Raw genomic sequence first — 102,945 nt, 5'->3', positions numbered from 1 at the left:
GGTGAGGGGGGGGTTGCACAGCAGTATTTCACCACAATGTCAGACTGTCTCTAGAATCATGAGATATGCTTCTATGGTCAAAGATCTGCAACGAGGGAGCTCAGTTTATTTAAAGGAATATTCCGGGTTCAATACAAGTTAAGCTCAATTGACAGCATTTGTGGCATAATGTTGATTACAACAAAAATCAATTTTGACTCGTTTCTCCTTTTCTTTTAAAAAAGAAAAAATCAAGGTAACAGTGAGGCTCTTACAGTGGAAGTGAATGGGGCCAATTTTTGGAGGGTTTAAAGACTGACATGTGAATCAAAATTTTGTATTAAAACACTTGCAATAATTCTTTTGTTAAAACTCATATATTATTGGAGCTTTAAAGTTGTTTTTATGGTCTTTTAGGGTTTTAGTATTTACAGTGTTGTCATGGCAACAAAGTTGTAAAATTGGATATAACTTTACACAGAAAAGGTAAGCAAGCGATTTTATCGTAATAAAATCGTGTTAACATGCATTTTGTTTACATCTTATGACTATGCTTTTGAAACCGTATTGTAATGTTTACGGATTGGCCCCATTCACTTCCATTGGATGTGCCTCACTGTAAACCAGATTTATGCTTTTTTTTTTTTTTTTTTTTTTTTTAAGAAAAGGAGGGACGAGTCAAAATAAATGTTTGTAGTAATCAATATTATGCCACAAAAGTTCGATTGAGCTTAACTTGTATTGAAACATTCCTTTAAGAAGTGAATTTTGGGGATAAGTTCTCCATTAGACAGATGCTGGACAGAGATTTGATGCTTGAACTTCATCAGTGATTCTTGGCTAAGTGCAGATCTCTTAACGGAGACTTGAGTTTGACCAGTTTGTGTGATGATTAAAATCCTGTTTTTGTCACAATCTGTGCTTTGTTTAGAAGCATCTCATTTTATTTGAAATGTATATTAAATTTATATCTTTTACCCTGTACATTGTGTTTTTTGTTTTTTGTTTGTTTTTTACATTTAGAGCCAGCTGTGCTTTCTAGAAATACAGTGACAATGTTTCAGACATTACAGAATGGCATTTGGTGGCTGTATATTTTTAATTCTTTTTACTTTAAAAAAAAAACAAACAAACATAATTTTAACAATGTTTTACTGTAAAAGAAAGTTTTGTCAAATATAGGCTTACATTGTCAGCGCAAATTATACGTAAATTCGTAGATTTTAATTTTAGAATTTCTTACTGTATATTACAGTAAATACATTTATTGTCTTTTTGATTATATTTTTTCACTTAGTTTGCCAAATAACAGTTTTTACTGTAGCATTTTCTTTTTTTTTTACATGATCTATCTGTTAAATGGATAGTTCACCCAAAAATGAAAATTGTTTCATCATTTACTCACCTTCATGCCATCCCAGATGTGTATGACTTTCTTCTGTTGAACACAAACGAAGAAGTGTGGGTGAGAAACAGATCAATATATATATATATATATATATATATATATATATATATATATATATATAAGTCATTTTTTACTTCAAATCTCCACTTTCACATTCTTCTTCTTTTGTTTTTGGCGATTCACATTCTTCTTGCATATCGCCACCTCCTGGGGAGGGAGGAGAATATATAGTAAAAATGACTTAAAATCTATTTTTCACCCACACTTATATCACTCCTGAAGACATGGATTTAACCACTGGAGTCTTATGGATTACTTTTATGCTGTCTTTATGTGCATTTTGGACCATCAAAATTTTGGTATGCATTCACTTGCATTGTATGGACCTACAGAGATGAGATATTCTTCTAAAAATCTTTGTTTATCTGAGTTACTGTAGACTTTGTCAGTTCGAACTAGTCTGGCCATTCTCTGTTGACCTCTCTCATCAACCAGGCATTTCTGGGGTGCCTGGGTAGCTCAGCAAGTAAAGATGCTGACTACAACACCTGGAGTTGCAAGTTTGAATCCAGGGTGTGCTGAGTGACTCCAGTCAGGCTTCCAAAGCAATCAGTTGGCCCGGTTGCCAGGCTGGGTAGAGTCACATTGGGTTAACCTCTTTGTGGTCACTATAATGTGTGGTTCTCACTCTTGGTGGGGTGTGTGGTGAGTGGTGCATGGATGCCACGGAGAATAGCATGAAGTCTCCACAGTAACGTGCTCAACAAGCCACATGATGACATGCAGATTGACTGTCTCAGACATGGAGGCAACTGAGATTTGTCCTCTGCCACCTGGATTGAGTCATTATGCCACCACAAGAATTTAGAGCGCATTGGGAATTGGGCATTCCAAATTGGGGAGAAAAAGGGAGAAAAACAAAAAACAAGGCATTTCTGTCCATAGACCTGCCACTCACTGGATGTTTTTTGTTTTTGGCACCATTTGGAGTAAATTCTAGAGACAGTTGTATGTGTAAATCCCAGGAGATCAGCAGATACAGAAATACTCAAACCAGCCCATCTGGCACCAACAATCACGCTATGCTAAAAATCACTGAGATCACTTTTTTCCCCATTCTGATGGTTGATGTGAGCATTAACTGAAGCTCCTGACCCATATCTGCCTGATTTTATGCACTGCACTGCTGCCACACGGTTGGCTGATTAGATAATCGCATGGATGATTGTTGGTGCCAGATGGGCTGGTTTGAGTATTTCTGTAACTGCTGATCTCCTGGGATTTTTATACACAACAGTCTCTAGAATCTACTCCGAAAGGTGCCAAAAACAAAAAACATCCAGTGACCAGCAGTTCTCTGGACAGAAAGGCCTTGTTGATGAGAGAGGTCAACAGAGAATGGCCAGACTGGTTCGAACTGACAAAGTCTACTATAACTCAAATAACCGCTCTGTACAACTGTGGTGAGAAGTATAGCATCTCAGAATGCTGTTGGCGCGGTTTTGCCGGCATGAGGGTGACCTAAACAATATTAGGCAGGTTGTTTTAATGTTGTTTAATTGCTGTCTTCATTGTGCTCTTGTCATATCTCTACAACCAATGACCCAATTAAACCCCTCTCTGTAGACTAACAGTATAGTGCAAGGTTGCAGTTGTGCAGACTCCAAGCAGACAGACACAACATGCGCATCTGCATCCTTCATCAACATTAACATGCATCACCTATGAAAAACTTTTAATGTACAGCACCATAGCTAATTATAGACAGGAGCAGGAATTGTTGGCTTTATTCTGACTGATGATAATTAGAAGAAAAATAAAACAGTGGACAGATAAAAAAAAAAAAAAAAAAAAAAAAAAGCATATGGAGGTTGTGTTTGTAAGGTAATTCTAACTTGTCAGTGTAAGAATGGATTTTTTCAAGAATGGCTTAAGCCTCAACTGTAAAAAAATGTATTTATTTAAGCATATGCCCATGAACAAAAAGAAAAAACAACAACTGCATAAATGCAGAACATATCATATGTACCATAAAATTGATAAAAACAAATCACTGTAAACGCTACAGTGCTTTAAAATCACAGCTTTGCATTGCATCTTTCTTAATTTATTTCTTTATCATATATACATATACTCATAAAATACTGATGTTAAAAGTTGTTATGAATACGAATTAACTCATAATTTATCAGCTTAATTTGTTAGAAATATTACAACAGCAAGAAACGAAAACCATACAAAACTTATTACAATCATTTTCAGTGTTTCTGTATTGACCGATGAAACTGCAGTGGGAACTGAATGGATATTTTGGTCAGTCAGAAACAAATCTAGGCATTCATACTTTAGAAAATGTTATGCTTTTTAAATAAAAAAAAATAAAATAAGGGGAGCAAAATTAAATAAGATTAGGAAGTTTAAATCTGGCCTTTTATAATTTAATATTAAGAACGATTTCTTCTTGGAAGCCTGTTTTTTTTTTTTTTTTTTCACAGTTGAAGAAGATAGCGTTATCTTGCTACAGCAGATTATAGTCTGCTTTTTAAATTGCACTTATTAGAAGACGAACAATCAAGTAACGGATAAAAAATTATCATAAATGTACATTACTGTAATAGATGACAGGGATTACCCCAATAGTTTTTGTCCCTTTTGTTCTATTTTGTCAGAATACAGTTGTTGCAACATATTTCAAAATTCAAAAAAATATATCAAAGCCATAAAAAGTCAGCTTATAAATTCTGAACATTATTGCTAGTAAAAGGACATATTTCTGTGGACCACAGCTGGTCTACCACCAACTAATTTGGTTTTGTCTTAAGAACAGTTTTTAAGGTCCGATTTGTACATTGAAGACTAGCACTACTAAGCAAAAAAGTATTTTTTTTTTTTTAATCTAGAGTACATTTGTCTTGTTTTCCAGTAAAAATATCCAAACATCCTTTAAACAAGATACATTTACATTAGAGGCAAATTTGTGTAAGAGAATATATCTTGCATTAAGTTTATTTTTCTGAACCCATTGGCAAATACTTGTTCTTGTTTTTAGCAAAAACCTCACACAATTTTGTTATATTTAACAAGACAATAAGTCTAAAAATCAAGTGAATTTATCTAGTTTGCTTATATATATATATATATATATATATATATATATATATATATATATATATATATATATATATTCCTGGAAAATAAGACAAATTCAGTTAGTATGTTCACATCGAGGGAAAACAAGGAAAAATGACATTTAGATTTTCTATTGCCACTCAGGATCAGATAGCTGACTTTTATTTTATTCTCTTCCTGTGGGCTAGATTCTACCTCGCTTTGATGTGACAACCAATCTCTGTATCAGCACGACTCGTCATGTAGCTGTGAGATGCACTGGCTTTAAATCGATTAGACTGCGCTGCAATGAGTGGTTTTGTATCTTAGGTATTTTTTAAGGAGTCAGCCCAAGTGTACAGCTTTCATGCTGAATACATGCTGTTCACTCCAGCGTTGCTGCACAGTCAGTAACCTGTTGTGAAGCAAAGGAAACTAGAGGGACAGTGCTGTTTGTGTGTAACTGCAGCCCATGCATTCCTGAGGCCTGTTTGCAGCCAGTGATACGGCCAGAAAGCTATTTCTCAAACTGCAAATCAAAATGATTTACTCTTACAAATCTGTGGTGAAAGGTGTTCTGTCCACCGTTTTTTCTGCACATAGTTGCATTTTAAAGTGATATATTGGTTTATCCATCTGTGGAAAGGTAGTACTTAGGCCAAAGCCAGTATGATGTCATACAAACCTATAAATAATATAGCTTAAAGGTGACATGTGTCATTTTTTTAAATGTAAAAATACTTTCTACTATCCTAGCTTAAAGTGATAGTTCAGCATTGAAAATTAAAATTCTCTCATCATTTACTCACCCTCATGCCATTCTAGACTTACTTTCTTCTGCTGAACACAAACAAAGATTTTAGAAGAATATCTTAGCTCTGCTGGTCCTTACAATGCAAGTGAATGGAATGGCAAGAAAAATATTAATCTGTTTCTCACCCACACCTATCATATCACTTCTGAAGATATGGATTTAACCACTGGAGTCTGTATGGATTACTTTTATTCTGACTTTATATGCTTTTTGGACCTTCAAAGCTCTGGCCACCATTCACTTGCATTGAATGGACCAACAGAGTTGAGATATTCTTCTAAAAATCTTTGTTTGTGTTCAGCGGAAGCAAACAAGTCATACACATCTAGGATGGCATGAGGGTGAGTAAATTTTCGGTGAACTATCCCATTAATATGCATAGACAGCTATAAGTAAGCCATTTGTAGGTTGATTTTCCTGAAAAATGTAAACACTGTGGCATTATGGTGCTATCAAAACATTACTGTTAGTTTGAGCATCCAGATCAGCCTTACATACACTGCAAAAAAAAAAAAAAAAAAAAAGATTGTCAGAGATCAGTACTTTTGTCTTGTTTCCCAGTTTATGTATCTAAACATGCTTAAAACAAGAAAAAATGACTTGGTAAGTAAAATTGCATGAGATTTTAAGATTTCAAGACTGCTTTGAGAGAATATATATTGAACAATCTTAAACAAAATGTAGGGCGATTTAAAAAAAAAAAAATATATATTTTTTTTTTTGCCAATGTGGTAAAAAAATTATTTTATCTTATATTATTTTACACAATTTTGCTTCCCAAGTAAATTTATCTTGTTTTAAGGATGTTTAGGTATTTGTACATACATCTAATACAATTTAGGGAGGTTTTTGCTTAAAACTAGAAATAACAATTTGCAAATGGGGTAAAACAAAATCTTACAAAAGTTTGCTTCCCAAGTACATTTATCTTGTTTTAAGAATTGTTAGATATCTTTACTGGAAAACAATACAAAATATAAAGATTTTTAATTGTAATTTTTATTTATTTATTTTTTGCAGTGTGGCAACATTGACTCAACCAATGGCATGAGTTTGGGGCTGTACTATCTGTAGGACGACATATGGCAGATGCAAGAATTGTCTGGAAAACAGTCATTATTTTCACAATTCAGTTTGGTGACGCTAGTGGCGCAGAAATTACACACTGCACCTTATAATTTTTACAGCTCTTAGCAAATGCAGAAAATAAAGATAAAAGACAGAATGCATTAATAAAAACAGCTGAGAAAGGCAGAAGCTGTCTCAGAAACAGAGTACTGTGTGTTCTACCTTTTAAAAGTCTTGGACTAAGGACTGGAGATCTTTGCACATGTTCCATAGGCCTGCTTTCCAGTTCAAGGGATTTATGAGGGCTGAGAGCATATTCTTGTATGCTTTTTGCTCTCTCTCGCTCCTGTTAAACCCCTCCGAGGAGAGAGGACAGAAAAAGTTAGGCTTGCTTTCTGGAACAGCTGGGCTGAAAGGAGAAATAGTCGTTTGGGTCTTGCATAAAGGGAAGAAACTGAGCAGGAGAGGGAAAATCAATTGTGGCCTTAGGCTGGAAAAGGTGCACAATTAGCGAGATTGGATACATTTGAAACGATGGAGCTCCAACTTGCCCTGGTTACACTAGCTCACCAATCCCAATGGAGACAGAAAGGGGGAGTGATGATTCCACTTGAAAGGACTAATTATTCATCAGGACAGCTTCCATGTTTAAAAGGGAACTTGGAGCTTTGGGACGGGTTACTGGATGCAGATATAGATATCTAAAGGATTGCAGATGTATAGTGAAATCCCTACTTATGCATGACGGCTGATATCGGGAAAATTCCTGCATTTGATTGTTACCGAAATGACTCTGTTTATTCGTTTAAGACATCTAAAGGCTGCCTGCAAACACTTTAAACTTAACCTGCACCAAATTAACGCAGCTTTTCCTATTAGAATTGCACACTAAGTCTCAAATTGAACAAGCATCAACACTTTAAAAGTGTTTTTTTTTTTTTTTTACCATTAGAAGAACTCTGAACTCTGGAGATACTTCTTTTGTTCATGGTTGGTTTGGTGAGACAGGTTTTAAATCATGCGGTGAATGATAATTTCCCTGGGGTCTCCACCACAGATCAATGTTCTGGAAGTCAACATGAAGATCGGTCAAGAAAGCTGACCAGTGGACATAATGGAATTCTCCACGATGCTTTAGCTGGTGTTGGCTTTGTAGACATGTTGGGAAAGTGAAGGTGGTTTTTGTAGGTTGGATGAATTAGTGCACAGAAAAAGTGGGTGGATGACAATGGGCAAGAGATTTTATAATGTTATTGAGATAATCTTGAACTGAACTGATCAGATGCTAAATCACTCATGCATTCACTGGTTGTCTTGCTCTGTTCTAGAACCAAGCTTATAATGGCACATTACATTTTGTTACATCATGCTTGCAGCATTTGGATATCACTCACACCCAAGAAACCAAACCCATCTCATTTTCAATCTTTCATCTTATTTAGCTGATCCACTGTGTAGAATGTTGTCTTTTTCCATCTTTTTTCCTGAATTTAAAGGAAGACATTTAAAATGTTGCATTGTTGTGACCAATTCCTTTACAATCAAACTATCATCTACGTGTGCCTCATGTCTGCAGTACGTCTATGTAATATTTTTACCATTTCTCAAACCACTAAGACACCATATTTGTATCTTAAATAATATATACAATCTTACATTTAAAGGAATTTAAATCTATAAATATTCCAAATAAATTTAAATGCATATTTCCCTCATGTAACTTACCTCATGTGCAGTTAAAGTCACAGGCTGAGCTCTGTCTGTGTTTGACTGACTGTCCCTTGTGAATTGCTGTCAGCTTTTAGAGTTGGTGTTGTAAATGGCCACCTGGCCCTTCAAACTATACCCATGTCTCCCTGATACTTTCAGTACATCCTTTATTTTCACTGTCACCATATACAAATATGAAAAAAATTCTTACAGTAACGCAATCACATTTGTTTTGGACTGGAGTCCGGTACCTTTTGTCCAAGATACGTGAGATGAACACTTACATCAATGTATTTTATTATTAGCAACTAAATGTAGCTCTAATTTGACACTGTACCAGCCATTCTGACATTTTAAAAAATGTAAGTCACTGCAAAAAATAGTAACATGCAATGTTTTCAAAAATGCCTCATTAACACATAACATGTCACATAGAAATGATCATTTAAAAGGACCTCAGTTTGAAATTATGTCTTTTTAAAGAATTGTTTGAAACTTCAACACATTCTTTCAACAGCGTTGGTCTCGTTAAGGTTGTAAACATTACAGCATTTTGCTTGCTCCTTTAATTGGGTGCATATCATTCCTTTTTTTTTTCTCAGAAGATTATGATAAGCAATCATACATGGAAATTGTCTTTGGGCTCCTTAAAAAGCATGAGGGAGAGCTGGGTTGTGGCTCTGTGAATTCACAGAGTAAGGTAGATTACGTAAACACCCTGAGAGTCACTTGTCTGTATTTTAAATGCATTTTTATTATTATTAATATTTAGAATTGTCAGGTTGGGCTTGGCAGCCGGTAAGGAATGGTGGGCGAATCATGAGCGAAGGGTGAGCTGACAGGCAACTGCCGCCTCTGCAGGCATGAGAACAGTTAATGTGGGTTCTGGTCGAGTAGTATGTTATTATCAATGGAGAACATCACATGGTGTGGGGGTGCGTGGCGAGGAAATGGCTCGTAAAGGGCAGGGAAAGGTTGTGGTGGAAAGTGGTTGGGAAACTGGGGAGAAGTTATGAACGATCAAAATTAACTAGGCTTACATGATGGGTTTGAGCTATAACATAAGCTGGTTCCATTGGTAAATGGAAACCCAACAGGTTTTAGCTTTGGTGGACAGAGGACAGAACACCCACCCGCCCAAGCCTTTCACATTCATCCATATCACACATACACTCATACGCATCAAGGTGCAGTCACGTTAGTTTCTGCGCATGTGAAATTACTCTGCACCCCATTACTTTGCTTTAGGACTTCTGTTTTTAATAAATAATGTCTCAAAACATTAAAAGTTACAATATACTACACTTTTCCTGCCAGAGCCAAGAGGTGACGTTTAGATCCTCTGTTGGTCAAATGTGGATTCACTATGTGAATTCGCCAAATTTGAACTTTGGTACGAAGTGCAAGACGAAACTTCTTCGCAGGACCTTTCGCTCTCGTGTTCTCATGCGTTTGAATGGAAGCAAATGGAGCACAAAATCTAGTGTGACAGCACCTTCTCTCATGCAGCATGGCCCCTCCCCAAGACCGGGCACATGATTTCAGGCACAAACTTGCAATGTGTTATTTGATGAAACTAAGTGTAGTGGGAGGTGAAGAATAAGACAACAGAAGACAGGTGATGGTAAAATGAACATTTATAATGACTGCTGTTGCTGTCGGAAAATAATAACCCTTAAAAAAAGAAAAAAACGACTTAATAGATATTAGCACTAAATTGCTGACTTCACTGGTAATCCACAAGTCAAGAAACACAACTCACTATTTTTTTTTTTTTACAAACACAATGCTACAGTTACATTAAATATTTAATACTTTTTAAGTCAGTTAATGGATGATGTTAAAAGAAACCACTAAAATACTAAAAACAAAACAGTAATTAATCTTTCCAGTCATTCCCTTTTGTCTAGTTCTTGATGCCATTTATTAATAATGTATAGTAGTTTTAAAATAAATAAGCTCATGAAGGGTCATCATAAAATAAAGCTGGCAGCATAGAAACATTAGATGTGGAGCTCAAAGCATGGTTGAGACGTATGAAAATGGTCAATCTTTCTTAATCACAGGGAAACATTTTCATCTATGATTTTATGAACAGATGCTGCAATGATCAAAGACACCTATAATCAACAAATATCACAATTTACACTCGACACATCTGATATGTACAATAAGATTAGTAACTACCATCGGTTCAAGTATGAAACCTGTTCTAATTGTCTACCTTAACGCTTAGTAGTGATTATGCATTAGGAGGGCCAGAAATGGTTAGATAAGAATACAATTTGGAATCATTTCTTGTGGCAACCAGATTTTTTGCTAACCATGATCAATTATCAAGCACATTTTACATAAACAGGAGCACAGTATTTGTTTCTAAATCATTCTCCTCTACAATCAATCTGCATTTAAACCAATTTTGAACATTTTCTAAACTTTTTAGAGACTTGTCTTGACTGGACTCCCTCTCTCTAGGTGCTGCTAGTCTGACTAATAGCGGTAGAACAACCAAAATGACACTGTCTGTGACTCAGCTTTCTATCGATGCCTCCTACGAGCACTCCACAAAACCGATTTAATGCTGCCAGCCGCATTATGTTGAACACGTTTCTGGTTACAGTTCAACGAAATCTGACAAATATTTACAGTGAGAGAAAATAATGAAATTGTGGAGAAACAGCATGGAACTTATTGATATTTTTTTTTTTTTTTTTTGTTTTTTGTTTTTTTATTATTTCTTTTCTCTGAGAATCGTCCCCAATGATGACTTAAAAAAGAGAAATAAATCCAATCATCTCAACTAGAATTGCACAGTCTCAAAAAGGTTTGGAGATGGAATGGAGTTTTTAAGTCCAAACAGTTGATGAACATAGAAGGGGAGGAAGAAGGTCAATAAAGTTCATGAGGGGTGAGAAGTTTCAAAGTTCAGAAGACAGAAGATGGCTGCACAGCTGACGTTACACTCCTCAGCATGTTTTAATGTTAAAGAAAAAACAAAACTAAAATGGATTTTTCTTTGTTTGCGGTTAATGTTTTCCATCGAAAAATCAAATGGAGAGACTCGGGGGTGAGTAGAGTGACAGTGGCCCCAACATTATGGCACAAAATCAGTGATGTCCTGGAGGTTGAAGAGATGACAGAGAATTAGGAAAAGCAGTTTATGAGAGGTAGCCAGCCTTTTTTTTACCGTGTTAATCCAGGTCTCGCTTTTTACGGCTTGCTTTTTGGGTAATGTTGAGGCGTCATGACTGACATCATGTTATGGAGAAACATGTTGGCTTCATGGGTGCGTCCGATGGATGTCCAACATACAAGAGAACTCAAAACGTTTGGAATGGTACTGTTTTTGTTTGGCACTCAGGAGAAAGTCTGGGAGGGTGTGAGGGGGAGGTCGGCAGAAGAGTGGGGAGTGGTTGGGAAAAAAGGGGAGCAGTGAAAGTGCAAAAGGGAGAAAAAGGGAGAGTAAACAGGATACATATGAATGACATTTTTGTTATACTTGGTCTAGGTTAGAGAGTGTCATACAAATAAAAACAGGAAAATAAAAAAGAGAGAACAGAACAGTGATATGACAAATGTATTCTAACATTGCTGGTGCTTCAATGTGTACAAGCTCAAGAATGACCCCAGGTTTTTTAGTTTTTTTTTTTTTCTCCTCTTCTGATAGTGGGGGCCAAGGGCGGGGTTTGGGTGGGGTTGGACTGGGGGGGGGGTTTGGAAGAGCAACAAGCTCGAGCCCAATTCCCACATAAAAGCAATGACCTTCTCATCATCAGCTAAACCATAAGTTTGCATTCATCTTGACTTGACTGCATGTGACAAAGCTGCTGAACCCAGTAACCTGGGGAGAAAAAAAAGCCCTGCTTGTACACACAAAACTGCTAAATGCATGCACAAAACACAAATATTACCCTTGTTCCTACTGAGCTATCGTCTTTACGCACAAAAAATAAATAAAAATATGCCTGATATAGTTTAAAATGCAACAACGACTAAGCACTGTGCAATTTTGACGTTGTTTGAAGTCTCAACATGGCCCTAAACAAACAAAATATTTATGATATCAGGCATGCCCATTTTTTTGTCACTTATCCATTATAATAATAAAAAACAAATTAATCAAATTAACAACATTTCCAAAATCTGCCATTTTTGGTCAGCTTTGATAATCTGGAAAATTCTTTACAGACTGATTATGATCAGGAATTCTGCCCATTTAAATAGCTCTATAGCTATTCCTTTTTTCATTTTTTCATGGAGATTTGAAGTAAAGGATTCGAGCAGTTAAGCAGTGTCATTGCATTTGCTCTCATTTGGAAATGGGGCTGTTTTTACTGGGGTGGCATGAAATATAAGAGAAATATAAAGTGCATATTATCGCAAGAATGGATCAAGCTTAATGTGCATTGATGGCAGAACAAGCTACTTAACAGAAGAGTGTAATATAGCTTAATGATGTTAGTACTGACACACAATTTACAGCGAAAACAAGCCCTAGAATCATGATAGAAAGAGTGATATGCAAACTTATGTAGAGGCGAGTACATTCACGGCCATGTTTTATTGTTCAGTAGGAGAAGTTACTTTTGCTATAAATTAACCTTCCTTTCCCAACTTCCATTTTTTTCTGGTAATGTTTTCAAAAAAAATATCACAAAATGTCAATAGCTTTGTACAAAATGAGTGCTCTAATTATGTCGCTAAATATGGCAATGACTATGAATGATTTTGGTTTCTGTGGCCTAGCTTTCATGGAAACAAAAACCAGCTTGGTCTTAGCAAAACTAAAAGTTAAAAATGTGAAAAAGCTAATTTAATAGCTCTAACTGTTGTTGCCATGCAAAGATTTGTCCTCAAAATGAGTGCACATTGCCTAATTGTTTTTTTGAAACTTCATTTTTTAAATCCACGCTTCACTTGGTATCATGCAATATCGACGTGCAAAAAAGATAACATCTATCTTCACAAAATACATTTTCATAACTATAAAAGGCTGACTTAAGAATGCTGATAACTTATAAAACTTTAACCATGCTAAGCTCACTCGGCAGTCTTCTAGCCCCAGGGATGTGTTGGTGGCCACATGGCACCCTGATTTTTGTTTGGCCTACAAGATGAATCCCTCCTTATTCTTTTTAACAAGGACTGGTTATTAAGGGGGCAGAAAACTCTTAACCTAATAGAGCTAATGTCTAATCTTTTGCTTTGCTAGTCACTTTTATCCCCCCACTAGTTACTGTATATCTTAACTGTGACTTTTTTGGCACTTTTCACATTTTTATTTTTTTTTTAATTACAAAAGTACGTCTGTTCTTAACTAATGGTGTTTAAATCACATTTAAATCTGTAAAGATCTATTTTGGCACAGGTTTATTTAATCATCGATATAGCAATTATTATTTCATTATCAATGTAGCATTTAGTTACACCTCTTAGAACTATACCACATCCTGCTAAATGACTGACCAGATATGTTTTTTTTATCTTAAGTTTCAGTACATCACTTATTCAATAGCAGCATCTTCACAACTTAAAAAATAGTATATGCAAATCTACTCAACATCTAGGTAAATCCAAAGCTCCTACACAGACAGAATAAAAGGACAAGACTTGACGACATGCTACTACGTATATTGCTTTCAGTACTCATCACATTTTAACTATTTTCCCAAGTACTAATGAAAGAAAAAACAGAGACAATCCCATATATGTACTTTTAGTACTGAATACAAAAACTACAAAACAGAAAGCTGCTCCTTGACACTACATTGGCACCTTAATTAGTTTTCACATTGAATTGTCACAGTAATATCTTGCTTTTTGTGTTAATCAAATTGAACTCTGATGTTACAATAAAATATTTTCAATGTTTGTGTGGGTTTATCTATGTGTATCTTTGTATGTGGGGGATCTACTGAGACTAAAACATGACTAATTCCACTGTTCAAGTGTCTCATGAATTACTGCATCATCATGGGTAAAACCGTATGCACAGATGCACTCTAAAGTGCGGCGGCACTCGATTGCTATTGCTTCCTCGTCTTGATCTTCATAGCTTTCCCTTAAAAAAAATCTGCCGTCCACACATAACTATGATGTCCCTTCGTTTGGAAAAAAAATGGGCAACTAGCTAACTGAGTACCTGGAGTACCTTTCCCAAGACAAACATTTCTATCTTCATCCAACTTGTTAGTCCTCCTCACCTAGGGTACAACTGCTTCTAGTTCAGGTATCTACCCAAACTCGCGCCTGCAAGCTTGCTGCACACACATACCCACACTCACCATACAAACACATCGATGGCTCGGAACAAAATCCCTTTGTAAAGAGTGACCTGTACTTGATAGTCTCAGGTGTGATGTGCCCGATTGTGATCTATTGCAAGCTTTGACGTTCTACTCTGTAGAAACATCTTCCCTTTATGTTTCGTCAATGTTTTGTGAAAGGGCAAGCACACATGCACTGTTACACCAGACATCGCCACCCATGGAGAAATGTGAGAGAAGGGGGTCTCTGGGTTGATGTGTCAGAATGGGAGTGCACGAAGGTAAAAAGGGGTTGAGAAGAGGTGAGGGGAGGTGATGGTTTTTAGATGAGAATAAAGAAGCCTCCTTACCAATTGGTTCAGATTTACTCTCCCTGGTGCTCCAATAGCAAAGGAGAGGAAAGAATCATAACTTTAGTCAAGAGAAGAGAGAGCACAGCGCTGTAGCCGTCCAATCTGTTTGGGAATGCTCTCTATTTTAACATACTGTATGCAAGCCTGGTCTTTTAGCAAATTGCATAACATCATGATATGTATTGGTGGTGGTAGCTTTTAAATAGATTGCATCCAGTAAAAATATTAAATATGCTTGTTTCCTTTCTTGTCGTATCACTCTTTTTGAGGACACAAATTTGTCTAGACAAAATAAATAGGCTATACCATCCTCTGCCCCTTCGCAATAAATATACAACCTCTCGATTGGGAGTAAGTTATTGGGTTTTGGTAAACTGGAAAATTACATTTGGATACTGCAACGTGATGTCCAATAATCTCAAAGAGCCTGATCTCAACCTAATTAACCATTCCGATCCTGATCCTCTGCTTCCTTACTGTGAACAGTTCATTGAATCCATGGAGGTTGGTATAATATGAGACGTTCCACGTGAGTATATTCCATCATTGTGGTGCATCAACGTGATAACGATAAAGAACCCTGACTTTTCCTGGCCTTCCATCATGGCCTCCACACTTCACAGTGCATTAAGACGAAATTCAGTGTACTCAGATTAAAAAACAAAACAAAAGGAAAAACAAACTAGGACCTTAGTAGCAGCAAATACGTCAAACATGGGTAGTTCTAATCTGCACAGAAAGTTGTTCACATGGCCAGCCCATATATTTTAGAAGAGTGTAGGTGATCCTCATATATGTAATCAAAACACTAAGACAACAAGTCTTAGATTTAGTAGTGGCTTGGGAACTATACTGAAAATAGGGCCAGCAACCTGCTTTAACAGCAACACAATTTCTAGGGCAGACCATGCAACTAATCAGCCTGTGCCGATCAGAGCGTAAATTTGTTTCGTGGCCGTAATTGTTCAGTAGTATGTGTTCATTTTCGTATTTGATCAGGAATATCTATGCAAATCTTCCAATGACTTCAACAGAAGATTGTGCAGACATTCGACTGCAGTGGCTCTAAGTGCACAATATATTTAGTACCGCAGAGATCTGGACAGAAGGGCAGCGTAAACTATAGACTGACTTTTTGTACATTATAGAAAGCGATGAACTTTGATAAAGAGTTTTATTCTTGTCACGGGTACACTCCCTTGGACTTGTGCAAAGACCTACATTCTCTTTCAGTAGATATGTGAATAAATTGTCTAGTCCCATTGTGATTTCAAGTCTGCTCATGATCAAACTGAGCATTTGATAGGTAACAGTTTACTGAGGGTGTTTGTGTGTGCGTTTGAGTGTGTGAGAGTTTTTTGTTGTTTAAACTGTATTAATATCACTGTACAGTACATCTGCCCCTTTACTCTGTTGGTGCCGACCGTGTAGTTATCACTGGATGTTAAATAAGACATGTATTACATGGACACGATTCAATCTACTTAAATAAAAAACTAAATCCAAAATATTGTCTTTACATTCATGTCAACCTGAATTCACATATTAAGAAAAACAAAAAAGAAATACCTCAGTCCTTATGGGTAAAATCATATTAATAAATAATGCTAATGGTGATGATAATTTGTAATAATAATAATGTAGTAGTAATAATAATGATAATAGTATTTGTATAAACAACAGATTTCAATTCCCATAGAGAAATTGGCCCTGGTACTAAATATTCTGACCAAAGCAGCTGCATTTTGCATCCTGGCCTGTGTCCACAACATGATCTACAAGCTTCCCTTATGCTAACAACATCTGTAGTAGCATCAAATGGCATGCACCTGGTCAAACTGGGACCCCAGGTCAATGTCTAGTGGTGCTGAGAAACCCTGGAGCATCATCACATCCCCTGCCCTATCCTGCCCAGAGAAGGGCAGGCTGGGATGGGGAGGGCCAGGGTGAGGGGGACTGGGGTGGGTTATGGGGTGTCACAGACTGGTGGGGAGGGGGGGGGGGTTATTTTCAGTCTCAGGCCCTCTTATAGAGTGGGCATGGGCAAAAGAGTGGGAATTAAACTAAAGACTAAAAAGTAAAGAACAAAAATCACTCAGCTAGGAGGGGATGGGGGTGGGGAAAGGGCTGATTCCAGCGGGGTTGGATGTCCAATTGCTCCACCCCATTCTCCCCCATCCCACCACCTTGCCCACCTGCTGGGAACCACAGCGCGGCAGCATGCCAGGTTGAAATGCCATTCACTGCTGTCCAGAAAAATGCACAAAAAAAAAAAAAAAAACAATACAATTTTCTAAAGATCAAAACTTAAGAAATAAACCCATATTTACATTTTACACATTTTCGCAATTTTCAATTTTCCACTTTGAGAGGATATTTTTCCATCTTTTTTCTTAATACTGAGATTTCCACAAAGTATGTGGTTGATTTTCTTCATTATTCGTGCCCTTCATCTCTTTCTCTGTATCTTCCCATCCCCCACTCTTTCTCTCTCCTTTTTCGTACTCCCTGTTTTTAGCCCAACTTCTGCGGATTGGTGGCCCTCACACCCTGCTCGTATGTGATTCGCTGGCTGATAAGATATTGGGCTGCCTGTGTGGCGGCTGGTGATCCGGTAATGGTAACTTTACGGTTTCTGGTGCCAGGAACAAATTCTCCCTTTTTGGAGATCTGAATGCGGGCTCCTGTCAGTTCTTGGTACTCCACAAGCGTTTTGCCTCCCTTCCCCAAAATGGCACCAACCAAGTTCTCTGGCACGGCAATCTCCACCACATCTTTGGCCCCCTCCGCTAGCTTCTCAGTGGCCAGTAGAGAGCTTGCCACCAGCGGGGAAGCAGCACTCAGGTAACCATTGGTGGCTCCGGTGGCGGCGGCCAGCGAGCCTAACGTGAAGCCACCCAGACTAGTGGCTGGGTGGCCGGCGCTGCTGGATGCATCATTAGCGTATGAGGCTAGCAGGTTAGCAGCTGCAGCTGCAGCAGGGTTTGCACTAGCAGCCACAGCAGCGAGGACTCCTGAGGCGGCCGCGGGGTTGAGCCCTAGACCCAGAGAGTTGGTATTGTATCCGTAGCTGGCTAACGTGTTCAGCGCTGACGTGATAGCCAGAAGGTCATTCCCTGAGAAGCTGGGCATGGTGGTGGGGAAAGCACCCACTCCAGCCAGACTGGCCTGCCCCAGGAGACTAGAGGCTGTGGCTGCCGCTGCAGCAGCAGCTGCCGGCATCACCTCTGCTGAGTTGGCGTATGGGGAACCTGTGGGGTTGGAGTTGGCCACGGGGCCAGATATATTGGAGTAACTGATGTTGAGACAGCTGCTGCTCTGTGGGTCCTCCTGGATCTTCTGCACGATGATCTCCACGGCCTTGCGGTTCTGCTCAGGCTCTCCGCTAATGGTAACCACACGTTCCTGCAGGTTAATGCCTTCTGGTTTCTGTGAAAGCTGGACCCAGGCTCCGGACTGCTCCATGACTGCCTTCACTGTGGCCCCGCCCTTACCGATGATCAGCCCTGCCGTGCTGTTGGGCACTATCAGCTTGGCCTGAAAAGGACATAAGCAGAGAGCAAGAAGTCATGCTTCTGTGAATGAGTCACTCTCCCTGCAAAAAAAAAAAAAAACTGGTTTGCTGGTCTAAGCAGGTTTAAGCTGGACTAACTGATCTGCCAGGCTGGCTAAGCTGGTGTTCAGCTAGTTTAGCTGGTCTCCCAGCCTGGCCAAGATCAGCTGGTTTAGCTGGTTGGTCAGCTGGTCTTCCAGGCTTAACATCTGAAAAGTGCCCAAAACCCTTCTATAACCAGCAAACAGACCAGCCTGTCCAAGCTGGGACACTGGCTAAAACCAGCAAACCAGTTTAAGCATTTTTTTTTTTTTTTTCAGCAGGAATGAAAAAAGCATACTATAACTCATGCTACTTTATTATGAGCCATTTCTCAGTCTTGGGATTTAAAAGTAGAATGTGTGATTTCATCCCATTAGCTGTAGCACAACTATTGTCTTTGAACAAAAATAAGTATTTTTGTGGCAATTACACCCATATGTTTTTAAAACCAAAGCCTGGCTTTTAGACTTTAAGGTACTTACTTCATTTCAAGTTGCTGTATCATCAATTGTTTGAGTTGCTGTATCATTAAAGCATAACTCCAACTGAATTTTCAGATGACAGATGAGTTTAATCTAGTAATTTAGTGCAACAGCAACATAGTGTTCTCAGTGAGCAATTTTCAGACAATGCCTGTGAAAAATAATTTCCTCTTTGATAGAAGAAAAAAGTGTAAACAGTGGTTACCATGGTTTCTTTCCTTACTAGAAAGGCTTGCTTTTCTGAGTAAGCACAGGCTACGTTCATACAGTCAGTGTTTGGGATTGACAACTGCATTTACTTATAGGTGTGTGTCTTTAAATGTCCCGTTCATACAACAGCTTACAGTAGCGGCTTGAATACTGTCTGTATGAATGAACAACCGAAGTGGTGTTAGAATACGGGCTTGACTCACCACAGGTGTTAGAAGACGGGCTTGAATTCGGTTGTTCGTGTAACGGTATGAAATGTTCACAGTACGATAACTTCACAAAAAATACAGCAGTATTACCGTATCACAGTATTAAAGTAATTATTAGCAGTTTATTTTGTATTTATGAAGTGCATTTTTTCCGGAAATAAAGACGTTTTTTTGTAATTAAAAAAAAAAAAAAATGTGAAAAGTGCCAAAAAAGTCACAGTTAAGATATTGACAACAACAACAGATAAGTCGCATCTCTGTATAAATCGCACTGACAGAGATTGTATTCGGCAGGCTATACCCGGGAGCAGCCGCCACAGTCCAGACTTCCCTTCATCTGCTCAGAAGTCAGATGCGCTACATTATGAAGATTAAATTACCTCAGGAAATACAGATCTCTATGCTTTGTAACTCTATGCAGTATACAAATAAACAGCTTTTAGTCTGTGACTAAAAAATTGTGTGTTGTTTTCTATTCATTCATTAACGTTAGAGAATGTCTATCTGTGGATATTTCTGATAACTGAACCCTTTATACTGTGCATGAATTATCCATTTCACTGACTGAATGTTTTTCCTACGAGTGTGATGAAAAGTAGAGTTTGTTAGGAAAATAATGTTTTGATGGACAAAATGTAGTCAAAATATTTTGAATTGCCACTTTAAAAACGCTTCTACCGTCTCTTTGACTAATGTTTTCATCTGTTTGTGTGTAAGCATATGTGCTTTGGTATGCGTGCGTTTGAACGTGCCGATATTAATCACGTATAAATTATGTATATAAGTCGCAGGACCTTTCAGATGATGAAAAAAACGTGACTTATATTCAGGAAAATACAGGTAGTCATAGAAATCTTGTATATCTGGGAGTGTTATGAAAAGGGGTTTATAATTTATTGGACTATATACTGTATTTTCACTTACATTCATCTCCCCAAAATTCTTGGGATGATCACGGATGTGGCTCTTCATGTTTAAAGTGTTCCCTGCCTGAGCCAACACTTTTTAGACAAAGTTTACTGACTGGCTAACCATCACTGATGATGCCTTGTGGGTCTTTTAAAAAACCAAAATATTCCCACACCCCGGATTTCATTCGCTTGGTGGGGGGAAATAAAGGTTCAGGCTTTGACATTTCTCTCTCTGCCGTGCAGTTCATACGTGTGACTTTTAAAATGAAGTGAAGGTTTAGTGAAACAGGAGGATGTAGAAATGTATTTGATTAAGTTTATATGATGCTGTATAAATGTAGCCAATTCTTTCTTAATTTAACTGATATTTTCAATGGAAACTTTTATTCCTTTACTTGGAATTTAAACAAACGAAAAAAAAAAATACTATGTAAAATACTGATACTGTGAATGCAATACCGTGAATTATAAATGTCAATGGTTTGATAACCATCTCTTTTTAAAACCATGATATACCATGAACCATGAAACCATTACATCCTTACACCACAGTGACAGTGATTGAAGTAAATATTAAAGATGGCGACGTCCATAACACCGGCATGTCTTATCAGAATACCGCCACGTTATTAAATAAACAAGTACAAATGAGGTGCGAGTTCATTCAGATTATAATTAACCGACAGCAGCTTTGAATGTTTTTAACTGGGTGCAGAGTGCAGCATTTGTCACGTGGCTCGCAATCACGAGCAGTTTCGGTGAAAGAAAGCGTTTGGATCTTCGGATGACACGCAGCTCATATCTCTGTCTCTGAGTTAATGAAACTCCTCATGATTAACACGAGACACATGTGTGTACAGTGCTGCATGGCTTTAACAATATATGGCGTGACAGACAACTAGTTGTCCAGTGCGGTTCCATTCACACAGCACTGGTTTGCCGAGAATGAGGTTGTGAGACCTGAAAATTTGCGGGTGTCAGTTTGGTTATAGAATGCGGTTGTCACACTCGTAAATAACCGACTTGTATGTGAACACAACCGTATTAAACACTCAAAACAGGTCTGACAACCATATTCTGCTGCTGTGTGAATGTGGCCACAGTGACTCAAGCTAATACTTTGTACTAAAGCTTTACACAAAACACAGAACATACTGATCTTGTTAAAATGCTGCTAAACACTGTTAGAGATATAAGACATATTCATTCAAATTTACCTGGGATTTCTTTCCTAAACTTTATTTGATTTTGTTTGTTTGTAGGTAGCTAACAAATTGTCCATTAACTTTTTTTCAACATTAAGATTTTAGGTTAAAATTTATATTAATGTATAAGGAAAAGTGTATATTTTAGATGCTGATCGCCATTTCTTTTAAGGTTTTTACCTTTTTTTAATTACCAATTTATTTTTATTTTTTTACAGTTAAATAATCCAGTTGTCCTGCAATGAATTTTTAAAAGTATAAATATCCCATTTAGTCTCTCACAAATCACAAATTTAAAACTGGAAACACATATGCAGAATTTTCTAAGTATGCTATTTTTATATTTTTTTTACAATTTCAGATTTTGTCACTTAAGTGTTGCCCTATGCAAAATGTCACATTGAAATACAACAAAATCAGACACCTTTTAAATCATTAAACAAACTAAAATATTAAATTATCCAAGAGAGAAAAGAGTAGAAATGGATAAGATTAGTGAAACAAAAATGCACATAAAATTAAGATAAAATTTGGACAACAATACAAAAATATTACTTGTATCATTATTATAAAAAAAGACCATTAAATGTTGTTACAATAGAGGCATACACTACAGCACTGATTAAAATTGTACATATTAGAAGATATACATAAAGATGCATGTATGTTTTTTCTTGTACTTTCTGAGCTGTGAATCACTAGGTAAAAAGAGGCTCCTCCTGAAAAGCATTGACTCCCAGGGGTCAGCGTTTCCATGGAAACTCAACTCCAGCATTCAAGGGGGACTGAAAGGGAGTCGGAATGATGCATAGCAACCAACCAACCACCCTCCATCATATACGCTCTCAACAATTCACTTAAAACCACCACCTAGTAATTCCATAATACTGCACGTCAAAATGCACACCTTTCCAATACTGTACTACACTACTCTATAGCCCACCCAAACACCATACACAAACTAGTAAAGGACACTTTTGCTTTTATATTTGAAAAAGAAAAAAAGATTAGATTACTTGAAATATTCATTCATTATCTGAACTGACAAATTAGCACTTGATGTCTTTGGTCACGGCCTGATAAATCTATGCTTTGTATCAGTGTAAAAAAACGAAATATGCATTGTGCTGTTCGATTTTGACAGTTAATTACTCCGTATAATGAAAACCTCCAGCCCTCCCCATTGAAAATGCTGGATTCTGAATATTTGCACTGTCAAAATGACAGATAGAGAGATGAAAATCGTAAAAAAGGGGAGACAAGAGGAGTGGGTAGATGTGAGTGTTGATAGATGTGTGTGTGTGTCTATGGGGGCGTGTGTTTTTATGTGTGTGTATGTATATGAACAAAGCGAAGGAGAGAGAAGAGGAAAGAAGAGAGGGTGAAGAGGGGGTGGTGTTCGGCTCAGTCTTACGTTTGTCTCTTTTGTGAGTCGTTCCGTTCTTTTCATTTGCTCCCTCAAGGTTTGCTGTAGCTTTCTGCCCACAGACATGTCTTTACATAGGTTGTTTAGCCTTGCCACTGTAGTGCTAACTCTCATTCAGCTTAACTGAATTACCATATAAATGAAAAACTGGTGACAGGAAATTTCATGGATTTCTACATTCGCTTTTTTACCTCGGTAGAACAAACAGAAGGACACTTCTATGCTAAACGTTTTGATCAAAATTGTCTTATTCACAGTTGTCTTTTAATGCAACTGAAATCAGACTGTTTTTGTTTTTAACACCAGAGAACATTTACTGTGATTGATCAGTACTGCACTAGTGCAAATGCAGCAAATCGGTCCTGATCTGGTAAATCTTAACTCCAGATGATCATATATTAAATTACAGCTGTTGAGTAAAATATTATTAAATAAATTAATTTTATTTTAGAGATACTGTTTGTATCTTTAAAGGTGATGTGTGTGATTTGTTTTCTACATCCCCAATTCCAAAAAAGTTGGGACAGTATGAAAAATGCAAATAAAAACAAGAAGGAGTGATTTGTAAATTATATTCAGCCTTTGCTCTATTGAAAGCACTACAACTGCACATTATATGATGTTTTACCTTATGAATTTCATTGTTTTTTTGAAAATGTACAGTAAATTCAAATCAGTTGATTGAAACACGCTAACAAAAGTTGAGATGGGCAATTTAAGACTAATAACAATTTGACGAGTTGAAATAACAAGGCGATGTGAAACAGGAGATGTGAAACAGGTGAGGCAATTGTGTCATAGTACTGTATACTGTATAAACAGCCTCCAAAAACAGCCTAGTCCTTCAAGAGCAAGGATCATTCAAGACTTGTCAAAAAAGAGATGCTTCAGCAAATAATCCAGCACTTTGAGAACAATGTTCCTCAAAGACAAACTGGAAGGATTTTGGGCATTTCACCCTCTACAGAGCACAATATAGTTAAAAGATTCAAGGAACTGGTCAAATCTCGGTGCGTAAAGGGCAAGACGAAAACCACTTCTCAATGTGTGTGATCTCTGATTCCTCAGATGTCACTGTCTTAAAAAACGGCATTCATCTGTAATGGATATAATGAACATGGGATTGGGATAACTTTAGTAAATCTTTGCCACTGCATACACAGATGCGAGTTAAGACTTTACTATGCAAAGCAGAAGCCCTACATCAACACTGTCCAGAAGCACTGCCGACTTCTCTGGGCTCGATCTCTTCTTAGATGGAAAGTAGAACAGTGGAACTGTGTTTTTTGGTCCAAAGGGTCCTGAAAGTTTTTAAAAAACACGGCCGTCGTGTTCTCCTGACCAAAGAGGATAAGGACCATCCACGTTGTTATTAGCCTCAGGTTCAAAAGCCAGTGTCTGTATGGGCCAGGGGTGTGTCACAGCCCATGGCATGGGTAACTCACACATCTGTGAGAACACCATGAATGCAGACAGATATGTAAATATTTTGGAGCAACATATACTGCCATCCAGCACCATCATTTCCAGGGATGTCCTGGCATTTTCCAGCAGGACAACTTCAAACCACATACTACCTGGATTACAAGTGCATGGCTGTGTAAGCAGAGAGTGTGGGTGTTAGATTGGCCTGACTGCAGTCCTGACCTGTCTCCAATTGAGAAAGTGTGGCACATTATGAAGCACACCATAAGGCAACGAAGACCCCGTACAATTGTGCAGCTTAAGACCTACATAATGGATGAACGGGGGAAAATTCCACTTTCTAAACTTAACAAACTTGTGTCTTCAGTGCCCAAATGCTTAATAAGTGTTATTAGAACAAATGGTGATGTTTCACAGTGGAAAACACTCGACTGTCCCAACTTTTTTGGAGCGTGTTGCAATTATCTGATTTGAAATTACTGTATATTTAAAAAAAATAATAATAATTTAATTCACAGGTTAAAACATCATATAATGTGTAGCTGTAGTGCTTTCAATATAGCAAACGGTGATTCTAATTTACAAATCACTTATTTTTGTTTTTATTAGCATTTTTCATACTGTCCCAACGTTTTAGGAATTGGGATTGTATGTTATGTTAATACTTCCTCATATCTATTTTTAGGTTGATTTACGAAAAAGTGTAAACACTGTGTTTGGGTAGAAATCTGTTTGATCAACCAGTGGAAGACAGGGAAAGGAAATCTGTCATTATTTTTGCAATAATCAAAAATCAACAGTGCCATCCACTTTTTCAGCTGTCTTGATCCCGACCAATAATTGTGCAAATCTCGCAGTTACAACTAAGTCCACTGGGGGGCTCTGTGGATGTGTGTCATTGAGGTGTTGGATGAGAGAAGATATGATGGCATTTGTGATTTTGAAAGCAAAGCCTAGTGTAGCACTAGCCATAATTGTAACATTTTGTTTCTTATTAAATTCTACTCTATTAATATTCGTTTTTTGTTGGAGTCCAATGGAAACCAACGGACGAGGATCTGCTTTTATGAAGGAAAGAATATGCGAAGCGGTATGAGAAACTCTGAAGCTTATAAGACCAGTATATGTGTATGTATGTTAAATTCCTTAACATGGGCAAAGCACATTTTATAGAAAGCCAACTTTCACCACTTGTTTTTCTGAATAACAGCATGTGAAATGATAAAAATTGTATGGCCTTTATGTAGACTCAAAGTTTAAATATGTGCCATCAGTATTGGTTTCTATGTAAGTTCCGGGTGAGTGAAATGTTTTTTAATATTAAGTCTTTTAAAAAAATTTTTATTAATGCATATTGTTCATTTTAAAAAAATAAAAAATAAATTAAAAAAAATCCAAAAGAAAAGCACAGTTTGTTGAAGTTACCTTATTTTGAAACTATTCTTGGTAACGTTTGTGAATAAAACAAAATATAAATTTCACGTACGTGTCATACTTGTTATTTGTTACTAACATTTTAATTTACAAGTAATCAATTACTCATTTTTTTGTGGGTTAGAGTACTCTACTAAAAATTACTCATCCCTAATATGCATTTGTGAGAACAACTGTTATGTCTAACCATAAAATATCTATTAGCATAATTTTTAAGTGACATTTGCTTCTACTTTTAGCAGATCAGTTCCTTCCTTTTTTTCTTCTCTGTCTCTTTCTTTATGACGCCATCATTTTTAATGATCGCACTTGGCAGGACAAGTGCTGATAGAATCGAGTCTCTTGGGTAAGAATCTAGCCACGTCAACATATATCCAGGTTAATTTCAGTGAATGCATCCAAGTGCTGAGCTAGAAGAGGTGGATGCCCCCTCCCTCTATCTATAAAAGAGTGAAAGAAAGTGGGAGGCTGAGACAGAAAGAGTGCAAGAAAGAGAGAGATGCCTGCTGCTGTGCCACCAGCCTTCTGAGACTACAAGGCTTTGATGAATTGTCAGGAGGATGTGGCAGGGGGTTGTGGGTAATAGGCAATGAAAGCTTGGTCAGCCATGAAGGACATATGTGTACGTACTCCATATGTAGACTGTATTACTTAGTTTGAGTACTGCAACAAAAAAACAAAAATAATAAGACCAGCATCAGAGGCAAGCACAAATTAATCAAAGGATACGGTCTCTATGCGTGGGTTTTGCTGAAACGGCAGATGAGGCCCCCTGAGTCTTTGTAGCAGCAGATCCGGCTGCACTCTGATGTAAGATGTGTTCCGCCACTGAGAAAACAGTTCAAACTTCCTCTGAACTCTTTCTACTCATGTTCATGCAATAAGAGAGGCAAAATGTACCCATTGCTTGACAACACCAAAGATCTTTACCATAGGGGTGGGAATTGGTGAGTCCTGGCTATACGATATGTGACCTTGTCCATCATTTTGAGTTGCATTGACCCAGAATCAAATTTTGAGCTCTATGCACTAAAGTAAAAAAGGTCTCAACTTTCTAATTATATGATTTTATGTTTTTATCCCAAACCGTTGCCAGGATATAATAATTTGACTGTTGAGGCTCTTAAGATTCAATTTGCGCATACATGCAGAGATCGCGCATCCTCCGGCACAGAAGAGGTTCAATTTTCCTAGTTGTATCCACTTCGCATCTGTAATTTAAATGTGAGCAATTTGCTCTTCTCTATAGTTCGTTTTATCAAGCTAACAAACTATGGACATTGGATTACTTTCCTGAGGTAAATGTGTGCAGTAAAGTGAGGGTTGTTGATATCATTGCCTTCTTCCAATGGATTACATGAGAGATGATCATTTTAGCCAATGGCATTGTGTCTTTCAACATCCCATCTCATGTTCATTCATGTGTTTTTCATGCTCTATTTCTGTATTAAAAAGAAATGCTGATTGGAGGAGAGACACTATATGCAGTGCTCCCGTCTGAATTGACAACAGCACGATTTGACACCACATTAAAGAGCAAAAAAACAACATTTATAGTTTGAATATCATGATACCATTGACATCGTTTGAAAGCTGTGACTTTGTTTGATCAAAAACAACAGAAACCCCTCCCCAAAAATTTGACTAAACTTTTGAAAAACTGCCCATTGCGACTTACGACACAGTCTGAACGAGCACGACATCTGAGTTGTCAATATCATTTTTTTTTACCACGATATAACGATACATTGAAAAATGGATTTTTCTCCCACCTAAATAAATTGTAAAAAATGCTTTTTATTATTAAAAACACAAATTTCCATCGACTTAACTTGACACATTAATTTGTGCCATTTTAACTTGATTTTATGTATTTTCAGACTTACAACTTGATTTTCTTCATCAGGAATTAAATTTAAAGTGGTTGAAAACATGCAATGAACCTATCATTGCAGGCTCTATATTTCTCAAACAATGACCCCTGGACAATCCCACCTAGCAACTGTTCGAGCCCTTTCCACCTCTGTCCCCGGAACAGTGCCTGACTCTATAGCTCTAGCTGTTTGCACTTTGAAGTCTTAAGCGCTTGCCTTTAGGTTAATCGCCTGTCTCCTGATCCAAGGCTTAGCCGCCCATCTCTGCACAGCATCTGCCTCTGTCTGTGTGCGCTGTTTGCTGGCATTGAAAAGAATAAAAGACTCCATACGAGTTAAAAATAACACCCACTTCTCGTCCTCCTCACCTTGGTATTATGACAGTCATGAGGGGTTGGTGTTTGCTAGCGAGGGTCTTGCACCAGTGGTTTCAATTCTCAATCTCTGTAATTCTGTCAGAGGCAGGAAGCAAACTCGCAATACGGTTTGGTGCTGATTTTCATTGTCATTTTTTTATTTCTCATTTAACCTCACATCAAACTCAGTTTGCATCCTAAGACATGATGATTCAGAAAAGGCGAAATCTGGAGCCATAGCTAACAAGTTTGGAAAGAGGAACCTATTGGAAAAATTATGCATTTGGCTAGACATTCAACAACTTTAGTGAATCACACAAAAACATGTCCATTGTCCAGGTCAAATTTCAACCCAAACTCAAAAGAAATTTTATTTACAAAAAGAAAATTAAGCCTAAGGACAATATATAATACTTCCATGACAATTAAGGAAAATTGCCTTTTACGAATTAAGAAAATGTTTTTTTAATTTTTTTTTTATCCCCATTATTCTCAACTGATCCTTCGCTAAACCCGCCTTAAAAGCATTTCTGACCAATCCTGTCTTAGCAGCTGTTTAAATAACTGTCAAGAAGAGCATATTATGGATTTACTTGTGTCAGTCCTCATTCCCAAATAAGCATGAAGAACATCAGCGAGGACACCTACATTTCCTCCAAGGTAATAACATTAATTCATTTATGTATTGATTCATGTAATATTAAAAGCTACAGTAAATAAACAGTAAGCATTTCTGTTCACTTACATTAATGTTATCTGGTGTATTATCGCAATTATATCACAATTTTAAGTGACTGTGATAATTGCTGTTCTTTATTCTGATTCACAATCTCCACATTTTTCAATCAAATTACTGTGCAATTTAATGATTTTTGTAACAAAAAAGTCAGATAAATATGTCCTACAATGTCACTCTTCATTCCAGCCCACTTAAGAATATTATCCATTCCATTTAAGAGAACATTTAGCAAAAAAACCTCACTGTTTATGGCAATCTCCCATTGATTCTTCCATGGGAAGTGCTGCAGAGCTTGTCAGAGCGAGCGATCATAATCAAGGGGGGCGGAGATAAGCGAAGGGTCAATTGCAATTCTAATTAGATTATTATTCCTGTAATAAAAATGACTGTAATTTTTTTTTTCTTAAATCAATCAACAAATACTACCACGAGGTAAAAATTATTTAACGTTTTTAATTTTATTTTTATTTTTGTGTGTGTTTCTTTTGTTTGTTTGTTTTTTACATTACGATAATGAAAATATTGTAATATATTTAAATACAATTTGTGGGGGGAAATAATTTGTGCTTAACTGTCATGAATATAATGTCACAGTGCAAAAAAAAAAAAAAAAAATCTTAATTGTTCTAAAAATAGGCTTTGTTTTCTTTAAGAATTTTTTAGTTTTTTTTTCCATTTCTTCCTATTGATTATTGAAGTGAAATATGACCCGAACATGTTCTTTTTGTGAGATTCATCCACTATGGTATTCCCCACAGTCAATTAACATTTGCATTCATAACATCAATATAGATCTGTAGAACAGATTCTAACTTAAGTGAGACTTTTCCCACACAAACAAAGCAATCTTAATCCTCAGCTCTCTACACTGTATTTAATAACCCTAAACATAATCACAAGTGGTGTTGCACCCAAAAATAGTCAGTCCTGTAATGGCAGAGCTCACTGCATTTCCAAAATGGGACTCCCCAAGTGCCACACCACCTTACAATAGTGAATATTGAAACTTATGAATTTCACTTTAATTTGCACTCATTTCCCCAATGTGAAATTTCGGTGGAACCTTAAAGGAACAGTTAACCCCCCCATTACCCTATTTTACTCTGTGAAGGCAGGATGTTCAGTCTCAGTCACCATTCACTTTCATTGTATGGAAGAAAAAAGATGCAATCAAAGTAAATGATGACTGAGACTAACATTCTGCCTAACATCTCCTTTTGTGTTCCATGGAAGAAATAAAAAAGTATTGGTTTGGAACGCATGAGAAAATTATTTTTGAGTAAACTACCCATTTAAATTAAGCTCATATAGGCTACTCAGCGGTATGATTGAAGATCTAAAGCCATCATTATCAAAATGGCTAAATGTAATATAATCTCACATCAGAAAATATTTACCTTGGCATATGATCTTAACTCTAGCCTTGAAGAGCTAGTCTTGACATCACAGATCTCTCTAGAATGCAACAGCAAAATAAAGTATGCGCCTTACAAATGTATTTTTAATAAAGATCTGATTTATTATTTATTTTTATGCCATTTCAGACAGCTCTGGTCTTGCATCAGTCAAAGAATGTTACAACTCATTTCCCCAGGGGTCTGGCTGAGGATTAAGGATGTGCGAGCTTTGGATCGGGACCCTCATCTCACAGACAATATGAGATCACAACAGTCCAACATCAATGGGACAATTTGCTTTTAAGGTAAGACTGACACTGACTGTTAGCCCTTTTCCACCGACATGGTTCGGGTGCGGGTTCCTGATAGGGCTGGGTGGTATGTAAAAATTTGTTGTTGCAATAATTGGCTTAAAAAATATAGTGATATCCAATTACATCGTCAACCCACCTGCCAAGGGTCGGTGAATTTTTTTGCTTTAAACATTTTATTCATTTATTGAAACACGATAAACATAAACAACATTTCTAAATTCAAATTGCACTTTAAACTAAACAAAAAAAGCAATAAAATAAAAGTGATCAAAAAACGTCCTGGTTACTTTCGTAACCTCCATTCCTTGATGGAGGGAAGGAGACATTGTGTCGATGTAGTGACACTAGGGGTCACTCTTGGGAGCACCAAACACCTCTGATTTTGAAAATGGCCAATGGGAATTGGCGAGTGGAATTTGCATGCCACTCCCCCGGACATATGAGTATAAAAGGAGCTGGCTCACAACCACTCATTCAGGTTTTGTGCTGAGGAGCCGAGACAAGGTCCCGGCCATTTCAGCGGGTAGTTCAGTATTGTGGCAAGAGGGACACAACGTCTCGTTCCCTCCATCAGGGAACGGAGGTTACGAAAGTAACCAGGACGTTCCCTATCTATCACTCACTTGACGTTGTGTCGATGTAGTGACACTAGGGGTCCCTATACAAAATGCCACAATAAGCTGAACTGTGTTATGTGGACTGGCGGTGCGAGACGGGCAGACCACTGTGTGCCTCGTAGCCAGCGCACCAGGCCGTCACGTAACCTCCCCCAACGCTCTTATGAGCGTCGAACGGTCCTTTGGGAACAAGTCGAAGCGCAAGCCACGCATCCAAGCTCCGGGCGAGGGGGACAAAGTGGACAATCTCGTCGGACGTACCGGCGGGTGGGGCCTCACAGCGGGGCGGAGCCTGCGGCACCACGTCGAGAGGGCTCGAGCCCCGTGGCTGTGCTGAGTCCAGGGACATCGAAGCACTTACCTGGCTCCTGATACCCACCATAGGATCAGCCGGGGAGGGGGGAGGAGGAATATCGTCCCCGCAGTCCGTCGGAACCAACCCCTGGATCGCCATACCTGCCATAAAGGAACGGTGGCCGGTGGTCGTGATAACGACAGCCGTGAGCACCGGATATGTGATCCAGGGAATGAGGAAACCGCTCCTTTTCTGAACAGCCCTTCGGGCATGCAGCGAATCAACGAAAAGGCAAAGGATTCTCCTACCGGCCCTCCACAGGCTGACCTGGGAGATGGGGGCGTCAAGAAACCGTACCTTGTCAGCTTCCCACATCTCGACCAATTTGAGCCATAGGTGGCGCTCCTGGACCACCAGGGTGGACATCGCCTGCCCGAAGTCCACGCCGAGTGCAGCTCCTGCATCAATCCCGGGTCAGAACTACCCTTGTGCAGTTCTCTTAGTGCCTTGGCTTGGTGCACTTGCAGGGAGAGCCATGGTGTGCAGGGCGGAGGTGGCCTGTCCAGCGACACCGCAGGCCTTAGTCGCCAGAGACGACGTAACCCTACAGGCGCTGGATGGGTGTCTCAGGCGGCCCTGAGTTTTGCGGGCACAGGTGCACAGCAACCGCCTTTTCCACCTGGGGAATCACCGAGTACCCCCTGGCAGCCCCACCATCGAGGGTAGTGAGAGTGGAGGAGCACAGAGACCGGGTCCAGGCAGTGAAAGGTGCCCACCACGACCTCGTGGGCTCCTCATGCACCTCTGGGAAGAAAGGGACCAGGGCGGGGCGCAGCCGTGAGCGGCGCTCCGGGCCCAGGAACCAATCGTCAGGATGTGAGGTTTCGGAGGGGTGGAGAGTTCCACTCCAGCCCGACACACGCAGTCGCCCGGGCAAGCATGGCTGCCAGCTGCGTGTCAGGCTACGACCAGGCGACCGCACCCGAAGGTGGGAGCCCAGTCGAGTCCTCAGCGTCAGACTGGACAGCCCGCTCTATGATGCTGCAATCAAGAGCTCATACACTTCGCGAGCGCCGAAACGAAATTGTGTACTCGCCCTGAGACGAGCCGGCGGTCTCATCCCAGCGGGGCAAACGAGCATACTGGGGAATGGGAGTTCCATGGGGAGTTACCCAGCGAAGTGGCTCCCATTGGGGTCCCCAAATCGGCCCCAGTGCTAACCGACGCGGCCTCAAACCCGTAGGTAGAAGGGCCGAGGCGGGGAGCTGCTGGGGTGGTCTTTCACTCTAACGAAGGAAAAACCGCAACGTTGCCATGGTCACGCTCTCGCAGTGAGAACATGACCCGTCCACGAAGGCTGTCTCCACGTTGGCAGCGCCCAAGCACGTAAGACCGTAATCGTGGCCATCGGAAGCGGAGAGGTAACGACCGCAACCAGGAGATACACACAAATGGAGAAGCATCTTTAAAAAGATGCTCTCCATTAATGTTACTCTTTTAGAAGGGGAAATATACTCTTTCAGTAGGAAGAATATACTCTTTTAGCTGCTGAAGCGCCCAGGGGCATTCTCTGCACTTCACCAGTGCAAGAGGGGGAGAAGCTGCTGTAATGCACCGTAAATCCAACAGCTTTAATTCAGCTCGCTGAACACAACCGCTCGGCTCCGAAGAGAAAATCTGAATGAGTGGTTGCGAACCAGCTCCTTTTATACCCGTATGTCCGGGGGAGTGGCATGCAAATTCCACTCGCCGATTCCCATTGGCCTTTTTTCAAAATCAAAGGTGTTTGGGACTGCCAAGAGTGACCCCTAGTGTCACTACATCGACACAACAGATAGGGAATCTTATTTAACTACCTCCCCAAATCCAAATATTTATTGTCTCCAACGGCTCCATTTGCACAGATGGAAAATTACTAATAGCCTACAGATTAAGAACTAAAGACAATTATAAATGTAAAGACAATAATAATCAAAATAAATAAGCCTAATGAATTCCCCGTGCATAACAAAATAAACAAAAGACATTTCTAAATTCAAATTGCACTTTAAACTGAATGAAAAAAGCAATAAAACAACGAAATTATGAAAAAAAAATCTTATTTGACCACCTCGCCAAATCCAAACATTTACCGTCTCCAATGGCTCCATTTGCATCATGGAATCTGCAATGCATGCCAACGTGAGGAAATAAAGCGAAGCGAAGCACAGGCTAGGCACAAGAACCATCGCAATTTTCGGTGGAAAAGGGCTATGAGAGACTTGATATAGACATGTCAATTCTTCTCAAATACCCTATATAATCCCTGATAATAATGCTCAAGATTCTGGCTTATTAATATCCCTGTGTACCATCCATTACACATGAAATTTCAGGGTTTTATGTTTCATATAGAGTGAAAACAATATTCATTCTTCACGTAAACAGGATGGTAAACACTTAGAAATTAGCAGTTAGGAATACAACTACTATTCTACAACTATTGAATGGAAAAAAGGTGCAATGAAAGTGAATGGTGACTGAGGGCTGCTAACATTCTTACTAACATTTCCTTTTGTGTTCCACATAAAATAAAATGTCATAGAGGGTTGGAACTACATGAGGGTGAGTATATGAACAGAATACAGTATATGAACTATGATAGAATTTTCTTTTTCGGGTGAACAATCACTTTAAGACTAACCAGAGGAATACACTCTCTTTCCACTATCCGCCATGACTACATAAAACAACCAAAGAAATTGCCACTCTGCAAATATTAAAGACAAACAACACAAACTGCATCAGTCCTTTCTTTCTCCCAAAAGAGATTCGAGCCTGGCATTAGAGGATGTACTTCCTTGTCTGACAAACAATGTTGTGTAAGGCACTCCTTTTCCATTGGCTCTTCTAGAAATTAGATCGATACTCCGTGGAGAGACGGTGACCTTTTTCCTGGCCGGCTGATGGATTTGAAGGTTAAAAAAGGCATAAAATATTTTAGCCAGTCACCATCCCTCTAGAGACAGGTTAGGGGAGGGGAGAGGAGAGAAAGGGAGGTTGGGCTATTGGGTGAGAGGATTTTGTTTTTTTCAATTTCAGACGTTATAGCTATTTTCCTGATGTCACTTTTAATTTAAGAGACGAGTAGGCAACACAGCAACGTTATGCTTGGCTGTCTTTGTGTGTGTGTGTGTGTGTGTGTGTGTGTATGTATGTGTGTAGTGCTCCAATGAAAACGTTTATTAGATTCATGATGCAGGATAATTAAATAGGCTGGGTTTGGTGGTGTCGTGAAGGGATGGGATGGTTTGAAACAGCACAGCACTTAAGGCAATCACACTCATCAATGTAACGTAAAGCTGTGGGTTATTACGGAAAAGGCCAGTGATGCATGGAGAAAAGCATTATTTTTTCTATGATGTTGAAGAATAGAGTTTACGGGAAAACGGTTCCACTTTTCAAAGTTATAAGTGAAGCAGGGGGAAGCCATTAATGGTGTTTCGAAGATGAATCAAAATGTTCGTAAACGTGAAATACCGAAACAGCAAATATACAGAGTTACGTTTCTTAGAAGAGAGGAAGCTTCATCTGTCATAAATTATTTCATAGATGATCTTTAAATATTTTGAATGTTAATCAGTGGTGAGGCCAGAAATTTTCCAGTAAGTGGACCCTTGCTAGAATTGGGTGGACCAGTCGCAAAATTGACCTTAATATATTTTCAGCCAGGCAAATGTTTCACAATATTTTTTTTTTTAAATCGGACAAAAAGACTAAGGTACAAGACTGTGCACTTAATGTTTTTAATGAGGAAATGAACTACAATCCTATGAAGTATATACCAACTACTGATTTTAAGGCACAATGCACATAATTGATTTCAATATAATTTTTATGTATGTTGTGTCACTTTCTCATTTGTGAGTCACTTTGGATAAAATGTCTGCTTAAACGTCTAAATGTAAGCATCTCTTAAAACATGGTTACTGTCTCTTTAAGAACAGAGCATCTCCTCACATTGAACACACGGTAGTTCTGTGCAGTTTTACTGCACAATGGCATGACGTAATACTATAAAGTAGGATATTGTTTTGTTTTGTGACAAAGAAGATATTAAAGATATTTCTTATCATAGACCTAGGCTACATATTGTCCTGGATTTCACTCAGTTTTACCATTTATTGGGACTGCCAAATGTAACATGATTATTGAATTAAACAATGCTGTAAAATGTTTTTGCGTAGTTAATGCATTTAGCCTACTTACTTTTATTTGACATTAAAACTGTTTTCCTGTTGTGATATCAAAAACCTGAACTGTACCTTTGCTTCTGTTCTTAAGAGGTGATGGATTAAGGCTGAATGCATTACATTATGTAAGGAAATAAAATCTATGAAGCACATTTCTGCAAATAAAAAAATTGAGAGGCCTATTAATTTCGTTGACTCCAAAATATGCTTATGATTAAGAACCTGCCGAAATATGGCATTGTATTTTATGGTTATTAAAAAACTTACAGCTATCTGTTTTTAGGCAGATAGTTGCAAGTAAACAAGATATCCTCACATTTGACAAACAAATTACATTATGCACACAGATGATTATACACACCCCTAAACAGGTTTTAATCAGAATAAGAAGATGAAATATGCAGAATTAGTTTACTGCATTACTGTTTTTGTCTAGCTGGCAGGGCAGAAAAGGGATTTTTGAGAGTACTGGTCTGTTCACTTATAGTGCTTGTCATAATGTTGTGCGGTGTTTGGAGTGAATGGAACTGTTGTTTATACTGAAATGCTCCCTCACCTGATTTTATCAAGCCCGCTTCATGGGTGCACTTCAGTGGTCACGTTCACGCGAATATGAAATGCTGCACAACGTATAGTGCGCATTCAAGCCATATTTAATTTCGGATGACTGTACTGTGTTCCGCAAGTCCACATAATTACCTGTCATTTCTTGACACTGCTTCAGTTCCCGCTCCATTTTAAACCAACTAGGTTCTGTCTGGCGGTATTGAATGCCCACCTCCGATTTTGGCGCTGGCCAATCATAGTGAAGATTTGGGGGTGGCACCTTGGATGGCCAATGGAGTAAACTTTCCGACAGCACTTATTTAAAGGTCACTGAAGTACGCATATACATTAAAAAAAATTAAATCACTTATACTCTCTACTTTTCAAATAAGCTATAGTTTGTGTAATGCAAAAAATCTTAAAAAGATTAATTAAAAACGAAGAGCTGCATCAATGCCATATATATATATATATATATATATATATATATATATATATTTTTTTTTTTTTTTTTTTTTTCTCTTGTCATCTTCACAGATTTAATCATGGGAAAATCTAAAGAAATCAGCTAAGACCTCAGAAATAAAAATTGTGGACCTCCACAAGTCTGGTTCATCCTTGGGAGCAATTTCCAAATGTCTGATGGTACCACATTCATCTGTACAAACAATAGTACACAAGTATAAACACCATGGGACCATGCAGCCATCATACCGTTCAGGAAGGAGATGCATTCTGTCTCCTAGAGATGAATGTAGTTTGGTGCGAAAAGTGCAAATCAATCCCAGAACAACAGCAAAGGACCTTGTGAAGATGCTGGAGGAAACAGGTAGGCAAGTATCTATATCCACAGTCCAAGTACTATATCGACATAACCTGAAAGGCTGCTCAGCAAGGAAGAAGCCAGTGCTCCAAAACCACCATAAAAAAGCCAGACTACAGTTTGAAAGTGCACATGGGGACAAAGATCTTATTTTCTGGAGAAATGTCCTCTGGTCTAATGAAACAAAAATTTAACTGTTTGGCCATAATGACCATCGTTATGTTTGAAGGAAAAAGGGTGAGGCTTGCAAGCCGAAGAACACATCCCAACCGTGAAGCATGGGGGGGCAGCATCATGTTTAGGGGGTGCTTTGCTGCAGGAGGGACTGGTGCACTTCACAAAATAGATGGCATCATGAGGAAGGAAAATTATGTGGATATATTGAAGCAACATCTCAAGACATCAGCCATGAAGTTAAAGCTCAGTAGCAAATGGGTCTTCCAAATGGACATACCTCCAAAGTTGTGGCAAAATGGCTATTGGTATTGGAGTGGCCATCACAAAGCCCTGACCTCAATCTGAAAGAAAATTTGTGGGCAGAACTGAAAAAGCATGTGCGAGCAAGGAGGCCTACAAACCTGACTCAGTTACACCAGTTCTGTCTGAAGGAATGGGCCAAAATTTCAGCAACTTATTGTGAGAAGCTTGTGGAAGGCTACCCAAAACGTTTGACCCAAGTTAAACAATTTAAAGGCAATGCTACCAAATACTAACAAAGTGTATGTAAACTTCTGACCCACTGGGAATGTGATGAAAGAAATAAAAGCTGAAATAAATCATTCTCTCTACTATTATTGTGACATTTCACATTCTTAAAATAAAGTAGTGATCCTAACTGACCTAAGACAAGGAATGTTTTCTACGATTAAATGTCAGGAATTGTGAAAAAATTGTATTTAAATGTATAAAGGTTTATGTAAACTTCTGACTTCAACTGTATATCGGCCACTGATACATCGTGCATCCCTAAAACCATTATATTCTGACAGTTATGATTGGGTGGGCCAGCTGTCAATCTGGGTAGACCCATGCCACCCTGGCCCTTGTGTGGCCTCGCCCCTGATGTAAATTAAGAATACTGAATGCATTTCTTTTCTCTTGAATGATTTGCAAATTACTGTATGTGCAGTACTTTAGATTTTCAGTTGAATAAATGACATTGGGATCGATCCTTCTGGGTATCGATCCTTAAAGCGTATTGTTTGCTCAAATATAACTGCTAATAAATGCCCAAATTAAATCCTTGGCTGTGTATTCGTGACTACTTGTAGACTAAATTAGATGCCTTCCTGTGCATTAATGGGCCATTTCCTCTCTGGATTGGAAAACAACAGGAAGCAGGAAGCAGGCGGTGCTGTGCTGAGGAAAATACAATAGGAAACTTGTGCTGACCAAAGGAAGCTACTGAAGAGTGGCACTTCAACATTATCTGAAATAACGTGGTCATAACAATGAGCCATGTGGATGATCGAATTTCATTCCTGTGTTGTGGATGAAGTGGAACAGGCACATGGAATGATGGTGGGCGTGGAAAGACAGCTTTTGGATTGAGCTTTTTATATTTAAGGTGTTAGCCGTGCCCCTATGCAGACCATTATTTTGCAGTCTTAGCGGTTGTCGTTCATGACTTGAGATCAGCAGCTGTTGCTTAATAATATGACTTCCAATCTTGCCTATCTCTCAATCAGTCTGCTGCCTGACATGTACTGCAATGACACCCATGTCGTGACAGCTGCACTGGTGGTATAATTGCAAAGGAACGCTAAGGTAAGACACGATCACATGACCACAATAACACCAAAGTAGACCAAACCTACAATTGGAAATTGGCACTGGCTATCAAATATTTGGTATCAAATAGATCATCCAACAAAAAACAAAACAAAAATATGTAAAAATAAATACATTAAAATAATGATAGATCACATTTATTACAAATACATGTAATTAGAATAAAATTAAATACAGTTCTAATGTTAAAGCACAGTATCAAGTCTATCTGTAATCTTTGATCAAATGATAAAGCATTATTTAAGGAAATTTTGGATAAATTGTACATCCTCGGATCCAAAGGCGTGGGAAGGGGGTTGCTGAGGGTGCTGAATCACCCCTTAGTGAGCAAGACTGGAAAAAAGTATCAGTGAAATTTCATTGTATGTATATTTGCAGTATATATAATAAAATTTTCGATTCCAATAAATTATTTATGTTAATAAAAATGGTGGCCCGTTTCGGAGAGATCATGCTTGTGGGCAGGGCTCTGCCAGACTGAAGAGAGCCCCTGTGATGGTGAATGATACTAGCATACTTTTTATTCTCCCTTTTTTTCCTTTTATTTGTACAAAAGCAAAACAGTGATAGTTAACAATGAAACAGTAATCTGACAATAAATTACAATTAAATTGTGTTACTGTATCATTATTGTTGTTTAATAATTTTGTAGTGTAATATTACAGTTTATGAATAAAAACAAATTAATCAATCCTCAATATAAATTTTTTTTTCCTTCAGAAGAATATTGTGCTTTACTCATGTGTAAGCTCATCCTTTGAAATTATAATAATTTATGCAAAACAAAACAAAAACAGTACAGGTTAAGGCTTGTGTGTTCTCGTGTTGCCCTGTGGAAGGCGCTAAAACCTCAGCTGAATAAAAACGTCATCTTTTTGGTGAGCGCAAGTCACATTTGGGTCTTCAAGTAATAGGTAGGACATTTCTTAATAGCTTAATATTGTAGCATATGGGTTCATTTTAATAGCTGTTTTGTCTGAACATTTATATTGTGTTTTATGGTTATTTCTCATTTACACTGACACGACAACACTTTTGAATGTGGTAGAATGTAACTAATGCACTGGCTGGCTTATTGAACGACTTTATTGCAGGTGAAAACGTTCCGTTTTGTGTGTGTGTTTACAGTGATCACGATGGGAGAAAGGTGCTTCTGGTTGTTCCTTGCAGGGTACTCAGCCTTACAGGCTCCATATGGTTAGGATTACGGTGGGGGTGGGGTTAGGGCATCTGCTGCCTCCCAGGAACAAACTGAGGCCCCTTTGTACAATGGGCGTACAGTGATAGGGAGACACTACTTCAGCGCCCCTTGCCAAAAATTCATTCCTGCGCCTTTGCTCGGATCGAACATTTTTAATATATCTCCACAATCTAATCTTTCCGCATCTCTGGACAAAGTATTGATCATCAAATTGCACAATGCAGCAGAATGCAGATGGTGCATGATGTCCCAGTAGAGACAATAGAGTGGACTAAAGTGAGGTGTGTTGCTTCTCTGATAAACCCTATAATTACATGCATTAATAATTAGGTCAGCAATGTTTCAGGAATTCAGGTTATGGTCCTGTCTTTACAGAGACTGCTCAATAAGCACAAAGAGGGCACTTCCTTAATGGACAGGCTTAACAAAAAATTAACAACAGAAAAAGGCAGCATTAGGCCTGTCGTGATTATTAAATAATCATCTGATCGCGGTTATTTGATCTACCTACGGTTATTTGAGATAACGCCCAAATAATGCCCAAATAAGGGAATTTTAAGCAAATATATAGGCTAAATGTCATCAACAGCGCGTTTGTGTGTCATTCAGTTGACTCCGAACGTCACTGAGCCGCACTGCGGATGTCAACATGAACCACTTCTCAAGTGCTCTGATGCGTGCGCCGTCAGCAGAGGCTCGTGCCAAACTGCAGCGAAAATATAAATTAACAAATATAAACTTTGATAGTGAAAGCAAAGTGCTCTGGCTTTACTTTAAACGATCGTGTAACGGCAAATGTTTCTGGTCATTGTGAGTTCATATAAGCAGTTTTAAAGGTGCACTCAGCGATTCCTGAGAAACACTGTTGATATTCGAACTCAGCTGCCAAAACAAACACATCCCTCACTTCAGTGCTCCTTTGAAAGCAGGCCTCATACATGCAGATTCATTCCTTTTACCTCTCGGGAGGTCTCTCCACGCTGAAAAGCCTCGCCGATGTTGATGCGGCTCCTAGTCCTCCACTAATCATAATCCTTCATTTTTAGTTTACATTCGTCTGACCTTTTTCTCTTGGTCTGTTTCTCAGCCATTTGTCCTCCTTGGAGTTTAGAAAGTTCACATCAGCCAGATTTGCTGTTGCTCTTCTAATGAATTTCCCTCTCACTCTGCCCCCACCCCCCATCATGTGCACTCGCAAGAACCACCCCATGTTGCTGATTGGCTGGAGTAGTGTTATGTGGATCGGTCTGATCCACTTTGTTTTTGTCCCATTTACAGAGCCAGGGCTGTGTACAAATACTAGATTTTTTTTTTCAGCCCACCCACAGAATGGACAGCTAGCAGACTGTGAGGAGATATTTGCAGAATTTGACATGAAGTGTATTGGATTAGAATTACTGAATGCACCTTTAATGACACAGTGACACAGAGGAGGAGACGCATGCTTTGTTTCTGTGGAGTGATCAAATAATGAAACGAAATCTCAAGGTTTTGCATCGTGAGACATGAGGGCTTGTGGGTTTAATCAAAGACCATTAAAATAATGTGTGAAAGTGAAGAAATTAGGACATCAGTATTTTACTATTGCAAAATACAATATAAATATAAAAACAAAATATATATTTTATTTTTAATAAAAAATATAGCTTATAATATAAAATACAGAAGTTCCAAAACAACAGTGTAAATGTAAAACTGACCAAAACCAAAGTTGTCCAAAAGAGAGACTTTAAAAAAATTTATGATATTTAACATGATATTTAAAACATTATTTTTCATGTCATTCATAAGTTTTTAAAGCCTTAAAAGGAAATCATATTATTTTAATTTTATTATTATTACTATTTTATTATTTGATTTATATCTTTGAAGTTAAATATGAACTATAACAATTTATATGACAACCGTGAAAGCCCTAAAAGACACAATTAATCGTCATAGCCCTAAAACAGACATTAATCGTCATAATCGCAATTACTTGTTTGACAATTAATCGTCAGCCCAATTTCATAACCATGCAACCATAGTCAGCATGTTTTAAATTATTCATGGATATGGCTGACTCTCTCTTTGTCCTAAGGGGGAATTAATTAAGTAAATGATAAATAAAAGAGAAGAATCATTGTTGTGAATGAAAACAATGTAGGAGCCAGGCAGATCAATGGCCATAAAAATGGACTGACCAGTGGCAATAATCTCTTAAATAGATAGCTATATACAATCAATGGTTTGTCTAACTGAGACACTCTGAATCTCTCTAAGTTTGTTTGCTTGTAACACAAAAGGCCAAACCAAGTGGGATCTGTGGGACTGAGTTAACTGTTTATTATAAAGGATGATATGATCAAAATGTCCCTCCTCTCAGTTCATTTTATCCTGTGGCAATATAGATGGGCCCTTTTACTAGTGTTTTTTATTACAACTTATTAGATGTGTATTAGATAAGTAACACTGCAAAAATCAGTTTCTTAATTAGTATTTCTATCTTTTTTTTTTTTTAAACATCTGTAAAACAGGATACAAGTTACTTGAGAAGCAAAAATATGTATAATAATAATAGAATATATCTTGAATTAAAAAACTTTAAGCATAAACCTCACTAAATGTATGCTTAAAACAAGAAAAAAAAAAGAGGTCATTAATATAAACTTAATTCAATACTACTTGAAAACAAGTCTTAATGTCTTTTGCAATTTTGTTTTTCAAGTAAATGTATCTTGTTTTAAGGATGTTTAGATTTTTTACTGGAAAATAATACACAAATACTGATTATGAAAATGAATTTTTTGCATTGGAAAAACAAAAACAACAGCAAAAAAATAGGTGGTAATGATACCTAAGTGTAAAATTTCAGATTAAAAAAAATAAATAAATAAAAAGGTTTTCTTCTCATGTGATCTGAAACTCTGCAAGGATTGAAAGGAAATCGGAAGGAAAGGAAACAGAAAACAGGGGCAGGGTACGAGAAGTGAGGCCTCACCTGCTTGACACGGTCAGGGTTGACAGTGGTCTGTGGCTGAAGTATGCTGACCGGTTCTGTTTTCTGAGCGCTCTGTGGCATCTCTCGCACCTTCTCTGCGATGAAGTCATGAACACTATTCAGCGCCTCTACGGTGCCCTGGATCAAGCAGACACGCTCTGTTGTTCCTAAAAGAGGGACACAGAGAGTTCCACTTTAACCCTAATACGAATTACAGATGGCTTCCGGAGCATTAGTGCTGTAACGTACCAAAACTTCGGTAGTTAATACCAAAACCAGTAGTAACATTAAACAATTCTTGATAACAATTTTGTTACCACAGAAAAATGTACACTCACTGAGCACTTTATTAGGAACACTCATACACCTAATCAGCCAATCGTGTGGCAGCAGTGCAGTGCATAAAATCACGCAGATACGGGTCAGGAGCTTTAGTTAATGTTCACATCAACCATCAGAATGGGGAAAAAATGTGATCTCAGTGATTTCGTTCGTAGCATGATTGTTGGTTCCAGAAGGGCTGGTTTGAGTATTTCTGTAACTGCTGATCTCCTGGGATTTTCACACACAACAGTCTCTAATGCCAAAAACTAAAAACATCCAGTGAGCAGCAGTTCTGCAAACGGAAATGCCTTGTTGATGAGAGAGGTCAACGGAGAATAGCCAGACTGATTCGAGCTGACAGAAAGGCTACGGTAACGCAGATAACCACTCTGTACAATTGTAGTGAGCAGAATGGCATCTCAGATTGCACAACATGTCGAACCTTGAGGCAGATGGGCTACAACAGCAGAAGGCCAGATCTGGCACTTTATTAGGACCATAGTGTTCCAAATAAAGTGCTTAGTGAGTGTATATTCTATTGAACAATAGTCAATATTATTATAATTTTTAAAACACATGAATACAATGGCTTTCAACCATGGCTTGATGTAAAATTTATTAAAATGACAGCTTATTAAAGCTACCAAATTTATGCAGCCAAGACCTGGCACCAAAGTACCGGTACTTTTGACATCCCTACTAAGCATGCTGTAGAACACAGTTCCTACTGTATTGTATTTCAACAGTGTAGACAAGAGGTTAGGACCAATGGAGTAAATGTTCTGTACAAAGGTGCGGCCACACTATACTTTTATTTACACATCCGAATGTGAGAGACCGGAAATGCAAGCTAATGCGAATACATTTTATATTGCAAATGAAAGTTGAATTTGAAGAACTCTGACTTGCAAATTCGGATAGCGAGAAGATGTGTGACCAATAGAATATCAAAACGTCACACACTGACCTCGGCTCAGTACAAAGAATATATATGTTTTATTTTTGCAGGAAAGTGAGAAGATGCTATATTTTAACATTTTAAATATAATATTAATTGTGATTTATTATTAAAACTAGAAGCCTTCGAGCCAATGTCATATCTTGTCCATTGCGGTGCCTGAAATAATTTGGCATGCTCAAAGCTTAGAGTTTAATACAAGAAAAAATGGTTTCCAAGAAAATACATGCAACTTACTACTCCAGCATGCTTCACTGTTGTGCAGTTCAACTTTTTAATTCTATATTACATTTGTCATCTTGTAAAACCTCCTTAATAATCTTTGTACGCATATTATTTCATAAACATTTCTGTGGTAACCCAAAGCTGTTCAACGAGGGTTGTAAAACATGTTCTTGTGATTGACGATTTTTGGAACTGTTGTTGTGATGGAATGCTTTTATCCTTACATACAAGCACCATGAAATATAATCAGCTGACAACACCAGAAATCACTGATAACAGAAGGCTTATTTTATATTTTTACTCAACTGAGTCAGATAATATTACAGTGCATTGTTTGTGTGACAGCACATACAATGGTTGTAAGTATCTTATGTGGTTGCATCAATCATTTGGCTATCAATCACAATACACAAGAGGCTACAGACACTGTGTTAGAAAACAAACAATCAGCATTAAAGCATCTGCCCATGTAAATACCATGGATCTATGTACATGCAGTTTGAAGTTATGGGAGCAGCTGCAATAACAGTCGCCTGGCAATGCTACTATTTTAGGCAGTCTATTCACAGAAAGCCTTCCATTAGACGCCCAGAAGTCTCCACTTTCAATTAATTCTGATACGATATTGGCATTTCGACTCCAATTCCGCTGTCTCTCCAACAGAATATAAGGAGGTTAAATGCATGCACACAATTGCGATTGTTTTACCATGATTTCAGAGCAGGCTCAAAAGGAATTAGCTGACTGCAGTGCTCCGATTAGTTACTAATCTTTTTTTGCTATAACATTTAGTCTAAAAGCGTGCTTCCGAAACATTTATCCAACAGACCCCCCCCCCCCAAAAAAAAACCCCACACATCACACCATGGTGAGCCAGGCAAACGTGGTCTTTCATATTCAGAAATAAAAACTAATCCGAAAAGCCAGAAGAGGATGGAGAAAGTAAAAAATAATGCAACTAGACTGTTCCGAAGCCAGGATCTCTTGGCTCCCGTGAGGCTGGGAAGCGAATCAGCCCTTTTCTGCACAGCGCAGTAGGGTTTTTCCGGTTTCCTTTAACCTTCAATTGTTTACTAGCATGAAAATAATTGGGTTCAGTTCCAGACAGCTATATGAAGCTCTGTTAATACAGTGAAATTGAGGAATATCAGGATCATGCGTGGTATCTTACAAAAGAGAGAAAGGAAAAAGCTTTGCTGAGCTCCCGACAGCTGGCGGCCCAAGAGTAATCTGTGACGGACCAATCGGAGCTGTACATTATTAGAGCAGAGATCACCATTGTTTTGGCAGCGAGATGGGAGGGTGTATGGAGAAACACCATTCAAACAACTGTCAAAGATAGTGTACAAGTTGAAGCTAGGTATATCAACGGGGTTCAAAAGTAAAATTAATTGTGACAATGCTTATTTGCATTTTTCTAATATAATAAAGTTCAATTTTTCATTACATATTATATCAATACAACAATGTGAATGAAAAGTAGAATTGAACAATAAACACACATTTCAGAATATTTTGTATTTGTTATGTGCCCCTTTTGCTTTATTAACAACATGGTCAATTTCACAAATTTGCTTATTTGATTATTGACCTACAAATAGTTCAGAATCTTAAATATTTCTTATTTTTTTTACGTCATAATTTTCAAAAAATCCTATTACTTTCTGTTTATTTCCAGGTTTAAATTTGGGGCAAACTATTCCTTTAAATGAACAAGACATGCTTAACTCAGCTAATATGCAAAACAGCATAATACTGCATTAGTGGTAATGTTAGCTTATTTGATATGTTAACTGCCTGGTAAAGGGGTCTTGGAGGGGCTGTGATGAATCTGTTGTGAGATAGCCAGCAGGATATGGGGAGGGAGGGGAGCAGTAAGGGGTCACTGAGGGCCTTCTTCCCTCCTGCAAAGGGAAGGGTCACATTCTGACACGTTTTAGTGTCTCCCCACAAAGCTCATTGGAAGTGATGGCCAGCGTGCTTTACCATCCAGGGGCGTAGATTCCGGAGGGGATTGGGGGGGGGGGGAGTATCCCCCCCAAAAAAAATTTATACCATGTTAATTTCAACATATATTAAGTTGTATGTGACATTGGTTAATGCATTTTGAACAAACATGAACTAGAAATGAACAATTATATGATCTTAAATAAGCATTAACCAAGATTAATACATTGAAAATATTGTTCATTATTAGTTCATTGATGTATAGTATTTACAAACAAAATAAGTATGCACTAAAAACATACTCTTGCCAATATATGCAAAAAATCAGGTAATAACATTCATTACAGATTATCAAACAAAATGTATCACAAGTAGGTTCACGGCGGTAGAAAATATTTCGAAACCATATGCCCAGCTTGTCCTTTGGGATAAAAGTGCACTGTCATGTAAATCACAAATGCTGATCACAAGTCCTGATCACATGGGATTGACCCATAGATTGACAGTGTTCTGGACCCATAGAGATGACCACAGCAAGCTCAATAACCAATTCAACTGCTGCCTGCTGCATAACAAATGAGACCAACTGCTGGGACACATGGAGAATCTTTTAAAAGACACTTTACACAAAGCCGTCCAAGAAACAGCACAGCTAAACTGTATCACAACGTGATTTTTTTGACAGTTTCCTGAAAGAGAAATCCATCAAAAGAGACCAACACTGGCCCGAGAGACTTCTAGAACATAGGACCCTGCCCATACACGAGGTTACAGATGTTTCCTGGCTTTGGTGTTGGGAGAAAGGAAAAAAAAAAAAAGAGGGGGATAGATGTAGAGGAAAAAGACAGAGAGGAAGAATGAGTTTGTGGGGTGGTGAAATAAAAAAACAGGCATCTCTCTTCCTCAGTGACTCGTATTTTCCTGCTCGCCCTTCAAAGTACAGTTGATTGCAGTCTCCACATAGATGAGTCCCACAGGAGCATGTGGGTCATTGTTTTAATGTGAAGCACCCACTATGAGATGAAGTGTGGACTGTGTGGACAGGCAAATTATGCAGGGGCCACCTGGGTCCTTTTGGTGTCGGCATGGTGCACCCAAACTTTTTTTATTCTGTCATCATTTACTTACCCAACACGTTAGACTTTATTTCTTCCGTGGAACAAAAACTGTTAGGAATTGATAGCCTCAGTCAACATTCACGAAAGAGAGTCATATGAGTTTAGAACAACATGAGGGTGAGTAAAAAAATACTTTTTTTTTTGGGGTGAATTATCCCTTTAATAACTTTCTGTATACATGAATGTTTAGGAGGGGGGCGGTGCAAACATATGACGGTACATCACCACAGCAACGGGCAAACCCAGAAAATATTGTGGGACAGCTGTTTATGACGTAATGTGTTTTTCTTTTAAAACAGAGAGGCAAATATGAGGTGTTTAATGTTTTTTATGTAATCATGACCAGTAAAGAGGATGGAGAAATTCTATGGGAATTTGTAGACAGTTTCCATTCAAATCTCTTCATGCCATTTGAAACTGTATTTTATAGTCTAGTACATCTGATGGACCAACTGGACACTCCAAATGCAGACATTGCTTTAAAGGCCTGAACGTTTAAAAAATTGTTCTGGTAAGTGAAGTAGCCAGGAGTGACATGGAGGTGAGTAAATTATGACAGAATTGGTGAACTATCCCTTTAAGTCCTCTTTGGAAGAGGTGAACACTCAACTCAGCTTTGTCTCCCAGTGTCTTGCAGCATGCATTGAAAACAGCAGATGAAGGATAGAAGGGTCTCCAAAGAATAACAAAGGATCTGGAAGAAAGAGTGAATTCCTCTTCAGTGATGTCACTCTTATTGAGAAGTGCTGGGTTTGTCCACCCCTTTTCCTCAGTTCGACCTAAGCCCCCACATCAATAGTGATGTTGTCATGGTTATGAGGCCCATGCCGTGCAAACAGCTGAAGAGATGCCTGGACTGGGATCTTGTCCTCATCTTTTGCCTTGTGTTCCCTCTCACCCTCTCAAGACCTTCCTGAGCACCCCTCCAAGACAAAAGAGAGTGAGAGACAAAAAACAGCCAGCATGTGTGAGAGAGAGGGAAAGGGAAAATTCTAAAAGGGAAAGCAAAAGGAATAAAATAAACTGGGAAGAGGAAAAGTGATTCTTTATTCCATATGTCCTACCCACCATTTAAAAGAGGATGGGGGCAACATTACTCAGAGTGAAACTAAACTCTCAAAAAGAGAGATGAAATATAAAAATGAGGAAGGGGGGTTGGAAAGGGGGTCTAAACGTGCCTACCAGGTGCCTTACACTATTTCAAAAGGCTCCTGGGAGCTGTTTTTGATAAACATTTTCTCTACTTTAGCTCAAAAGAAGGCTGATATTCTCAGATTTTGTTGTAGTGATATTTGTGACATAGTTGAAAAAATGTTAAAAGGATATTGAAAAATCTGTCATAATTTACTCACCTTCATGTTGTTCCAAACATGTATGACTAACTTTCTTTTGTGCAACACAAAAGGAGACGTTAGGCAGAATTTTAGGGACTGACAGCCTCAGTCACCATTCGCTTTCATTGTATGGAAAAAAAAAGAACAGCATCAGCATTCTTTAAAATGTCTCCTCCTGTGTTGGAATTACGAGTGAGTAAATTATGACAGAATTTGCAGTTTTGAGTAAACTATCCCTTTAAAAATGTGGAACTGTGGCACAGTGTAGTGCATTTGCTCACAGGAACCCATGTTCGAATCCGACTTGAGTCATGTGAATCATGTCCCAATCCCATTCCCCATTTCCCCCCTACTTTCCTGTCTGCCTCTACTGTACTCTAAATAAAAGCTAAACCAGCCCAAAAAGTGGGTAAAATTAGTACAATAAAAAGAGAGGGTCCATAAGTTTGTACACTAACACAGATGAGGAAATGACTCAAGAGGCAAACACGGCCAACTTCACTGGTATGTTACACAGATTGGAAAAGAGGGAACTGCATTTGAAGATGGTTAATCTCAAGAGACAAGGAAAGAAAGCAGGACTTCACTGCCAAATGGGACGTTTCAAAGACACATCAAATTCTGTGATCCAACGTGACTCAGTTCTTAACTTCGCTTTTTTCTGAAACCTAAGCCCTGAAGATTACAACCAGCCATTGTGTTATTTATGGTTATATATCTGTTAGATGCAATCCTGTATGTCAAGTGAGATTTTGATGTTATTCCTGGAGAATTGTTTTTAAAGTGAACCCCAACCTACAAACTGAAAATACAACAACATACCAGTCTGAGTTCTGTCATGATTTATTCACCCTTATGTTGTTCCAAAACCTGTTCCAAAAACTTTTCACTGTCAATAACGATTTAAATTTCCATCTGATCCTCATTCAAAGCTATCGAATGGCTTCAGCAGACTTGGAATATAGTCTCATTTGGACTACTTTTATGGTGCTTTTTGTCATTTTGGATCTTGACAGATCCAGTCCTTATTCACTTTCATTTTCCGAAAAAGCCAGCACATTTTTTTTTTTTCTTCTTTTTTTTCTCTTCTTTTTCTCGTAATTTGGAATGGCCAATTCCCAATGTGCTTTTAAGTCCTCGTGGTCACGTAGTGATTCGCCTCAGTCCGGGTGACGGAGGACATATCCCAGTTGCCTCCACGTATGAGATCGTCAACATCTTATCACGTGGCTTGTTGAGCGCGTTGCCACGGAGACATAGTGTGTGTGGAGGCTTCACGCTACCCAGCGCGGCATCCACGCTCAACTCACCACGCGCCCCACGAGAACGAACCACATTATAGCGATCACGAGGAGGTTACCCCATGTGACTCTACCCTCCCTAGCAACCGGGCCAATTCGGTTGCTTCGGAGACCTGGCTGGAGTCACTCAGCACGCCCTGGGATTCGAACTAGCGAACTCCAGGGGTGGTAACCAGCATCTTTACCACTGAGCTACCCAGGCCCCAGCCAGCACATTCTTGAAAGAAACACCTTTTGTGTTCCACGGTTGAATGAAAATAATTTGAGTTTGGGAGAACTGTCCCTTTCACACTCTTGACTTTGTTGTTGCATCATCAATGGATGCTAGTTTGTCTAGGTTTTTTAATAAAAACATCAAAAGGTACACTATATTGCCAAAAGTATTCGCTCATCTGCCTTTAGACGCATATGAACTTAAGTGACATCCCATTCTTAATCCATAGGGTTTAATATGACGTTGGCCCACCCTTTGCAGCTATAACAGCTTCAACTCTTCTGGGAAGGCTTTCCACAAGGTTTAGGAGTGTGTTTATGGGAATTTTTGACCATTCTTCCAGAAGCGCATTTGTGAGGTCAGACACTGATGTTGGACGAGAAGGCCCGGCTCGCAGTCTTCACTCTAATTCATCCCAAAGGTACTCTATCAGGTTGAGGTCAGGACTCTGTGCAGGCCAGTCAAGTTCTTCCACACCAAACTCGCTCATCCATGTCTTTATGGACCTTGCTTTTTGCACTGGTGCGCAGTCATGTTGGAACAGGAAGGGGCCATACCCAAACTGTTCCCACAAAGTTGGGAGCATGGAATTGTCCAAAATCTCTTGGTATGCTGAAGCATTCAGAGTTCCTTTCACTGGAACTAAGGGGCCAAGCCCAGCTCCTGAAAAACAACCCCACACCATAATCCCCCCTCCACCAAACTTCACAGTTGGCACAATGCAGTCAGACAAGTACCGTTCTCCTGGCAACTGCCAAACCCATACTCGTCCATCAGATTGCCAGATGGAGAAGCGTGATTCGTCAATCCAGAGAACATGTCTCCACTGCTCTAGAATCCAGTGGCAGCATGCTTTACACCACTGCATCCGACGCTTTGCATTGCACTTGGTGATGTATGGCTTGGATGCAGCTGCTCGGCCATGGAAACCCATTCCATGAAGCTCTCTGCGCACTGTTCTTGAGCTAATCTGAAGGTCACATGAACTTTGGAGGTCTGTAGCGATTGACTCTGCAGAAAGTTGGCGACCTCAGCGCACTATGCGCCTCAGCATCCGCTGACCCCGCTCTGTCATTTTACGTGGCCTATCACTTCGTGGCTGAGTTGCTGTCATTCCCAATCGCTTCCACTTTGTTATAATACCACTGACAGTTGACTGTGGAATATTTAGTAGCGAGGAAATTTCACGACTGGACTTGTTGCACAGGTGGCATCCTATCACAGTACCACGCTGGAATTCACTGAGCTCCTGAGAGCGGCCCATTCTTTCACAAATGTTTGTAGAAGCAGTCTGCATGCCCAGGTGCTTCATTTTATACACCTGTGGCCATGGAAGTGATTGGAACACCTGAATTCAATTATTTGGATGGGTGAGCGAATACTTTTGGCAATATAGTGTATTTTTAGCTGATCTTTTTTCGAAAGAGAAAGGATAGACCAGTTGCCTTTGCCTTGCAGAGGAATGGAGAGAAGGTGTAAAAATCCATAGATGTTTTAGCATTTGCTCCTTGTTAGAGTCGGCCCTGCTTTACAACCAATGAATTTACAGATTAAATTATTTCGAATGTTTCACAGACTACGGTTTCAGTTAGACTCTTCACACACTTGTATAACAGCTTGTTATACAGAGTGCATCTTAGACCAAACACAATGCCTCACCCACTACATATACATTCAGTAATACACTCATGTTTCTTAACGTGGGCTTTTCGCACACCTTCATAAAAACATACTTTGTCTGTCTTAATTCCCCATGTATCAATTCACTTTGAAAGCATGCTTGTATTAAGCCACAAGAGCAGGAATTCTATGACACTAGAACACACACATACTTATTGTATATGGCCTTATATTCCAGAGTGTATTTGCAATCTCCAAAGGCCTGTGTGGTAACCAGAGCTGGTGTGAATTCCTGGCTAGCACAAATGATTCTAACAGTGACTGATGGCCATCTACATTAGGCTACAGAGGATTGGGGGAATAACCCACTGCTCCAAACAATGCCATAAGTCTATTGAGAATGAGTGAGGGCGCCTGCTGTAAACAGAAGACCTAATAAAGATCCCTACTCCATCTCCCTCTTCCTTTTGTCTGCCCTTCCTATAGTATGAATAATGAAGCAGTACCAAAAAGATGAAGAGAGGAGAAAGAGTGAGCAAAATGTAGGAGAGGTTTTGTGAAGATTAGACTTGACATAATTTTAGTTATTTTCCTCAACAAACTCATTTTAAAATGATGCAGCGTGCAGTATATAAATGTTAGCTTTGTTCGCTTGCTTAAGTTCAGCTTCTTCCATTGTACAAATTAGGCTTTATCAATTTCATCTGGTGAACGTTAAAACAGGCAAAAAAATCCATTGAAGGAAGCACCCCAGATAGGGCTGGGCAAGATGGCCAAAAAAATTCTCACTATTTTTTTCATATCGTTCGATATCTATGTTAATCACGATATACATGTCATACCATTAATGGGGGCAGAACTGCATTCCACGTGTTTGTTAGACCTCAAGAATGAATTAAACTTTACTTGTTTGTTTACAAGTAAACTCCAGAGGGTAAGCTACCTTTAAAGTATAGGGTTTAGTCCTACAAAAGGTGTGTGACCTCTTTTCAATGAACATCACAAGAAGAACAAAAACTTCCTTGCCTGTGACTGCGCTATGGATCATGAAAAAACATTTAACTAAATAGTACATAAATAAACAGCAATGGTGTAGATGTAGGAGTTTTTGTTGTTGTGTTCAGTCAATAGCTGTATTGCATTGCCTGTGTTGTCTTGTTTGGGACACAAGGATATCAAATTAGCTGGGTAGCTAGCTGCTAGTTAGCGGCGACAGAGCCTCATTGCCGGTTTCCATGACAGCAGGGCTGCTTCCTTACAGGCTGATTTCACAGCTGGTATTCAGTTAGCTAGTTGTGTGTCTAACTTTGCTGAACTGCTCGTGTTTTAGTGTCACGCACCTGATCCAATCGTCTAGATGCAGAACATAGGCTAAAAATGTTAAATTACTCAAAAGTTTATCATCGATAAAAAAAAAGAAAGAAATTCCGATAAATACCGATACTGTTTTATTCCCCAGCACTAACCCCAACTATATCTAGAGACCAGATATCATAGAGACTTAGGGGTTGGCTCTTTTGACTTGGGCCATCAAAAGAGACATCATATCAATCACCCGGAATACCCTAGCAACCCCATGGAAATGCATTCAAACCACTCGGAACATCTAAGCAGCTGCATGGCCATGACCAGGCAACAACCACAAGAAACACTCTAGCATCGTGGCAGCAAGTTTTGCATGGGTTAACACCACTCTCATTTTCTTGGAAAATCTAAAAATCAAGTTTAATTTTTAATGTTTCAGTTTAAATAGCTAGTTTCAGTCAGGCAGCTTCGGTAAAACCAGCAAGCCAGTATGTTGCCTCTTGCCACTGTATAACTAGGCTTGTAACTTGGGCAACCAATGATGTGCCTACAATATGATCATAAATGTGAGCACTCAATGAGGAGAGCTTCATTTGCAAACTAAGTTGAAGTTTTAAGTCTGATCATCTCAGTATAAACATACAGTAAAACACTTAGCAGTGCACTTCATCTTCAACACATGGATGCACATCATAGCCTGCGAACTGAAGAGAGTAGAGGATTGCAATAAAAGGACCAGTCTCTTATACATACAGATCTGATTTGTATTGAAAAAGCTGATGACCTTGTCGAATAGGTATGGTGATGGTACACAGCTGGAAAACAATGTAGTGCAAATTCTACAACAGCAGAATGCTATAGGCTAGCATAGCCTGTCTCGCGTTCCTAAAAACATTTTCCTCCAATCTAAACGCTTTTCCCTTTCACATACCCCCTGTCCTCAACTCGTTGAGCGCATCTCCCGGTGGTGGTGTTGGGTTCCACACAAGTACTCCGAGCCCAACACACCTGTCTCTGCTTGCCTGCTGTCCATCAAAGATGTCTAAACATTGCCTGCCTACAGGATAGGCAGATTGAGTCAGCTGGCACAGCTGCCCCAGTCCATGCTCCAAACACCCTACAAGACCATCCAAACATGCTCCCACTTTTCTCAAAGCTCCGTCATTTCCAAGCACTGCTAATTGCTAAGAGTCTTCTCCAGTCTGGGCGTCCTCCTCTGGCTGTTGAGTCATCTCCTTGGAGCTAACTGAGGCGTCCATGCCTTGGGATACTGAGCCAGCTCTCTGCTCTGGTTCTATATTACAACTTTCCAGTGTCTCCGAAGCCAGAGCCAAGTTTCAAATACAGTACACTCCTTATCACCCCCTTCTTACTTTTATTTTCCCTCCATTGTGCCCTTGTACTGTAAAAAATATTTTTCTTGATGAAAAAGGTTAACAACATTTAGTGAGATTTTCAAGATTCTGTATATTCTATGAAAATGACTCACAAATGTATTTTTACATACTGTATTAGTCATTTAGAAGATGCTTTTATTCAAAGCGCCTTACAAATGAGGAACATAACAAGCAATTTGCCATACGAACGTTTCGCACTTGCCAAGTTCCAAAAGTAGCTGGAGTAGTGCCAAAGAAAGAGACAGACAAGGAAAGTGTTATTTTTTTTTTCATTTTGTATTAAATAACTTATTAGTAAGTGCCATTATTGTGGACTGGTTAAGTGCTTGCGGAAGAGATGTGTTTTCAGTTTCTTGAATGTTGCGATGGTTTCAGCAGATCGGGTGGAGGTTGGAAGTTCATTCCACCACAGAGGAACAGATAAAGTAAATCATAGTGAAATGGACATTGTGCATCATTGTGATGGGACCACTGGCACAAATTTCTTTCTTGTTTTAAGGATTTTTATTTTTATTTTTTTTACTGGAAAACAAGACTAATTAAAAAATTTATTTTTGGCAGTACGGAGCTGACTAACTCAGAAAGGACCACCACAAAAGGTTTTTATTTTTTGTCCTGAGCATTTGCTGTTGTGTTTTCAGTTTTGTAGTTTTCATAATGTGTATTAATCTGCTCTGAGTTTACTCAACAGATGACCTTATCCATGGCAACACTATAATGCCTGCCGTTTTACATCATGCACACAATCTGTTCCCCATTTCGTACAGCTGGAATCTGAGTGAGGCAATGGGGTTAAGGAGCCAAGCGAGGCCGGAGAACTCAACCTGAAAACGAGACACCCCCTCCACCTCTTTTTAAGGTTCTCAGCACCAGGAGAATATACTGTCAGGCTCACAGAAATACAGAATGTTTAAAATGAACAATTATCCACATATGAATGGATTTCACATGTGCTCCCTGTTGTATACAGATGTGCGGACAGAAGGCGTACAGTATGTAATGTTGAACTGGCTGACAGGGAACTGTGCTCTTGTTGTAGCCACATCACTTCTCAGATGAAGTTAGCTGGGTCTGGTAGAGTGACTGCACAGGGACAATCATTATACGGCCTCGCTAAGCCTAAGGACACCATGACAACCAACTTGTGCCACCATATAGACACAGCCGATAGTTGCTTGTCTTGCTGCACAATTAGAGTCCAGCTTCAAGCCCCTTTTAGGCTGAATTAGGTAAACGTACAACTCATGTCTAAAAAGACGTGATCAGCACTGGCTTGTCGGGCGAAGTTCTATTCTGCAGAGGCCGCCAAAATGCATACGTAACCAGAGCTAATATCCAACTCTGCTGAGGGAGTTACAGGAGTTATCAAACACTACTTCGAATGAAGAAGCTCTCTGTTAGGAATAGAAAAGTATTACACTCGTTTAAGGGTGTGGGTGTCTTTACAATGGACTTGGCTTTTGTCCTCTTTCCTGAAGTTTGGCATTGAGATCCCAGTGCTGGCCAGCTGACAAGCTCCTGTGCAGTAATGTGGTAAAATTTCATGACAAAAAGGGCTTCGAAAACGCTGCCCTCTCTGCCTGCACCTGCCCAGCGTGGGTGAGGGAGGTGAAATAGTGTGTGTGTAGGTTTAAAGCACTAATTGTGAAGTTTTCGTGCACGTGTGGCCTGCCAATGTTCCCCCACTGCTTCCAAATTTAGCATGAAGACTGAGGGGTTAGTAATTAAAGGCAGGAGTGACTGGAAAATCAATCTTTTTAAGGCTTTGTATCCTGTTCTTGACTTATTTGCATGCTCTTTTTTGGGGGGGTAATCCCAAGTTGTGCATCAGCTTGGCGTTTTGGGGAGCATTTGGCTTTGTGATAGCTGAGAAGCAAATAGCAATTAGCAATCAGCAAAATAGCAATTAGCAATCTCCTTTGTGTCTGCGGTCGAAGGTTTTATGTGACTGAAAAGGCAACATCATATACAGCTAGGCTGCAACAAGAACAGCAGACTAAAATCTGCATCTTAGTTTCACAAAAAATACAGAATAATCAAAATAATCACAGGGATGAAAAGATATTAGTTTTAAAACTCCTACAAAGAGGTTCCAGAAAAATATTTTCATCACCAAAATGTTCTTTTAACTCTTACAAAAAGTATGGTGGCAGCACTACGGTATCAGATGGTGATAACATGGTACTTTTCATACTCTAATGTACGTCAAAGAATTCCATGGAATTAACATGTCTAAAGTACTATGGTTATAACATGTAATACTAGCAAAGTTTTATGTCCAAGAATACTAGTTCTGAAATATTATCATTAAATATTATACTTGCAATACATGATTTTGTCTCTTGCTAATGATATTGAATGATTATTATATAAAAAATTATATTATTTATAAGGCTGATGATTTAACGTGTTAATTCAGAGTGATCAGTTATTAAAAAAAATAACGCATTATTTTAAATGAACAATGTATACAATTAATCATGCCCCCTGACTAGTATGTAAATTCCGTAATAATTAATTTTCCTACCAACAGAGCAATTCAATTTTGAAGTACCACCTTCATATTTTTGCGAGTGGCAGTCAGCAGGGGGCAGTCAGATATATGCGATTAATTCAATTCATTAATAGGCATCTCATGTAATTATTTTGATGAATAATTATAATCGATTGACAGCCCTAATTAATTATTGTTTTTTAGTAATAGTAAAACATTTACACATCTATCTTCATAAACAACAAAGAATACCAAATCAAAGTGACTGAGAGACAATTGGTGGAGGCCAGTGGGCCGCATCCCTCCCATTTCACATCCTAAATAATTCTATATGGCAACAATCACATGACCAGTGCTGATTTGAAGAACAACTGTTCTTCCCAACCCCAATGCTGATACAGATACAGCTCTGTCACACTAGGCTTCAGTATCAAAAAAAGATTATCAAATAAACAGTATAATAATTTTGGATATATGTACTCGATAAGTAACAAGTAGCAGTCATGCATTTGGATATTTCTGCATGCAAATTCCCAGATGTATACTCTCTGAAACCCATCGCTGATGCATACACATGCTACTCTTACATGGCTAGAGGGGTCAAAGATAATTAGCCATGGCCGATCTGTTGCAATTAATACAAGCATGCATCCCTTGTGTTGAAGGGGACGTTTCGACAGCTGACAGCTTTGTAGACTGAAGGAGAAAGGAATCACTAGGGTCTGGCAGGCTCAAGATGGTATAAAGCGAGTGACTCAAGATGGTATAAAGCGAGTGGAATAGTTAGTTTTTGTGAGATGCATAGGGAGTTTGTGGCAGGGTTATTAAAGTTTTGTATTTTTAATTGAGTTTCTATTTCTATTTTATTTTTCAATTTGTCCATTTAATAATTTAGTTTTCTTGACTGTTTGTGAATTTAAGTTTTAGTATTTTAAGTTACTGTGTGAACTGATTTCCTTTAAATATGTTTAACACGTTACATTTCTCAGAGCCATTATCACTAGGTGTTATCACAGTGTTACAGTGGCATTTTCATATTTAATGAAAGCGGGTTGAAAAGGTTTAACATTTTATAATCATGTCAATCAAAAATTAAACTTTAATTTGAGGTCATTTGTCCATTTTTTATTTTATTTTTATTTTTTACATTTTTAAAAATAATTTTATTTTAACAAAAATGTTTTCATTTTAGTTTAGTTAACAATAATAAGACTGGTTCAGGGGTCATTCTGTGGGGATTAGAGATATTCTGAGGCAAATGGGCGGAGCAAGAGGCAGCTGCGGAACCTAGTGCCTTTAGAGACTCTGTTGAGGCACAGAGGGAGAGCTTTGTCCCCTCTGCAAGGAGGCTGGAACTGCTCCAAAAAGAAACCCACCGCCAACACTCAATGCTCCTCTTTGTCATCCCTCACCACCTTCCGCTGTAGAGGAAAGGTGCCCCCTACTCCACATAATGCAGCTTTCCATTGTCCTAACGTTATGTAAGGGGCTTTTCTTTCTTAAGCCCTAAATGTTTAAGTGCAAATGCTAAATTGCCCTAATCTAGGACACAGGCATTAAATTATTTTGCACTTATAACCTCAATATGCAATGGGAGAGATAACCACAGAAACTGGAAAGTCAGGTGTCATTATGGTGAGTCTTAATTGTAGAAATGTGCTGGTGGACTGTGTGTCCCACGATTGTGTTTCAGTGCTCAGGCAAAAATGGTTTTATTAAAGGAATGTTTCAGGTTCAATACAAGTTAAGCTCAATCAACAGCATATGTGGCATAATGTTGATAATTACCACAAAAATGTATTTAATTCTTTAAAAAAAAAAGCAAAAATCGAGGAGACATTTTTCTAACGTTAAAATACTCACTTTTACAAAAGTATAACCACAAGCCATAAAGGATATGTGTGTAAACATGATTTTAGGGTGATAAAATCACTTACTAATCTTTTCTGTGTAAAGTTATAGCCAATTTTTCAACTTCGTTTCCATGACGATGTAATGTCAACAAACCCTAAAACCCTAAAATGACAATTTAAGCAACTTTACAGCTCAAATAATACACAAGTTTTAACAGAAGAATTCATGCAAGTGCTTTTATAAAATTATAAGCTTCACATTTCTGTGTTTAAACCCTCCAAAAATTGTCCCCATTCACTTTCATTGTAAGTGTCTCACTGTAACCTCGATTTTTGCTTTTTTTTAAGAAAAGGAGGAACTTAGCTGTTAGGTGTCTTTAACTTCTATGTACTTAAGCATTTGATACAATGTACTTATTACGTTCATACATGTTGTTGCATATAACTTACATTTAAAGTACCTGCATTTAGTTACATACACAGTTACACTGTTAACCTTAACCCATAACCCTAAACCTAAACCCTAACCCTAATCTAAACCCTACCCCTAAACCTATCCGCACCTCAACCTAAGTAGCAGCAAATGTGAATCTTGTGAGAATTATGCAGAACAATTTTGTATTTAGATGTAAGTACATAGTAGTTAAAGACACCTCATATAAAGTGTGACCAAAGATTTTTAAATATTTATTCATATTGATATAATTTCAAAAGCTTAGATATTAAGAATTCAGGGTTCCCAATCTTTTTCAAAAAAATTATTTCCATGACTTTTCCAAAACTTTATAAGATTTTATTAATTTCCAAGACTTTTCCAGGCCTGAAAACCATATAATATTTTTCTGATATTCTTAGGTATTCTATGACCGTGGGAACCCTGTTTTTTTTTTTGTGTGTGTTTTTTTATCAAATATATGATAATTCTCACTTCTACTCATTTTAATATTTTTTATCTTTTTAAAAGCCAATTTTAAATTTGTCTTAAGGCTACTGTTTTTGTTTACGTTCTGTTTTAAATGGCCAGTATGAGCAGCAGAACATCTGTCACTGCTTTTTTTCCCTTCCGCGGGAACTTCAAAATGGAGGTAGCGCTGCCGTTATACTATTGGCTGTGGGAGTCTGTGGCCTCTCTACGTGACCAGACTGCAAGAGTACACATTCTAACTGCGGCTAATTCTCTGTTTCTCCCTAAGCCCAGCGGCACACATCGGCACAGAAGCGAGAGACATCTTTGTCGCCTGTCTACCTGCCTGATGGAGCTGGAGTGACAGAAAAAGACCTCTGTAATGATGATGGTAGAGGGGAACCTCTTGCTTCTGGAGCTGTCACTCTAATTCCCATCTCTGAGGCAACCGAGTGTAGAGACTAACAAAGCATGCTTTGTCTCAAAATGGGGAGTGAGAAACTGTAGGGAGGAGGGCGTGTCTGTGAGAAAGGGGGATGGTGGTATCGCCCCTGTCAACTCTGCACCAAACCCCAGGAGACATCCCACCTTCGTGGGACAGATCCTGCTCACCTTGTAACTACATTACAGCAAAGTCCTTTCAAGGCAAGTCAGTCCAATTGGTGGCCATTTTGGTAACGCCCCCAGGCAGCTATTTTCTATGTAGGTAATAGGCATACAAGTACAGCTCCTATCTACTTCGATGGGGAAAGACTGAAATATCCAAAGTCAAGAATACGCATAGCCTGTCATACATCACAAATGTTGCTCCTTTAGCTCAAATCATGCCAAAAACAAGTTTTCAATCTGGTCCTACTATATTTATTATTACAATTACAAATATTCACTTACCAGATGCTTTTATCCAAAGCGAACTGCATTTATGGTACACAAAGTTATACAAAGAAAGTGCATCCAAGGTATACATTTATTAGTATGTGTGTTCCCTGGGAACCAAACCCAACCATGTGATGTAAACAACCATGTGATGCCTCTTTCAAAAAGGTGATTAGCCCTTTTAACTGAAAGGTGGGATTTCCATTCTATAGCATCCATATTGAGGTTTACGATATCTCCCATTTGGTTTCCTAAGAGTGGTCTCTCTCCTCCCCTTTAAACTGTCACTGTTAAAGTTGGACCACACACTCTTGACTAGGATAGCAAATCTAACATTGTTTCACCTCGAAACAAACAGACATGAAGGTCAGATGATTTAACATAAAAAAAATAAACGTGCGTGCTTGAGTGCATTAGTTGGGCTGAAATAGTCATTTGTAAGCTTCTCCTGCCATAACTTCATAAATATCAGTACATTCAAAATAAAATTTGTCAAGCCCCTGAATTGCTGAGCTTTGACTGAATACAGAGGTGGGTGCAGCGGTGGGGGGTGGGGCTTAGTGATGAGCTCATTATAAAATGTGCAGCAGATGACAGAGTGAACGCAGCAAGAGATAAGGATGGCTGTCTCCCAGTGACACATTCATCATCTCTACTCCACTGACAGATGCAGACAAAAGCACAGAGACAGACTTGCTTACGAAACAAGTCAGGACTATATGACGTCCTGAACACCTTTTTACGAAATCATACAAGCCAACTGTTTCACCACTATACTTCTAATTTTATAGCATTAGTACTTGCTGTTGACTGCTATGGGTTTTTTCAGTTCCCAAAGACAATATTTTTGAGAGTTGAGTGGCTGGCGGCCCAAATATACATTTATAATTTAAAGGTGATGCGTGTAATTTATTCTATGTTAAAATAATTCATCTTATCTCAGCATAGATAAGCATAGATATCTATTTGCTATTTGTAGGTTAATTTCATCAAAAAGTATAAACGCTGTAGTTGAACTGTTTGTTTGAGCATCCTGAAAAGCCCGACACCACAATGTTGGCTCAACCAATAGTGTGAGTTTTTGGCATGACTATTTGTTTGTATCGATCAACAGAAGATTGGGGAGTGTTTGGGAAATCTGTTTGAAAACAGTTATTAGCTACATCCAAATTCACGTATTGTTAGATTATATACTGCATTTGATAAATAATGTACTTCTTGGTCGTTAAAATAGTACTTTCTTCAGGATTGCAGGTAAGTAGTATGAATATATTCCTTGACATACTTCATACGGAAACAAGGGTATTGTCCTGTGACAGAATATATGACGTAGTAACATATATAGTGGCATATATAGCACAGTTGAAAAGAGCTGCCCAAATGGTGGTTCTCCACTGTTTTTTAATAATTCAGCATTTTTCAGTTACCGTGGGATTATGGGTGAGTGAAGTGTCCAGTGGATGTGGACTTCAGAATCTCACTGGATGTAGTAGGTCATCCTGGTATTTCTTGCCTACTGTTTTATGAATAATGAGGATTCAGATGTACTACTCAATTGACATACTGCTTTTGGCATACTATATAGTAGGAAAGTTACATATTTAGACAATTAACACTGCTTTGGGCATATTACATAGTAGGGAATAGTGTTGTCAAAAGTACTGGTACTTCAGTACCAAGTCGATACAAAAATAAAAATATGTAACAATACCACTGTTTCTGCAGTACCGGTAGTACCAATTTAAACATTTAAAATGTTCAAAGGCTTATTTTGAACGCGTGCTCTGTTACTCCTTGTACACTAAAATGGAAAATTAATCAAATTAATATTGTGACATGTCCTAGTGTGATTTATTAAACTGTTAAAGGCTGCAATCTTACTGTGGAAGAACTGTGTACTTTAAATAAATCCGACCACTCATCCACTGGAAACTCCACATTGAGAATCATTCACATTATATGAGATGACAAAGCAGAGCACTAATCCATTGTGAACCAAGCAGCACATGTAAAATACATATTTATATTATTAAAATCACAGCATTTGCTCTTTAATCTCTCAACTCAACTTTACTTATAAAGCATTTAAAACAACAGAGTAATTTTGAAGTTTTTAAAACTTCAAAATTACCATACACAAACACCAGTAATCTAAAATACAAACACTCCAAAACTGTGTCCTACATTTCATTTGTCAGACTCAAAGGCCAGTGTAAATGAATGAGATTTCAGATCTGACTTAAGTCTTCAATGATCAAACTGTTTATCCGGAAAAGTAAACCTTCCGGCAAAAAATACGTAATAATAAAAGCACGTTTCAAAATAAAATCTAGATGAATGAAACTGAAGAAATTTAATAAAAATATATTACAACTGTATAGTAAAATGCAATGTTCACTGTAGTAATAATTAATCAAAATATCACAAGCAAGACAGCTGTTGAATAAAAGTTTGGCAAAAAATTAAAATAAAAAATGAAATGACATGTTGAAAAGTTATATTTTCACTTGTTAAAAGTATTTTTTTTCTCCCCTTTTCTCCCCAATTTGGATACCCAATTCCCAATGCGCTCTAAGTCCTCATGGTGGTGTAGTGACTCGCCTCAATCCAGGTGGTGGAGGACGAATCTCAGTTGCCTCCATGTGTGAGACAGTCAATCCGCGCATCTTATCACGTGGCTTGTTGAGCACATTACTGCTGAAACCTAGTGCGTGTGGAGGCTTCACGCTATTCTCTGCGGCATCCACGCACAACGCACCACGCGCCCCACCGAGAACGAGAACCACATTATAGCGACCATGAGGAGGTTACCCCATGTGACTCTACCCACCCTAGCAACCGGGCCAATTTGGTTGCTTAGGAGACCTGACTGGAGTCACTCAGCATGCCCTGGATTCGAACTCGTGACTCCAGGTAGTCAGCGTCAATACTCGCTGAGCTACTCAGGCCCCCTACTTGTTAAAATTTTAAGAATTTATTGATTAGACACCATTTTGATGTTGAAATTAAATTAAACTAAAAAAAATGTTTATTAAATTACAAAAATGTTCTGGAAAGTTCTGGAAAATAATAATAATTATTATTAAACTATAATTATTAAAATAATTATTAAATAATAAAAAAAAAAACTAACTTGATGTGTTCAATAGCACATTATAATATTAGCATATTTTTGCTGTGGTATCGAAATCGGTATCGAGAACCATGAACTTTCACTGGTATCGGTACCGACTACTGAAATTTTGGTACCATGACAACACTAGTAGGGAAGTACACATATTCAGAGGCAGAGATTATATTAGTAAGGCTATGTGGTGACGCTAGTGGCGCAGAAAATACACACTTCACATTTACAATGAAAACTCATTTTTCAAAATATTTACTCAAAATGTACCAAAAAATCTAAACAGACAATGTTTGTTATCAGTTGATGAAGGCTGGTGGTAGAATTGAACCTACAATTATAACACAAAATGAACAAATACCACCTGATTAATCAGCCTTGATTTTATTAGTGGATACATCAGTCTGTCATGAATGTGCACTGCCATTTGTAGTCAGTCCACTAACATATGCATCAAATAAAATAAATAATAATCAAATAGCCTATGCATCAAATAAAAACAAATCCAAAAGTGCTATATGTATTAGGGTTGTCACAATACCATAATCATATCTTACGATACTATACCAGCTAAAGTATCATGATACCAAGTTGTATCACGATACCACACGATAGTGTGTTACTTCTTAACAGTCTTTCATAGTGGTTCTTAGAAACTATACATTCCACTTGTTGCTCCGGAAGTGGTAAAAATAACTGATGGATGAACTGGGAGAAGGCTCAAATGGACTAACTTGTTACCTAAATACATTCTTAGTATGATGTTAAAAAAAAAAAAAAAAAAAAAAAACTTTGCCATATCAAAACAACCAGTTCAAACGGCAACGGATTTAAACTTTTATTCCATTATTTCAGAGATTATTTGAACGTTGGTAACGTTGACAAGAGAAACTGTTTCATTATTACAAATGCTTCAGCCCCTCTCTCCTGGTAAACAGCAGCGCAAATGCAGATTACACACACTGGTTTGATTGCACGCCTCAGGGACATGATCAAACTGATCTGGGCGGCGTTTCCCAAAAGCATCGCAAGCTTAAGTTGATCGAAGAGACCATCTTAAGCTTGCGATGCTTTTGGGAAATGCAGCCCTGATCATAAGTGCGAAGTTACCACCACCATGCATTTGTAATTGGAAAAAAAACAAACGAGTGCAACGTTCGATTTTTTCAGAGAAACGGTAAATCTGTAAATGTTAAGATAAAGCATTTAGGTTAAAAGAAGTGGTACTAACCCGTGTGTATTCTGCAAAAGCAGTGGGATGTGTCCGAAGGTGTTTAATAAGGTTGCTGGTGTTTCCCCCTTTGGCTTGAAATCTTTGTAGACATTCACGGCAGATGGGTTTTCCCAATCTCAACAGGCAAACCCCAAACTAATTCCAAATCTCGTACATGAATTGTGTTTTTTAAAAAGCTTCTCACTCTCCAAATTTATATTTAAATCCATATTATCCATTAGGAGACTCAACCGCCAAACTAACACGCTGGGATTCAGATGTGTGTGTTTGAAGCTTGGGAAAACCACACATTGAAAAATAAACAATACCATATAAGGGGCAAATTCTAAACAGCATTTTGCACTCTTAAAAAGCACTGTGTGAAAGGGACACCAATCGAAAAGACTACATTTTTATGTTATTGCAGACATAGGTCTGATTCAAATGAAGGTTTTAGCAAAAATAATATTTACTACCGCACCTACAACATAACTTACGGTACTTCCATATTAACGGTACTACTGTTTAAAAAATACTGTGGCACCGCTAGTATTTTGAAGTTTGAGTATCGCGATACTACCGTAGCACCGGTATACTGTGCAACCCTAATATGTACATAGTGTGAAACATATTTAAAGTGAAATCGGATTTACAAGGTCCACAACACTCTCACTTTTGCTTCTTTTTGTTTCACTCTTGTTTTTTGTCTGTTTCTCCCTCTCTCCACACACCCCACACCAACACCTCCTAAGGCAGATGGGAGACCAGCCTGCTTGCCTGCATCTCCCCCACTCTTGAGGATCTGCGTTGTCAACAATGTCAAAAGCTTCTATTGTCATTAAGAGTGCTCCGCTGCTCCTCATTGTCCTAGACAGTTTAGACTTATCATAGGTCAATCAAACAACTGGATATTCAATCACTCCTCCCCCTTCACTTTGTCTTTCTCCTCTCCTTATCCTTCTCTTCATGTCTGCATCTTTTTGTTTTAACCCTCATGTTCTGTTTGGGATCTCAGAGACCAAGGCTATTTAATAACTTATTTAATAAACAATAATAACATACTTAATATTGAAGAATCAGATTGCTTCAAGACTTTTCCTAATCTTATGAGAACTTATTATAAATGCAATTTCAACGTAATAATAGGGCCGAGTATTGATAAAAGATTTCCAGATTTTATTTGATTCGATTCTGATTTTGATTTGATTCTATATCGATTCATATGTCTACATTTCTGTTACAATGTCAGTTTCTCTCAGCTAATGCTGTAAATTACAAAGTGACCTTCTAACCATTTATGTAACCCTTCAAGGTACTATACGAAAACAATATTTAAAAAAATGATATTTTCATTCATTTTTTATTATATTGGTCACATTTTAGCTTTTGAATTTTTTTTTAATTCTGTATCACTGTAACACTGTATCAGTAAATGTCTTGAAATTGCATATATTGTATATATATATATATATATTGTTACATGTTTATTGTTTACATGAATAATTTGTACTATATACTAGTATTTATATTGATATGCAGAGCATGTGCTAAATTGGTACTGTCTGTTTAATACTACAGGCATCAGCCAGTAAGTGCATATTAATGAGAGAGGAATTGCGAGGATCATGTCTTTGGACTAAACTCTTACTCTCAACAGGCAGTGAATGGATCTCAGAAATTTTTCGCCACTATACCACTCAAACACTGGTGAGTGAAATCTGAAAATTTACCAGCCAGTGTCTAATCACAAACATTTGTAGTCCCATATTGCAAAATTTGGACGCATATGCGAGTGATTTACTGTTACTGAAGAAGGTTGCGCATAGAGTAGAAGATTGATCTAGGGATTTCAGAATCGATAAAGAGATCTTCCAAAAGAAGATCACAATGCATCGGAAAATCAATACTTTTACTGTGCCAAGTCCTACTTGATAACATGCATCAACCATTCACCAAAAACTTTACACAAAAGGTGCCTCCGTCACCTTTCATCTTCACTGTATGGAAAAAAGATGCATTTAAAGTGAAAGGTAACTGAGGTTGTCATTCCCCCTAACATCCCATTTTGCATTCCATGAAAGAAAGAGTCATATGATTTTGGAACAGAATTTTCATGATAGTGTAATCTATCCCTTTAAGGCAACAGAAAACTTGCTATGCAAAGGGACCTTCCATAACTGCTTCTCTGTTGTCATAAATATCTCAAATTCCCTGATATACTCAGACAGAGACACAAACACACACAACTAATATAAGTGATGACAAGGGTGTGAAGCAGCAAGCTCAATGTCCTGCAGAGCTTGTTATATAGACCAGAGGAAGGACCCACAGCTGGGTAAAATTTTGTCATGCCTGAGACAAACAGAAACTGAGGCAGGATATTTTTGGCTCTCAAAGCCAAGACCCTCTTTGCCTGAATCCCCTATGCCCCCATCACCCAAGCATGACATGGTTACTGAGGTCCTAAGCCCTGTGCCCATAAGCTGTCGCCCACTTGGTGCCTGATCTAATGATGTAGAGTCTGACAGATTACAGACAGGGAATGCTGCTCAGACCTACAGGAATGCTGGATTAGAGACTCTTAGATCTACAAAATGGTTTACCGTTGGGGAATATTCTCATAACTGGCTGCACTTACGAGGGCTGACATCAGCTGATTTGTTTTTACCGTTTCCATGAGAAACTATTAAAAACAATTCAAACATATTACATGATGTGAAATATGTCTGTTACAACAAGTGCTATTGTGTGATACATACTGTCTGCATTCACACAGACTCACATGAAATTTGTGCCCTTAGAACTCATGTTAAGCATTTAGCAGATGCTTTTATCCTTAAGTGTACAGTGCTTTCGAACTATATATTTTATGAGTACATGGGATTCGAACCCATGGCCTTGGCGATGCAAGCACCAGTTGAGCTACAGGAACAGAACTCCAAAGAAAGAAAGAAATTAAAAAGAAAGACATTTTACGCATAATATTTTGGCTAATTTGATGATGCGTTCAGCTACAAACAAAAGTTTAGTCATATCTGATTTGTTGAAACCATTTTACCTTGTTTAAATCCATAGAATTCTGCAAATGTTTCCTCAAAATAACAATGATGGCTCTGCGGATAAGCCTCTTTGTCTCTAAATCAGGAGAGCAAATGTAAGAAAATATCACATAGCTGATGCTATTGAATTGAGGTGTAAATGATCAAAATGACTTGGTCAGTGGATTTCCTGGGGTGAAGAAAAATGGCTTTTCAAATTGGTAGGGAAGACACAGGCTATTTCTGTCTTTCTTTCTCATTCTGTTTTCGTGGTGCATTTGATCCACTGTCTCATTTCAAGGAGCAAGTTCTCTTGACTGATCAATAGTGTTTGTACTAAAGCCACATAGAAATAGGTGGTCGTCGGGGGGAAGGGTGATGTAGAGGACAAGGCACCACTCCCATGATGCAAAATTGATCCTTGGAATAAATTTGCAGTGTTCTGTTAATGGGAGGTCCCTCTGAGGCTTTTTATATTTGTCGGAAAAGCCACACATTATGGCAGCAAAAGTACATAACGAATGAAAGAAAGAAAGAAAGAAAGAAAAAGAAATGTTAATTTCATAATGTTAATGTTTATAAATGTAAATTCATATACTAATACATTTTGTACATTAAAGGTTGTATATATTAACATTAGTTAATTTAGTGCTAACAGTGAGAAATAGTATATTATTAAATCACGATACCTAATGTTAACATTAAGAACCTTACTGTTAAGCATAACTGAAAGAAAGAAAGAAAGAAAGAAAGAAAGAGCGAATAAATAAAAGAAAAAGAAACAATCAAACAAACAAAAAAGGAAGAAAGAACGAAAGAGATAGAAACGAAAGAAAGAAAGAAAGAAAGAAAGGTAAAACTTTACAATAATGTTAAATACATAACATTATTTAATGCAATAGTTAACAAAACTAACAACGAACATTACTTTTATAGCCTTTATTAATACTGGTTAATGTTAATTTCATATATTAATACATTTTTAATGTTAAAATATGTATATGTTTACATTAAGTATCTTCAGAACCTTACTGTAAAGCATTACTGAAAGAAAGAAAGAAAGAAAGACAGACAGACAGAAAGAAAGAAAAAAGAAAGACAGACAGAAAGAAAGAAAAAAGAAAGAAAGAAGAAAGACAGACAGAAAGAAAGAAAGAAAGAAAGAAAGAAAGAAAGAAAAAGAAAAACAATGGACTAAAAATTTTGTTGATGATCACTCGAATATCTTTGTTACACCTCAGTGGAAGCTAACGTTCTCTGCGTCAGTGCACAAAGTGGGCAACATGCTAATTATATCATGAATGTACTCTGACTAGCATCTTCATCATTTTCGAGATCACTGTCTGTGCCATCACTCCCATCCTCCCTCTCACTAAGTGTTCCTCTCTATATCCCTCTCTCTATGATGAGACACGGGTCAAACTCACTCTGGAAAGCAAAGCTCTTTTGTATGAGATAGTCTGACTGCAAGTCTCAGGCACTGGCTGGTACTGAGGGCTAGCGGCCACAGAGAATGACGTCACATGCCTGAAAAAGAAAACAAAGCTATCGGGATTAAGGGTACCTCGTCTCTCCTCCAGCGACCTCATCACTAGCCACTCTTCCACAGCCCAGATGCTGACTATATTTTGTTCTCTGACAATAGAGCATTCTACATTCTAGTGCATGCTAGTACAGTTAGCATGAAGGCTAAGCATAGCACTTAATTAATAGAGTTCACAGACAAACTGATTAACAACAACTAAAATGTGTTGGACATCATTAATTAGAATGTTCATGGAAGAGCTCGAGGACATACTGTACTGACTTATTTGCAGTTTCCCTGACAAATTAAATTATCATTGTCACTAGAATGCAAAAACCAGAGGGAACAACCTTCACCTTTTGAACATACTGTAACACTCCATAAGTGTAAATCTTTCAAGGTTTCTTCACACACTCTCACAAGTCAAACCTACTTTAAGTCACAGACAAAAGTCACATGATTATTTGTTAAAATATATGTTTCTAATACAATAATATTTGGTAATTCTAACATTAGATGGACTATTTTAAGTCTCTTTCAGAAATGTAATCATCTTGAAGTACTCACCCTTACAAAGTACTATGGCAGTACCATGGTACGTACAGTGATGTATCAGATGTTAATAACAAGGTACTTTATGAAGTTGATGTAAAATGTTTCCATGGACTTTTTTAAATTAATATAAGATTTGAGTTTAAGATACTGTAAATCATTTTGGACTGAAGTGTTATTACTATTTTAAACACCTTTTGCCTTCACCTATTTATTTCAGTTGCCCTATGGTGTGAAAAATGAATTTTAAAAGTACAAATAGTTTCTCAATTAATATGAGGTCATAAAAGGTGCATGTATAATAATTAGAGCTGTCAGAATTAACGCATTCCATTAACGCACGCATTAATTTTTCTTAATTGCGATTAACGCATTTACCGTTATACAACATAAACCAGCATAAATGCTGGTTGGAAAGGCAGAACCTTGGCAATGTGGTCATTACACTGACGCACACTTCACAACATACACACACAACAGCGCTTCTGTGTCAGTGATAAAATGAGTGAGAAAGGACCTCTTAATGCTATTTTTGTACAAAACAAGCCCAGATGGGACTTGAAATAGAAATCAAGTATTTTTCATCCTAAGTGCATTTTAATTACCATAGAAGCACGTCAAATCTTAACTATCACCAAAACGAATAATAAGATGTTTTTGTCTGCAAGTGCTTTTCATGTGGAGTTCAAGCAGAGGTTGACGCTGGCGTTGACACCCTGACGCGAATCATGAACACGGGTCACGATTGCTGTAACAAAGTGGGTAGCCACAGTCTGCCGGCTGATTAATATTGTGGAGGATGAGAGTTTAAGAGATTTAAATTGCAATGAATATGCAACCTATGTGGGGATTAGTTCTTTTAAATAGTCAACCTCCCACTTAGACTTTGGGAAACATTTAATGTAACTTTAATTGGTGCTATTTTAGTGCATTTCTATCTTTTTACTGTGGAAGGCTTTGTTTGGAAAAATTTTATAAAGCATTAAATTGTTACAGATTGCTTTGTTTTCTTTCCTAAGATGGAAATAAATGCATTTTGACAGGAAAAGAAGTGTATATAGTGAATTTCAAACTTCAGCACTTTCAAAATCTGTGATTAATATATAAATCTTAAAAATAAATTATGCACTTAATCGCGATAAACAAATTTAATCGGCTGACAACACTAACAATGATTATAAAACAATTAGCATTATGCTGTTTAAAATAAATTTAGATGGAATATAGCATATCACAATTTCAAGTTGTGTAGTATTTCATGTAACTACCCATATACTATGGTACTAAATGTTTAACATTAAGGTTCTTTGAAGAATATAATGGAATGGTACATCCAAATGTTATTGCCACAATACCCCCCCAATATAAAACATGGTAACACCATGGTATATTTTTGTTAGTGCCATGTAAAAAGTGTTCCTACACAAACTAAAGCATAATAAGACCACATGACTTAGAATTTAATGAAACAGCACTTAGGTCATTGCCAAAGAAAAATAATTACGTCAACCTGAATGAGAAAAGGAGCAAAAGAGAAAAATAAAAATAAAATAAACACACAGGAAACTCATTTCAACCCCTCAGTTAGATATGTAATATTGCGGCTTTTCATCTTTGGGCCAGAAAGCTTAGGCCTTAAGCAGATTACACAGCAGAGAAATCAGTAATGTTGATAATGTGGTGGGGGGTGGGGGGGGGGGTTGTAAGGCAGGGCTCTCTGGGTATTAAACACTGAAAACTGCAATCATGGTGAAGGATTAAGAGAAAGCTTAATATTGTGCTTCATTCTGCTCAAAGGGACGAGGAGGTTGGATGAGGATCAATGACTTGGACAGGGAAAAGTCAGAATCTACACACTTGGGAAACCTGAGAGGAACAGTGTCTGGATAATTATAAAGAAGAAAGGATGATGCAATTCTCTGGACTCTTATCTAAAAATATTGTGAAACAGCAAACCAGCTTCACGCATTTATAGTGTGACTTTTGGTGCTATTGTTTTTGCAAATGACTTAAGTATAAAATGAAAGTCATAATTAGTAATTGGAATAAAAACATTTCAACATCCACATGCTGCTCTATATTTGCATGAATTTGCATGCTAGTCAATAAAAAAAAGACAAATAATTTACAATTACTGCAAATTTCTGTGCCACTAGCGTCACCAAACGGAACTGCAAAAATAAGGATTGTTTTCAAACTCGTTTCCCAAAAACTCTCCCTGTCTGTTATCAGTAGTCCCGTCCCAACCTCTCACTATCTGTCGAGCCAATGTGGCTGTGTCTGACTGGCCTGGATGCTCAAACAAACAGAGCAATGTTTTGATAGTGCCATGTAGCCATTATTTTTACATTAGGAAAAAAAAAAAAAACACTTCAGCTTTAAATAAATTTGAAAATTCAATACAGTGTAGGACAATGTTTTCTTTCTGTCCAGAGTCTACACACATGAACTCAGAAGACTTCAATATAAGGGCGATGCTTTGTGGTGTCTGTAAGATGGAGATCTCCTTTTTTGTTCCATGAAAGTCAAACAATATATTGTTTGGAACAACATGAGGGTGAGTAAATGGTGACAGAATTGTCATTTTTGGGTGAACTATCCCTTTAAGAGATTTCTATATCTCGAACACTTCACCCAAGCTAAATAGTTCCCTCCTTCCCCAGTGTAAGAGCAGCACAGCAGGTGGATCTTTTGACTTGTACCCAAGGAACAACTCAAGCTAATTTCCATACAGATGCCCCCTTCAGTGGAGAAGAAGAACCCCCCATTAAGCACTCAAACAACCTACCACACCACCGGCAACCATTGCCTTCCCAAACTCCTCTCTGTGTTTCTCTCTCCAGTAATGTTCCTCTCCCTTAATTCTGTAGGCATCTCAACCCCCCTGCTCTAGACATTGGAGCACTCAAGGTTGCCAAAACCAATGAAAGGGGGTGGGTAGGAGGTGTCTTGCATTTGGCATCTGCCATGGCTGGCCATAGCTGCCAGGGAGAAAGGGACAGAAGTGCCCTGTTGGATGTGCCAACCATGGGAAGATGAGCAAATCACACAAAGCCCTTTTAAGTAACAGCCCAGAAGCCCCCCGCCACTTCTCTTTTCCTCCCTTTTACACCATCCCTAAAAAACATTTGAAAGAATTCCAACACACACAGAGAGACACAAAAATTGTCTCTATTTCTGTCTAAAGGGCCGTTCACACCAAACATGTTATTGCATCTATCTGCACTGTTTTTCAATTGTTTTTCTATGTAAACATGTGCTAGACGGCTGTTGCGTCTCACTGTTTTTTCAGCATCTTGCACAGGAGCGTCACATTTTATTAGATGCTGTGCCGCGCTTTTTTAAAGCAAGAACACGATTGTTCTAACAGCCCCTAGCAAAGTGCCTAGATAAGTATTAGGACTGCACAATTAATCAAATAAATAATTTAGATTACAATTACAGCTACCGCAATTAACTAATCATTAAAAGTGTCAGTTCCATTAAGATAAAATCTTACATTTAACTTTTTTTGCAGCAGCAGCAGCATTTCAACATTGTCACAGACATGTCCGTTGCTGGCTTTCTGTGTATAATTTATTCAAAATTTGAATAACAGTTTTTATGCGGCTAAGAGGGCCAATATGAAGTTGACTGTTAAAGGAATATTCCAGGTTCAATACAAGTTAAACTCAATCTACAACATTTGTGTTATAATGTTGACTACCACAAAAGTTAATTTCGACCCATCCCTTCTTTTCTTTAAAACAAGCAATTTCAACCCATCCCTTCTTTTCTTTAAAAAAAGCAAAAATCAAGGTTACAGTGAGGCATTTACAATGGAAGTGAAGCTGGCCAATATTTGGAGGGTTTAAAGGCAGAAATGTGAAGCTTATAATTTAATAAAAGCACTTACATTAATTCTTCTGTTAAAAATCACATATTATTTGAGCTGTAAAGTTGTTTAAATCATCATTTTTACAGTCGTTATAAGGTTTTAGGGTTTGCTGACATTATATCGTCACGGCAACAAAGTTTTAAAATTGGCTATTTACCTTATTCAGCCCCGCCCCTTTTTAGCGCCCCACGCTTTAGTGTTTTGTCTCTTAACTACTGGTTTGCAATGAAGCTACTGAGAAGAGTCGATCAAAATGGATTATGTGTGGGAGCACAGAAAGTATTTTTCATCAAAAGTTGATGGTGTGAGTCTACAGCAACCCCTTACTAAGTGAAAATGCTAGTGAGGTGTTTTGCTGTCACTTTAAATGTTGGTTTTTCCAACACCAGTGGAGCAAAATTAGACCTGGCAGATCACATTCAGACAGATATGACTCACTGCACTTTTTCATGATACAAGCATTATATTGTTATACATGTTATTCTGCTTTATCTGTTTTTTTAGGTTTCAACTTAATAATTTGTGTTAAAATATGTAGCTGACATGAAATTTAAAACAGTGACAGCTCGTATTATTACACATGCAAGTTCATGACATTAAAGGAAATTACATTTGTACTGTTTAAAATTAATTTATCACCCCATATTTTTGAAAGGCTTAAATATGATTAAAATTGTTGTAAACAGGATATGAAATAAAATGTTCACTTTCACATGTATATGTCTCTGTGTATGTGTGTGTTTATAATAAATATAATAGCACCCCTTCCCCTCCCTGGTTTAACACTCAAAAAATCTACTCACCTTAACTATAACATGATGAGTGAATGACATGAGAAGATGGTCAGAGGTGTCTTCCAGAGACATTTTAAATGACTTTGTGTTGTCTCTCATGAGCAAAGGCACATCAGTACATCCACAACAAAGGTAGTATCTTGTGTATTTATGAAGATACTCTTGTTTTAAAATCTCCCCACTCTGCTTCCAGTTGTAATGACATTCCCTGAACACTTTAAAATACTCATGATAGCTTTGGACAACTCTATAATCTGTAAATTCACTTTGCTAGCTAATTACACTTTGACATCAATACCATAGATCTACATAGACACCGTTAGACCCTAAGTTCAAAGACAACATTTTCAAAATGGCTGCGTGCTAGTTTCTCTGGCGCATAAGGTGAATAACTTTACACAGAAAAGGTTAGTGAGGGATTTTATCACACTAAAATTATGTTAACACACATATTGTTTACGTCCTGTAGCTGTACTTTTGAAACTGTGAGTATTTTAATGTCTACAAATTGGCCCCATTCACTTCCATTGTACGTGCCTCGCTGTAACCAAAGTCTCTCTAGCAAATCAGTCCACTGTTGGTCATCTTTGGAACGCCTCGGGAGGCTATTTCCAGTCATGCCAGTGCAGCTCCTATCTACTTGAATGGGAGGACACCGAAATTTCAAAAACGGTCGGTCAAGATTATGATCAAAGAACATATTTCAAATCAGCAATAAAATCTGATAATATTGGAATCATAAATTGTGCTTCTTGACCTCATACTACTCTAAAACACGCACTTTTCCTGGCTTGTATAGCTAAAGCGCGTGTGCGTTAGCGAGTTGATTGACAGGTGATGTCTGTATCTAAAAGGTTATTGGCTCTTTTACCTGCAAGGTGGGACTTCCTTTCTACATCCGTTGACTTTTGGGTGCGAGTGCTTCTTGGTTGGGCGTTCCAATTTCTCCCATTAATTTAAATAGAAGTGGCCCGTCTCTGCTAAATAGTCTCTGCTGTAACCCAGATCTTTGCTTTTTTTTTGTTAAAGAAAAGAAGGGACAGGTCGTAATAAATGTTTGTAGTAATCAACATTATGTCACAAATGCTGTTGATTGAGCTTAACTTGTATTGAACCCAGAATATTCCTTTAAGGCACTGTCTTGATTTACTGATGTATAAAACAGCAATAAAGTAATAGTTCTCAGCTTGTTTTGGATGTGTAGCCTACGTAAAAAATGTGGCATGCAGATGCTGCACACAAATGCTATTAATCAAAATGAATCATAATTACAGTATCGAGGAAAGTAATCAGTTTGATTTCGATTTTTGACTATGATTTTCATCATAGTTGTGCAGCCCTAATGAAAATTAGCTACTAGAAAGGGTGTCTTAAAACAGTGTATGGGCATCCATCCGAGATACATGAAAATTCTTTTCAGAGCCCTGAACTCCATATTTTCTTCTTTGCAAGTCTCTTAACTCCCCACTCGATCTGCCACGCTGCACAACCTGAGCTCTGATAAAGGCCATATGGTGTGGCCACAAGCCCAAAGGTGACAGCTCCCCATGTGATTCCCATTAGGAACAAGTCACAATGACTTCGGGAAAGAGGTAACCTTGATAATGCATTAGTGTTGACCAAATAATGGATTAATCATGCTACAATGTAAGCCAAGTGCTTTTCATTCTGTGCTTTTAATTGTGATCTGAATGACTGTAGATGATAAATTAAGAAGCTGATGAGGATTCACTTCAAGGCTATCTGGAAGTAGCAGACTTACCTGGGTAAAAGTCTTTGGATTTGGACAGTTTGATGGTGGCCCCTGTCTCTTTCTGTAGCTGGACAATAGTCTGACCACCCTTGCCAATGATGGAGCCTGCGGCGTAGCTCGGAATCAGCACCTTTAGGAAATACTCGCCTTCCTCTAGAGAGAGAAAAAGAGATTAAAAAATTAACTCTGTAATTTCAAACAAATGCAGCACTTAATTAAACAACATCCACAGAATCAGAAGGTGACTAGTGTAAACAGTACACACAGTTGGATGTGTATATGCAAATGTATATAAAAATAATGATAAAAAAAATAGGTAAAATAGATTTATACATTTTCTACATTTACTTAATAATAATAGGCCTAATACAAATTGAATGTCTTCTTGTGATCTTACATAATATAAAAACATCCTAGGAAGTTTTTCCTTGGCTTGCTGACTTGAGGGTTTGTAAGCCACTATTCTTTGTAAAGCTGCTTTGGAAGAATATGAAATGGGAAAAGCACTATACAATTAAATTGAATTTGAAGTTGAATAATACATACAGTAAATACACATGTAATTTGCATTTTTATATATATTTATTTGTATATAACTTCATATGGCCTTTCCCCCTAGATATAAGTACATATACTGGCATTTAATCAGATAAAGCCCATTGTTATTTGAAAAAAGAAAGTAGCACTACTTCACAGCCTGATCAAAAATCGCCTAAAGTTACCAGCTTGGAGGACGTGGGGGACATGTCCCCCGCACTCTTTAAAAAGGTGATTTTTGTCCCTCTCACCTTTCCAAGCTAAACCCATACCGAGTCCAAATGGTGGATTTTTATACAATATTCTTTGCATTTTGTTACTTTGGGTTGATTGAGTGACCATCCAGCCAATCACAGGTGAGTTTCATGAGCCGAAACAACTCTTACGTAATAGGCCGTCAGTAAGACAGCCTAATAAACATGACTCCATTCATTTCTACAAAGTTGATTTCAACAATGCTCATTTATCCTTGTTTTTTATCGTCATTAATGTTAAGATGAGGAACACACAAATTAATTATTTATCAGCATATCATTCTTGATTGGCAGCATTACGTGCAATGCACTGCAGAAAAAAGGACAATCCTTCTTTTAAGCACACATCGTAAGTGTAGTTTATATCAGCGCATGAGTCTTCATTAAGTTATTCTTTTTACATTATGTTTGTGAGCTAAAAGTTTGATCGGTTGTTTTTGAGCCAATTCAAGCAGATTACTAGATCAGTGTTAAATATGTAAAGCTATTTTTAATATCAGCTCCTGTTTTTTTACCTCTGTATTAGTGTGCAGTCGATAAACTGTAGGAAAAAAGATAGATCTGCCTTATTCTTAGAACACTTTAATGAAGTGAATAGATATGTAGACATGCTTTTTTATACATGAAAATGTACGGACATTATTGAAACTCACAATTATTATAAGACTATTATTGTTGTCTTTTGATAAAAGTCATGCTCAGCAGCTCACAAACTGTAGGGAAATGATAGATTTGCTTAGTTCTTGTAATGCTTAAACCTCTACTAAAGTCTCTTTGTAGGTCTGTAGACATACAAATTTTAAAGGATTACAATTTTTTTTTGATTGTTGATTCAGTGACTAACATCATTTCACACAAAACACTCATTTGTCACCACCTTCTGGCATCACCAGGAATGGTCACTGAATCATTAAATGGATCTGAACTAATTTTGATGAACGTAGTCAAAACACTCGAGCCACTTGGATACATTTAAATCCCACAATGAAAAAATGAATTGCAAATGCATAATTGTCATTATTGTAATTGATTTAGGGTTGCAACGGTATGAGATTTTCACGGTATGATAACCGTCTCAGAAAATATCACGGTTTCACGGTATCATGGTATACGGTATTACACAATTATTATTATCAGTTACAATAAACAATTTTTTGGGGGGGTTTTTGGTTAAACAAATGCTTTATTATAATTGAAACTTGAAACCATTTTGAAACTTTTTTTAACGGATGTGTAAAAAAAAGTCTCCCTTTTGAAAATAAATAGAATAAATAAGAAAGCTAACAGAATTATAATAATAAACCGAATTATAAACATGATAAAAAAATAGCATGTAATTATAACATGTTATATAACTAAAGCATGTTAGTTTACATGTTAGCGTAGCATGTTTAATTAAATACTAAATGAAAAATAACATCAGCTGTGTGAGCTTTTAAAGTAATGTCCTATGATTATTAACAATTAACATATACTGTAGGTGTGCAGTGGTTCTCAACTTGTTTTGCTTCAGGACCCAGATTTTACATTGGAAATCAAGTGGCGACCCACCATAGTAAAAACGTAACCTGTATTTAATGTATCCTGGGTCGCATTTCCTTTTATGTTGCATAGTTTTGTTCATGGTTTACAAGTACAAGGACATGCATCAAGTGACATTATTTTTGTTGTTGACGTCAACATCAAAAGCGACAGGAAGTTTTCTCTCCCCCCTTTTAAAAATTGAAGAGCATATTTACTTATATGAACCCATTATTATCCCGTTTGTTTCCTAATTTCAAACATAATTCAAACAGAACATACATATTACACAGGAGGAAAGGCTCCTCATTACCATGGTTACGTCAGTGTAGCTAGTCTTAAATAATAGTAATAATAATAATAACAAATTATAGTATTTATGAAAAAATAATTACTAGCTGAAACATATCTTGAAACTTTAACTACAACTGCCACTGTTGATATAAAATGAGGTCCAATAGATTCTACCTTTAGAATATTTCATATGAAACTATAATATTTTGTCAAAATATAACAGTTACTTTTACTCATGTAAAATCGTGAAACAATTTTGTAAAGGTGATGATGTATAATGATATTATTTTATTTTTTGGTGCATAGCACAGTGTTGCTCTTTTCCTCCTCAGTGCTGTTTGGCATGTCAGGGCTGCCTACAGTTTGAGAGGTTTGACTTGACTTCCTCCATAATGCTTTAAACTAGAAAAGTCTCACTAGAATTTAAATTAGTCGCATCAGTTTTGAGGTCTGTGCTCAATATCGAGGGAAGCCCGGTTGTTACACATGCGCGCCAGAGAGAAGCACAGATCATGATCGCGAGCTGGTTCCGTTACACTCGTGCGAAAGTGCAGATGAGAAGCCTTTAGCTGATTGCAAGATTATCATTAAATCTGCCTCGGGAGTCCTAAATAGGCTATCACTTGGGTGGCCGCCGAAATATCTTCAACGGGAGAACCATGGCATTGTTCTTTCCCTGCTGTCTGCAGCCCAGTCTGAATAGACCTGCGACACACTTACGGGTCACGACCCACCAGTTGAGAAACACTGCTTTAACTCACACACACACAACCTCAATTATGTCAGACCCTTGCCTCGCTTCTCTCTAACATTTTCTCCGCTGCTTGTGTGTGTGACGCAAGTTGATGAGTCTGACAGGCAGTCGAGGAGGAAAGGAAATGCACACGCACTGATGAGATTCTCCATCCGGTTGCATTTTTTATTTTTCTCAATACCGTTGATAAGCAAATGTACATGGTATGAAAACCGTAAATTTTCATACCGGGGTATACCGTGAAACTGGTATACCACTGCAACCCTAAATTGATTAAATAATTTATTCAGGACTAGCTTGTGCTCAGTCTTTTATTGTCATGTGTGAAACAGAAGCAAGTGCTCCACAAGATGCCCTTTATTTTTACAGCTAATTTTGTGAAATTTTGCAATTATTTGCAAAACTTGAATCTTTAAAACACTACAAATATTAGAAGTAAATAATATGTATATATTAATATAATACTTATATTATATTTATATATTAATATATAGTGTAATATATATGTGTTGGGTCTGTGCGAGCCACCTACTGACAGCTGTGCCCCCCCCACTTTTAAAATGACTGCTATGCCCCTGTATTAATTCCAGGTTCAAAACAGGTTAAGCTCAGTCGACAGCATTTGTGGCATGATGTTGATTACCACAAAAATTATTTTGACTTGTCCCTCCAAGCAGAAATCTGGGTTACAGTGAGGCACTTACAATGGAAGTCAATGGGGCCAATCTGTAAACATTAAAATACTCACTGTTTCAAAAGTATAGCCACAAGACGTAAACAATATGTGTTAACATGATTTTAGTGTGATAAAATTACTTACCTTTTCTGTGTAAAGTTATAGCCAATTTTACAACGTCATTGCCATGATGATGCAATGTCAACAAACCTAAAACAACTGTAAAAATGACAATTTAAACAACTTTACAGCTCAAATAATACAAGAGTTTTAACAGAAGAATTAATGTGTGCTTTTATCAAATGATAAACTTCAAATTTCTGCCTTTAAACCCTCCAAAAATTGGCCCCATTCACTTCCATTGTAAGTGCCTCACTGTATTTTTTGCTTTTTTTAAAGAAAATAACGGACAAGTTGAAATAAATTTTTTTGGTAATCAACATTATGCCACAAATGCTGTCGATTGAGCTTAAATTATATTGAAGCTTGAATTTTCCTTTAAGGGCACATGTTCCATTACTAACTCAAGTCAAGATCTCATCAAGGTAAAATAATGCCTGCATAGACCATAGATTTACATTTACATTTGTGGTAAAAGCTTTTGTTTAAGTGGCAATCAGAGAAGGTAGCTATAAATACAACTCAAGCTGTTATGTTAGACCACAAGTGCCAGAAGTACACCACCACAGAACAACAGGAACACTATAATAAGATCAACTGACTTAACGGGTCGTAATTAACACTGAACCACAAGTATTAATGCTACAGCTTAGTAGTGCTGATAACAGTCAAGGGCAGTACTGTTGCGCAGGTTAGTGGGAGAAGAAAATTGTTAGTTATGTACAGTAAATGGGAAAGGTCAGGGATGAGGGTACAATTTGTTAAACACGTCAATCAAACTAAGTAGAAGTATGAAGGTGAATTTTGAAAAGACATATTATGAAACTATTTCAATGTAAATGGTGAGTTTGCAATTCTAATGTACAGGGACTCCTACCTAGACCGTTAGCCAACACAGGGACTTCCTATATAAAAACTAGATTTGGTCAGTAATACTTTAGGATAACTTTCATTGAAAACATCAACTAGCATTAATATATTATTTAATGCTTAAAGGGATAGTTAACCCAAAAATTCAGATATAATTTACCGTACTCACACTCATATTGTTCCAAATGCTTATGACTTTCTTTCTTCCGTGAAACACAAAAGGAGATGTTAGGGAGAATATTTAGTCTTAGTCACCATTCATTTTCATTGTATGGAAAAAGATGCAATGAACGTGAATGGTGACTGAGGCTGTCAATCCCTAACATTTTTCCTAACATCTCCTTTCATGTACAACAGAAGAAAGAAAGTCATGATGGTGAGTTAATAATGACAGAATTTTAATTTTTGGGTGAACTATCCCTTTAACAGATAATTATTTAATGTTCATACAAATAGCTAGAAATTTTATGTTATATACATCTTCTTCATAGACCCTTTTGGTTAAAACCTGGGGATATATATGGCTATTTTAGTTTGCCACATATAATATAGTACAAGGCATCCTGGTCTCACTTCCCTTCTGAGAAGGTCAGCAAAGGTTTTTCTGAAAGTGGAGCATCAGCGGGCAGTAAAGTACATCATCTATTGTTGGGTTCTACCTGGTTGCTGCATATCCAGGTCAGCAGTACTCATGGCCCCTGCACCGTGACTTTAACATGACATTGTATCCGTCTGCTTGGGCCGCTTGGGTACACGCTTAATATTCCACCACAATTAATCTGTGTCGGCTCCCAGAAGACGGCCACTTTCGATTAGATTGTTATTCTGGAGAAGCAGTTTATCTTGTCAAGCTAGGGCTGATGGCTAAGCTTAGCTACACACACTTGCAGCCTAATACTGATGATACGGTAAAAAGAAAGCAAGGCTGCGTGGAGTATTAATTATAGAGTGCAGCTGAAAAAACAACACCATGCCAACGACGGCAATGACAGCAAGGATGTATGGCATGTTTTGGCTTAACTAGCACTGACAATGTAATGACACATGTCTATCTATTTTAGCGTTCTGCTAACAAGATGGCAGATCGCTTTAAACAGGAAAGCATTGAGGGGGTTAGTATTCCCTGCTGGTTCAGGCTGGTTTATGTTGGTTTGGTGTTGGTCTAGATCAGTGGTTCTTAACTTTTATTTGATGAACGCCCCCCCTAATTCATTCCCTTACCCAGCCGCCCCCCCAATTATGTGACAATTTAAAAGCAGAGACTTTGTTGTACCAAAAAAAAAAAAAAAACATAAAATACAAAACACAAAACTCAATATTTGTGTTATTTGCTTAATTTGCTCAATGCAACTTTATGCATTGCACAATTTTAAAGTTTTGTTAATAAATTCAGCAGGCATGAATGTAAGACCAAACCTTGCGTTTGATGGAGGGCTAAATCTGGGGCCTATAAAATGAAAACGCGAAGACTTTTTAATAACAAAAGGGCCTATAAAATGAAAATGTGAAGACTTTTTAATAGTAAAAGTGATATTGTTCATATATTTTACATTGAACATTTTAATTAATTCATTTATTATTTTTTACAGTTTTAACAGTGGTATTTGTAACAAGACCATAGTAAACACATGGAAGCATGGATCTTCACTACCATGGTTAGATGTAACATGATTTCTATAAAACAAACTATGGCATTTTTGTAATTATAAACAGTAGACCTACTCTAAACCCATGTAAAAACAATAAATACAAAATATATTTGATTTGTAACAAAAATGTATTATATTCCCTCACTCCCCTAATGTAGCCTATGACAAATTTAATAGAGCTGAAGTAGTGATATGATAATATTTATTATCAATCTTTTTCTCCCTAAAGTACAGTTAGTGTTACTATAGTAAATTCAAGGGTGGTCATGTAGAATTCTGTGCCGAATTCAAATGGTTTCCGCTTCTCGCACCTTGCTTCTAACTGATTCTCGCAAAGCTTTAAGAGCTTCACGCTACTCTGTCCATTGAGCCGTATCCATCTGCAGAGCCATACAGGTGCATTAGCCAAGGTTGTGCCTCCACCTGTGTATTTGACGCTGTTAAACCAGATACGTCGCTAGACTTCAAAATCAGATGAACTGCGGTACAAATGCATACCAGCCCGTATAATTGAGAACCAACTGATATACTCCAAGTCTAGATAAACGTTTTAATGCAAAGAGGAACTTGATGATAGATTTGATTATTATGACTGATAAACGCCCCCCATTTGTAACCTAAAGCCCCCCTCTCTACTAATTTGCTCTCAGTACCCCGTGTGGCGGTACCGCCCCCGTTGAAAACCCCTGGTCTAGATGATGGATCGGCATAGCCATTCTTTTCACAAGCAAAAAATTCTGGTCAACCAGCACTGTCTTTCGATGAAGCTTGTTGTTACACTGTAAACCCTAATGCTCAAAATAATTAATTGCTTTGTGTAGGGAAAAATTAAATTATACAAATTAGTTCAATAAATTAACCTTGATGGGGGGGGGGCCTGAGTTGCTCAGCAAGTAAAGATGCTGACTACCACACCTGGAGTCACAAGTTCGAAACCAGGGCGTGCAGAGTGACTCCAGTCAGGCTTCCTAAGCAGCCAATTGGACCAGTTGCTAGGGTGGGTAGAGTCACGGTGGGTTAACCTCCTCGTGGTCACTATAATGTGGTTCTCGCTCTCGGTGAGGCGCGTGGTGAGTTGTGCATGGATGCCATGGAGAATAGCGTTAAGCCTCCACACACACTAGGTCTCCGTGGTAACGCACTCAACAAGCCATGTGATAAGATGTGTGGATTGACTGTCTCAGATGCGGAGACAACTGAGATTCATCCTCTGCCACCCAGATTGAGGCGAGTCACTACACCACCATGAGGACTTAGAGCGCATTGGGAATTGGGCATTCCAAAAAGGGGAGAAAATCCCCCAAAGAAATAAAAATAAATAAAAATTAACCTTGATGAGTATTAAGAACTTACTCTTTCTTCTGAGTTCACAAAACTTACACCTTTTAAGTAACCTGAATTGCTTTATTGTTTAAAATTTAATGAACTTGTCTCTTTACAGGAAATTCAATTTAACTGAAACTGGACAAGGGGTTTCTATTTTCCTGCATGGTTTTAATGGCACTCGACAGAGAGAGTATATGTTCAAATTAAGTGTTATATAATGTGTCTTTGTCCAAGATGAATGTAAAGGAGGATACTTGTTAGTGTTTAATGATTTGTGTTATTTAGAAGAGTTTCTGTTAAGGTTTTTGGTGGTTACCATTATGGTCAATAGTGGAGCTTGAACTTAGGTTGAGGACAGGTACAACTAAGGATAGTTCTACAGTACATTGCTGTACTCGTTAAGCAATTACTATGGTAATCAAAGCATGTGTTTCCAATTACTATGCACTCAACATACTAGAATTCACTTTAGTACTAGTTAGTTAGCTAACATGGTAATTTTAAGTTCAGCCAAAGAGTTCAATTTAAAGAACCATTAAAATGGATGAGTTAGCTTACTCAGTATTTCAAGTTAAGGGCAATTAACATGTATGTATAGTACAAAATCAAAATCTGAAAGTTCTATTAACTTAAACTTGGGAGTTTATTAACTTTATTTGACTGCCTCAAATTTTTTGGAGTTCTGCTAACTTATTAAGGTTTAAGAAGCTTATGGGGACCAGAGGTCAGATTTACGCTCTTAAGAATAAAATTCTTCTTATCTACTATTTTTTAACTTATGATAAAAGATCAAAGTAAAATAAATTGAATTAAAATATTAAGAATATTTGTTAAGAATATTTAAACCAGTTAAGAATATTTTGTATTCCTGAAAAAACTTCTAAAGAATTTGTTTGGTAACACTTTGCAATAAGGTTCAATTTGTTAACATTAGTAAATGCATTAGGTATTATGAACTAACAATGAACAATATGTGTGTACACCTTTTATTAACATTGGTTAATTTTAATTTATGATATTCCAATTGTGCATTGTTAAATAACTTTATTTCATAGTGCATTAACTAAGGTTAAAATATACTTTTAATTTAAATAATGTATTATTTTATTCTGAAAAATAAAATTAACCAAGATTAATAAATGCTCAAAAAAAAGTGTTGTTTATTGTTTGTTTATGTTAACTAATGTAGTTAACTAATATTAACAAATACAACCTTATTGGTATTGCCAAACGCTCTTATCTTTTTTCTGAAACCTTCAACCTTTTATAGCAAGTTATCTTCTTAGGAACTGTATCATAAGAACTTTCTTAATTTTTTTCTTAAGTAAATTTTCATTAAACTAGCCTCAGCAAACCAGCATCCCATGCTGGGGCCAGCATCTAAAACACAGCATACAGTATGCTGGTGACCAGCGATTCTGATCTTTTCAACAGGATTAATACAGCAGATTAGTTTGAGGTTTACAGGCATTGGGATGAGTTTAACCATGTTTTAACCAGACAATCTTCTAGAGGTAATCTCATTAGAATCATGGGGTGATTGATCTGGATGTGTACTGAAGCAAATCTCTGAATAAACAGAAGTACACTCTCATTTTTGGGCACACCTGTTTGACTGGATGCCACCAGGTTGAGACCACATGAAATTGCTTGACGAGTGCAGTTTTCTATCCTGTGTGGACGTATTTACTATTTGACATATTTTGGGTGGGACATATCAAGGGTTTGTCCATATTTTTTAAATAGCCAATAGGCTTTTGTTACGTCACAGTCATTAACCATGATTTACTACTTACTAGTTGCAGGTAGTCTTAGGTGGACATTCTCATAAGCATTTGAATGGGCAAAAATCTGAGTAGTGCAGTTATCAATATTGGATGTTCCGCTTTCCCAGAAGAGAAAGATTGTAAAATGTAAATGCATATCTCATATACACTAGCATGGCCTCAAAGCTAACAGACATTGACTAAAAGCCACAAAACTCTAGAATTGCATAATCAAGGGAGTAATGAGGTTATTGTGACATAAATAAATTGACTCAGAATTCAGGTTCAATAACATCTCTAAATGACAAGTCCTGATTGTCACTCACATACTAAAAATTGCTGTTGTTTTCACACATTATAAACAGGCAGTTCAAACTGAGTCTGCACTATGGATGCAAGCTTTTCTGCAATGACCCAGATTTCTCACAGAGCTAAGACTGTCCTCATTTTGATTTGGATGAGTCTAATTATAACCTTGATTAATATGGCAAGGGTTCATAAATAATGTGTATCATGCATTCATAAGTATTCTCTCTTCAAAAGCATCTAACAAAAGTCTGTCATAAACTGGATCAAGAGTCCAGACCTGCTATAATTGACATTATCTACTCCAATTTGTGTAACTCATTAAACACATGATGTTTCGTCAAGCATCACATTTTTATAATAATATCAGGCAATTTTAAAGGTTACACATTTTATATTGTTCATTATGAGTAGCATAATTGCAGTTTTAAAAAGCATGATGTGTAATGCAGTATTGCATGAGTCAAAACAAAACAAAAAGAAAAGATAGAAAGATCAGAGTTAAAGGTAGACTCTGATTTGCAGATAACAAGATCTGTGTGTGATTTGGCAGAGAATTAAAGAAATTACCGTGAAATCCGACAAAATCTGATGAAAATGGAGGATCATGGATGGCATCTTGGTTGCATCTCTCTAAAAGAATGCGAATGAGAAAATTAATCTTGGTGGAAAAGTCAGGTACAAAATCAAAACAAACTGAAGAACAGCTCTGGCCAGTTACAGGACAATTACAGAGTCTACCTTGAAGCTCCTGCTCTAATCAAGAACATATTTGTGAATGTTGACCAGCTCGCTTTGACCTCATGGACAACGGTACAGGAGAAACAAAAGTAGTATAAATGCATGTTGTAATGAAGTAATGAACTTTGTAATAATGACTTCTTTGTTTCCTGGTTTTTCACTATTATTTTAAATCCAAAATGGCCTGATGACAATTGTATACATTCAAATGTGTGTACTGAGAACATAAACTAGAGTCAATCCTGGAGAGAGATTCTCATTTCTTCCCTTTTAAAACATGGAGAAAAGCCATCTAAAGTCCAAGTTTGAGTTGGATCAAGCATATTTCCTGTCACTTGTCAACACAAAGACTGTGAAAAATCAGTGGATAACACTACATGTATATCTGTAACTGTGCCTTTGAGGGAAATGGGTCCAACCCACCACTCCCATTGTGCTATACAGGGAACAAAACAAGAACAAGTTGGTTGGTATGCTCTTATACTTATTACATTTTCCCTCCAGCACACTGAATATCTTAATAAGCCTTGTCTTGCATATATTTCTATATATACAGTATGTATGTTATCCTCACTGAGAAGTCAGAATAATTAATTTAAAAAAAAGCCCAAATGGGTATTACTCATAATAAACCAGTGGGTGTAAACACAACCATTGGTTGCTAGAGGCTCCCAAGAGAGTAGTGGTCCAGAATAAGCCTGAGGATTGAAGGATCAAATCCTGAGAGCTTGTGTTTGTAGGCGTTATGGGCCAACAAACCAGGCTATAGACACAGAGTAATAAAGGCAAATATAGCACCCTTAATCTTAGGCACGTGTTTTAAAATTTTTTATTTTTTTTTACTCTCTCAAAACAACTCTGTGATGTAGATTTAAAGGGGTCATGAAATGAAGAATCTAATTTTCCTTGATCTTTTGTCATTGTACTAAAAAGAAATTCTGTAACTTTCAGAACTCAAAACTTCCTCCTCACTGCAAAAAGAGCATTTGTTGAAACCAAGCTGCCAAAATGACTCGTTCTCTACTTCCTCCACATTGTGATGTCACACTGTGGTAGACATTTCAATGCCTACTCTACCTTTAATCACTTCCGTAGCCTGCGCAGTAGCGGTTAGCAGTGAGATGGCAAGTAGAAAGCAGGTCAGTCAAGGACAGAGTGCCAATCATAACAGTGGGCGTTTACTGTCAAGTCTTAAAGGAGAAGCAGCACCAAAACCAAGTGTTTCTGACATTGGGTCAAAATGAGGGTGAAAAATGATCATGCTTTACAAATATATGACTATTTTTTTGTGCAAAAAAATGTATTAATATTATAAGTGGAACATATTAAAATAATAATAAAAGGCATGCCATGACCCCTTTAAAGAGATAATTCACCCAAAAAATTATACTTCTGTCATCCTTTACTCACCCTCATGTTGTTCCAAACACATATGACTTTCTTTCTTCCATAAAACAAAAATTGTGGATGTTAGTTAGAATGGTAGCCTCAGTCAACATTCACTTTCACTGTAAAAAAGATGCAACGTAAGTGAATGGTGACTGAGGCTAACATTCTGCCTTACATCTCCATTTGTGTTCCACAGGAGAAAAGAAAGTCAGACAGGTTTGGAGCAACATGAGGGTGAGTGCATAAATAATGACAAAATGTTATTTGGAGTGAACTAAACTGCATAAAGCTGCATTAGATCTGAGGCTCAGCATTGGTTTAGCAAGCATTTGTGCTTAAGCATAACAAACAAGCATCTAATAATAGTGGAGTGATGAAAGGACCACTCTCTCTGTACGGCTGTCTAAGCAACTGCCTGACCAAAATGACTTCCGATATAAACATTGTACTTTAAACAATTTTCTCCGACTCTCAATGTCTGCTGCGCGAGCTTGGTTGTAATAAGCGCGAAGGCTCGAAGAGGAGGCTCGATCTTCTTTCGCATTGCTTCTTTCATTCGTCTCATACATATTCATTAAAGGTCCTGTCCTCCATTCCATGGCAGACGAGCCGAGAGAGGCAAGCAAATCATCCAATGTGAGGCCGCCTTTCACAACACCCTCCCAAATCCTCACCATCCTGCACAAGTTTTTTTTTTTCTTTGTCGCAGTGCTTTAAAGAAAAAAAACTGAAGCAGTGCCCCCTCGTTTTGAACCGATCGTATGGAGATCAATAGGCAGACATGACTGAAGATTGCATGGATAATCAATGACTTGCTGTTATTGATGGGAGATGGAAGAGATGGACCCAAAGGCGGTGGAATAAAGATCGCCTGACCCCAAACAGTGATTAAAGGTGAAATGAACAAATGATGGGGGAGCAAAATGGTAGAATGGAACACACCCCAAATTTGTTTCCATAAAGCAGCCATACTAAAACCTGTGTTCTTAATCTGAATGCTGGTAGAAGTATTGCATTGTGGGATGTGAGTGAACAAGGCGGGCAACGGCGGCGAAAGGGTTATTTGTCCCCCATATAAGTGTCTGAGGGGGTGGAGGTATATCTTCAAACACAGCTGTCAAATCATGTTTATGTAACATCTCCTTTTAAGACAGATTCTCTGTGTATTCTCTCATCACAGAGAAAGAGCTGCTCAAGGAAGGGAATCTTAAAAAGAGACTAGTCGCTTATTCTGTAAAGAGCAGCTATTGACCTTGACCTAAAAATGTCTTAGTAAAAGCAACACAGGATTCTACACATGGCCTTAGGAGGGTCACAGACCCCTCACGCCTAATGCTAGAACATCTACAACTGTCCTAAAACAGCCTTAGAAAGTCGTTTGTAAATGGAGGCACTGTCCTGTGCCAGTGCATCCATTTACTAAATTAAAACATTACATCTTATGAGACAGCTCCGGAAAGTTTAAGCTGAAACAGGGAACAGACTTCATGATCAATTGGCTGGACAATTTTCTTGTTTTGAGCCAAACGTTTTTTTTTTGTTTGAATGTTGAAATGCAATATTTGTCATTATCACTCTTGATAAAATGGGATATGTGGTATTAACTTAATCAAATAAAATGATTTCAAACAAAACAAAAGTCATTCAAATTAAGACACTACACTACAAATATGTAAATACCAAATCAAAGAGAGTAAATATAAGAAAACAAATTAGTAATTTTATTTTTTTTAATCATGTACAGATATTTTGTTCTGTTTATAGGACAAGTCAGTCGTGTTTTCTATGTTTACTGAATCACCCTGGGTCTTAGTTTTTAGACAAAAGCACTCAAGAAAACTATGCATTTAGTTAAGTTTCTCACTTTGACCAATGCTTTCCCTGTCCAACTGCACTTAAAAAAAGCCAAGGAAACAATTTCCACTCAGAAATTGCTAGTAAATTTAACAGCATATTTTTGGTCGCTTTAATTAGAAATTCTCAAATAAAGTTTAATTTGCAATTCTCTTTTTCGGGTAAATTTTACTCACTCTTTATTTGTACATTTAACTAATTTTATTGTAGCAGTGAATTAAGCCATGCTTTTAAAAGTGTACAAACATTTTGAAGGTTTTTTTATTGTCTTTAGTCATCTGTGCACGCAAACAAAACACGATCTTGCTAACAATCAACAGATCATTTTTTTGAACATGAACGGGTAATTTTGAGTAGAAAAATTCAGACTTCACAAAACAACGAGTTACCAAACGTAACAACAAAATCAACAATAAAAATGGTGTAAATAAACTTGCAAATGGTGAAACCATGCAAGCTCATTAATTATTCAAGCCCAGTGCATGCTGGGAACACCAGCTTCGAAAAGTTAAGTCAAATGTACTTATTTCATTTACCTGTAAAATGTACTCAAATTAGCAAATAAATATGACAAGATTTTCTATTTTAGGATAGAAAGATGACGCATTGTAAAGATGACGAACAATCAGAAATAATATCTTATAAGCTAGAGCATTCATTTTTACTTGTTTAAATTGAGTACAAATGTAGAATTTACTTAATATTTTCAAGTTCACGCTTTAACTTATACAATGTAGAAAGTACTTCATCTTCTCTGCTATATTTACATCACCACAAAATAGTTTTTTCAGTGTTCTGGTGTCTAAACATGAAGTGCAAAGATAAAAAATATAGGTTCCTTTCTTTAGTAAATCAGTCATCTTTACTTATTTTAATTTAGTTAATACCTGACTAATAGAGTCAAACAGGGGAAACATATTGCCCCTAAACTGAGATGCAGCCGTGTTGATACCACATTTTTCAATCTCTTTTAATACAAATGCAAAAATTCTAAGAAAATTACCTTCCACATATTTATCACCACATCTTACCAACACTTAGAGATACAAAACTCTCGATTAAAAATATAGAAAATGATGTCATGATTTATGTTTTAACACATAGTTGTGTGTTTATGTTTACCATGGCCTTTCCAAAGACACACTTTACACATTTCAAAAATGTGGATGAATAAAATCAGATGGAATATCTCAGTCCACAAATAGTGAAACCTCATACTCTAATCACAGTGATAAAATAAGTTAAATTATGTTACGACATTAACATACACTGCCATAAATTTACATATACCATAATACCCTATTTTTACACTTTGAACTTTGTTGAAGAATAATCCCTCTTGGCAAATAAATTGCACTAAAGGCTAGATCTCTTTATCATCAAAGCCTATTCATTCGGGCAAATGGATGATGCAGGTTATGACTCCCACGGGTCCAGCATGCTTCTTCTGACTGACAATTCAAAACGCTTTCTGCATCGATTCTTTCACGTGTAAACATCCGCCAATCACTTCATTTACGCGCCACTATTAAGGGGTAAGAAATACACGTTTAATACACGTTTTTACTGGTTAAATAGCAGTTTAGTAGACACGTGTAGACAAAATTCATATGGAATGCATAATAAACAAGCATGGCTCCAATATAAACAGTACAGTCAAATATTGATGGAGCTATACGAGAGCACTTCAGTGCATTGAGATCAGTGATGCTGATATAGTGTATACACAGGTGAAGCATGCAAATGCGCACAAAACAGCCTAGGCCATAATTTTTAACCAATTTTGAGTAGCCTATTATCTTGAATATTGCAGCGTACGTGTTATAATAATCATCCACTTCGAAGATATCTCTAAACAAAAATATTATAATTGTTTATAATTCATTTCTAAGCAATTTCCAAACTAAAAGAAATGCACCGGATCACAACGCAAGGTCATTTGTGGTGATGGCAAGGATGCGTCTACACGCATGAGCCATGTTTTCTGTTTGGGTACGTGCCCATGACATTAGCCTATATTTAGGAATATACGCCCCGCTTACCCCACATCTAATCCTTTTGATTTACGAAGACTCTGGTCTGCTACAAACCACTTTCACTGTCGTAGTTATTATCCGTAAGACGGTCGCAACAATTCAGGGTCACTTAAAATGGACGCAAATCATATTTTCAACTTTATATACGCACATATGTGGTGAAGCCTGGCCACTTTCAATTTAACGCACCAGATCAACGTGGTCATGTTTACACGATGAACCTGCCATTAACAACCATTACCAATGGGTCTTTCATACTACTTGTCTTTGGGAAGCGTCGCATCCTTATTCGTCGGCTGTGTCTCAAAACCTACTGTGTTGCCTATTTAGGGCAGCGTTCGATGATGCCCAAAATAGTCTTACCTCCTGTATTTGTGCGTTTGGTGCTGCTGGCCTCCGTCGGGGTCTCCAGGGGTCTTTTGCGGGAATCGGGGGGATCGGACTCCATGTGCGGCTGTTGATTGTGATGATGCGGGTTGGAGAAAATCCCGTTTTGCTGCACTGCCCCACCGGCCATCATTTTTTATAGAGAATCGTTAGACTCTTATCTCTGTTTTCGTATCAGATATGATGTTTCTAAATGTGAAACCGCGATGATATGAATGTTTGGGGCGCGTCGATATGGTTGTTGCAATCCTCCGTCGAAACACCACGCCGAAGCTTCGCGGTAGCCTAGATAAAAGAATTAAAGACACATCGATATCCAGCGGCTCGATTATGTTCAGGATGTACTGATATTGATTTCAAGTGATGTGAGAAACGTCCTCACTCGTGGCTCAAGCGATTTTATTCCTCTTTAATATCAAGCACCGCTCTTTGGTGGCGCTCTCCTGGCGGAAACAATATATGACCTACAAATTGGGAAGTCGCGCGAATAATAAATAATAGCCTAACGGCAAAATGTACAAGGGGCGAAAGAAAAAACGGCGTTCAAACGGGTCCTCGGCTCCGGCTTGCAGGTGTTCAAACCCTGCAGTCAGAAGTAGATGGTGTTGAATACAGTCCAGGGAGAAGAAGTGCAATGCCTTGAAAGAAACGCGATGTTTTTGGTCGACTCTGACTCGGAGATGCTGCAGCTTTGCTTTCAGAGCATCTTTGCGCGTTACTGCTTGAGTGCAGAGCAGCGGGTGACGTCATATGGAGCCGAATCCTCGGCTGTCAAATGTAAAGAAACGGACACGCCCCCCTCGGGCTGTGATTGGACGAGATTTGATTTTCTCCGGCAAAGCGTGTCACATGACAATACAGGAGGAGGTGGCTGTGATAGACATGCGAGAGCAGCATCATTTTAAAATGAGTCGTAATTTAAAATGCGCATTTAGTCTATATCTAATCCTAAATCAGTTTTAATTATTGTTGTTGTTATTGTCTTTATTGCTATTATATATACTCACGTTTTTATGTTTTTTTGTTAAGTCAATAGTTTGATGTGTTTGATTTGATTTTTCTTTTTCATATTGTTCTGCTTTTAAATATAATATTTGTTTACACATTATTTTACTGTGTCCTTGCTATACATATTACATGTATTGACTGTAGTAATAACAGTAAATTATGCATAATTACAAGCAACTAAACCAGTAGTAAGTACGTTAATTAATATTATGCAGTACATACTTGTGTAATTACACTGTAACATGGACACTGTAAAATAAAGTGTAGCCTAATATTTTAATAATAATAATGATAATAACTTGAATAATAATATCTCTATAAAAGTTTTTGTTACTATGTATGAAGAAATTGTTTACTTTGATTGGTGAAAACCTTGTATCTGGCACTTAAAAAATAAAATAAATAAATAAAAAGCTGTTGTAGATGGATAAAGAAAGAAAAACCTGTCCTATACCTGTTCAGAATCTAGTCATATTCCTCCAAGGAAAACTCAGTTTACGGTGTAACTCAGACACTATTTATCTCTTCCTTTCACCTACACACTGACACAAACTCTCCTATTATGTCAACACAGGGCCAGAGGCAGAGCACTTCTCTTATTCCAGATTCACATCAAGGTGATGTTGCCGTCTACTGCCTGCACACAAAGAGCCACCTCACGCAATTTCACATTTCTGTGGAAAAACTCAGAAGTGAGCCAATATCATCTGAAATGCATAGGTCAATGCTCAGTGTTTTTGGAGAAATGTGACAAATCCATACTGAGACATATGGCTCCTGTTTACGGGGTGAGGGGGCACACAGAGCAAAATTAATTACCATAAAACACTTGTATTCTTTTGATTCCAGCCAGCCATGAAATGCATTCAGTGTGAAACCAATGTGTTTTTTCTACAAGTCACATGTTCCAGTGAAGCTCATTACTCCTTTAATAAACTAGGTGATTATTTTATTATATCTTATTATTTTATTTTAGCTTCAGTAATATTAGGAGTATTAATTTATATATGATGTCATTACATGCTGTGGCTGGTTACTGTTATCAGTGGTGTGCATTTCATAGTTCTGCAGTCCAGTAAAGGTCTGATAGGGTGGGACTGGGGGTTTGTATTCAGCATGTTCAGTATGCTTATGTGAAATCTGCAGAATTATGAAAGCTGTTGTTATTTGTCTCACATTTAACAGGTTGCAAGTTGTTGCCATGAAGAAAAAACATCCCAAACTGTATCTACGGCAAATGCATTTAGTCTATTTTATTCTGAATTAAATATTGTGATAAAAAGCTTAAATAACAGAAACGAATTCTGCTTCATTATTGCATATCTAAATATATAAAGGACAGCATATAGCAAACAAAAATACCGTTGTGTATACCAGTAAAGCATTGCACGCAAATGTTGATTTCGGACAGATGGCTGTGGCTAAAGCTCTCCATTCCTGCAATATGGGTTTATGAGCTTTCACATAAACCTGTGCAGTTTTCCCCCCTCTGTCACACTGGTAAAAGGGTGATATCTAGTCGTGGATGACTTTCAATGCATAACACCCTCCCCCACGCTACACACATTGTTTGAAGAGGGGGACCCCATCTGCCCCCTTTTCCATAAGAGCACCCTCGCTATTGTTTCTGCAGCTCACAGAGAAAAGACCTTAAGAATTGGCCGGACCGGGCAACATCTGGCATTAAATTCCACATTTATTTATGATCACGAACAAGACAGTGTGCAGGTTTAAAGGGAGATGGTGGTATTTGATCATATGTCTGGCATAAACTGGCTTTATTTGGAATAATTATCATGTTGTTATTACATAGCAGCAATAAGCACAATGAGCATACTCAGTTACTCCATAAACATCATTCAATTGGTCTCAGCCTGAATAACAATTATGGAATTATGTATTTCTTAGATTGGGTGCATTACCAAATTCTCATACAATCTATCATTGCTACTTTTAAATGAAATGCTCTAAAATCCATGTTGATTCTTGTAACACGGCTGCTCATATTGTTTATATTTCAATGACCATTCATACAGTCAGAGGTTATTTGGGGGTGGGAGAGTGAGTGAGAGAGAGAGAGAGAGAGAGAGAGATGGCTTTCTCTAGAATTTAGTGCAATTAAAATATTAGAACTGCAAGGCCAAAATCCACTCAAAATCCAATGCAATGGACAAATGCACAAGAGTCTCCATCTTGTGGGTGAATTGTGGAAGCAGTCTACGACAGTGAAGAGAGCCAAGAGCTGTTTCTTTGTCCAAAGTCCCCTGTCATAATTTAAGCCAACATAAAAAGAGACTACAAAGAGGCTTATGTTTTAGATGCTATTTTTTCCGCAACCCAAAATACATATTAAGCTATTTTTGTTCAGATTAAATGTTTTTCAAGAAAATTCCATTCAGCAAATCTCTTTCCTTATTTTGTGAAAAGCTGTCTATATATCTACATTATAAAAAAACTACAACATAACGCTATCGGTTGAAATATATAGCCTAGTTATATTTTCCATATCAGTAAACTAGCTTGAAAATATCTGTAACAGCCTGCATACTACTAAGAAAGGTTTCATTTACTTGAGAGTGCAGATGTGGACGAAGGTTACTGTCCCCTTGTGGCAAAATTTCGCACTTCATGTTATTTCATGTGACAGTACAAATTATTGCCACCAGATGGAAGCAGTCCCCCACCTTATATAATATTTTTTTAATATTATATACTTAGGTTATTATTCGTTTTAGCTACATGACCTCAAACTACTATGCAGCGTGCAGGTCATAAATGGCTAAAACAGCTTAGTTTAATGATTTAAGTGGGCTTTTGGAGATATCCTGTTATAAATAACACACCAGGGTGGACATCAACCTTGTTGTCTTTTGTTTATAAAGATTCAATACTTATCTTCACACTTCCCTGTTAAAATTTCCACAGTGTCCAAAAGGATGAAGTCTTGATGTTACTGGGTAAAACTATAAACAAAAAGTCAGAGGCTTGTAGCCACTAAAGCCTGATTTTTCATCATTTGCAACATCATCCAGGTCATCCGATCCAGAAATGTGATTTCATTCCAAACCAGATCTCCTTTCAGTTTTTGCATGAGGTCCTGCTTTTACAGTCTAAAGTATGTCCTCTAATCTTTAATCTATTACATAGCAGGGCATGAGCATCACTTTGTCTTAAAAAGTGGTGGGGAGAGCACAAGCTGTGCAACAGCGTAGCAAGAAGAGTGTGCCTCTGGATGCACACGAGAACTTTGTCACCCACTGACCTCCTGGCCGCCCGCCTGATCTGCTCTGGTCTACTTGGTCCTCTGAGCCTGCAGCGTCACCCTGGCTCCATCCCTCTGGCTCCACCTTGGTTTCAAGCCTCACTGACTTTGCCTTGTTCCTGTACCCCCCTGACCTACCTGTTTTCCCCCACACCCCATGGACTTTAAAAAAAAAAAAAAAAAAATGTTTTAGGTTAATTACTGTTTGTTCATGTAATGTTTCTATTGTTTTATGCACTTAACATGAACTAGGTGTATGGGTTGGGGTTTTTCTACATTAGTAATTGCATTTTATGTACCGGATTACAATACAACTTTTTGAAGAAAAACTTTTGACAGGTAAGTGTCTAATGCACAAGAAACCTCTCCAGTTCTTCAGCAAGAGTTTCCATTTAGTTCTTTTATGTAATATTTCATGCTCATTGTGGCTCAGAGCAGATCAAGCGGGCAGCCAGGAGAAGACCTCAAGGTGGGGACAGGGTCAGGAGGCCTGGGAGGCGGCTGCAGGACAGGGACTGGGTGAGGCGGCGGAGCCGCTGGGGCAGAGTCTCTGGGGGAGCGCGCGGAGCCATGGGAGGCTCGAGACAGAGTCCTGGATGAATGGGAAATGACCTCCGTGGTCGTGGGTGGACACTCGGGAACGACCTCCGTAGTCGTGTACACGGGAAGAGACTTGGGAACAAAAACTTCTCTTCCTCCTCCTCTGGATGGCCCGGAAGAAAACCACCAGAGCGCGATCTGGATAGTGCACTACATTCGCCAGCTCTAAAAACTCATGGACGTGATCCTCAACTGAATGGTCCCCTTGTTGGAGCAAAATTCTGACAGCCACTAGATCCATTCTTTGGTCAGTCTTTCTGTAATGAGGCAGACAAGAAATGAGGATCTAAATGTGTTTTAATGTGTTTAAAATAATAATAATTAAAAAAAAAACTGGTAACTCAGAATAAAATGCCAACAAACCACAGGAAACCAGCTACAGACCATGACAATACATGTGAAGACTAGCATGGGAAACAGGGAAAACAAGGGCTTAAATACACAGGGGCAAACAAGGGAAGGAGGAACACCTGTGGAAACAATCAGGGGAAAACCAATCATAAAATGAAACTACAAAAGGACTACAAACTAACAGGAAACAGGAACTAAACAAGAATTTCATCATAAAAGTCAATACAAAAAACAGGGAATATGTGACAGAGCACATGCTCAAAATGTTAATCTGTGAGACTATTGCGCTTTGGGGTAAGAATATGAGGATATTGATGTGATAATGATCAATAAATTATTAACAATTTGCTGACATTGCCTTGTTAATATGTAATCATGTAATTTATAAAAAGTAACTGTAGTCCGATCAAATTACAAATACTTACATGTAATCCGTTACTACCCAGCACTACCTATCTATCTATCTATCTATCTATATACTGTATATATACAGTATAAATATATGTATGTATATCAGTGACCACAGTACTTTCTTTAAACACCTGTTTGTCACTATACAGTGCAAAATATTCCTGATCCATGAGATAATTGCGTGCAATGTCTAAAGTTTGATTTTGAGGTCATTTGATCTAATATTTAATCATTTTTAAAATGTTGAAAATGTATGATGCTAATGAGAATCCCTGAAATTACCACATTTTAAGACAAATTACTTATTTGTAATTTTCAGTTATGTTTAAGAGGATTAAATCAAATGTTTTTTAGCAACTGTCCAATAAGTAAAAGGATAGTATTTCAGGTAAAAAAGCACCCCTTCTGAAGGGGCTAAAAGCCCCCATAAAACACATTGTTTTTAATAAGTGGGGTGACTAGATTTGTTATGAAAAATGTTAAAATTGGGCTCACTGTGACTGATCCAATCACAATGGAGATTAATTTATTTACAGAATACTTAAGATTTTATGAAATGCCAAATGTGATTGAAAATGAACAGAAATGGTTTACCATTTTCTGAAGTGGTTATACTGAATTAGTATTATCTTAATTTTTTATTTTAAAAAAGCATCTTAATGTCTCACAGATATTTTCCTAAGTTGACAAATATTGCCCTATAACTATTGTCCCTATATTTACACTATATCACTATAACCCCCCCCCACACACACACACACCCCCCGGGTGCCTTTTACCCGAGTGTGAATTTTCATCAAAACAACCTTCCTTTATTATTTCTTTTCACACAAATTATGTTGCTCCATCAATATTCAATAAAAATACATGTATTTTTTCAATCATGAAACACTTTGTGACTAGAAATATAGCACATTTTCCTTAAGGTGTGCCTTCAGCCCTGTTGTACCCTCTCATTAAATTGAAAAGGACACACATACAGTAGTATAGTGTACAAGCCGTCCACACTTTAAAGTGATTATTAAAAGCTTCCTTAAAGAACTAACTAACTAACTAACTAAATAAATAAATAAATAAAAAGTAGTACAGTAGTAGCCTATGCTTCATGTAATGCAGTACCACGGAATTCTTTAAAGTACCTTAAAGTATAATGTCAGTACCATAGTATATGAATGTGGTAATCATCAAAAGATATCAAAGTTTGCTATCTGATTCCATCACTGCACAATAGTACAGCCACAGTACTTTTATGTTATAGAAAGAAAAAAAAAACATTGTGAAATTAATACTAACAGTTGGAGGATGATGCCTCTATATCTCACAAATTCACTCACATTTGTCTCAAAGTGATGTTTTTATTTATTTATTTATTTTATTTTATTAAATCAGTAAAACCCCCCCATCTGTTTCAAGACGAGACCTTTCCTATTATTAGGTCACCCATCTCCCCTTTAAGTCCCCCACTGACAGGAAGTCCTCAGAAACGAGGGTTTTCCCCAGATATGGCAACCTGGGCAGAAAGACACGCGATTTTAGTTGATTTCCTGTTTCCGGAATTCCGCACAGACTGACTGGTTGTCGGCGAATGAAATAAACAAAGACTCACAAATCAGACTCCTAACACCTCCTCTCCTTGCCTGCAAACATGGACACTGGTGAGTATGTGTAAATATTGTCTTTTGCCGCTCAGCGATGCGGGTCTACGGCTTATATCTTCAGAGATGTTGACATGAAACCAGTAGCATGAGTGGCTAACTAGCCTGAGCTGTTTACTAGTACTGAAAGTGACTAAGCAAAGGTGTGAGATCGACTTTTAACTCTTGATCTCCTATAATAAATTGAAAGTACTGGACGGACACTTTAAATATTCCATACGTAGTTATTGCTTGTAATAGTTTGAAAGAAAAAAAAAAATTGGAAATTGAAAAATAAGCGTAACGCCGGTTCTAAGTCAGCGAACTCCAGAAACAATGAATGGAGTCAAACTGAAGGTAAAGTGACTGTCAGTTACTTCATTTGTGTTAAAAACGATATTTCATCTTAACAATCTTGACAATTTGTTAAAGTTCTGTTTGTGACTTTGAAAGGAGCTTTTTGCTTTGGACTTTGAGCCACAGTGATAAACTGTGTTAATTTGTATTTGATGGTTATATGTCGCATTTCTTGTGATGTTTCTTGTAAATAGCAATCTTTTTCATTTTAGATAGATTGTAAGGACAAAAAAGGAATCTGTGGTTACAACCACTTTCATAGGGGTTATGTGAAGTCACTCTGTCAGTCTGCCTCTGGTTATGGCAACACAGCAGGACAAACAGTTTGATTCATGCATAATTAGAACTGCAACATACATTTTTAAACAATATGTACATTTACATTTCGTCGTTTAGTAGACGCTTTTTAAGAACTTAAGCAAAAGCCAACAATGTCGACACAGAAGAAAGAAAATATATCACACGAGCAAGAGTGCTGTTGTGGATGAATTACAGCTGTGCTGATATTCAGACCAACAGCACGAGTGTGATATTGCTTTTGTACAACTGTTCAACAAATAAGTAAACAATTTTGAATAACTTGCGTTTCCTCTCCACCAGAGAGAATAGTTCCAAAAGAAGACAGCATCAAGCACAACTTGCTTTTTGCACTGCTCTCATACACTGATTTCCAACTAGTGTTTCGTTCGTAAATAAATCCGTGTTTTGAATTAATCTTTTAGGGGAACAAAGTATTTGCGTATCTTGTATTGTTTTAGCATTGTTTAATGAATAAGTTAGTCACCATGAAGTGCCTTAATGAGCGCAGTTCGATTTGGTGATTTGACGTATTTCCTACTGAAACAGGAAGTGGGGGCAGGACATGTCGAACGACTCCTCCCCTTTTTTAAAATAGCCAATAAACTTAAGTTTACAGCCAGACACGCACCCCTTTCCACCATGCTGCTCAGTGCTCATGCTGGGGAAACTTGAGAAGCAATCTCAATACCAGCCAGCTTTTCCAAAGGTTTGAGAACCGAACGGTGATCTAACTGACAACATTAATTCATAACCAGTCCACAAATTTACATGGCATATAAAGCACAACAGTCTGTTTCCGGAAGTAAAATATCACATTCCTTTATTCCATAGACAAATTGATTTTCGACGATAACTTATTAACCTTTAAAGCCAGACCTACCATGAGCTCTGAGGTCGTTCATCGATGGTATATGCTTCCGTTGAAGCCATTGGTCTGCATTATTTCAACTTCATTGTTTATAAAGCGTGTTTGATAACAGAATTCATGGTAAACAACTACATTACCCATGATCCAGCAGAGAACACTTCACCAATCAGAGAACCGCGGACAAAAAAGCCCACCAAACGAGCCCAGGAGCGACCGCCCACTCCCATGACACAATGTGAATGACGCAATTGAGAGTCGGTGTCTCTTCACCCTTAAACCACTTATCTATTTGTACATATCAGAATATAAACATAAAATATATTGTTTCTATACCCTTAACCAACCACCTAAAATCAATAGATTTATATATTCCCATTGTTTTTTATTCAATGACACAATACGCCATGCTTCATAGGATTGTAGTCTGTGCCCTCACAAAAGACAGTAAGTACACAGTTTTGTACCTTTGTCTTTTAATCTGAGTTTCAAATACTTTTTAACTCAAAACAAATTTCATGGTGTTGTGATTAACCTCAGAGCTGGTTGGCTTGGTTCATGGTTCACTCTTTTATGAAGGATTTTATGAAATGTCTTTGGGAAAAATGAATTGGGAAAATACTTCTGGAACCCAGATGGCTGAATAAGTGGACGGGCACTGTTGCGCTCTATTGCGGTCTTTGTTTGCGACAAGGCTGGAGCTTTTGCGCAAGTCCAGTCCAGATGAATGAGAAACAAGCAAGTAAAAGACAATATATCCATGTTTTGAATCACATTACACTAACCATAAAGAATAAAAAACACGTACTCGAGCTGTACATCCCAAGAAACCTCCAGCTTCACAAAAAAATATAAATAAACTCCAGCAACATTCCTCACGTCCAGCTCCTGCATTGGAACGTCCTATTCAGAAGTGATCCATCCTTATGCCCTATTCTCTTCAAAGACAATTACCCTCCACTGTGAGAGCTTTAGATGGCTGAAAGGTGATTGCAGTCAGTCAGAACTTACTTTTTAAGCAACTCTTTTTGGAAATTCTGTTTGGAACGACCCTACAGCATGGATTGTGCTCCCTTCGAAACGCCCTGTGAATGCATGATCACAATCAGTTAGAACACAGCCAGATGCGCTGAATAGATGTTCTTGAAAGTGTTTGATTGGAC

General features: G+C 37.8%; 2 protein-coding genes across 4 annotated transcripts in view; one reads left to right on the top strand and one right to left on the bottom strand.

The window, feature by feature from the left end:
* Positions 1-9,706: 9,706 nt before the first annotated feature.
* LOC127422389 (RNA-binding protein Nova-1-like) lies at positions 9,707-93,701 on the bottom strand. 2 transcript variants are annotated; one of them, XM_051665879.1, is made up of 5 exons: positions 92,971-93,701; positions 87,158-87,220; positions 76,524-76,667; positions 42,769-42,935; positions 9,707-18,243 (listed from the first exon to the last, which is right to left on the bottom strand). In XM_051665879.1, exons 1-5 carry the CDS (start codon positions 93,125-93,127, stop codon positions 17,221-17,223), a joined length of 1,554 nt encoding a protein of 517 aa, XP_051521839.1. In that variant the 5' UTR covers positions 93,128-93,701; the 3' UTR covers positions 9,707-17,220. The 2 variants fall into 2 exon arrangements, with proteins under 2 accessions (XP_051521839.1, XP_051521840.1); XM_051665880.1 differs by lacking the exon at positions 87,158-87,220.
* Positions 93,702-100,122: 6,421 nt separating this feature from the next.
* The window catches only part of LOC127422393 (bleomycin hydrolase-like), a 43,969-nt gene continuing 41,146 nt past the window's right edge, over positions 100,123-102,945 (top strand). Inside the window, exon 1 of one of the 2 annotated variants that reach the window (XM_051665884.1) lies at positions 100,123-100,281. In XM_051665884.1, coding sequence (XP_051521844.1) covers positions 100,272-100,281 — 10 coding nt within the window. In that variant the 5' untranslated portion in view covers positions 100,123-100,271. Of the gene's footprint in view, positions 100,282-100,346; positions 100,618-102,945 lie in introns of those variants that run through there. The other variant, XM_051665885.1, reaches the window with a different exon arrangement.

Source organism: Myxocyprinus asiaticus, chromosome 31, assembly GCF_019703515.2.
Source record: "Myxocyprinus asiaticus isolate MX2 ecotype Aquarium Trade chromosome 31, UBuf_Myxa_2, whole genome shotgun sequence".
In the NCBI taxonomy this organism is placed as follows: domain Eukaryota; kingdom Metazoa; phylum Chordata; class Actinopteri; order Cypriniformes; family Catostomidae; genus Myxocyprinus; species Myxocyprinus asiaticus.
The sequence above is the reverse complement of the archived record's forward strand: the minus strand, read 5'-3'. Positions and strand labels throughout refer to the sequence as shown.

Bases quoted from the DNA above. Each gene is read 5' to 3' on its own strand.
- LOC127422389 (XM_051665879.1), bottom strand. From the start codon at position 93,127: ATGATGGCCGGTGGGGCAGTGCAGCAAAACGGGATTTTCTCCAACCCG. The intron at 76,668-87,157 runs GTAATTTCTTTA...TTCTCTCTCTAG, and splicing joins AGATTTTGTCGGATTTCACG to AGGAAGGCGAGTATTTCCTA. The intron at 42,936-76,523 runs GTAAGTCTGCTA...TCCCTCTTTTAG, and splicing joins ATCCAAAGACTTTTACCCAG to GAACAACAGAGCGTGTCTGC.